Here is a 144179-nt window from a genome sequence, read left to right as displayed (position 1 = left end):
ACAGAACCATAAAGATATATTGTTTCATTCTGTAGTATGAAAAAGAACCTTTATATATCCTAGGAGCCAAAATTAGGCTATTTTTGAGCAATCATTTCCTTGCTTCTGATTTTCTTTTACCTGAAGCATAGAAAACCTCATAGTGCTGAGGAGGAAAGGCATTGTGGTTTTGATTGATTTATTTTTTTTGTCAGAAGGGCAAGGAAGAAGGAAAACAAATACTATGCTGAGAGTTTTGTATAATTCTTCACATTCAGTGTTAGAGATGATCACCTCCATTTTACAGATGAAAAACTGAGACTCAGAGAAATTAAGTACTTTATTTAAATCACACAGCTTATTAGAAGAGCCAGGATTTGAGCTGTGCCTGACACATAGTACATGCTCAAGGAATATATATATATATACAATAAACATATATTTCTATAGTAAATATATAAAGAAAGAAAGAAAGAATGAATGAATGAATGAATGAATGAATGTCTCTAAAGCCAGAATTTTCCCCTACTCTGGTGCACATTTATGCAATAGTCCAAGTAGCTATTTACGCTCATTTATCCATTCAGCAGGCTCTCCTTTAACAATTGCTATGTGCAAGTCTCTGTTGGAAATATAAAGGTAAATCAGATAAAATCCCTTCCCTTGAGAGTTTGATAGCTCAAATAAGGGAGTGGACATGCACAGAAATCATCATGACATGAGCTTGAAGGTGCTGAGCCAGTGGGACATCCAGAGGGAGATAGGGAAGAATCTTGTGCATCTTCAGCCCAGTCAGCGGGAATGTTTAGACCTGTCTGTTTAAGAATGAAAAGGAGATGTATGGGCAAGAACAAGGGCCTGAGGCAGCATCAAATGCTTGTCCAGGGGATGGGGTGGTTTAAAGGAACAGAGGGTGCTAGTTTGGTGAGGTAGATAGGATAAACCCTAAGTTTCTGCACTCATTTGATAGCCACAGCTTCTGAACTGCACCCCTAGGAGCCTTCACCTTAGAGATCCCCTCAGTATCTTGCTACAGGTGTCTCCTGCTGCTAGGTGTCATGGGGGAGGGCAAAGTGAGCCTGCAAAGTCTTCACTCTCTGACAGCATCCAGAGATGCCAGGATGCTACTTTGTGATCTCAACACATTCGGAGAAATGCCTGGTTTGCTCTACCATTTGAGCTCACAAGATGTCTATGTTGTATTTCTACATGCCAATATTCAGCAGGCGCTGAAACACTTCAAAAGTTTCAATATAAGGATAAAGGAATAAATTCTTAGCTTGCTGCCACAAATTTTCTCTGGCCTGTCACCCCCATTTTATTATAAGCGGTGTATAGGTAAGGTGAAAATGCAATAATGACAGTAATGCACTTGAGAAACCAAAATTAAATTTCACCCCTGGAAAAATATTCATTTCCTGCCTCCCATTTGTGCAAACATTAACGTCAAGACTATCACATTACGCATGAATGCGATTAGCATAACTCTGACTAATGAATTAATTCCTTCTGTGAAACTAAAGGTAGAAATGTTTTCCTTTCCCCTTAATCTGCTCTAATAGATGCAGATTTGCTAATAGAAGTTATTTTTTTCTACATTATGATGCACTGATTAGGTGGATTCTCAACTTGTGCATAGATGAGTGAATAGAGAATATATTTAATTGCAGTCTGTGAAAATATGGACCTTTCATTTAAGAACCAGAGAGAGTAAAAGTTGTATTTTTGGTTCACTTTCAGGAAATTTATGGTCACACTAGTGGCCTGGTGCACGAAATTCATGCACATCAAAAGGGAATTAATTAGAGGAAATATTTTAATATTGCTATTTGCCCTTTCTCTATAATAGAAGTGTCAGAAATGAAAGAAAATTAGTAAGATGTATATGAAAATCTTCCTCCTGTCAGAGTCTGGGGCACACCATGGGACCCAGAGTCAAGTCCCTGCCCACCCACATGTGCCTCAAAACCACATGAGACCCAGACCCAGCCGGCCCCACTTCCATTGGGCAAGATCCAGACCTGGCTGGCCCCACCCCTGTCAAACCCTGCCAGGTGGGGGGGCACAGCCTCAGGTTCCCTGGCCCAGGGCAAAGAGCGTGGCCTGAGGTCCCCCGTAAAGCCCTGCTGGGTGGGGGTCACAGCCTGAGGTCCCCTGGCCTGGCACCGGGGTGGGGGCATGGCCTCAGGTCCCCCAGTCCAATGACAGGGCAGGTGGCATGGCCTCAGGTCCCCTGTCCCAGCCCAGCACCATGCAGCCTCAGGTCTCTGCTTATCGCTTGTTATGGGAACCCAGCCTCCACTGTGGGTGCAGCCATCTTGTGATGGTGTGAGAGTTAATTTGCATATTACCTCTTTATTATATAGGAGGATTAGGATGATCAGTTACTCTGAGATGTTTGACCCAAAGAAATAACTTCTTTCTCTGTGCCCTCATGGGTCTAAGAAAATGGGCAAAATTTCACTTTGCTCTTACAAATGCAAAATAGTACAAGTATTTTGGAGAGCAACCTGTTGGTATACATCACATTACAATGTTTAATTCTTTGAATATAAAATTCTTAATCCTAAATATAGAATTCTTAAAGTGTAAACCCAGCACCACATTATTTAAATTAATAAAAAAAGACTTAAATGTTTAACAACATAAGGCTGGCTAACTAAACTATGTGCTATCTTTAATGGGAGAGTATACAGACAGTTTAAGATATTTATAAAACACTATAAAATATAAAATAAAATGGAAATTCTCATGGTATGGCAGCTAATATTAGTTGATCACTATGAGTCCAAGCTTTAATAGCAATATTGACCCCTTACAAGATCCAGGTGAGCAAACCACTGTTCCTGTTACCCCACCTAGTGGGTTATATCACTAAGCCTATAGATCTTACCTGTCTATCGTCACACAATTAATCAGTTTTGAAACCAAATTCAGTGCCATGCTGAGTCCCCAAGACTACTCTAAAGTCGACAGTTTGCTAGAAGGACTCACAGAGCTCTGAAGAACTGTTATACTTAGAGTTACCATTTATTACAGCAACAGAATAGAGATTAAGTAAGCAAAGGCAAATAGGCAGAGTTCAGGAGAGATAGTCTTCCTGTGTCCTCTCCCAGTGGAGTGGTACAGACAGCTTTTAATTCTCCCTGAACAATGTGCACCATCATGGATGGATTACCGTCACCCAGGGAAGCTCGCCTGAGCCTTGGTGCCCAAAGTTTCCATTAGTGGTCAGTCATGTAGGCATCAACACCCAGTGAGCTGACCTAAGTTTCTCAGTCTCCAGTCCCTTCAGATATCAAAGGATACAGCTTGGCCCAAGGCCTCCGGGTAAATAACGCTGTTAGCATATACCATCTAGAGTGGCCCCAGGCCCCAGGTATAGAAAAAAACTCCTCAGACAGGACTTTCCAAAGGTATAAGCCTACTGAAGCTCAGTTCTTTCTCTGGAGTGTGCAGATTTTGAACACGCCAGAAGGGTGTGTGAAGGTGAGGCTGTGTACACACTGAGAGGTGAAGGGAAAGGAATTCCTACTGAATATAATAGTTGAAACAAGGATTAAGTTGTCAGGGAGTCGGATAGAAAAGTCCTCTGGAGGGTTGTGGAAAAGGTGGAGGCAGGATGGATTTCAGAAGTTAAATGTGATGAGAGTATTATTTCTGACAACAACCTGTGAATGTACAATTATGTCAAAATAAAATGTTTCATTTTAAAAAGTTGTTGCTGTTGGCTGGAGGAAAGAATGGGAAAGAGAAGAGAGACAAAAGGTAAAACTAGATGGGCAGTAGGGGTTGATCAGTAAGGGGGCTTTGTGTTTCTGACAAATTTAATGCTTATCCAATAAGACACACAGAGGGAGTGAAAGTTTTAAAGCCTTGGCAAAAGATGGTCATATTTTTGCTTCATTAAAACAAGTATAACAGCAGAGTGGACCTTAGATAGATAAAGGTCTTGAGGGTAGGTAGGCAGACCAGGTAGGTGGTAACTAAAAAAACTCCTGCAAGGAAAAAATGGGTAGCTAAACTAAGACAGTGATTGCCATAGTAGAAAAACAAAGAAAAACTTGCTGTAAAGAGTTGTCCCTGGTATAGGACTTTGTGAAATATTGGATATGGAAGCCTTAGCTTACTAAGGAGTCTTTGTCTCTGCTGCCAAGTAAACTATGTTATCACTCGATTAGACACAAAATGTGGGAAGGAAACCATTGTGGAGGCTGTGATAGAGACAGCACTATACATTCAGCAGATCTGTTTACTATTCCTCCTAGCCCCACAGGAAAACTATATTGTAGACCCATGTGATGGAGATTAGCAATGAAATATGGCCCTAAATTACATATGCCACTGCCAGTCCCAGCCCCTGAAGTCTCCCATGATTCTTGCCTGGCTGCCCAGTGGGGATTTCAGGGTGATTTTGGAGCCACAGATAGGAAGTAGCTGGGGATTGTGAGTCACTGCTGAAAGGAAACCACTACACACACCTCAGACCATCAAGTGAGTGAAGAATAGTCTTAGGCGATACTAAGCCAGTGACTGACCAACAGTGATATCTGCTGTTACTGCTCACGGAAGTTAGTGTGTCTTGCCTAAATCAGAAATTGATACTTCGAAGTATGGAGTTGCTGTAAAATCAAAACCAAGCAAACAACAGAAACCAAATCAAATAAACTAAACTAAACTTGGGTTTCGTTGCTCTAGTTGATTGGCAAATGACCTACAGAGGGGTGGCTGCTGGATGGCTGGAGATCCATGCTATACAGTAGCAAGTCCCTTGGTAAAATTGTTGTAATTACTTGGAAGGCAGGTAATTCTCCTCTTGAGCTGAAAAAGAGGCTGTACACAGATTTTACTAGTGTGTAGTAGTTGTTATTGGATGCATTTGGCAAAGATTAAATAAAAGGAAAAAATAGCTCAGGACAGAATTGGCTCATTGGCAAGCAAAAAAGAAAGAGAATAGCAAAGTTCACAAGCTCAGAATTGGCCAGAGTTGGAAAAGCTATCTATTCCTAGGCTCCACATGTAAAAGATGCAATTTTAAAAAGCTGTATGTGAAAGCCCCAACTTCCGAATTGAGAAAAAGGACTCAGTTCTGTGGCAAAGATCAGAATAAGGGGAGCCCTCCCTGGAAATGGTTTCAAGCTAGGATCACCTCTTCACTCCAGAAAGGAGAAGACCTCACAGTGAGGAAGTGAAGAAATAGATTAGTGGACCATGACTTACAAAAAACAAACAAACTTTGGGTACCTTAATGATGGTATGAGACTGACTAATAAGAAATAAATCAGAAGCCTGTAAAGTTTGTAAGAAAATTCTTTTTCCAAAGAAAATATAACACTGAAACAAAAATAATAACAGAATAGAAAAAAAAAATTGTTCAAGACTCAGAATAACTCTGCAATCACCAATCTTCCATGAACAGGAATGAGGCTGAAATAGCCGAGTAGGAAACAGATGCCCCCATCTCACTTTAGATGTGGCCATGGGAGATTACAGACATGGAGGGACTCACTCGAAGGTGGAGCCAACAACTTTAGAAAACAATAAGAGCAGAATGGGGTTCAAGTCAGAACTTCTCCCTCACTCAGTAGAAAAATTTAAAAATTTCCATCCCTGAATGACTATGGCCTAGGAGCTGATGTGTCTTCTTTGCCCGTGTCCAAGTGGAAGTTCTAGTGCTGTTACCCTGCATCTTCTCTATTGGCTGGTGGGAAAACCTGTGAGTAAAAATAATTTGTATTTGCATTCCTGGGTCACTGAATCACAAAGGAGCAGTATCTGGTCTTTTGGAGAGGATGCACGTCACCTTCAGACCTGGGCTTTATGATGGATGCAATGTCTAAATGGGGTTTTGAGTTGGATCCCTTAGGAAGAAGGTAACATTGGTCTTAAGTGTGGGAGGAAAGGGTCCAGGCCCTGAAAACTCCCAGTTGATCTCCATGCTCCTTTCCTCTTTCTGCCAGCCAATGTGGATTAAAGGGGACATGAAGCCTTGGAGCCACCAGTGAAGGTAAGCAGAGCCTGGGTCCCTGAGTGCCTGCCTGGAGCACAGGTCTTCTGGTGATCACACTGAACAGAGTGAGCCATTAACTTTTTAGGATTTGTATGTTATAGCATCTGACAGGATGTTTTCTCATTAATACAAGGAGAAAGAACATAAATTCCACTTTGAATGAGGTGTGTCAGACAGAGATGCCTATGACACATTGAGGCAGAATATTCATGTGTATGTGTGTGTGTGTGTGTGTGTGTGTGTGTATGTGTGTGTGTGTGTGTGTGTGTGTGTGTGTGTGTGTGTGTCTACTATCTAGAAAACATGACTAAGATAGTCACTAACCATTTATTGCTTCTTTCATTGAGAGATGAAGTCTAATTCCTTTGGATCTGGGCATTGGGGCTAGACATAGGGACTTGACTGACAAATGAATGTGCATGTGAAGCGAAGTCATAAAAAGCCTTGCAGGTTCTGCCTGGATTCTTGCAACAAGGCTTTGAGTGGCCATATACAAAAAATCTTCAAACCACTACACTGAAGATGCTGCTATCAGCAGGTAGTCAGATAGGCAATCCCAGCCGAACCTTCCAGTCATCCCTGCTGAGGTGCCAGATGAGTGAGTGAACCAACCAAAAAGTGGTCAGAGGGAAAGCATCTTGACTGGGAATTGCACTGAAGTTGTGTTTGACCCTGGGCTTTCAACTAGCATTTGAAACGTGTGGGGAAGCAGGGAGAGGGTTGGGGAAGGGGTAGTCTTGTAGGACTGAGCCCTTAACCTGTGGGATCTGATGATGTCTCCAGGTAAACAGTGTCAGAATGGAGTTGAAGTGTAGGATACCCAGCTGGTGTTGTTGATATGGAAGCTAAACACACTGAAATTGATCTCAGAACACCAAAATAGTCAGGCATTATAAACATTTTTTTTAAGAACAGTAGTTTATGGTCAGATATTGTAAAGTCATCTCTTCCTAAATCATAACCTTTTGCTCATGTCCTCGTCCCTTTAGCATTAACCATCATCTCTTGTGGGGAATTGCTTGCCGATATTCCTGCTGGAGACATTTGACTCTGAATATATTTAAGGAGGCTTTATTCCCCTTGTTGTCTTTGTCTGTGTACCATCAATATTCATTTGAGGCCCAACAGGTCTCTGCGAATCGATGGAGGGCTCACAAATGCATTTTCCAGACCCCAGGGACCGGCAGACCTGTGCTCCGTCCCTTTACTGATGTTGTCCCTTTTCTTCCCAGTTGCAGCTCACCAGAGGACAGTGGTATTTCAATCGATCCTTATTGTTTGAGCTGACTTCCCACTTCCACAGGACATAGTGTAGTCACAAAACATGACACGTTCTCTTGGGCATATTCAACAAATTTATCTTCAGTGCCTCCTCTAGGCAGGCATTGAATGATTCAGCTAACATCTCCATCTTTACGGAGCCCAGGATCCTGTCGCGGTGCGATAAAGGCCATGAGAAATGCCTGCAAAGGCATTATGGGATCTCAGAGGAGGGGGGCCTTGTCCAAGGGCCCAGGGAAGGAGCTGGGAAAGCTGTGTCTGGATGGCATTGCAGAGGCACCGCAGAGTGTGAGTTTGGGTTTGCAGATGAAAGAGATGAGGAAGCAGGTTCAAGGGCACCTTAGTGAAGTATGTGGGCCCCTTTAACAAATGTTGTCTGGCTCCACGCTTGTTCTGTGCCATGCACTACACCAGGCACCCAGAATTCAGCTTTGCATAATAGAATCCAGTTCCTCCCCTCAAAGATCAATTGCCACGTGATCGGGGGTGAGGATGTGATGAACACAATCAGGTGCATAGCACAGAGCAGAGCAGAGCAGAATGTGGGCAGCACAGGTGTGGCGGTGGGGTTCTGGCTGTCCCACATAAGCTCCAGAAGGTTCAGAAGCCAGGAAAGGAGCAAGACAAAAAGCAAATGGAGCAGCGGGCAAAGTCAGAGCCCAGCAGAGGACCCCTGTCAGCCAGAGTGGTCTGTCCGGTCGTTGCTTTATAAAGTTCTCTCTGCCAAAGATGGGAAAACCTGGGCACAAAGAAACCAACCACTTTGTCTCCATTCACCTCAACACAGTTTTAAACAACCCACTGTGTGGAAGTCCAGGAAAAGGAGGCCATGCCCTATGTCTTTCAGGAACATGCTTGTCAGCAGAGAAGAAATTTACACACATAGCTCAATTCTAGAAGGTTCTCTAGAAATTAAATACTGCCCCCCCACCCCCCGCCCTGGTTTGGTTCAGTGGAAAGAGCGTTGGCCTGAAGACTAAAGGGTTTTGGGTTTGACTCCTGGTCAAGAGCATGTACCTTGGTTGCAGGTTCTATCCCCAGCAACTAATTGATGTGTCTCTCTCACATAGATCTTTCTCTCTCTTTCTGTCTCTCCCCGTCCCTTCCATTCTCTCTAAAAAACCCCAAAACAAAACAAAACAACAACAACAAAAAACACACACACAACAATGGAAAATATCCTCTGGCAATGATTTAAAAAAACCTACTGCCTGCTTCCCCCTTTCAGGAGAAAGAACTGGTTTGGACTGAGATTGCGTGAATGGTACTAGTATACGTGGAATCCAAAGTGGATTGATATTCATTAAACCTCCAAGTCTGGGTAACATCTCATCCAGAAGAGAAAAGGCAAATCTAGTGGAAAGAACAAGGATTTGGGGGTTAAATGATGATCAAAATGATTGCAAAATCAGCCTGACTCAAAATAAAGAACACATGACCCTCAGAAGCCACCAGCTGATGAATCATGCAGAGGTGGACAATGACGGTCTGGCATACACCTTCTGATTACAATGGCCTCTGACACACATTACAACTTTTATCTGATGCTGCGGCAGGGATCTGGGATTATCTCTCAGGGAAAAAGATTGTCCTTGTCTCCCAATGGCAAAATGGTATTTTTGGAAAGAGGGAAGATTTCCAAGGGGCTAATTAAAAAGAGTTATTGAGCACAGGGCAAGAATCCAAAAGCTGAGCAGTCAGAATTTCCCACAACGTCTTCATCACCAGAATCAAAAGTGTTGCCGCTCAGAAGGCTGCATGCCTGGGTCTTCAGGGAACACCCCACAAAGGTCTAAAGAGCTGGCCCTTTCTACATTAAAGGTCACCTGAATATCAAAAAAGATGACCACGTGATTTAATTATTCCTCCAAAAGTGAATTCCTTCAACACAGAATCTAGTTTTAGATCAGATCAGATCACAACATAATGCCCTAAACCTAAGAGATTGTTTAATGCTTTCTTTTAACAAATTCTTGTCTTTTGTGGGAAACAAATACACAGGGGTCTGAGTTCCTGTTCTTGTGAAGTTTTTCATTAAATAGAGAGAATGTGTTCATGTGTTTAGTTATGACTCACTGACCCTGGCTCTGGGTGAGGCTTGCTGGGCAGAGGTGAGTGAAGAAACACAGGTCCTCAGTGCAGGGGATGCTGACGCCTGGGAGGGCGATGGAGACATGGCAGGTGGTTGCAATATGGTGTCGTGAGGCCAGACAGAGATTCAGGCAGTGTAGGCATTAGGAGCAGTACAAGATGCATACACTGGGAATGGGGGAAGGACCTGGCAGGAGCAGAGTCTTACAGGAGGTGAGGCTGCACATCAGTGTCAAGAGGGAGACATAAGCAAGGACAGATGGGGAGTGAGGAGCCTTCCAACCTTCTGTGACGGCGCTCACAGGAATCACCCAGAGGACGGGAGCTCGGCCAGCAGGTCAGCGTGTGAGGTGGTGAAAGATGAGACAGGACAGGAGGCAGGAGCCGTACCAATGGGATCTTCTGTGCGTGCTAAGGTATATGGGCTTTACCCATAAGCAATAGGGCAACATTGAAGCATAGGACACAGGAATTCAAGTGTTTGGGACTGAAGGGAGTGCGGCCCAAAGCAGAGAGCCTGGGTAGGGCGGCAGAGCCCTGAGCCAAAGTGGGATGTCACCCAGAACAGACTCCTTATCTTGGCCCCTACTTACCAGCAGGGCTCATCACTTCCCCTCCCTACCTCTAGTTTCTCTCCTGGAAAACAGAGATAATCAGACCACAGACGTTACTGTAATGACTGGGTTAGAAACACATAGACTGTTCAGTCACACACTGTGGGAAGGGCCTTACAATAGGAGCAGTGTGTCCTAAGGACCAAGTCAGAGCTGGAGACAGCGGTGCAGTCCACAAGGGATGTGGGAAGTGGTGTGATTTTAGGTGAGACTTCATATTTTTCTAACGTTAATGTTTATGTGTTCATTCCATACTAAAAAATTATGACTGGTATATGAAATGTTTTCATTTACATTAGGGTTCAGCAAACATTCAGCTAAGTTTAGAAAGAAGGTCACAGTCTGTTCTTAATCACTGCAATCACAGTGCAGGTATTTATGCCTCGCCCAGGACGAAGCTCTGCAGTGAGCCCCCGCTGTGAGAGCCAGCGCTGGTGAAGCATGCTCTGGGCATAGAGTTCAGGATGAAACTGGGAGAACAGCTAAAGGGCATGAGATAAAATGTGCGAAGTGAAAGTAGCCACGGATTACAGATGGACCTGGATGTGACCACCTACAAGGCGTGGGCCTCTGAGGAGGATGAGAGGATGGAGGAGAAGTACAAGAAAAATCAAGAGCTGTGGGTGCCTTAGAAGCCAGGGTGGCTGAGAGCTTTAAGGAGGAGTGGGAGGCACACTGTGACATGCAGGTGAAGATGGCCAATACAATGAGGCCATTTTTGACTTTGAAGAGTTTTCCCAAAGTAACTTTGATTCAGAGGGGAATGAGTGGAGGTTAGGGTCACAACTCTATGCCCCATCCCCAGTCCCCACCCTGACCAGGGGTTGCAGGAGAGGGTATGGGAGGGGGCTTGTAGTCCTCACGTCCCTGGGACTTTGGATGCTTTGACTGCTCTCTGAGTCTCAGCTTTCTTATCTAGAAAACAAGCCTAACATAGTTTCCTTTTAAAAAAATTATTGTTGAAAGTATTATATAAGTCCCCTTTTTCCCCCATTGACCTCTTTTAGCCTACCCCCACTCCCTAACCTAGGCCCTCACCACCCCATTGTCTGTGTCCCTGGGTTATGCAAATATGCATACAAGTTCATTGGTTGATCTCTTCCCACCCATCCTCCCTTGCCCTCCCACTGAGGTGCTACAGTCTGTGCTATGCTTCTATATCTCTGGGTCTATTTTTGTTCATCAGTTTATTTTGTTCATTAGATTCCACATATAAGAGAGATCATGTAACATCATTTTCTTAATACCAGGAACAGTATGAGAGTACATAAAGAAAGGAAAACGATGAATGGAGAGAATTAAAAGGAAGTGAGATTGGATATGCTTGTTGCCTGGCATGTAGTTGGTACCAAATAAATGTTGACTTCCCCTCCTTTTTTCTCCATCATGTTTGTGTAGGTGGTACACAGAAATGTGAAGGTTGGGAACCTGAAATGAACAGACTGGCAGTAACAAATTTTCCTGTGATGCCCGAGGGCACAGCGAACACTTCCCACTCCTGAGGTCCCCAAGCAGTTAATAAACACCTCGATTACAATACTGATCACACTGGAGAGTGGTTGTTTTTAATGCACTTGATTTCCACCCAAGAAGGGCTGCTTTTTCCTGAAGATGCTGCCTTGAGTTTGCATTCTAACCCCAACCATTAGAAACACGTAATTTTCCATTGCAATAAAAACCTACTGTGTGTGATTGTTGATCAATGGTACCCATGGAAACAGCATTATTCCAGACAGTTTTACAGTGAAAACCTAATGTAGCTCAGAGAAATGATGTCATTTGCCCAAAGTCTTCTAGTTCATTCTTCGAAGAGCTGGGACGAAGCCTCTGTCCTTTGAGATTAAGTAGCATGCTCCTCTCTCAGCCACCATCCTGAGAGATGACAGCATGGTAGAGAGATGGGGTCAGACAACAGCAGCAGAGGGTTCTGGGCGCAGGGAGGGAGCAAGGCTAAGTGAGCACCGAATGGGTTGACCTGTGCCGGTCTCATTCCCTACATTTCCAAGGCCGAAAAAGTAGGCCCCCTGCACGGAATTACCTTCACAGCCATTCTACAAATAAGCAGCCAAAGAAATGAAATGTGCACGCTGAGCTATCTACCAATTTCCCGGGGAACAGTTCTCTCTGGGGAGAGAAAGGAGGAAATGGGATAGCGGGTGGCGACTTTAGCTGTCTGCAATGTTTCTTCCAAAGAGCTGAAATAAAGATGATAAATGATAACATTTGTGAGATGTAGGTGGTGAGAACACAGGTGTTGTATTGCATACTTTTCTAAATGCTTTAACTATTTCATTTTTTTTTTTTTGTTTTAAAGAAAAGAAACTCTCCTCCATTTCCTCCTCAGCCCACAGGTACCTGAAGACCTGTCTTCTCAGAGCCTGGAGAAGTAGCCAAACTAGGTGACTGTCAACCTGTCCAGAGGCAGGGCAGGGGGGTCCCACCAGGTAGTGGAACAGAATTTATGAGGTGGCGGGGTTCTTGTGGGGAGAGGACAGGGCTTTCCGGGAAAGTCTCTAAGAGACTGAGAGAAGGTATTCCAGAAGTTGAGAACAAAGGATGACCATGCCTTAGGGGCTACACCTGCTCATGCATGTTGTTCAGCTGCCTAGAAAGCGGAGTAAGTTCTTCTAGTCTCTCAGGGCCCAGCCCTCCTGGAAAGAGCCTGTGCTCTGTCAGGAAGGTGAAACTTTTCTTTTCTCTACCTGAAAGCCTGATAAACAGGTCTGGGCTAAGAAATTAAAAAGTCTCCATTTTCATCACTTCATAATAATGATGATGGTGATGTTAATAATAACTATGTTAATGGTGAATTTGTTTGGAAGTATTAGAAAGAGATACCCATGAAAAGATACAGCACGTAGCTCTTCATGTTATAACACGGAGACCTCATGGTATTTAGCAAATATCTACGTTGTGATCACACTGGATAAACATACATTTTTAGACTTTCAGAATTGAGATTTTCCATTTCCTTTCAGGAAAAATGGTTTATATTGACTCGATGGTGCCACCTTGTGGTCATAAGCCATGTGAACCACACTTTTTTTTTTTTTCCTTATCTCAGGTGAGGCTATGATTACTAGGAGGAATCTAATTTTTATAAAGAATAATTAGTGACTATTGAGAAATTTATTAACTGTGTGTCTAATTAAATCTCATGTATTTTCAGAGCTTTCATCTATTTCATTTTTACAACAACTCAGTGAAATAGCCCCCCATTTTCTGCTTCCAGGGGAGTGGGGAAGAGGCTAGGAGAGGATGGAAATCTCGCAGAAGGTCTTATAGCTGGTCCCATGGAGTTGAGATTTAGACTCAGAACTTCTGGTTCCACAGCCTCTTCTCTTCCACCGCATGTCATAGCCTCAACACTACTCGGCTATCTGTCTACAAAGAAACAAGTCAGTAAATTGCCATTTCTGAAAATTAGATAGATATTTAAAATGCATGTACTCATTCATTCACTCACTTCTAAAGCACTTATTTGGCATCACCTACATGCTGCCAGAACAGTTGTCGAGGATGTCATTTTGGATACAGATATTAATCGCTGAATGTCAACTTTTCAGCATCTACCATCCTCTTACCCATTACCTCATTCAGAACTAAAGCATCCTAGGAAGAGGCAAAGAGATGATTATAGACACTGTGGAAATTCACATTATACAAAAAATCTCTTGGAAATAATTAAGCAGTATATTTGGATAATCTAGGCAGCAGCTGTGTCTCTCTGATTTGATGTGCAAAATTCTGGCAAGACACGCAGAGATGTCCCTGGCCCAAACCACCTGGGCATCAGAACCTGCTTTGCTGCAAAGCTTTATTAACGGGGTTAATTAGTGCCAGCTCGTGCAACAGAGAAGCTCTGAAATCTCAGAGACACAATAAAAGTTCATTTTTTCACTCACATCATAGTTTGATGTGGGTCCCACAGCTATCTTTTATCTGGTATCTCTTTCCATCTTGAATCACCATCTGGAAAGCCTGATCTCTAGGTCACAGCAGCAGGGGTTGTTGGGGGGGGGTGATGGAGGGGGCGGGCCAGGCTTAATGGGCACGTCTATCCTCAGCTTATTGGCCAAAAGTGTCGCTTGGCCCAACCTAACTGCAAGGGGTCCTGGAAAGTAAAAGCAGCAAACAGAAATGTAAGAGCTTAATTATCTCTGCATCAATGGCCAAAAGCAACATGAGTGACAGTCGGTCAATGAATTTGTGTGGATGACAAAAAAATTAAAAGGGAACTCAACTTCCTTAAAGGCATTTGTGAGTCATTCCTTTTCTAAACACTGGCAAAATAATGTTGAAAGTCAACAAATGGAAAGAAATGGATTAATGTCTCACCAGGCAAAGCTATTTGTGAATGGCAAGTCTCATCTTTATTCATTCTCCCTTTCCCCTCCATGAAGAGGTCAGGCATGTGCTGTGTCCATGAGCAAGAGAAAGATGTAAGGCAAGGTATTATTAGATGGTAGCCACCTTGCTGTCACTTTTAAGACCAGATAGTGTTGCATGTTGCTTTCATCAATGGTTTCTTAACTCTGTTTTCTCACTTTATGCTCTTGTTATAACAATATTCACTGGTATGCCCCACTTAATTGTGTCTACTGCTTTGTGGTTACAGGAAAAGTGGCAAGGTAAGGTTTATTTCCAACCCTCTCATACTTGCTGAGATCAGAGACAGAGAGATATTCTACATATAATAATGTACCAGAATCCATCAACAGAGTAAAAATTCTGGTTCTTTAATTGTTTCTAAAGCCATGTACCTTGGCTTACTTCTACTATCTTCACAGTCCTCATGATTCTGAGGTTCTCTCTAGCTCAGAGCAGAAAACCAGGTGGAATTAAATGACCATCAGACCTAGAATGAAGAGGTACAGGACCTCAGCTGTGAGAGGATCAGGGAGTCTACAATGAGAAGAGAAAGATGTCCTTCATGGTGGACATCTGAGATCCCAAGGAAAGCTCACGGAGGCTCCCAGCCTTTTCAAGTTTAAGGGCATAGCAAGAGCCTCACAGAAAGTAGCATAAGATGACAACAACCCAATGGTGTTGTGGTATGCCACATGTGTGCTCTCATGACTCCCTGTATACAGTGCTCACTTTAAGGTAAGTCAAACAGGTGTCACCACACCTGATCTCAGAGACCCTGACGATTACCATGAAGAAGGTGTGAAAGGAGCAGGACTGGGTGAGCCAGTCATAGTAACCAAGTAACGGACACCCTCTTTCAGGCTTGCTCACCTGGGGCTTGAAAAGCTGGAAAAGAGGTTTTTAAACCTTGGTGTGGAATTGCAAGCACTGTTTCAGGTCATCTCAATCTCTACCATTATAAAGGTTTTTATTATTAAAGAAAAACACCATGGTGGATTTGTTTCTAAACTTCATATTTTCTGGGTGAAGATTACAAAACTATTACAATCAGCATATATATGCTTGTAATAGTTTGTGAAAAGATAAGTAAAAAAAAAAAAAAACTTGGAACACAAAACTACAGGGTCATGATGGATATGCCTATAAGATACGGTGTGCCTAATAAAATCTTAGGTAGGAGCCTTGGCTGGTGTGGCTCAGTTGGTTGGGCACCATCCCATGCACCAAGAGGTTGCTGGTTTGATTCCAGGTCAGGGCACATGCCTGGGCTGCAGGTTCAATCCCCAGTAGGGGGCATGCAAGAGGCAGCCTATCAATGATGAGAGTGGTGTTTCTCTCATCTATGTTCCTATCTCCATCTCCCTTCCTCTCGCTCTAAAAATCAATAAAAACATATTTTAAAAAAAGATTAGGTAGAAAATAAAATCTAACACTTACTATGATCATGTTAAAATGGTAGAGTAGGAAATCATTTTTTCTTCTTCTCCAAATTGCTATAATACCATGACTCTGTAATCTGCAGAATAACTTTGAGAAAAATATCATCATCATTATTAATATATTAATAGAAAATTCTATAATATTTTATACTAATATGTAGCATTATATTTGTTATTTTTATTGTTGTTATTATCATTAGAAACCCGATTTCCCATGTGGCTTGTTGGAAGCAAGGAGGGGCTGCCAGTTTGTTTGTCATTGTTGACTGTGGTTCAAAGCATTCAATTATAACATAGTTTTATTAAAGTCATTATTGTAATATATACACATATGTGTGTACATATATATGTACATGCATTCATATATATATATGTATATATATATATGTATATACACACACACACACACACACACATATATATATGTGTGTATATGTACCTATTATTCACTTTAAGATTTGAATTTAGAGAAAACATCCTCAGCATGGCATTCAGACATTTTTCTAGATTTTCTAACCTTATACTTAGAATCTAAATGGTACAAATTTGAAAATTCAGAAAGACAGATGCCGACACTCCTGACAGTGTCTTCATTCTCCTTCCTCCAGCACTTTCTGTTTCCCCAGAGAACGTGAACAGAACAGCGAAGGCCCTGGTGATGCTCAGCTGAGGTTTGGGATGATCTCATTAGCAAAATGCTAACCATGCAGGTTGGGAAGCGCTGTGTTGAAGGTAATAAAACACTCATCAGTTCGTGTATTCATGGATGGCCTCCGGTTTTGCTGATCTGGGTGATGAATTTGCAGACCCATCCAGGGCTGACAGAGCAGTAGGGAAATTGCCAGAGTCACTTCCGAAATTATTCTTCTGCATTCGGATTTGGGTGAGATGAGGTGGAGAAGAGGTCAGACATGTCTCTCGTTTGCTGCCACTTTCAGAAAAGTGACAAGTCCTTGAGAATGTCACAAATAGAGACAGTAAATGAGAGGAATTAGAAATACCAAAGACCCAGGTGTTTTACATTGATTTTTGTTGAAAGAAAGAAAGAAAAAGAAAGAAAGAAAGAAAGAAAGAAAGAAAGAAAGAAAGAAAGAAAGAAAGAGAGGTGAAGAGGAAGAGAGACAAGGGAAGAAATGAGATTGAAAATTCCTAAAGCCCAAAGTGCCCAAACTGTATATCAGTATTTCAAGATAAGCTTACTTAAAAGTGTTGTCTCCACAATGTCCCAGCCTGGGAAGCAGCACTTGCTCTCACCATGACCATGACTTTTATTAACAGGGAAGTAGAGACAAAGGATCTCCATGTGACCATCTAGCTGGCAAAATATGGAAAAGCAACTGTTTGTCAACTAACTTGATTTTAGGCACCAAAGAGGACCCAGTCAGACTGTGGGCTCATGACTCCATTGTAATTGCAGAAATGTCCACATTGGCTGCTGGAGTGGCTGAGCAATTCGTTCATTCTCTCACCATTCGGGAAACATGGAGCACCAGCCTGCTGCCAGATGCCAAGCTGAATGCCTAGAGGCAATGCCCACTCTGGCTACTAAAATGTTGGCCCACAGACCAGCAGAATTAGTGTTGCCTTAGAGCTTGCTACAACAGCACAGTCACGAGCCCCACTCCAAACCTAAGGACTCCAACCCTGCATTTTACCAAAACACCCAGGTGTCTGTCATGTGCACATTAACCTTGAGGTACACTGTGTGAGGCAGGGTCCTGGAATCCGACAAGCTCACCATCTAAATCAAGCATCCTCAAACTACGGCCTGTGGGCCACATGCTGGTGTTTTTGTGGTTTTATTTTTTTACTTCAAAATAAGATATGTGCAGTGTGCATAGGAATTTGTTCATAGTTTTTTTTTAAACTATAGTCCGGCCCTACAATGGTCTGAGGGACAGTGAACTGGCCCCCTGTTTAAAAATTTGAAGACCCCTGATCTAAATGCTATGGTTCCTGCCTTTTTCAGAGGCTTACTTTATTGGCTCCCAAGTGGGCACCTGGGGGCCACCACTTCTTAGTTCCTGAGACAAAGGTGACCAGCCAAGTTTCAACCTCTAAGCCCTTTCTGAGCCGTGGTTTCTTCATCAGAAAACATTGCAGGAAATATTTTAGTATTTCTGAGACTTAAATAAAACAATACTTACAAAGCACAATCAAGAGTGACAGGGTCCTATGATGCTCTTCATAGTGAAGATGACTTCTGGTGTCTCTCTTTCCTGCAGCTCCTCACCTCCATCTACCCTGGCCCATGTTAGTCTTGAACAAACACAAACTCTCACTTCCTTTTTGTACTTCCTGGACCACACGTGCTGAGAACCAATTCTAGCAAGTAATAATTACAAGAGTTTTACCGAAAGGTTGGTGAAGCTTGGGTGGCTCAACAAGGGTGAGCCACATATGTAATTTACCTGTTGGAAATGGCTAAGGCACTTCCCCCAAACCTGAATAGAATTATTGTTAGCTGCCAGACAGCTCAGGGCATTTTATTGCCTCCTTTTGGCCAAACACCTGAACAACTGTAGGCTATTCCCCAAACTGATAATGCTTCTGTGTTCTACCCTTTGATACCTTACCCTTTGAAGTGTACATTTCCACCTTGCCTTAGGACAAATTGTGTTTAATGAATAGCATGGTCCGAGATAAGGAGAGTCTTCAGTTCCCTTTAGATGAAGCTCCTCTGACCCCCAATGCCTTTAAAAAATACCTTTCATCTCCGGACTCTTTAATCATCTACATGCAGCCCCTTTCTCCAGAATGCTGAACTCTTTGTAAGGCTGGGAAAAGAACCCTGGCATTATGACACCTTAATGAGGGACACCAACATGCATGTGACTCATTGTAGGTTTCGGTGTCAGGGTCCTTACTTTGCTTTAGAAGCCAAGTTCAACTCAGGTATCTGGGTTGCAATACCTCGTGACCACTCATTTGGCTAAAGCCTTGATTGAGGTAGTTAATTTAATTGCCGTTGTTCCCTTAATGGTAAAATGGTGGTAATGATAGTAGTGTATATAAAAATATTTTTTTATTCATGACAGTAGTCTATGTAAGCTGTGCCATTCTTTTTTCTATCACCCCACTCTTTAACTTTTGTGTTTTGCAATATCTATTTATGGTCTGTTTGTGTGACAGGCATTGTGTTAGCTTTATAGCTTTGTAGGTGAGCACACACACACATATCCTTGCAAATAATCACATACTTATAAACTAATCACACATATTATGAAGCATTCTTATATGAAATAATAATAATCTAAACAGAAAGGTGTATTTTAAATCACCCATGTAGTACTATAAAAACATTAAAAGCAACCAGCAGAGGGCAGAGTGCCCTAACAAAAGGGGAACAGGTTGCTCTCAAAGCTAATCTTTCTCTCTGGATGATAGGGCTTGGTTCCTGCTCTTCAAGATTCGAGCACCCTCAGGAAGCTTCCTAGGGTCCTGGGGAACACACTTGGAGAAGTCCTGAACAGGTTTAGAGCCTCAGGATCTCCTAAAAGTTTGTCCATGCCTACAGAGCCAGTGCACCGGTTAGAAGCTCAACTCGGCACAGACTTGGATTTGAATCCTAATATTTCCACTTATTGAAATGCAGACTAGGGAGAGTAATTGAACATCTTAAACCCCAGTTTCCCCTACTTTGATGCATTAATTATTTAGAGGCTAGTAAGGGACTAAGACGACGGACCTGTAAGTACTCAATAAAACCCCATTATATTTAGACATTATTGAGTGAATCTTTGATCCTGATTGGCCCATTGGCTAGCACTGACCTGTTCTTCTCACTGCAATAGGGAAAATGCTATATATTATGTGTCTTTGAATTCCCTTCCATAGAGGGTTCCAAGCCAGGTGACCCATCAAAATGATGAGGGACTTTTTAACCACAAACTCCTCCATAGGTGTGCAAGCTATATAGTATTTTCCCAGGGTCCTGTGCTCAGAAGGGCCCTGATTGTCAGTTGCCAGAATCTTGAAATTCTTAATTCATGTCCATTTTTCACCGGGTCCCACAAATTATGGACCCCACGGAATCAAAGATTCCGATATGAAGTTCTATGGTCAGGCCAGGGTATCCGAATTTTATTCTATAATCACAGTCACGGGGTCTAACACAAAATGCATCTTCAGTACTTATTTAAATAAATAGAAATATTTAAAATAAACAGATTTTTTTTAAATTTGCTTGAGAGAAACATTATTTTGGGGAGTGGAGTTAGCCCTTGAAAAACCTCATATATTCAGATTCTGAGAAATAGAAGGATCTTTAGGAGGATCGTTCCAACTGGTTCTCCAGGTTGGCTGCATGATAGAGGCCCCTGGGGCAGGTCAGAAATCACCAATGCCCCTATTCATGCCCACCCCCAACTGTTTGAATTCAATTGATCTGATGTGGGACTTGAGGATCATCATTTTTTTAAGTTCCCCAGTGGATTCCAAGGTTGAAGACCTCTGATGTAGGCTAATATTCTCATCTTACATTTGAGGAAATGAGGACCAGGAAAAGGAAGTGGCTTACCCAAGGTCATACTAATACCACAGACAGCTTGATAGCAACAGTAACTGGTGGCTGAGGAGTGAATGTCGAATCAGAAAGTGGACTTCAGAATCTCCTGCTCCTTTTCTGTCCAGACACCTGGGATCAGAACTGGCAGCTAGTCCAATTCAATCAAGCCCACTGTCCTCACCAAGTGAGTTTGGTAAATATCAGTGACTGATTATATTCTGACTTATTGTAAGATAATTGTTAGACCAGAGACAATTCCTAGCCTTAGACAGTAAGACATATAATATTTTAATTGATGGGTTAAAGTCAAACAGTTGCATTAATGATTCCAAGTGTCCTAAAACAGAAGGTGCACAGAGAGAAGGTCACATTGCAGAAAGACACCCCTGGGACCCTCTCTTGATAAACACAGCTGAACCAGAGCTCTGTCCACACCAGTCTGTTTCCTCCTGGCTGGGATTTAGCCTCAAGTTAGGTCACAAAAGGTCAGGGCAGGTCAGTTCAGCTTCCCCAGTGGCCAAGGTTAGTCATCTAGAGCTCTGAGATCACAGGTGCAGTCCTGAAGAGGAATCAAAACAAGTAACTGACAGGTCAGCTTTGTTAGCTTCTAGCCTCTACCAGGTGAATTTACAGGAAGCCAGGAATGGAAAGATTAAAAGAGGAGAGAATGATCCCTCATAGTACGTATCAGGTTGTGTATTACCACATTAGTCAGCTATCATTTCTAAGATTTTCACAACTCTGAATGGTCCTAGTATGTGTAACTGTGGGTGAAATATAGAAAAGAATCAGCAAGTGCTTGTTGAATTAATAATGAGAACCCATAGATTCATATCTGTATACATGGGTGGGCAACAGTAGGTTTACAGTTGGTCATAATACAATAATTAATAAACAACAATATAAGAATAAACTCTGTTTCACATACAACTGTAAGCTCACTCCTGTATTAACCCTGGGTAATAATGTTAAATATTCCTTTTAAATACTATCTAAAGTTTTAAATAGATTTTATTTATTAATTTTAAGTTTACAAACAATTGGTAAAAAGTGCAGAGATTTTCCACGTGATTCCTTTCCCCCACATGTACAGGCCCCCCACTGTCAACATCCCCCACCAGAAAGGTGCATTTGTTAGAATTAATGAACCTACACTAACACTTCATGATCATTCCACGTCCATAGTTAACATTAAGCTTCACTCTTGGTGTTACACTTTCTGTGGATTTCGACAAATGACATGTATCCATCCTTATAGTGCCATGGAGAATAGTTTCACTGCTCTAAAAAATTCTCTCTTGCTCCCTCCTTCCTCACTGACCCCTGGCAACCACTGGTCTTTATACTGTCTCTATAGTTTTGTCTTCTCCAGAACATCTTATAATTGAAATCATACAATATGTAGCCTTTTCAAATTGGCTTCTTTCACTAAGTAATGTGCATTTACATTTCCTCCATTTCTTTTTTATGGTGATAGCTCATTTCTTTTCAGTGCTTAATAATATTCCATTGTCTGCATGTACTGCAGTTCATTTATCCGTCCACTTGCTGAAGGACATCTTTGTTGTGTCTAAGTTTTGGAAATTATGGATAAAGTTTCAATAAGCATCCATGTGCAGGTTTTGTGTGGACAAGTCCCACATAATATTGAATCATATAACAAAGCTCAGAGAGGATAGTAATGGCAAAACAGAAGAGAGGAGAGAAACTCAACTATATAGGAGATTTTAGGATATGACAAATATGACATTGGAGTAAACAGTGGAGTAAACAGATCCTTTCTCACAGATGGTACTGGAATAACCTGGTAGCAATCGGGAGCAAGCATGAAATTGGATCACAGTAAATTTCTTGCATCACAGTACATTCCATAGAATTTGATGGTTTTAAATCCCCCCAAATCATATTAACAATAATAGGAAAATAAATAATTTTATAAATTGGAGTGGGGAAGGCCTTTCTAATATTACTAAGAGCCCAGAGATTATAAAAGATCAATTTTAATAAATTTGTAACTGGAAAAATAAAATGCTGAGGATGATGTGGATGTGGGGAAAAAGAGAGAGAGAGAGAGAGATGGTTCCAAGGTGACTCCAGTGCTTTGGTCTCAGCAGCCGGGCGGATGATGGTGACATTGTCTAAGATTGAAAATCTGGGAAGAAGCAGGTTTGGGGTATGTAGAATGTAACATTCATTTTTGTAAATTGCAAATGCCATTAAATAACCACATGGAGATAACAAGTAGACAGTTCATCATCAGTTCATCATTGGCGTCTAGACTTTAGAAGACAAGGCAGGATAGGAGATTGATTTTTGAGTTACTGGTGTATATATTACAATGAGTACTAAATTAATCTCATTATATATTATTTAAGTCTTTGCTGGCATTTTTATTGCTATTGAATAATAAACAAACTGAGGCAAGTAAAAGACTTGTCTACCTCACTGTCACTGAATACATTCCACACTGTCACTGAATACATCCCAGTCAGTCAATGAGCGTGTTCCCAAAACTATACTCTGTGTGAGGGAAAGATAAGTGAAGCACACCAAACTCTCACCTTCCAGTTGCTCCAAGTCTAGAGAACGCATCAGAGTATGTAAACAAATAATTGCACTAAATATATTCTGGATTTTAACTTCAACTTCTAACTCAAATTCTACTTTCATGCAACTTATTTTAAAAAGTAGAAGATAAAGAAGAGCAGTAGCCTACATTTTTTTGGGAGAGGGGGACAGGAGGCTCTTCATGACATTAGAACTCATCTCCATCTGACTGTGCTTAAAGAGAGGCCTTCCCTTTGCCACATCATGGTCAGAGGACTCGTGTTCCTCTTTGCTGTCACTTCACAGGGAGTACACCCATTAGACACTAAGGTGTGTGTGTTTTTTCATTTATCTTTATTGTTGAAAGTATTTCAGATGTCCTCTTTTATCCCTCATTGACCCCCTCCACCCCATTTCTGACCCTCTCCAGGTCTTCATAGCACTATTGTCTGTTTCCATGGGTTATGCATATATGCATACAAATTCTTTGGTTAATATTTTCCTGCCCAGCCCTCTTCCCTCTGAGAATCCTCAGCCTGTTGCATGCTTTCATGTCTCTGGATCTGTTTTGCTCGTCAGTTTGTTTTGTTCATTAGCTTCCACATATGAGTGAGATCATGTGATACTTGTCTTTCTCTGATTGGCTTATTTCGCTCAGCACAATACTAAGGGTTTTAGTCAGCTGGAAGCCTCTGGACTTTCCTTCATGACACCATCAAAATGCAGATGTGAAGTCAATCCACCCCTAACATATTTTTTCTTTTCCTGCCCCCAAACATCATTAGTAATAACAAAGAGGAGTGTATGAACAGCAAATATGAACAACACCGTAAGGGCAAATAGACAGTTTGCGGCTCTAAGTCAGGCACTGTTAAGATCTACCCACTGATTTTCCACCCAAAAGCCTGGCTCCTCAGTGTTTCCTCACCGAGGAATGTGCAAGGTGGTGAGCCCAGGCATTCCCAGCACTTCCAGGTGACTTGGGTGCTATCTCAAAGGGGGACTGGACAAAAATAAAGAAGACAGAAAAAGTACAACAGCTCTTGGTTTAAATCCCAGCAGCTAAGCCTCAGCAAGAATCCTTTAGCAAATCGCTTCCCCTCGCTGTGCTAAATGAGCTAAATGAGAATAACTCAAATGTGATTATGTATGTAAAACTCCGGGTGTAACCTGTCCCCTACCCCCTACTTTCTCCAGGAGAAAAGGAATGAAAGTCATCTTTCTTGACAAGAATTCCAGCCTACCCGCTCACCAGGCCCTTCCGGACAGACCTCTTAGGTTTCAAATCTCAGAAGCAGACTGACCACTGAGCTGACCATGGGCAACCCCACTTCAGAGACAGACCTGGCTGACAGAGAAAATAAACCAGCCGAGGAGTCCTCTCAAAGGCAGTTTTATAAATCAGGCCCTTGCTAACAGCCAGAGGAAAATATCAAGTCTTTCTCCCCCCTCACCACACTCTGTGAAATACGGTATATTTTCCAAAGTCAAGTGCGCGGGGTGCTCTATTGCCTTAAGAAGCAGGAGGCCGGGAGGGAAGGGGCCTTGGGGATGCAGAGAGGGGAGATCTGTGACACATTGTTCTGCTGAGAAGGTGGAGGCCCACAGAGGTGTGTGGTCCTGGGACGCCCAGGCCTGGCCGATGCCTCCCTCCCCCAGAAACTCATTTATCACCTTGATGGTTTCAGCTCATTTGCAGCCAAGTTATTGTCACCCCTAAAATAATGTGGCTTGACAGGGGCGAAAAATGAAATCCTTGTGAAAAGTTACATAGTCATCACACTCCGGAGTCAAAATACAGGCTGCAGTATCCAAACACGGCCCTGGGCACGGCGGGGGTGGTATTTCCTCTCTCCCGCAGGCTTTGGTTTTAGGACAGGACATTAACATTTATGTCATGTTAACGTGCACCTAGGCATGGCGTGTGGCCTCCTGCCATGGACACGGAGAAACACATGCTCCGGCATGACCGCCAGGCCTCGTGGTGTAAATGCAGACGTGTGTTTCCTTGCTCTGAGAGTTAATAGAGGGCGGCGAGACCTGAGCGTGTAGTCACCCCCCAGAGCATGGACTCCATTTCAGATGTCAGGGAAGTCCTAAAGCTTGCTGAGCAACTGATTTTCATCCCCAGAACCAATGAAGCCAAAGCATTCTCAGCTTGGAACCCCCAAACATCGTGGCCACCCTGATGTTTAATGGCTATGTGTGATCTTGATACTTTGGTTAGCCTCAGGGTCCCCATCTGTAAAATGAATGGGGTTGCGTGAACCTGCCCTTTTGTTGCAAAGAAGACATGAGAAGCCCAGCCAGTGTTGCTCAGTGGTTGAGCATTGACCAATGAACCAGAAGGTCACCATTTGATTCCCGGTGAGGGCACATGCCCAGGTTGTAGGCTCCATCCCCAGTGTGGGGCGTGCGGGAGGCAGCCGATCAATGATTCTCTCTCATCCTTGATGTTTCTGTCTCTCACTCCCTCTCCTTTCCTCTCTGAAATCAATAAAAAAAATGTATTAAAAAAATGAGATAATGTACACAAAAGGGTTTGTCCCAGTTCTTGGAATGCAACAGATGAGCAGTGCAGGAGGGTTTCATTCTTGTATGTTGTGTATTTGTTAACTTGCACACCCTTAAAACTGGGATCCAACTGCATGACCTCAGAGCACGGAACTAGTTTCCCAGCACCATGTGCTGGTCAGAACCTGCGGGTCCTTCCAGGTGCCTTGCCCCACATTCTGCACAAGCTGTGAGCAGACCACACCGGCAAGGAGAGGACGCCTCACTGGAGAGGTGAAATTTGCCAAAAGGGAGCTGACTAGAGGCCCTGTCGGCACCGGGATGTGGCTGTCCCTGGCTTCCCTCCTCCTTACACTCTCTCTTCACTTCGCACCCCACACAGATCTTAAAGGATCGCAATGCCATGTCTTCTCTGCCTGGACTTCATCCACCGGAAATCCTTCCTTTCTTTGCCCTTTGCTGAATGATTCATCTTCCAGGACCAGTCAGAACACAGCGCCCCCTGCTGACTGGGAGGCCCCACTTCTGTCCTCTCCACATTTTCTGGGTTCCATCACTTCCCTTCACTTGGTCATCCTTTCTTGCTGTTACACAAAGGCCCGGCTTTGTCTTTATCTCTGCGATATCTTCAGTACCCCTCCCAGTCACTAGCACCTGTGGGTGACACAGGAAATGCTTGGGAACATGCATTCAAATGTGTCCAGGACAGGTGATTTTACTCAGGTTGTACCCATCGCACCCATGAGGCCATCATCAAGCACCCCCAGGACCTACAGACTCAGGGAGGAACCGACCTTGCTGTTCCTTTAACTGCTACTTTCACTTATTTTGTGGACCCTATAATTTCGCCCTTTCATATTAACTCAGCAGGAGATTTAAACCTTTTTTTAATTAAATTTATTGTGGTGACATTGGTCAATAAAATTATATTGGATTCAGGGGTATAATTCTATGATACATCATCTGTATATTGCATTGTGTGTTCACCAACCCAAAGTTAGATCTCCTTCCATCACCATATATTTAACCCCTTTTCCCTTTACTACCCTCCCCCGTTCCCTCTGGTAACCACCATACTGTTGTCTGTGTCTATGAGTTTTTGTTTGCCTATTTGTTCATTTGTTGCTTTCAGTTTTATATCCCACAGATGAGAGAAATCATATGATTCTTGACTTTTTCTGTCTCATTTATTTCACTTAGCATGATATTCCCAAGATTTATGTATGGTGTCACAAATGGCAGTATTTCATCTTTCCTGATGGCTGAGTAGCATTCCATAGCATTCCATTGTATATATGTACCACATCTTCTTTATCCAATCATTTATGGAAGGACACTTTAAAACATATTTTCAAAAGGAATACACATGTGGCTTTATTTTCAGTTGGGAGACACGTCCAAAGCATATAGTGTCCTTTACTGCCACAGGCAAAGACCCTTTGTGTTACTTTGCACACTCTCCTCCTTCGCTGTAGTGATGAGTGTGCCCATAAACTTTTTAAATTAGATTGAGAACCCAGTTTCTGTGGATTTTTCTCTCTACTCATGCCTTTTTGATGTGGTTTAGCAATGGCTTCAACCCTGTTTGCATGTGTTCAGCCCAGGGAAGAGCTATATGGGAAGAGTTCGGTGTTCTTGCCTCACAGGGGAAGCTAAATTGCAGACTCCATGAAAATTTGTTTTTTAGCTCTTATCCCCCATTATGGATTCTCTCTGAGTCCATAAAGATGTTCTTCTCAATTTGTCATGGCTATCTATATGTTTAATATTTTTTAAAATAGTTATCTATTATGAAAAGTAAGGTGATTCGTATGCTTATGTTATCATTGTTAACAGAAAAGTAATATTCTTTCTTTACCTTCAAACAGTACTGATCTTTTCTTATCTCTCTGAATTCAGGGCTTAACTTTATCCACTCTTACTACCCAAATGCATGAGTATTATTGTTGAATATCTTTTATTGACAAAATTGTTTTAAAATTCATTTTTTCTTGATTTGGTATAGATCATTAAACCCATGGCACTAATTTACCTCTTGTATTGTGAAACTATCTTTCAAGAATAAAATGTTCTCCAGCAAAGCTCTCTACTATTATATAAATGCCTTGAGGGTGTATTTCAAATGAATTATATAGAAATATGATATTTTTCCATGTTCATTTTTCCTCATAAATAGTTTATCAGAACAATAATAATTAATTATCACAATTATTTAATATTTGTGGTCTGTTTTTTTAAGGTTGTCTTTAAATTTCATTTGGAATAAACTTTTTGGAAGATAATCTAGAAATGTATATCAAGATCTCTTTCAAAGTTTATACCATAAACCCTAAAAATTTGTTTATATTAATTTATGTTAGATAACAACAAATAAGCATTGAATTTTTGTTTACAAAGATACCAAAACTGTTCATTATAATATTAAAAAAAATAAAACAATATTATTAACTGAAGTATAGAATTAATTAAATAAATTATGGTATCTATATGATAAAATATTCAGCCATTAAAGATAATGATTTCCAAAAATACACCATTTTCTTCTCTATATCTACCTATATTCCCATCTACTTACATATTAATTTATCTCTATATTGGAGACAAAACATTTAAGAAGAGGTAAACCAAGAAGCTAATTATAATTGTTCAACATGATAGAATTCTGGTATTTTTCTTTATATTCCCTTTATTTTTCAAATTTTATATAATGAATTTAACATTGAATCCCTAAGAAAAGATAATTTATTTATTGTTATCACACAGCTATGTTTAAAACTGCTTGAGAAAGGGTAGAATTAAGAGATGGAGAATTAAAGGGAAGGAGAAAAAGAAGGAAGGATGGGAGGAGGGAAAATGGGATGCTCTCTATCTTGACATTTTCTATATTATTTTTTGGTTTATACAGTAAATGCAAAACCGAAAGTCACAGACCAAGAAGGATCTGGTGTTGATCACTGCAGGCACTTAAAACTCATCAGCTCAGAGTCTGCTAACATTTAGGAAAGCAAACAGCCAACCAGGGGTTCCAAATAAAAGCACAGGGCAGAAGTCAGCAAAGATCATCATGGCAATCTTCAAAGGCCAGCTCAGACCACACATTCAGGTGGCAGCTCACATGGTCACCATTCAAGAATTCAGAGGAGGAACCAGAAGGGCTGGAATTGGGGTGGGGGAGGGGTAGAAGAGCTGTTTCCTTTGCCAAAACCCTGTAAGCCTATAAAAAAAGGCTCAAGTGATGTCACATTTGAAAGAGACTGAAGTAAACATTTCTGAGTTATAGTGAGCAGTGCCAGTATATTTCTGTTATTTGGAATGAGTCATTTCTTTCCCCCTTTTGCCATTGAAATGTATCTGTGTCACTACTACACAGCTCTAGACATGAGATTTTTATCGAAGGAAAGAGAATGTGCTCAGACCAGCAAGTGAAGCAGGTTTTATTGTGAGGACACTATTGGTCCTTCTCACAAGTCCAAGCCAACCTCAGTTTTCTGAAGGTTATGTCGGGACTTCTCATGGGTCTCTCCTTCTAGACCTCCATTCTCCTGCTTTGGTCTACAACTGTCTTTCTCTGTATCACTCATAGCTTCTCTTCTCCAAGCTCTCTGAGGCTTTCACTTGTCATATTGTCAACACTAGACCCAACTCTACATGACCTCTTAATTTAAGAGTCCACCATTCTCTTCAACTCATTCTCTCATCGTCATCTTTCCTCATTCTTCCAAGAAAATCCCATTGGCCAAGTTGGGCCGGTGTTACACATGGTACAACCAACAGCATGTGTGTATTTAGGGTGATGCCTCCTAAGGGTTGTGGGTGAAGTCGTTTCTCAACTGGTGTTAGCAGTGGACATGTCTGCAGCATGTACTTCTTATGGAAAAACAGCTATATGTGCTTGATAAGACTCTAATATTTGGCTATAAAGTATCAAATATTAAGAAAGTGTTAGAGAGGAGAATATTTATTAAGCATCCAAACCTATGCATATGGCATCCCACTTAATTATGGGAGATATTATTCTTCTAACAGAAGTTAATAATTACTGAGCATCTACTACTGAGAATGAAATGCTTCCCTATATGTTGTATCATTTCAACCTCATACAAATGCTGCAGAATTATTGCCTTAGGTTACAAATGATAAAAGTTAACAAGGTTCTGGTCATCAATTCTGATTTGTGTATAAAGGGTGGGAGGTTTTCCCCACATGATCAGGCAATACTTTGACACCAGTTGGGTGTTCTACAAATTCAACTCAATTCTGACACTGTCTACCAAGAGAGAGAGCATCAGATTTCACAGGTTAAGTGCTCAGTCCACAAGGTTATACCCCTTGCACACTTCAGATGTAGTCACAAACTCAGGTCATCACCTGTGCTTCTGAAAGACCTGTTATAGATTGAAGGTTCTGATAGACCTTTTATAAATTGGACTAGAGGCCTGGTGCATGAAAATTCATGCACTGGAGGGGGGGGGGTCCCTCAGCCTGGCCTGCCCCCTGTCATAGTCCAGGATCCCTCAGGGGTGGGAGGTGACCCGGCAATCAGGGGAAGATGATGCCCCCATCACACCTCTGCTGCTGCCACTGCTGACAGTGCAAGCCTTGGCCAGCCCTGGTTCCCTGAGCTTCGTGCAGCCCTGGGTGGCTGGGGAGCTGAGGGGACTGGGGGACTCTGGAGGCAGGTGCATGAAGTGGCTGGACCCGCCTGGGGGCAGGCCTGGCTGTGCCACGTGCCTGCTGCCCCAGCGGGGCTGAGGGGACTGGGTGCCGCCATCTTGTGGCTGTGGTCACCGCCATCTTTGAGGGTGTGGCAGTCAATTAGCATATTTCCTCATTATTGGCTGTGGGCACCACCATCTTTGTGAGGGTGTGATGGTCAATTAGCATATTCCCTCTTTATTAGATAGGATACCCTCCTTGGATGCAATTAATTTGTTCAAGCAGCACACATATTTCTCTAAGGTTGGGAGCTGGTTGCCAGTGATGAGCAGGTTGAAATGTTCAGCCCCACCTGCCAGACCTCCAATGGCCAATGATTTAATCAAGCATGCCTATGCAATGAGGCCCAACAGAGCTCAGAGAATCATTTTACTTACCAGGTTGTTAGTGTAAGTAGCTAGATATTAATAAAAGAAAAGGGAGCAAAACTGGGTAAGCTTAATTAGGTTGGAAGCTACAGCTTCACAGACTCCAAGGGAAAGCCACATTTCCTGCCAAGGGGATTAACATCCCTCCAGGACCAGCTTTCCAATCACCCCAGGGAACCACTACAGATTAGAAGTGAAGGAAGAAAGAATAAAGAGGAAATTCCTCTGCTAGGTGCATGCCCAGTAGAAGCTAAGATGGCACAGAGGGCAGTTCTTCTACTGCAGCATGCACAGGAGGAGGAATCTAGCCTGTGAAAAAGATCAGATTGGATAAGGGAAGGGTCCCAAAAGCCCAGGAAGAGCTAGGAAAGAGATTGATAATTTGAAGGAAAGTTGGATCTTTCTTAAGACCCACATAATATAATAAAGCTTAACAAAGGCCTCTCTCTGGGTAGCATGCGTTCGTTGGTTCATGCATCCACATGCTCACTGCTCTCTCTCCATAGCAGCTTTGCAGACCCTGGAACCATGTGGGCCATGCAGGGAGGCAGGCCCAAGCACAGGCCTGGATATGGCAGCACAGTGCCAGCCAGAGTGCAGCCAGGAGCAGAGACTAAGCTAGCTGGATGGGGACAGAGACTGAGCGGGACTAAGCTTGGGCAAGGACTAAATTACAGCAGCTTCAGATGCCCTGCTGAATGCCAGGTAAGGGCACAACATCTCTAGAAACTGGTCCTTCTTCTAGGCTTGGTGAAGACAAGACTGGACCTCTTCCACAGCAGGATGGACAAAGCTGAGCCATCCTGTCATGGATGAGGCACTGGGCACCTGGGGGCAGTCATTTATTTCTACCCCAATAAATCTTACCACTACACCTCATGCTCCATGCATGGGTCCCCAGAAATGTTTCTCCCATGACTCTGTGGAAGAACCTCATTCCCATCAGCAACAAGATCACCAATTTATTATTAAAGATAAAAGTGGAAACAGCCAGGTAAAGAGATGCAGAGGACAAGGTATGGGGAAAGAGTGCAGAGCTCCCATGTTCTCTGCGATCACGACACTCTCCCTCAATTTCCATGTGTTTGTCAACTGGAAACTCTCCAAACCAGGTCCTTTTAGGTTTTTATGGGGGCCTCATTGCATAGGCATGCTTGATTAAATCATTGGCCATTGGAGGTCTGGCAGGTGGGGCTGAACATTCCAACCTGCTCATCACTGGCAACCAGCTCCCAACCTTACTTGCCTTCCAAAAATCACCTCATTAACATAACAAGACATCTTTATTGCTCACATCACTTAGGAAATTCCAAGGGTTTTAGAAGCTCTGTGACAGAAAGGAGGATAAAAACCAAATACTAGTATATATTTATTATTATGAATCACAATATCACAGTTAATCTTTAGGATTTTGAGTAATTGCCCAGGGACACACAATTGGAATGAAATTTCAAGAAAACCCACACCTGTCTGACTGCATTAGGTAATGCTTCTTTTAAAACCTCAGTTTAGCCTAGAGTCAATCACTGATTTACTATGTGATCTGGCATAAGTCACTTATACTCCTCAAGCCTCATATTTCTCATATATGAAATAAGATTAGTCTATAAGAAATCTCTAGGGCCCCTCTTAGTTCTCATTTTTATAAAACTTTGATAGAATATTACTTATTGTTTTATTTTATAATCTGAGTTGCTGTAGTTTGATTTTTGTAGTAATTCTGAGCCCTAGAAATAAACATTGGTAACAAAAGGGAAGTTGATTTTCATTAAAATAATTAAAGCATAGTTATAAATTCAACATTAATAATTTAATGTGTGTAGATATAATAGCATCAAAATTATGAACATAATGCAAATTGCTTTCATAAAATTCAACAGTATACTAGTAAATTGAATGCCTGCTTTCATCATGGTTGACCACTGGAAGGAACACTAAGAAGAATTAGATGTAGGATACTCTATGTAGCAAGTGCTTCAAGGACAGACATGATAATGAAGATGAAATCAGAGGTCTCCAGTAAGTGCGAACAATGAGATCACTTAGGAGTTCCAGGGTTTGGGCAAGTTCCTGAAAGGAGTAGCATTTGAGATGAGTAGTGAGCCTATTAGCCAAGAATAGGTATTCATCAGAATCAATAACAATCACTATCCTCTTTCAAGAAATCCAACAAGGGTTTAACTTAATTTGAAATCATTTTGTTCTCTCTTTGCAGTTTTTTTCTATCAGTCCAAGTCCCTTAAAACAACAGAGTGCTTATAAACATTAGCACCAAGAATCAAACATGTAGAATTCTGACTCCAGGAGCCAAACCAAGGCGGCTCCTGGGGGGAGAGCGCATTCAGGACTTGAGCACAGCTGTAGGGCTTTTTCCCTTGACTTGTGTGGCATGGAGCTGAGTGTAAAGAATAGGAAGTGATGTGGAACGGGAATTCAGAATGATCCAGGTCCCACTGCAGTAAAAGTCTGCCTGAGAAGCAGCTGAGTACATAAAAGCTCATAAAGAAAACCAAAACAATGATATTCCCCATTGTGACTGTTTAGTCTTTCTGTAGAGATTCCTGGGGTCTTGGTTATTATCTATTTTTAATATTACTTGACCTGAAAATTTATGCTACCATCTGGAAAAAGAGGGAAGCTTTTCCCTAATGTGAATATGGGTGAAGAAAAAAATAAGATGAGGGAAGATTCGCCAAATGTTTAAGCCTTTTAAATAAGCAGATATAACTCATTTCTTGACATTGTACAGATAGCTGAACACATTAGACATTCCAACCAATGATCAATCATTTTGTTTGTATCCACTACATTGCTTATCTGGTGCCACTGAACTCTCAAAGGAGAAAGTGTGAAAGCTAAGATTTCATTGCCTATGTGTGATCTTTTTTCTTTCCATTAAAATAAGAAATGCAGCTGCTCATTAAAGAGGTGTTGCTAATTGTTTCATTTGTTTTCTTATAACATGATCATTCTCTCACATTTAATTTGAAAGAATCAGGCATTAATATGTTTTTTCTAGGACTGAACTAAAGATCTCATTGAATTCAATTCAATCTTCAGAATTCAACCATTTGGTCAAGAGTCCAGTGTAGGATCCTGCTGTATGCTGGGAACCCTGCTAGATGCCTGGCATATAGACACAAACAGGCTTGTATCTCTTACCAATACCATCAGTGATCTCAGAGACAGAAAGTCCAAGAAATGATTGATGAATGCAGAGTTGTGTGTGCCCATGCAGAGTCCAGAGCACACACCACCTGGTTCTGAGGTAATACAGAGCAGTGTGAGATGAGCTGCACTGGGCCAGGGAAAGATGGGGGGGACGGTGGGGAGCAATGCACAGTAATCAGAGTTCTCCTGGAGGAAATGATATTTGTACAGGAGTGGTAAGTATGGACAGTAATTTGCTAAGTGAAAAAAGAAGAAAGACTATTATAACTCTAATTACCCAAACTGGCATTTCCTTCAAAGTTTCAATTAAGTTAACCATTTAAACTCTACAACAGAAGTCAAGATAGGATGTGGAAATTATTCCAATTTGCCAGACAATGATTACAACACCGTGAAGCCAGGTTTCACTGAGGACTGTGATGCCCTGCTGTTTCCCTGGTGTTGGTTGGGGAGTTTACCCCTCTTCTGATGTTCCCTTCATGGGGCAGGAGCTAACTTCCCACAGCCCTCCTGTCTTCTCCTCCCCTCTAACAAGAGGGAGTGACTACCTAATAGGTCATTCCAGAGTAAGAAATGGCATGTGTGGTCACTCCCTCCTTTCTTCCCCTTGTCTTTGAGGGCTCTGTCCTCTCCAGAGAGTTCTACTCAGCCCTTGTACTAATTGGACAGTGACCTGGTCTGGCTGGAGTGTAGCTTTAGAGAGGAATTTGCCCATATCCAGAGGTCATTGTATCTCAGGTGAGCTTTATTATAGAAATGATTTTTTTATTCTTTATTGTTTAAAGTATTACATATAGTATTATATATGTCTCCTTTTTCCACCATTGACCTCTCCCTGGCTACCCCTACCTCCCAGCACATACCCTCACCCCCCTAGTGTCTGTGTCCATTGGTTATGCTTATATGCATGCATAAAAGTCCTTGGGTTGATCTCTTAGCTCTGCTGCCTTCCCTCTGAAGTTTGACGGTCTGTTCGATGCTTCTCTGTCTCTGGATCTATGGAAATGATTTTTGGCAAACATCTGCCTTAACTCCTTTGTATTACTCTTTAACTGATTCAGAATGTGAATTTATTATTCTTTAATTGTCATAATTCCGGGCATCTCATTGTAAAGGTGACATTATGTTGTAGTTATGTGCTTGGATCATGAATGAAATAATCCTGGTGTGAGCCCCTTTTCTACCACCTCTGGTGCATTTTGGAAAGTTGTCCAATGTCTTTGAACCTCAGCTTCTTCATCTATGATATGGAGATTTATAAAATGATAAAATGATTTATCTTTTTTAATCAAGAGGATTTATAACAAATTCTTCCATGTTCCATAACATTCATTCTTTTCTTCTTTCATTTTTGTTGTTGTTGTTGTTGTTAATCCTCATCAAAGGATACTTTTCCATTGATGTTTAGGGAGCGTGGAATAGAGAGGGAAAGACAGAGAGAAACATTGATGTGAGAGAAATACATTGACTGGTTGCCTCCTGCAATGAGCCCTGACCAGGGCAGAGGAGGAGCCTGCAACCAAGGTACATGCCCTTGACTGGAATCAAACCTGGGACCCTTTGGTCCACAAACAGATGCTCTATCCACTGAGTCAAATCAGCTAGGGCTCTTCCTTCCTTCCTTCCTTGTTGCTTTTTTTCCTTCCTTCCTTCCTTCTTTTCCTTCCTTTCTTCTTTGTTTCCTTCCTTCCTTCTTTTTTTCTTCTTTCCTTCCTTCCTTCCTTCCTTCCTTCCTTCCTTCCTTCCTTCCTTCCTTCCTTCCTTCCTTCCTTCCTTCCTTTCTTTCTTTCTTTCTTTCTTTCTTTCTTTCTTTCTTTCTTTCTTTCTTTCTTTCTTCTTTCACATGTATGAAGGAACAGAGGACCAGATAGTGGTCAAGAGCATGAACTTCACAGCCAGACACAGTGAGTTTGAATTCAGCTCTGCCGCTTACTTAGTTATGACTTTGATAAGTATTATACCTTCTATATATTTAAAATGCTGTCTGGCTTATTTCATTTAGACTAATACCCTATATATCCACACATATTGTCAGAAATGGCAAGATTTCATTCTTTTTTTTTATGGCTGAGCAGTATTCCATTGTATATATGTACATCTTCTTTATCCATTCATCCACCGATGGACACATAGGTTGTTTCCAAATCTTGGCTGTTGTAAATAATGCTGAAAAATATCTTAGAGACCATTTTATTCAACCTCCATGTATGAAGGAATAGAGGACCAGAGATGTGAAGTCAGTAATCATGCAGCCACATGATCAGAGAGGTTCTACATGATCCCTGAGCCTTCTTTTTCAAAGCTACTGCCTGTCACCCAAACAATACTGAACTACTTATGACTTTGCCACTGTGTCCTCTATCCCATGCCTTTCTCACAGGCTGGCACTTTCATCTGAGATGCACTTCCTTCTCCCGCCCCAACCCCCTTTTATTATCAATTGAAGCATCACCCTCACTAGTCCTCCCCCACACCCAAATCTAATTTATAATCTCTGTATCTCAGCCTCTGTGCTTCAATGTATGTAGTGTGACTCATGGGCTTACTTATTATCTGTACAAAATACTGCTCCCTGTGAAGGCAGGGACTCGAGAATGACATAATTGACCATTCACAATGCCTGGCATGATTCTTGGCATGCAGTACACCCAGTTGAATAAATAAATTTCTATAATATCTCCTGACTCTCAGCAAATGATTGAAATTTATCCCCATCCCATGCCATATTTATAAACTAGCCTAGGTTGCATTGATTTGTATAAATGCATGTGTATATTTGTCATTGTTACTTTATATTAACCATTAGATAGTTCCAACAAATGTGAACCAGATTTCCCAGTGTATTTAATGTTTGTTTCTTTACCTAACAAATAGCCAACACCAGTAAACAAAGTCAAGCTTGATCACCGAGTTCATACACCCGGTCATAAAGGTCACATTTGCTTTTTTCATATTTTGAATCTTTTCATCATATGAATTAAAACACAAAATAGACAAATTCAAGATCCAATTTTCTAAAGTTATATAGTACAGGTCAGCACAGGATATTTTGGGAATATAAGTGTGTTTTTTTTTGCATTGAAAATGGCTTCCAGAATAAAATAAAAGTGCTTCCAAGCCCTCTCAGTGCCCAGGCTCCCAGCCAAACCATTTATCAGCTCAGACTGCTAGCCCTAGGCAAGTTGCTTGTTAGTCAACCAGAATAATAACATGGAGAATCCTTGACAAATTCATTTAAAAAGCCATAAAACACTTAGTATTGTATCTGGTCAACCTGACTTTACATATTGGAATTATTAGTCCAGAAATAATTTGTAATCTGTTTGTCATGGAGGAGCTTCTTAATTTTGCTATGAAGTGACAAGGACATGAACTAATGATAGAAAGGAGTCAAATCCCAGCACATTACCTCCCTATGAGATGATAACCATGTCATTTAACTTATATGTTCCTTCTTGTTTCATAGGATGGGAAGGAGATAACTAATAATTTTGTAGGTAGAGTATCTAACTTAGATTCTGACTCATAGAAAACAATAAGCAAGTATTAGTTCTCTTCTCACTTCTTGGCTGAAACCAAAGCTGACAGTACATACAAGTATCCATTCTAACTCCACCCTATTCCTCTAGATTAAAAATCTCTCCCACTGGAGCTTATGAAGCCCTACAATTCTCAAAGCTTCCCTAGTCAGCCATGACCCATTGATCAGCATTGACATAAGGGGTCAAGTATATCTTACCCCTAGGGCTAAATTATGAAAGTGTTCAAGATCCCTGCATGAGAGTAACCGTGAGACCTTTGTAGAATGCAGTCTTTGAATCCCACTTCAATCCTAGTGCCTCTGAGTTTCTGGGGTTAAGGCTCAGGAGTATGGATTTTTGCTCATTTTCCAAAGTTGTTCCTACGTACACCACAGTTTAAGCACCACTCTTTTCAATTTACTTTGGCAAGTATATATCTACCAAGATAAATATGTCACAGACCCTGTCATATGAAAGGTCATGTGTAATGAGGGAACAGACAAGCACAAGCATCATGATACCATGATAATAACCCCTACAATAAAAGAATGAATTGAGATCTCTCAGAAATCTATAGGAGACCAACGTCGTATCTCCATATGTTTGGGGTTCTCAGTATACCAGAAATAAAAATATATATATGCTAAATAAAAATTACCAAAAAAAACGCTTTATTTACAATAGCTATGATCTGGAAACAGCCCAAGTGCCCATAAGTAGATGAGTGGATACAAAAAAGCTGTGATACATTTACACAATGGAATACTATGCAGCAATAAAAAAGAGTGATTTCTTAAGCATTGTGAGAGCATGGATGGACCTGGAGAGTATTATGCTGAGTAAAAGTGAAACAGGCCAGTAAGACAAAGAAAAGTATCACATGATCACACTTATAAGTGTAATCTAATGAGCACAATAAACTGATGAACAAAATAGGTTCAGAGACATGGAGGCACATGGAACAGACTGACATATCTAAGAGGGGTGTGTGTGGGGGAGACTAGAAGAGATTAACCAAAGAACTGTCACACATAAATGCATAACCAATGGACACAGAAAATAATGTGGTGAAGGTCCGGGTTGCTAATAAAGTCAACAATAAAATTTTAAAAATTAAAAAAATTATAAAAAATATACTGCTGCATAATTGCACCATTCACAAAATAAATCCAGGATTTGTTAAGAATATAAAATTGCAAGTTAGTGATAAGCAGCTTGAGCTTGAATACAGTAAAAATTTAATGTGTGATAAATGTCTTTCTTCAATCTTGCCAACGTAATTTGTGACAATATAAAGAAATTCATTATTTTGTGGCAATTTTAAAAATTCATTATGTCGAAGTCTAAATTTAAATTCATGGACAATGACCCTGTAGTCATTCCTTCACCCCATTGTGTGTTAGTTTCTAGGATGAATAGAAACTAACAAATGACTATTGGTTGGGGAAAAGTTGGCAATGTCTTCACAGAGAAAGGGCATTAGATCTGGGTGTTGAAGTTTGAATAGAAGTTTGTTGGGGTGTCCTCTTCATGCATGGCTTACTGCAGCATGCTCTGATTCATCGCTGCTGGAAACATGGCTTAGCTCTTTTCCTTGATAAGTCTCTGACAGTCTAGCTTGTAATTTCACATAGGATGATGACATGATTGAAGAATCTTTCAGATCTGTTAACCATTCCCTCTATCTCTCAGAACTATTAACCAACCATCATTAGACGAGGGACAGTGCTTCCCACTGTATATAGGGACTTCAGCAGGGATGAAAGTGTTTTAAAGAAAGAACAGCTACAAGAAAGAATGTTTCTGCATCCCTGATGCCCTCCCCACCCACCATCACCACCACCACTTCCATGTCTCTTGCCACTTCAGAGTAAGAAAAAAAAAAGGGAACTGGATTTCAATTCAAATATGGTGAAGTTTTGCTATCAATCTCTATGTCAGGGTCCTTGAAGCATCACGTTTCCTCCTCTTGACTATTCTGCCCCAGGAGGCTTGTAAGGAGAGAATTGTGTCCTTCAATACAACTTTCTGCTACCTATAATTTTCTTCTTTTGAACGTCTATCCTGTATTCCATGAGTGGCTCACAGTAATTGTAGTATAGTCTTGTCTATAGACAAATGAAATTTTATCAACAAATAATAAATGCTGATATAAATCTGCACTCATAGCAAAAGTGTCTATCCAGGATAAGCTCAACATATTTTTCTAAATTTTTCAAATAAAATCAGGTTTAATGGGTTAGTTTTACTTATTTGCTTTTCCATCTCTATTTAATATAATAATAAATCTAATGACAGTTAGAAACACTGTTATTCAATAAGAATATTTTAATGTAATGAATATATAGCTCATTTCAAAAATGATATTAGGTGGGTTATAAAAAACATGCAGTATTTGGTAGGAGGGAAAGTAGTTTGAAGTAAATGAGAGTGAGAAGAAAGAAGAGTTGAATGGAAAATGAAGCAATAGAAAGCTATGAACAGAAATGCATGTCCAACAATTTTTAACGTTCTTCATAAAAATAAACTATTGACTAAAATTGTGCCTCAGAGCTTCCTTACATTCAAAGAAAAAGGGCAATGCCTATTTGCTGTAATATACATAATCTCTGTAACATAAAGATAGACCAGTTGCTAAATACTACAGCTTCTCTAGTTAGCAAGACTGAGAATCTATAATTTGGTAATTATGGGTAATAGGGTGAGTAAATCTCATGCATGACATGTTCACAATAAACATGGACTCCTGTAGCTGTTTCACATTGTAGTCTCCAGGCAAGCAGGAACACAGTCCTGGTTTTCCAGCACTCTCCCTGGATATTCCTCTGCAACTTCTTAGCATTTCTTCTTTCCTCCTTGATCCTTAAAACTTGAGGGTCCTCTGTATTGGTCTCATTTCCTTTGCTCTTCACTCCCTTTCCTGGAAGCTCACAGGCATTCAAAGGCTTCATCAACACCTTCATCCATCTCCAGCCCAGACCTCCTGCTTGAGCTACCAAACCCATGTAGTGTTCCATAGCTCAGATAATAATCATCCTACCTAAAAACCATTCCACCCATCCAGTCTCCCAACATCGATGCGGGGGAGGCATCCATGTCTCCTTTTCTCTTTCTTGCTCCTATAGTTAATCAGTGATTGTATCCCACCAGTTTTACCTCTTGTTATCAATCCATGCACATTGCTCCTGCTTCTCCACCACTGTTTGCACACCAGCCAGGAACACCCCTTGCCCAGATAATGAGAGCCTGGTTGTCCCACTTACATGCTGAACTGACCACAATCTATTTCATCTAGTGAGTGCCAAGGCTTATCTTAAGATGCAAATCTGTTCACATATCTCTCTGGCTTAAAGTCTTCCAGTGGCTTTTTAGTGATGCTGGATACAAGAGGTATGTTTTCTGCTGTCATTGCTTATGTGGCTTTGGAGGACCTGGGACCCTACCTCCTTCCCCAGCATCATCACAAACTCCTACCCTTTTGGTCTCCAGTCTCATCTTTTAATACTCAGTCTACAGGGTCAAGTGCTCTCTTCAGAGATGTATTGTGTGCTCAAGGTTTTTCTCCCCAACCAGCCCTCTCCACCTTTGCTCATCATGCCAATTTAAAAAATATATATTTTATTTATTTTTTACAGAGAGGAAGGGAGAGGGATAGAGAGTTAGAAACATTGATGAGAGAGAAACATCGATCAGCTGCCTCCTGCACAACCCCTACTGGGGATGTGCCCACAACCAAAGGTACATGCCCTTGTCTGGAACTGAACCTGGGACCCTTCAGTCCACAGGCCGATGCTCTATCCACTGAGTGAAACCGGTTAGGGCTCATCATGCTAATTTTGACTCTAATCTAACATCATGAGGGAGAAGGTCAGGTTGTGCCCCTATAGCACCATGTCTTCTCCTGTGGATTAACTTTCTCACTAGACTCTAAACTCCATAAATGTAGAGACCATGAGGAGTTTTCTTTACCCTTATAATCCTGGGCCTGCCATAATGGCAGGCTTTTTGTAGGAGCTCAAATCCTTGCTCATTAAATGTATGAATAAATAAATGACTGAAGAAATGAATGCCTGCATATCTTATTCAAAAATCAGAAACTTGCCTTACCAGTATGGCTCAGCGGTTCAGTGTCCACCTATGAACCTGGAGGTCATGGTTCAATTCCCGGTCAGGAAACATGCCCTAGTTGTGGGCTCAGTCCCCAGTGGGGGTGTGCGGGAGGCAGCCAATCAGTGATTCTCTCATCATTGATGTTTCTTACCTCTCTCTCCCTCTCCCTTCCTCTCTGAAATCAATAAAAATATATTTTTTAAAAATCAGAAACTATAAAGTAATTAGAGTGTAAACCTTTTGCTAAAGAAACACTTTGAGGAACTAAGACACTCAAGCTCTGAAAAGAGATCAAGGCCTCCTCTAGCTGACATTCCCTTTAGTTTTCTTCCTTGGTGGTCCACTTGGCCTGCATCTATTGGAGTCCCCGGTGCCAATTTGTCTCATGTTATAGACCGATGTGCTCCATAAACTTCCCATAATGTGCTCAAATATGGCTCCCAGGCTTTCGTATTCCCCATGAGGACTGCCTGCTTGGTTTACAGAGCATCTTTATTATTGACTCGGCCTCATGGAGCCACATCAGGAATAGTTAGAGGCTTAATTCTCAGTGTCAGATATTCATCTCCATTGCTGCTCAAACATGCCTTTTTAGCTTGAAGTATTAGAGAGCTTTGCCACTGTATTTCTTATCTGATACCACCAGGAGAGAATTTCCCATAAATCAATTCAGCAAATATTTACTGAGTGCCTCATATAGACTCAGACCTGAATGGGCTTACAGACTGTCTCATCAACCTTCCTTATTTTACTGAGAAAAATAACAGAAGCTGGTGGACTCATGATCTAAAAGCCATGAAATAATTATCTATGAATGAAATAAAAATATGTAAAATGGCCTTCTTGCCCTCAACAGGCTAACATCTTAAGGGGGAAAGAAGATCAAACAAATAAATGGGCAGTAATAATATAATATGATTGCCTAACATAGTGCTCAATATATAGGGACTACACAATAATGCCCTCTTAAATAAACAAATGATCAATCAATCAAAGTGCAATATTATGTGGTACTTACAAGAGTTTTAACTTACATTTATGTGATTATTTATTATGTACTGCTTGCCTTATCTGGATATTAAGTTCATGAGAGAAAGGGACAGTTTATGTTATTTGCTTACTATTGGATCCCCAATAGCTCACATGGTACTTGGAACACACAACAGTGGATTCTCATTATTTATTTGTGAACTTTCCTGGTCACTAAAATTTATTTGTGACCCCAAAATCAGTTTTCATGGCACTTTCATGGTCAGTCATAGACATGCACAAAGGGGCAAAACATTTGAGGAAGAAATGAAAAAAGGAAGGGAGGATAGAAGTCTACTAGCAGCAAGGACAAATGCTTTGTGCAAACAGAGAAAAGTCAAAGTGTCAGTAGCATCCTAACAGCCCTGGCCAGCCCCCACCTTATAATTGCTGCACAGGCCCCACCCAAGGCACTGCATCCAGGAAGGTCTATTATGATGTGAAGGGGCTCCCACTCTCCATGGTCTGTGCACACAGTGAAGACCACATGCATTGTTAATCAAGCTACCTACCACTGAAAGCTCAAAACAGGCTTTCTTGATTCCTAGCTGTGTGACTGGGGAAACTAGACAAACTTCTCTTTGTCCCCTAATCTGTAAAGTGGGGGTTATTGTAGTGCTTATTCCATTGGGCTGGAATGAAGCTTAAATGAAATAATAAACATTACATACTCCAGGACCTGGCATAAAGTCAACACATAATAAATATTAGCTATGTTTGAATGTATTTTATTTCAACTGGTCGAAAAAATCAATGATTTTATACTGTAGTAAAAAATGAACTGAGATGCATTTCACAACTTGAAAAACTAACTCTATGTACTAATCCAACTTGTTTGCAGTATTTTGTGAAGCTTTTTCTAATTGTCAGCACCCTCGTGTGGACACACATATGCCAGTTTGCTATTTGCCATTTTGAAAACTATGTCACCCAAGGTTTCATAACCATAAGTAATTAGATCCTCAGCCCTCCGAAATAATGGCAGTATTCGATCCCTCAGTTCTTGGGAGACAAAGGCAAGTTTAGTGACTATTAGCCCTTTTGTGATGGCAAATAGTTTTGCAAAGCCAGCAGCTATTACAGAATTTTCTTCCACTTCCATCCAGCTATGGAATAACATCTCCACCCCTTCGTTATTGGCTTGTCATTAAAGGAACTACATTCAGAAGTCATATTGAGCTTCTCGATTACTTACAGTCCTACAGAAGCTGAACCAAAGAAACCAGAATTTTCTCCAGGGTCAGGGACCTTCAGTCACTGTCACTTTCCCTCCTGAGAGCTAGTTCTGATGTCCTATCCGAGATTCTTCACAGCCACACACCAGACTCAGATCGCTGAAGTCTACACAGAAAAGATGCCTGGTTTCTTTCTGGTTTTAACAAACTCCCAAAGAAGGTAAGCCAACTACCATTGTTTGAAGGGACAAGAATGGATTGAATACTAACAGCAGAGCTATTTCACCAAAGATTCAGTTTTTCTGCCTATAACTGTGCCATAAATAAGATAAGAGCTCCATTTTTTTCTTGGGTAAAATAAGTCCAGGAACAGTTAGACCAGGCTGGTATGATAGCACATCAAAGGTATCATCAGAAACCCAAGGAATTTTTATATTTCTACTCCACCATCCTTAGCAAGTGATTCCCATCATCAATGTTGCTTCATGGTCACAAAATGACCACTGCAGATCCACCTATTGTATCTGCATTCCAGGCAGTAGGAAGGAGAAAGTGCTTAGTGAACAGGGCTCACCTCCCATCTAAATCAGTATCTCAAGAGGCTCTCACTTGATTGAATACATTTTGCAGTCTCTAAGCTAATGCCTGGGCTTTAGAGTTCATGAGTAAATATAGTCTGGGGCATTACTCAGGGTCAAGATGTGCTATGGCTTCTTCCCACTAGTATGGAGTGACCCACTATTTTATATGCATATAGAACACTGCTTTGAAGTCCTCCAGATTCCATCATTAATATGTGAAACGGGAGTACCTTATATACCTCACATCTTCTTTCACCGACCTTTTTACACTACACACTGTCTCAGCAATTGGCTAGGGACCAGGTGTGCCCTGACTATACCTTGCTTCTGCTGTATATGTAAGTCTTAACCCAGGACTTCTAAGCCTCTGTAGCTTATTATTGAGACAGAATAAGTGGCCATTCTGTATAACACATCCCAGAACAGAATGGTTCATATTTATGTAAAAAGAACTATTATTATATTCATATTAATAGCAGCTGAGATTGCTGAGCATTTTATATTTGGCTGGCACTGGCTAAGCACTCACATGCATATTTAATTATCATAATAACCCTATGAGAGAACTTATCCCCATCTCACAGTTGAGAAGACTGTGACATGGACAAGTTATAAATGGTACAAAGTGAATAAGCTGGTAAGTAGCAGAGTTGAGATTTGAACTCAGGATCACCTGCCTTTTCAAGCTAAGCTTTTTTTTTTTTTAATCTTCACCCAAAGATATTTCTCCATTGATTTTTAGAGAGAGTGGGAGAGCAAAAGACAGAGAAAAATATTGATGTGGGAGAAACACATGGACTGGTTGCCTCCTGCACAAGCCCCAACCAAGGCCCAGGCTAGGGAGGAGCCTGCAACCAAGGTATGTGCCCTTGACAAGAATCTAACCTGGGGCCTTTCAGTCCACAGGCTGATTCTCTATCCCCTGAGTCAAACTGGCTAGGGCAAGCTAAGCTTTTAACTTCTTTGCTACAGCAACCCAAGGGCAAAACAGACCACCTCTAAGAGCAAAGGAATTATTGTTCAAATTGTAAGGTGTATTATCTCAGAAACTCATGGCAACACTGACAGGCTCCTGTTATGATTACTTCCATTGTGTGGATGACACAACTGATGATCTGAGGAAAAGCCACTTCTCCCAAAGACAATGCAGCCACCAGAGTGGTCCTGCCCACATTCCCTCCCTCAAGAACATGTCTCTAACTATTACATGGAGAAATTGGTGTCAGTGAATAATCATTGTTGGTGTCTTACAGGATATTCTGAGAATGAAAGCAGTGTGGGGTAGAGAGGTACAAAAAGGGGGAATGTGGGACATATGTAATACTTTGAACAATAAAGATAAAATTTTTAAAAAGAAAGACATATACCTGAGACCTTGGACTTATTAACACCTTGTATGCCAATCAGGGATCTATGAAAATAAAATGAAGTAGGTGAGTATATTTTATCTTTGGGCCATGTCAAAGGTTAGAATTATTTCTTAATATTAAAGATTTTTGCATAACTGCTAAAAATCTACACTAATAAAAGAGAAACATGCAAATGGACTGTCCTCCACTACACCCACAAGCCACACCCACCAGCCAATCAGGAGCAAGTATGCAAATCAACCCAACCAAGATGGCGGTGGCCACGGAGCTGGAGCAAGCAGGAGGCTTGGGTTGCCCCCAGCGATGGAGGAAGCCAAGCTTCCCACCTGCCCTGGCCAGCCCTGGCCTCCACTCAAGTCTACAAACTTTCAATTATAGAAGATAAATAAATCCCAGATACTTCCAGCCGGCCCTGGCCTCTGCTTGGGTTGCCAGGGGGCATGGTTGGCCTGCAAACCACCACAGGCCCCTCGCCCAGGCTGCCCCACACCTCAAGGGAACCCCCACCTTTCAGGGCAAACCAGCCAGCCCCCACCCGTGCACCAGGCCTCTATCCTATCTAATAAAAGAATAATATGCAAATTGACTGTCACTCCAACACACAAGATGGCTGCCCCCATGTGGACACAAGATGGCCACCACAAGATGGCCAGCAGGGGAGGGCAGTTGGGAGGGACCAGGCCTGCAAGTGAGGGCAGTTGGGGATGATCAAGCCTGCAGGGGAGGGCAGTTAGGGGTGACCAGGCTGGCAGAGGAGGGAAGTTGGGGGAGACCAGGCCTGCAGTGGAGGGCAGTTGGGGGGGACCAGACCAGCAGGGGAGAGCAGTTAGGGGCAATGAGTCTGGCAGGGAGGGCAGTTAGGGGCAATCAGGCTGGCAAGGGAGGGCATTTAGGGGCAATCAGGCTGGCAGGGGAGGGCATGTTAGGGGCAATCAGGCTGGCAGGGTAGTGGTTAGGGGATGATCAGGCTGGCAGCAGAAGCAATTACCAGCAATCAGGAAGGTAGGCAGCCAGAAGTCCTGGATTGTGAGAGGGATGTCGGACTGCCCATTTAGGCCCGATCCTACCAGGATCAGGTCTAAACAGGCAGTCGGACATCCCTTGAAGGGTCCCAGATTGGAGTGGGTGCAGGCTGGGCTGAGGGACACACACCCCCATGCACAAATTTCATGCACTGGGCCTCTAGTCTATACTAATAAAAGGGTAATATGCAAATTGGTCACGATGCCCTCACAGTAGCAACTGAACAGCAGGCTGCGTGGAGCAACCGGCCGGCAGGGGGTTTAGTGAGGGATGACCAAAAAACTGACTAGCAGGCTACGTGGGGCGACCAGGCTGGCAGGGGGAACAGTTTGGGGTGACCAGGCTGGCAGGGGGAGTAGTTGGGGGCAACCAGACCGGCGGGAGGTGGGGCAGTTGGGGGTGACCAGGCCAGCATGGGGGGGGCAGTTAGGGGTGATCAGGCTGGCAGGGGGCCAGTTAGGGGCGATCAGGTAGGCAGGTAGGTGAGCAGTTAGGAGCCAGTGGTTCCAGATTGTAAGAGGGATGTCTGACTGCCAGTTTTGGCCCAAAACAGGCAGTTGGACACCCCCAAGGGGTCCCGGATTAGAGAGGGTCCAGGCTGGACTGAGGGGACCCCCCCCCCATGCATGAATTTTATGCACCGGGCCTCTAGTAATAAATAAATAAATACATAAATACATAAATAAATAAGAATGCATGAGGCACTTAGTTGCATGATTGGCACATACTAGTACATTATTGGGATAATTATCTCAATGTGATATAGCTAGTGCTTAAAGTCAACAGATAATTGCTCATCTTCCTGTTTTCTTAATGTTTAGTAGAGGCAAGATACTATTGATTTCTAATTGCAACCAAGTATAGCTTATTTCATAATTTGTTTCCATATTAAGTAGCCACATTGTAACTTAAAGCCATTTCTTCTGATACCAACTCTTGGCTATTTCCATTAAAACATGCTGTATTTTAAGTCTGAATAGCCAATAGCAATGGTGTTTGATTAAACCATAGTTAGTTCATGATGATATGCACACCTCTTTCTTTCTGGGGAAAAAAAATGTTGTGAAGCTGGTGGTAAACAGCCTATTGGAGGGAGAAAAAATATGGTTAACTGTATTATCTCAATAGATCTTGATTGACACCGTAGGTCATCTCCTTCAGTTTGTTCATTCACAATAGAGGAAAAGAGCTCCTATCTTTCACGTCACTGTGGGAGTTAAGTGGGAGAACATGGTAATAGATGCCTAACTGTTCAGTGAACTCTAGTTTCCACCCCCTAGTCCTCTGTTTCTTTTGTTCTGCTTCTGTTCCAGAAAGGAGGACCATCCTAATGGTCAGTCCAAAGGTTCCACTTGTGGGGAAGATGTCTCAAGTCCACATTAATATGCTAATAAAAAAAGAAGAAAGGAAGGGAGGAAGGAAGGAAGGAAAGAAAGAAGGAAGGAGGGGAGGGAGGGAGGAAGGATGAAGACAGGGGAAGAAGGAAGGAGGGAGGGAGGGAGGGAAGGAAGGAAGGAAAGAAGGAAGGAAGGAAGGAAGGAAGGAAGGAAGGAAGGAAGGAAGGAAGGAAGGAAGGAAGGAAGGAAGGAAGGAAAGGAGGAAGGGAGGGAGGGAGGGAGGAAGGGAGAAAGAAAGAAAGGAGGGAAGGAAGGAGGAAGGAAGAGAGGGGAAGAAGGAATGAAGGGAGGAAGGAAGGAAGGGAGGGAGGGAGAGAAGGAGAGAGGGAAGGAAGGTCATGATAGTGGGAGAAAATCCATTCATTCATTCATTCATTTGTTTGTTTGTTCATTCATTCATTCTTGCTACATTTGGGGGAAGCAGACTCTACTTGATTTAGACAATGGAGAACCCATCTTGCTGTTTTTAAACAAAGCTTCTAAGGAGTCTTAATATCAACCACCAAACAAGATGTTTACCTGAGAGCTTAGGTGGGGCCTGAGAAAATAAATGTTTTGAATGTATTTGGTGGTGGAGGGTGCTGGGTCCCTCTCTTTTGACTGGTGCAGTCCTTGCCACCACCTCGCAGCCCCTGCTATCTTGGATGGCCTGAACTTAGACCCTGAGTGGAAGGCGAAAGTGTGTGTGTTTGCACAGCTGAAAACAAGATGAAAAACCCCAGGCCCCTCTCACACCCCATTAGCCCCTGAAGTCCACGGAGTGTTGCACTCAACACACAAATACTCTGCTTGGGGAAGCCATGGTGGTGTGTGAGAGGGAGGGACTTGGTCTCACCGAGGAACAATGGGCTGCCTGTGAGGAGGCTGCATCCCCATTCTGCAGCCCAGGATGCATTAATCATTGCTCCCACCCTGTGCATTTCAGTAAACCCCAAGGCTTTGGGGGATTGATAATGGGACAACAGGTAAGAGGACACCCAGTCAGAAAATAAACACTCTTGGCCAAGGAGTCAACAACCTTCTCTCCTTGTCCAGGGAGGCAGAGCAGGAGAAAGAAAGAATGCAGAATACACAATACCTGGCTCCAACGCAGGGTTCTATCATAGGTGGTTGTGACACTGTGGATAGTTGAGATTCTCTGGCCTTTCTGACACCCGGCACCTTTGTCCTTGTTGCTCTATCTGCCTGGAATGCTCTCTGGTATCAATTTCTATTTCAGACTGCTCAGGCTGCCAAACAGAATACCATAGCCTAAGTGGCCTATAAAAAACAGAAATGTATTTCTCACAGTTCTGTAGGCTGTGAAGTCCAAGATCAAGGCACTGGAAGAGTAGATGCCTGGTGAGTGCTAGCTTTCTTATTCAGAGAGGGCAGACTTCTCACATGGCCAAAGGGGCAAGTAACCTTTCTAGGTTCTATTTTATAAGGGTTCTAATCTCAGTTATATAGCCTATGTCCTCATGACCTAACCATATCCCAGAGACCCCACCTCTTAATACAATAACATTGAGGGTTAGAATTTTAGCATGGGAATTGGGGGAAGTAGGGACACTCAGTAAATAGTAATATTCATTCCAAAAAACCTGAGCTCTGTTTGGAGCACTATTAACTTACTGGAATACAAATACGTTAACTGCCCTGTGGCATTATACAATTACTTGGGGGAACCCAACTCATAAAGAAATATCAGTGCAATGAGATAAAGATTATATAAAGTAGAAGCACAGATTAAGAGCCACAAGGTGCAAAATATAAATATATGCAAAGATTTGTGTGATGCTCACAGATAGAACATTCAACTCTTACATTTGTCTACGTCTAGCTAAATAGAGTCTCAGAAGGTCATAATACAGCATGGCCTTCTTGCTGGCCATGATTTAGTCATCATCCATTATAGCTTTCTCTTCTAGAAGAGAATAATTACTTGGTCTGGAATAGGCTTTAAAAGATATGGAAGAACTGGAATTGAGCAATAACTTGACTTGATCTCAGGTCTGAAATACACTCAAAAGTGGAAAAGGTCATTTGTAGAAGAATTCCATGCATTAGGAGTTTAGATTCAATAAATAAATTCTACAGTCACTTTAAATATGATCATATGATTTTTGTAAGGAAAATTTTTACATTACAAATTTTACATTACAAAAATAAAATCTGGCAATTTCAACCAGCATTTTCAGCACTTAGCACATGCCCTGCCTGCCATTCTCAGAAATCACCTAACTTTCTACCGTTTTGTTTTTAACTGTCTTAACATTATGTTAAAATGTATTTAGTAATCTAAAATTATTTCTACAAAATTAAAAATTATTAAACAAAATGGTGAATGATAAGTGTTATTAGATTTTCAAAAATATCACCCTTTGGTGATAAAATTTTGCATCAGGAATACATGGAAACATTGATGGTCATATATATTATGCACTGGTAACTAACTTGGATTTCAGTGTTAGCAAAACTGGCACATATAGGATTTCTTCATAAAGAATTACAGTGATTTAAGATTGTCAAAAACAACCACCTCCTGAGTTCAAGGACAGTCCCTTATCTTTGATCACCCCAATAAGGAGATGTCATTCCTTATCATTTATAAATCATGACTTCTAATGCATAGCATTCTCAACAAGAAACCTTGGATCATACAAATGTCCTAGTTAACTGTATTATCTTTAGTTTATAGACTGAACACAGTCCATAAGCTGGGGTAAGACTAACAAGCCAAGCCTCTCTCAGAATTAAGGAGAAAAGCCAAAACCTTCTAAACCCAAACAGACCAGCCCTTGGGGCCATAATACTAGGATAGAACCTTTGGATGGTAAGTTCCTTGGATTCACCAAGTATTTAAATCATACTTACTCTGATATTGATTTTATATGTTGTCCTATTATTTTCAATTTTCTTCTATAGTCGGTCTTTAGTTACCCCCATGATCCAACTCTCTTTTATAAGACAATTTTTTTTTCTGAATGTTTACTGTTTGGGTCTTAAACATATTAGTCATTAAGTCAAAGTGACTTATAAAATGTCTACATTTTCAATATACTGAGATTTTGTTGTAGTCAATGTTTGTAAATAATTCCATCTGTGCATATTTGAAAATTGCATGTAATTTTTAATGAGCTACAGAGATTCTTAGAAAACTATTAGTTCAATTTTATCAATAGCATGATTTTTTCTCCCACTGTTTATATTTAGTATATATATCATAGTTTATTGAGAAGACATATGCATTAACTTACATATGGCTTAGGAGAAAAAGACTGGCACTAAGAAAAGATACAGTATTATCAGCTATTTTTATCCAACCATATTAAGATAAAAATGTTCTTAAGATTGTATCCCTGTCACTTTCTTCTCAGGTTTTAAAATTGTTTGCTTGTGTAGTCAAATTTTGTGCTATTTAATTGAATGAATATCTTTCACCGTAATTCAACAACTATTTATTAACAATGCTAACTTAATTCTAACTTGTTTGACTTAATATTGTCACCTTTCCTTTTGTTTAAGCTTTAATGAAAATAAATCTTTGTTCATTATTTTTTTAGATTTTTCAGTCACTTTTGATATGATTTTTAAAATCTATTCTAAAAATGAATATTGATTGACAGGATAATTTTGAGCAATAATGTGTATTGTTGTCCTGTTTATTTGTGATCTATAATGTCATTCCATGCTATGCTATTTTTGCTTTTTTATAACCCTTTATACAATGCATTTTATGAATGATAGTTAGAATTTTCTGTGACTTGGAATTGTATTTTTATCCTATTGTGAAAGTTAAAACAAATTTAGAAAATGAAGATAAACAAAAAAAAGCTTATTTTATTTTTTAAAATTTATAATCTCCTAAAAGTTTACTGGCTGTGGAAGCAGCTATTGGGGACATGCATCAAATATATTTATTGCAAACTGCTAGCCAGTTGGGAATGAAGAGCAAATAATCAGAAGTTCCCATGAAAATGCTGACAGATACTCTTAAGAGAGTCCTTTTTATAAACACTTTATAGCATGACCATCTCATAATAATTTGTTGGCAGTTTCACTGTTTTATAACAGTTTTCACAGAGATCTGGGGTGGTCAACGCACTGATTCCCACTGATACTTCAGTCCTTGGTTCCCAGCAAGGATGATCTATGAGTTTGGACTTTTAAACTCAGTTTTCCCATAAACAAAAAAGAAAATGGCATAAATAAGTTAGATGACTCAGCTAGACTTTAAAACAATGGTTGTCTCCTTCAAAATACACACAAAAAATGAATGTTTTTCCAAACAGATCATCTAAAAACAATTTGGACTCATTAACAATATGTATAACCTTCATAAAAAAGTATTTTTGAAGTGAAGACAATAAAAAGAAATTGTGTGGGCAGGAACTGTTAGTTGTCACCAATAGCCCTTCCTATTTCTTCCATGGACATGGAGCAGTGATAGCTTGGGTACAGGGACCCCAAATGATAGCTTGGGTCCAGGCTACCCTGCAGCTAGGTGTGGCCATGTGAAAGAAAATGTCACAACTTGTCTCAATGGAAATAGAAGTCATGGGGTTTTTTTTAGTATAATTACATGTCTTCATACATGTCCTCTTCTTCACCTCTCACTCTGTATGTCAGTCTGGAATGTGGAGACCAAGTTGAATCATGAAAATAAGGGCTTCTCTATAACTCTGTGAAGTCCATCTTTACACAGGATGGTTTACCTGCAAGCATTGGGCAAGATCACTGTCAAAAGGGTGGGTTCTGGAGCAGAATAGCCTGTGTTCAAGTCCTAACTCCACCACTCACCAGCTGGGAAGCCTTGAGGAAGTTAATTTCTTTGTCAAATGGAGAAAAAATCTTGTAGAGTTCTGTGACAACTAAAAGATGTAAAAATCATCATCCGTTCTCATCCATTTAATAAAATAAACTTGCATCTTGTTAAAAACAGACTAAACTTTTAGTTGTTTCTATTAGTCACAACCAAATTTACTTTTAACTAAAACAACATGCATGCAGACATCAATTGTAAGCATCAATGTATTTCTAAACCAAGTCCATAGTCTTGCCAGTTTCTCCAAGGATACCACAAGGAAAATATTGGAAGAAAAAGGAAATAAAAATTTAGCATGTTTATTTATACATTTGTATTGCTATGCAGAGTAAAGTAAAACACATTTTACCTCTCCATTCATTCATCCTAAGAGCCAAAGCTGCCATTGGTCTTGCTCTGTCACCCTTCCAAAACATTTATATTATGTACACATACACGTGTGTGTGGTCACACATATGTACACACATGGAAATATATATGTATATACACAATATATGTGATTGGGTTATAGATATTGTTAAGGCATTGTTCTGTCTTGGACATTTAGATTTTCAAAAACAGAACTAATATAGATTGTGATATAAACGTGATCAAAGGTGCTTTCTTTTAGTGAAAACGTTTTTGTTCTATTCTCTTAAGATACAAAAACTGTATTTAAAAGGAAATTCTTTAATTAAAACTTTAATAGCAAATTATTGGTCTTAAATTTATGGTAAATGTACTGTTTCTGTTTAACAAAAAGAACAATGAGTGGCAATCATATATTTCTGGAACTATTTGCTTATTGGCTCCATCCTGTTTCCCAAACTGAGAACTCTTGTTTCTCTTTCTGTTTCCCCTGAGTGGTGGTGTACCTGACCCACAGCTACTGCACGATTATTAAGTATTGAAAGAATGGATAAGTAAATGGGATTCATAGGCTCCCAGAACTGGTAGAGTGACTCCATTACACTGGAGAGAAAATTGTGGCACTGATATATAAAAACACTTGCCTGACAACCTGTAGATACTTCAGGGTAGGAATAAGTAAAGAGTTCAAGTCCTCTGCTTCTCAACCCCATAGAACCAGTTTCACACCCACCATGTGTCTGAAATTTTAGAAGTCAGAGCTTTAATTTTTTTTCTCTCTCTTACATTTGTAAACAGTGCTGAATGATGAAACAAAAGGGGGGTGGGGAAGGATACAATTCAAACAGCCTGGTGATAAAAATGAATTAGTAGGGATGCATCCGAAAGGTCCAGGAGCTAATACTCATGCATGTGGCAGGCATCTGTTTCTCCTTCCACACTTTGCCTCTACATGCAAACATGCACAGAGATTGGTGTTTCATTCTTTTAAGCATTTGTAGTGCAGCGTCTGCTATGTAAGTGGTGTGTAGAGAGAAGGATTAAAAAGAAATTCCTTATTATTACATACTAGAGGCCCGGTGCATGAAGCAAGCATTCTGCCAGGCCACTCACACTGCCCGCTCTCAGCGGCCGCCCCCTCCAGGACTGGGGGACTCTGGCAGGGCTGAGAGGACTGGGCGCTGCCATCTTGTGGCGATGGGCACCACCATCTTTCTGGTGGAGTGATGGTCAATTTGCATATTCCCTCTTTATTAGATAGGATTGTGAAATGCTCGATATTTCTACAGCATGGTTTGAGTTCCCTTTCTCAGCATGCAATTCTGACAATTTTGAAATAGAAAGATCACTATGAGACACAGATTCTTATGTACACAGAATGTCCAACACGAGCTGCCTATATTTGAATACTGGCTTAATTCCATAGCTGTCTGACTTTGAAAAGTGAGATAACATTTGAGGTCTATTTTTTTTAAATCTGAAAATGTATTCTTGAAAATTTAAAAAACAACTATAGTACTTACTTCATTAGGTTGTTTTGAGCATTAAACAATATAATATAGGTAAAGCATCTAGCATAGTGCCTGATGCTTCTAAATATTCTCTCAGTTAGCTTTCACATATATATTTGATATATTTGTGTGGAACTAACTACCTCAAAACTCAGTGGTTTAAACAATAGGAATTTATCATTAAAGTTTATGGGTCTATGGGATAGCAGAGTGTCTCAAGTAGATCCGGAAAAGGATCTGGGGTGTTTATCTAAGGTGTCCCTTGAGATAAACTTTAACCATGCAGGTGTTGGGACATTCAAGTAGTTGCTAGCAAAGAGGCTACTCTATGTAAGCAGGACCAAGGGCAGGCCTAGGATCAAAAATTCCAGAAGTTTTAATTTCAGTTTTAAGCATACGCAAAATAACTCAATTAACTGCTGAAGGAATTACACCACATGAAACATATGTAATTGCAAATCACACAGCACTTTATTACTCACAAAAGTTCCTGATGCTCCGGGTACAGGCTTAAATGGGATATCGGTAGTTCTGATCTCTGGGGTCAGGCAGCTGGGCTGGGCTGGCCTGGATGCAGGGGGCCAGTGTTCCTCAACCGAAGCTCAGTCGCGTCTCGATCGGGAGGTACTAATTAATGTTGTTCTGTCACCTGGCAGGGAGAGGAGCGTGGAGCGGCGTCGCTTGCCAGACTGACAAAAGGATGTGCCTTTGTGGTGGTCTCAACAGGTAGGTGAGCACTGTTGGCTGGCCAGGACCCGTTTTTGAAGCCTGTTTTGTACCCGCAGCAGTTCAGGTGGCTATCCATGAATTATGTCAATGCACACATGTTCATCTCAAACAGGGCAAGGGGCTACGTGTGGTTATCTAGGGAGAGTACATCACTCACACAAATGGTTATCTTAGCGAGTCACTTCTAAGTCAGTAATTGAAGTTCAAATCCTTATCTATGGGGTACACATGCTTCAGGGCAGTGGGGAGTATGTCCTTAATATCACACTTTAAGTTTCAAGAAAATTAACTCAAACCTTTTTAACATTTTTAGAGATTTTTTAAACATTTCTATATATTACTATAACACAGCATGTTGGCTGACTTGGGCTCTGCTGATCTTGGCTGGGCCAATATATGTATCTGAAGGTTGGATAGGGCATTGTGCTCTAGCTTAGACTTGGCTGGGGCAACTTAACTGAAAATATTGGAAGATATTTGTCCTTCTCCCTCCAAGGATGAGCCGGCTACATAAATGTGAATGTTGGATTGGGCCTTCTTCTCCAAATTTTAATTAGTTGTACAACTTAAATGAAGCAATTCTGCTCCTGTGCCTTTATTCTTCTTCCAGTATTAACCCAGACTACTTAACTCAGGCATGTCCAACATTGAGTAATGTTAGCTCTATCAAATCTTTGCACATAAAATTTCTTATTTCTTCCTAAGGCCTTAAATACCACAGAGTACTAATATGAGTAGCCTGAAGTTTTGTGAATAGTATGGACAGTATCCAACAGCTTAGAGAAGCTATGCCCTTCCCCACCCATCAGAAATGGGGAACTCAACACTCAAAGTGTTTCTCCTCCCACACTTTGCCTCTAGATGCAAACATGCACAGAGATTGGTGTTTCATTCTTTTAAGCATTTGTAGTGCAGTGTCTGCTATGTAAGTGGTGTGTATCGAGAAATAAGAAATTTTATGTGCAAAGCGTTGATAGAGCTAATATTACTCAATGTTGGATGTGCCTGAGTTAAGTAGTCTGGGTTAATACTGGAAGAAGAATAAAGGCACAGGAGCAGAATTGCTTCATTTAAGTTGTACAACTAATTAAAATTTGGAGAAGAAGGCCCAATCCAACATTCACATTTATGTAATGTATTTCCCATTACTTAACTTTCAGGTGCCCTCCTTTTAGCTCATTCTCCTTTCAAATGTGAGATTTGTCATTGTTTTCATGACAATAGCCTTGAGCATTCACCTTATTTTAAAAAACAACAAACAACTTTATCTTTATTGTTGAAAGTATTATAGATGTCCCCTTTGTTTTTTCCCCCATTGACCCCATGCACCCCCTACCGACCTCTCCCAGGCCTTCACCACACTATTGTCTGGATCCATGGGTTATGCATATCTATCTATATAAAAGCCTAAGAGACCATCGCAACCGAACAGACGACCAAACGGGCTGCATGGGATGACCAGGCCGGCAGGGGGGGTTAGTGAGGGGCGACAAAACGACCAAGCAGTGGGCTGCGTGGGGCGACCAGGCTGGCAGTGGGGTTAGTGAGGGACGACCAAACGACCGAGCAGTGGGCTGCGTGGGGCGACCAGGCTGGCAGGGGGGTTATTGAGGGGCGACCAAATGACTGAGCAGCAGGCTGCGTGGGATGACCAGGCCAGCAAGGGGGGGGGGGCAGTTGGGAGTAACCAGGCCAGTGGGAGGGGGCAGTTGGGGGCAACCAGGCCGGCGGGGGGGGGGGGCAGTGAGGGGTGATCAGGCTGGCAGGCAGAGGTGGTTAGAGGTGATTAGGCTGGCAGGCAGGTGAGTGGTTAGGAGCCAGCGGTCCAGGATTGTGAGAGGGATGTCCAACTGCCGGCTTAGGCCCAAACCGGTATTTGGACATATCCAAGAGGGTCCTAGATTGGAGAGGGTGCAGGCTGGGCTGAGGGGACCCTCTCCCACTCCCCGTGCACAAATTTTCTGCACCAGGCCTCTAGTATGTATATAAATTTCCCAGTTAATCTCTCACATCCCAGCCTCCCAACCCCACGTTCCCTCTGAAATTGTCAGTCTGTTCCATGCTTCTGTGTCTCTAGATCTATTTTGTTAATCAATTTATATTGTTCATTAGTTTCCACATATGAGTGAGATCATATGGTAACTTATCTTTCTCTGACTGGTTTATTTCTCTTAGCATAGTGCTCTCCAGGTCCATCCATGCTGTTGCAAATAATAAGAGTTCCTTCTTTTTTACAGTAGCATAGTATTCCATTGTGTAAATACCACAGCATTTTTATCCACTGAACTTCTTAAACCTTTTTTTTTCCTTCTCTGTTTCTTGGATTGAGTAATTTATATTACTCTATCTTTACATTCACTGAATTTTCTTCTCTGTAGCCTATCTAGAATTTTTTTCATTCTCTTTCTGTACTTTTCAGCTATAGACTTTCTATTTATTTATTTATATAAGTTCAACTTCTCTGTTCAAATTCATTTTATTCATCAAGGCCATTCTTTACTTCTTTGAGAATATTTTTTAACGTATAATTATATGTAATTTGAAATCTTAAAATAACATATGAACATGCTTCCTATCCTTTCTATTAATTGCCTTTTTCCCTGAGTATGAACCACATTTTACTGTCACTATGTAAGCTTTATAATTTTTTTATTTAAAACTATATTGTTCAGATACTACTGTATATGCTACTTTGCATCCTACTGCATTTTGGAGAAGAAGGCCCAATCCAACATTCACATTTATGTAGCCTGCTCATCCTTGGAGAGAGAAGGATAAATATCTCCCAATATTTTCAGTTAAGTTGCCCCAGCCAAGTCTAAGCTAGAGCACAATGTCCTATCCAACCTTCAGATACATATATTGGCCCAGCCAAGATCAGCAGATCCAAGTCAGCCAACACTCTGCATTCTGATCATTGTTATTTTTACTTTTTGTCCTAGTAATTAACTTTTTTGAACCCAAACTTGCAGTGCTTGTCTCTTTCATGACATAAAACAGTGGAAATATCTACATAGTTTTATAGCTTCAAACCTGATATTTTAGCCCAATCTCATTGGATTATCCTCTTTATTTAAAATTTTGCCATCCCCAGATATTTTGACAGTACTTCTACTTAGGCTTTTGGTTTTATCCTCTATCAGTCTCCTTAGTCTTGTAAATTCCTCTTCTAATTGCTCTGCTTGACTCAGTCTCTGTTCTCTGATCTATTAAACCAGTAAGGTTTCAGCTTTTTGCCATATAAACTATATATTTGAAAAAATTTATCCATTAAAAACTAGCACAGTCATGAATCTCATACCTAGTGCATCTCTGTTCACCAAAGATAGGTTCTCTCAGGTCTCTGCTTGCATTTTCATGATTCCCCTCAGTCCAACTACTAGCATACATGATATGCTAAGAACTTACACATAGAATATAGTCATATATTGGGCCCAATTCTCCTCCAGAATTAAATTCTGTTTTTTTGACATCTCAAGCTAAGAAGTTTGTGAATTTCTGCTGCCCACTTGTATCCTACAGCGCCAAAGACGCAATCATTACCATTTCCTTTTTTAATTTTTTTAGGATAAACTCTAATTTGACTTCTGTCCAATTTTGGATACTTTCTAGTGCCTTTAAATAGTTCTGTGCTTTTTTAAAATACTGTATATGACTTTATACAAGTGATCTATAGGATTGCTGTAAGCACTTCACGTCACTGCCATACCACAAGTTTTCTGCCTTATAGGGCAATGACAGCATTGCTGGATCACTCTCCCAGGGTGTTTGTAGAGGTTATAAAAGCAGGATTTGGAGAGAAGAACATGGGGTCATATGCCAAAGCTATTAGTCAATCAAGGTAAGTGCTCACAAGGTTGATAGATGAAAACTATCCCACTGTTGATCACAAAACCTCTAAGAAGCTGACATTTTAAAAAAGAAGGAGGCCAATGGATGATGCTGAGAAACAACTCTGGGAATTGGGAAGAACATGCAGTCAACCTTCAAATTGTGATGGAGAATGAGCATCCTTAGGGGTTGCAGGGGAAATGGTATCCTCACAATTGAATTCAGGGAAATGCAGAAAGTATGTGAAATGCCCCAGGAAGAGAATGGACTAGGTGGACTTGCTAACCATCAGAACTGTTAGACATAGTATCAGAACGTACTTAGCAATGAGATCTGGCATTGAAACCCCCATATCTAGACTGTCACTTCTTTCACCAATACTCATTTATGAGCACACAGTAGAAACTCAATGAACAGTAGCTGTTGTTACTGTGAAGCAAGAATTCAGAAGGCAGCAGGCAAAATTTTGAGTAGAGAGGAGAACTACAGGGATGTGTGAAGAAAGGAAGCACTGACAATCTCAAGGATTCAGGAATTGGGAGGAGTGGTATCTGCAGGTGTACAATTTGAAAACACAAAGAGATGAGAGGTGAGCTAGGTTTAATTGACACATATTTATGGAGAAACTATATACTTGGTGTGGCCACATAGAAATTTAGTGAGTAAGAAATAACCACAGTCTCTCACCCCCACTCCCTCTTCCTAACTTCTCAGAGAGGCTAAGCTAGTTGAAGTCACCCCATCTACAAAGGACACAGGGAAAAACACAGTAATTAAAGTTGGGGCCTCTCCCCCATTCCTCCAGCTCAGGTAAGGGCCAGTGCTTCTTTGTATGGAGCTATGAGGGTAAGGGAACTCAGCAGATACAGTGTTGCCTGGGGAAACAAAGAACAGGATGTGCACATTAGTGAGGCCTAACTAAAGTGTTGAACTCTGGGAGAGGGAGCAATGATGTCCCTAGAATTTCTACACTGTCTATCCCAGGCCTTCAAAGGAGGAGGAATCTTAGAAAAAACCAAATAGGGTTTTCTTTTAGACCGAGATTGCTATATAAAATAAGAATACTACAGAATACTAAGATTTCCTTGTAAATTTATCATTCTAGAACACGAAGAGAGAAAAAGTGTAGAGAACAAAAACAATAGTCATTATATAGGGCAGGAAATCTTTAGGCCTAAAACTGGCATCTAGTGATTAATAAGCCTACATGGTGTAATAGCTAAAAGCATGGACTTTGGAGCCTCACATTCTGGGTTTGAATTTCAACTTTGTCTTTTAATAATTATTTTTTAACTTACTTAATTTATTCAAATGTTGTATGCCTCAGTGTCTTCATCCATGAAATTTAAATTATGGTGACTATCACACATAGTTCTTGTAAGAATTAAATATATTAATATATAAGTATATATATAATATTAAGTGGTATGTTAAATATATAATGATTTATAAAGGCATAGAATATTAAAAATATGAAGTAATTATTAGTGGCATTTAATTTGAAAAGAAAAACTAAATGAATTTCAATAATCTATATAAAAGAATGACTAGAATGAGTATCATCTGGCCCTGGATTGGGGTGTTAGCCCTTCCACATGTCAGCTGTGCAGGGTAGGTGTTCACATCCTCTCTGGAGACCCATTTCTCTATCTGCAAGATGGATCATCTCCTGATCCAACTAGCTCACGAAATTGTTGTGAAGATCAAACCAGATAATGGGTTTAAAAAGAGTTTTGTACACTGCAAAGTGCTTAGGGAAAAAACATAGGTGTATCCATAGAAAAATATCTTTAGCTTAAAAAAGGATTCTCCACTTTTCCACAATAATTTATGGTGTGGGGTCACATTTTCCTCTCCACTGAAGGGTTTCTGTTAGGTTCACTCTATTAATCAAAACACGTGCTCTGTTTTTTTATGTTGATTCCAAGATACCACGCAGTAGTTGCCTGCCTTTAGTGGAAGGATTATGTGAATACTTAAAATAAATAACATTGGTTCTGATCTTTTCATTGGGAATTTGAGAACATGGAACAGTTTAAGGTTACACAAAATTTACCCAAAATGAGGGGAGTGAAAATGAATTCACAAAAACTCAGTAAAAACATTTTTGTCTTAACAGATGACCACATCCTGGTAGAGAAGTGCATTCCTAATATTGGGGCAGCAGGGGTCCTTTTTAAAAAATGTTGGAGTGTTTCTTGAAAATCCTTGTGCAGAAGAGAGGCAGTGCAGGCATAAAACTGAATGTGGCCTGGGGTAAGTGTTCTTAGTGGATTCTTAAGATTTTGTTTTATGAAGTCCTCAAATGTCCACAATATTTTAAAGCAAAGAAATGTAAGTAGACAAAATGGCCCTCTGTTTCCTTAAAAATTCTAACAGATCCTTGTGGTTATGAAACTGCTATATAAATAAGCAAACTGACCCTTTTCCACAGGAAATCCAACACAATGTTTACTTGATAGGACCTTTGATTATGCCTTTCAATAGTGATGGTTCACAGCTTTCCACCAACTTTTTGTGGAAGTCATTTGTATTGTTGCTGTTGTCTGTAATTGTTAGGAATGCCTTCAGCTGCAAGTAATGATCTCTAACTAGAAATAGCCTAAAATTACTTATTTATTGTTCTCTAATATCAAAATGTCTGGAAATAGATCATTGCTGTTGGTGTTGGTTCAGTAGCTAATGATATTAGAATCCAGAGTTAGCACTTCTAACATTAACTTGACTTCATGACTATTCAATGGCTGCAACTGCTCCAAGTATCACTCACTTATTCATGTAGAGAGATGGCATTGTGAATGGGTGACCAGGGAGTAAGCAGATAGTGGGCAGGGAATTTATCTTCACAGGGTGTTTGACTGCATCTCTACTCAGCCCCTGGTTGACTTTTTCTCATCACTTGACATATAAGATGTTGCTACTGTCTACTATAATCATTTTTTTAGAACTTCTTTGCACAAATCTATGGAAATAAATTGATTGATTCATTAAGCTGGAACACAGTCATGAGCCCATGTGAATAGTGAAGGGTATCTAGATTAATGGAGTAGAAAAACACTCACAAATCTATATACAGGCAGTCCTCGGGTTACATCAGAGATCTGTTCCTATGGTGTGAAGTAACTCAATTTTCACCGTAAGTTGGAACCCACCTACATAAGCACCTACATCATTCACATGGAGCACATACACAGTAGTAATGAAGTGAAACAGTAAAAAAAAAAAATTAAAAGAAGGATAACAATTTCTGACCTTTACTTGTGGTAAATAAATAATAAAAAACATAAAGCACATATGTACATATGTCAAAATGACGAAATTTTTTATTTTATTTTAAATACTGTAAATAGGAGATGGCAACGTAACCACGAAATGACATAAGTCGAGTCCAACGTAACCCGAGGACTGCTTGTATATAAAAGCCTAAGCAACCGGAACACCAGAACAACTGGTCACTATGACACACACTGACCACCAGGGGCAGACACTCAATGCAGGAGCTGCACCCTGGTGTTCAGTGCACTCCCACAGCCAACCTCCCGCAGCAGGCCAACCTCCCCTGGTCCCTCCCCACGGGTGGTCCCTTCCCCATCTGGCAGGAAGGTCCCAGCCAGCAGCTGGAAGGAAGGCCCTGGCAGCAGCTGAAGGCTCCAATAAGCTCTGATTGCTGGCCAGGCCTAGGGACCCCCACCCATGCACGGATTTTGTGCACCAGGCATCTAGTATTGAAATATTTGATCAGATTCACTATTTCTTTCACCAATGAAACATTGCACCATAGACATTTTCCCAAATCTTTCATATTTAAACCTGCATCATTTTCTCCACTACTATAATAAGTTGTGTCTACTTGTGTTTAGGCACTTGGAACCTTCTACTTGAACATCTGTTTGCCAATCTCTCCCACTAACTTTGAAGCATTTTGAAGACAAGAACTGTAATTAATTCCCATATCCCTAAAGCTTAGCCCAGGGCCTAACACACTGGTGTTTGATCAACACTTGCAGAATCATTGAGTTATTTAATGACTAAATAATGTTATTGTCAATCAAAATGAACAAGTGCAACCACTGTAACCCCTGGCCTGAGATTTCATCTTTCTAACTTTATTCTCTTACTCACTAGATTTCAGTTTTAAACACCACTGACATAGCAAAGAATCTAAAATCTTCCTTCAAGCATGGAATTCTTTCCCAAATTCATATATACAACTATGTACTACTTGGTATCTTTACCTGGTTGCCTAATACACACTTCAAACTTAATTCTCTCTTGATTCTTCCTTGGCTTCTCCCTTTCAGGGTACCTGCCAATCTTCTCACTCTTTGTACATGGCACCACCATCTGCTTAACATCTGGGATATGTTCTCTCTCTCTCTTTATCCAATCCATCAGTGTATCTGATTGACTCTACCTATAAAGTATATCCCCAAACTAACTTCTCTCCTTCTTCCCTGGCTGTGCCCTGGGCCATGCTTCCATCTTCTATCACCTGAACTGCTGTAATAGTCTCCCAACTAGTTTTCCTGCCTTCACTCTTATCCCACTGCCATCCATTTTCCTAATTGTGGGCAGAACCATCCCTTATCTCATAAATCAGATCATGTCATACCCCTACTTTAAAGTTTTTACCTTAAAACTTTCCCATTGCCTCCAGATAAATTTAAACTCCTAACTCTGGTTATTCCCTGTTTAGTTTTTCAACACCTACATCTGTTTTCCAGCTTCTAAACTATGCTCCAGATAAGTCCTCCTTTTTAAAGTTCCTTGAACACACCAAGGATGTTCATTCTGACTGCCCCCCGCCCCGCCCCATTTATATTGCTCTTTTTTGATTTTTTTTGTGGCTAGGTCTTTGTCATTTACATCTCAGCTTAAATATCATCTTACCAGAAAAATCATCCAGTCACTTTTTAAAACAGCAGCCTATTTTAATTTTCTACATATCCCTAATAATTAATATTTCTTTAAATATTAACTCTCCAAGGTATAAGACTGGACCTTGTCTTCTTATTCACCAGTATATTTCCAGTGCCTAGAACAGGGCACATACTAGACACTGAAATATTTACTGGTTAAATGAATACTTAATCACATCATCTCATTCACTAGCACAGGACAAAGAAACTTCAAAATCAACGCTATTATCATGTTTCATAATAAACTTGATTTGTGTTTTCAAGTCGGTCTACTTTAGTGGCTAGTCATTTCCTTGGGCCCACCTACCTATTTTTACTCCAGAACAATTTTGTCCCAAGTAGCTTTCTGTGATGCCCAGGACAGTAGCTATTAGCCACGTGTGGCTGATGAGTGCTTGAATGATGACCAGTATAACTGAGGAACTGAATAGCTAGTGTTATTTCATTGAAGTTTAAGTAGCCACATGTGGCTAGTGTCTATCATACTGAATAAGGCAGCTGTGATGTGAAAGCTCCTCCAGGCAGTTGCTGTGTCTTAGTTCATCTCAGCATCCTCTGTACTGAGCCAGTTCCTGGTGCAACACAGGTGATTACTAAGACTGACATTCTTGAGTCAAGAGTAGCACTAGAGGGCAAAAGAGTGAGAACTTTTGGCCTTAATATAGAAGGGGCATGGAATCCAGATTATGTCTCTGCAGAGAAGGCCCCCAAATGGTGTCTCTCCTTCAGTGGAGTTATGGAAATTCTACAGGTCTTAGGATTTCAAGATAGAAATCCAAGATGCTCACCAGCTAGTCACAAGCTGCGTGACCTCGGGAAGCCACATAACCACCTTAGAAAAAAAGCCACCAGTTCTTTATCTTCACCTGCAAAATAGTAATAAAAAAGAATACTGCCTCTGATCCGCTGGATTTTTATAGGAATCAATAGAGGCCAAGAATAGAAAAACCAAGGCGTAAATTGTGAAGTGGTCTCTAAGTATATGGTTTTGTTATTAGTCCCACAGATCGGTCCTGTTGGCAGATAAATATTAAGAATTAGTTATCAAACATCACTTCATCTAGACAGCCCTGGCCCTGGAAATGCTGGCATCTGCTCGTTTTACTCCATGATGGAAAAAAGAATAAATAAATCATAAATGATTAATTTAGACTTTCCTCCACGCCTCCCGTTAACAGCTCGAAGCCCCCACCACACAGCAGGCTCAGTGATGAACTGGTGTGGTAGAACCTTCAAGACGGCGGCTAACCCTTCTCCAAGTACAACCAGCTGTAAAAACAAATTTAGCTCCACCAACTCTGCAAAGGAGCAGAGCCTTTTCATAGGTTAGAGATATAATGTTCACCCCATTCAGAGGAATCCAAACCAAATACCAATGGCTTGGGGTGGGGGTAAGAGGATATTAGGCATAATAGACAGATTATCTGCTAGTTTGCTGAAGGCAAAGGAAGAGATATTTGTCATAGTTTTGCTAGAAAATGAGACTTTATCAAAGGGAGAGAGGGTGAAAGGTCAGCAGTTCTATTGGTGCGATTATTATCTTTACATAGCTGGAGTGGCAAAAGAAATGATCCCAAACAGAGCAAAACAAAACAGACCTCACCAAAGCACTTCAAGATGAGCCCTGAGAAGCCTTCACGCCAGATCCACTGGCTTCATCTTCATTTATCATCTAGGGCTTGTTGACAAGGGCTGATGGGCTTCTTCATCCGTCCATGCTGTAGCAGCTTTCGTCTTGGCAAACCACTCAGCAGACAGAGGGGATGGTTATGTTTCAAGAAACAGTCACCATAATAAGAAGAAGACCCCCATTTTTGAGCACCCATCAGAGCCCCAAAACCAGGCTTTTTATTCATTATCTCAATCTACAAGTCACAAAATTAGTGTTACTGTTACCGCTTTGTAAATGAAGCAACTGGGCTATAAGCAAATCGGCACATCATAGCTGGTGGCAGGGATATATTTGTGCCTTGAGAATTAATAAGTAGAGTAATGAATATCATATCTAAAGCAATCTACACTAATAAAAGAGAAAGATGCAAATTGACCATCACTCTGCTATGCTACCAGCCAATAGGAGTGAGTATGCATATTACCCAACAAAGATGGCGACGCCCATAGCGGCCAGGTGGCTGGCACCCAGCAGTTCCAAGCCCCAGATCAGGGATACAAACCCGCAGGGAGGCTGGCACCCAGTAGCCCCAAGGCCCACAGCCGAGGATCCGGGGCTTCTGGGAAGAAGTGGGGGGGCAGCAGAGACACAAACCCACAAGAAACCTGTGGAAAGGGAGATAAACTATCATAACTTTATCTCCCTTTCCACAAGATGAGAAAACTTCCCCTGGTTTATTTAGTGATGTGGCCCACACCTTTCTACAAGTACAGGGTATGTTATGACCACTCCCAGGAAGATCTGGTCAGAATACCATCTCCAGGGAATAACGCTACTGTGGCAAATCATCTAAGAGAGGAAACAAGCTTTTGTTGGGTTTATTCTGAAGGTCAGAGAACATACCACCCCAACATATGCTGTGTTATTATATTGATGATCTTGAGCTGCAGATGCTTGAAAAACAACAAATGCATGCAGAGACTTTCACTGAAGTCTCCTGATCTGCCTAAAATCGGACCCCCCTAAAGGAGCTTAAATGTCATAGGTCCCCTTGACAGGAGAAGTGTCATCAGGCAGAGAAGACTGACTCCTGTCACAGGACAGGAGTTGATATCACACCCAAACTTTGTCACAAACTATTTCCCCCCACCCCCATTCATCCTTCCTAAAAATCATTTACTCTCCTCTAAGAGGCCTACATCTCCCGTCCCCTTTCCCTAGGAAGAAAGTATTTAAATCTGCATTCTAAGCCACCTTGAGGAGTTACTCATTTTTCTCTGGGATCTCCCACATATACATGAGGTACACATGTTCATGAACTTTTGTTTTTCTCTTGGTGATATGTCTTTCATTACAAGGGACTCCACTAAGAACTCAGAAAGGTAGAGGAAAACTAGTTTTCCTCCTCCATAATTCTATCTCAGGAAATCAAGTCCCCAGTTGAACAATAAGGTTGGCTCAAGTACCAAGCAGTCCCGGCTGATGGGAGGGAAGCTTCTAGAGAGAAATCAATGATATTGGCATCAAAGTGGGACAGAGGGCACATGCATGGTTGCTGGTGGGAGTTTAAAGTGGTTCAACATTTTTGGAGGATGATTTGGCAAATTCGATAGAAATGTTCAAGGTATATCCAAGAGTCTTCTACTAGGAATCACATCTGCTGAGATAAAGCACAGGTGCATAAGCCCTGGTCAGAACCCAGGATGCTACTGCAGGCTCTCCTTCCATGATAGGAAAACCTGGGAACAACCTGCATTTTTAGGACAAGGCGGCATCTATACTAATAAAAGGGTAATATGTTAATTAGACTGAACATCTTTTGGACGACCTTCCAGATGTCCTTCTGGATGTCCTTCCCAACAGAACCATGTTGGCAGGGCCAAGACAGAGGAGGTTAGAGGCAATCAGGCAGGCAGGGGAGAGTAGTTAAGGGGATCAGGCCAGCAAGGGAGAACAGTTAGGGTGAACAGGCTGTCAGGGGAGAGCAGTTAGGGGGATCAGGCCAGCAGGGGTGAGCAGTTAGGGGGATCAGGCTGGCAGGCAGGTGAGTGGTTAGGAGCCAGAGGTCCTGAGGGGTCCCAGATTGGAGAGGGTGCAGGCTGAGCTGAGGGGACCCCCTTCCTGTGTACAAATTCCATGCACTGGGCCTCTAGTCTTTTATAAGGTCCTTACTTAGTGCCTAAAAATGTACACATAAGGGATTTGATCATCATTGCCTAGTTGGCATTTCTGTCAATAGTTTTGCTCACATTTCTATCTCCTTGGAAAACTTAAAAACTTCAAGAAACATTTATTTCCTCTCAGATGGTTTTCTTTGGTGTTGCCCTTGTTGCCCCAGATAAGGAAGCTGGGCTACCTGCCTGGACCAGGGCAATTTCTCCAGGCTCAGCAGATGACATGTCCTCAGCCTCTGCCCTAGCATCTAATGCATCCTCTGGATAGCTATTTCACAAGTTCATGGGAAGATCTTTCTAGCTCTTATTTTACCTTCCTCCACAAACATGACTTTTTAGAGTTTCTCATTTCTTTAGAACAGCAATCTTCAACCCCTGTGCAATGAGAATTTTTAAAACATGCAATACCTGACTATTCAGTCAGGAGCATTAACCTCTTTTCCCTTAGATTGACAAATCAAAAAATGACAACAGCCAACACAACAATAACTGTCTGGTGTGAATGAATCAAAATTATATCTATATTTTTGTTAGATTGGCAAAAAAGTATATTTTTGGTCTGCTGCAGAATTTTAGTAATTAGTTTATGTGTGCCATGAAATTTAAAAGGTTGAAAATCTCTGCTCTAAATACAAAATAAGGCTTTTTCACATGCCCTTTTCAGATCCAAGAAAAAATCCAGGACTGTTAGTTCTCATGACACTTTACAATACACTGGCATGCCTCTTCTTTTTAATATAATATTTATTCAATTTATTTAAACTTTAAAAAAAGTTCACCTATTTCTTCCACACCCAACTCCCCATAGCTGGCAACCACAATTCCATTCTCTATATCTATGATATTGTTCTTTTGAAACAGTATTTGTCATTTCACTTAGCATAAATCCCCCGAGGTTCATCCATGTTGGCACAAATGATAAGATTTCATTCTTTTCTTAGTTGTTTTCATGTGTTGGCTATATTGTAAATAATGCTGCAATGCACATGGGAGTACATAATTTTTCAAGTTAGTGTTTTCCTTTTCTTTAAATACCCAGAAGTAGGATTGATGGATCATGTCATAGTTCTAGTTTTAATTTTTTGAGGAACCTCCATACTATTTTCCTTAGTGGCTGCATCAATTTACATTTCAACCAACAGCACACAGGATTTCCTTATCTCCAGATCCTGGCCACATCCCATTACCTCTTATAATGTTCAGAATAGCCATTCTTACCTATGTGAGCTGATCTCTCATTTTGTATTTGATTTTGATTTCCATGATGATAAATGATGTGGAGCATCTTTTCAGGTACCTGTTGGCCATCTGTATGTCTTCTTTGGAAAAATGTCTTCAAATCTTCTGTCTATTTTAAACTCAGATTGCTTGTTTTTGCTATTGAGTTGTATGAGTTCTTTATATATTTGGATATTAGCTTATTACAGATATATTATTTTCCAATATTTTATCCCATTCAAAATCATCTAACTTAGAACCATCCACAGCATGCCCTCATGTCCTTTTGTTTTGGTAGATGCTTTGGCGAAGAAGACACTGAACGTCACCAGCATTTTTCCAAGAAAGGTTGAGTGGAGACATGGTTCCAGAGCCCAGAAGCTGCATCTGCTTTGGTTTTTCCATCTCTGGGTCATTTACTGATGTAGTTAATCCACATCCTCTTCACACAGGAAAAAAATGTGGACAACCTGGCAGAAGTGGGGAGACAAGAGGAAGAGTAGAACCAGCAGAGACATGGGTCAGATGGTCCTAACTTTAAGCCCTCAGCATGCTGATTTCAGGCAGGTCACTCACACCCTCTGAGCCTGGTCTACTATCTTCAAAATGAGGACAATGGTACCAGTCTCATGGGCCATCATGCCATCTTAAATGTAGCATATATAAAGCACTCAAGCGAATTGATTTCCAGCCAGCTTCACTCCACCAAACCTTCAGGATCGTGGTCAAATCTATTATTTCCAAGTATTAAAGAGCCACAGGGCTATACTTTTCCATTTGGAAAAAAGAAGTACTCATTCTGTGAATAACTTAAGGATATTAGAATTGTAGTATTGATTCAGTTTAAATAGAGTTCTGTGCTTAGGTTAAGTACTGCTTTCATGTTGGTAGAATATAAATTTAAGCATTTAGTATAAGTGAAGTTTAAGGGCAGTAGTACTGATTCAGTTTAAGGAAAGTAGAGTATTGCTTCAGTTTAAGTAAATTGATTCAGGTTAGTAGGAGCTAAAATGTATAGGTGAGCCCTGCTATAGAACAAGAGCTAAAGGATGGGGGTTTTGGGGAAGAAAAAAGTTTTTATCTAGCTCTTGGTTCTTTCACCATTCTCTCCTATCTTCACCTTTGAGACCATCACTTGACACCAATAGGATCCCAAGCTCTCCAAAAACTGGACACAAAGTTATGTAATAAAATACTCCTAAGTGTCACTTATTTTATCAACATTTCATAAGCACCTGCTATATTCCAGGCCTTGTGTTAGCTGCTCAAGACATAGGCACTATCCCCCAAAGCACTCACAGAGATGAGTTAAACAGGCAATTATCCTTGGGCTTAAAAATTAAGAAAAGATTCATCAGCCATAGATCCTTCCCTCAATGAATTTATTCCAGCTTAATGGGGAGGAGAAAAGCTTGGGCACAAATGGAGCCAATAATAAACACCCAAGATGTTGGGGGAGAATGTCAGAGTTCAGAAGGCAATGGCTAGGACAATGGAAACTACCACAGCCCAGGTAGAGGTAAGAGAATGAGCAAAGGTTCCAGAAAGCAGAACGAGTCAGGTATACAAAAGGCTTGGGGAGTAGAGCTTCTGAATCAGCCTCCCTGGTTCAGCAAACAGAACCCACACCACTTGGCTTCTACTTTCACTCCCGTTTTGCATTTGATCTTTCCAGGTTCAAGTCCGTTTTGTACACCACTTTGAAAAGGGCCCAAGAAGGTCCTTCTGACTCCTTTGCAGGCTCCTTATGTCTCCTGCCCAATGCACCAGTTGTATCATCCTACACATAGCACCCTGAAAGTAACAGCTCTCCAGTCAAGGGACACCAAATGCAGCAACTCCAAACACAAGATACCCAAGTACATTTGAATGGGAGATAAACAACAAATTATTGTTTTAGTATAAGTATGTCCCATGCAATATTTAAGTGATACTTAGAAAAATCAAATTATTTGTTAATCTGAAATTCAAATTTAACTGGATGTCCTGTGTTTTATCTGATAATACTACTTTAATCCTTCATTGATATAACATGCTACTATTTTTTGATTCTCATTTCTCACCTCCATGCACTTAACATAGATACATTCTCATCACCTCTTCTTATAGACTAAATGTTTATACCACCCACCACAATTAATATGTTGAAGCCCTAACATTCAGTATGGCTGGGAAATGGGGCCTTTAAGGAAGTCATTAAGATTAAATGAGGTCAAAGAGGGGAGGCTTGATCATATAAGATTAGTGTTCTTACAAGAAGAGACATCAGAGAGCTCATTCTTTTTTTCCAATATATTTTAATTGATTTCAGAGAGGAAGGGAGAGAGAGAGATAGAAACATCAATGATGAGAGAGAATCATTTATTAGCTGCCTCCTGCACACTCCCTACTGGGATCTAGACTGCAACCCAGGCATGTGCTATCACTGGGAATTAAACCATGACCTCCTGGTTCATAAGTTGACACTCAACCACTGAGCCACAGTGGTCGGACGAGAGCTCATTCTTTAAAGAGGGGATCATGTAAGCTCAAAGCAAGATTCCCTACATGCAGCAAGCCAGGAAAAGAGGACTCAAAAGGAAACCTACCTTGCCAGCACCTTGATCTTGGACTTTGCAGTCCCTAGAACTTTGCAGTCTCTACACTGTGTAAAGGGGCAGGTTAGTCAGCGTGGGCTACCAGAACAAAATATCACAAGTTAAGTGGCTTCATAACTGAAATTTCTTTTCTCACACACAGAGTATCACACATAGGTGCTTATTATTGTTGCTGAATGAATGACAGGTCAAGTCATTTTGGATTCTGTTGAATAAAACAGGTGCCCACCTTCTCTTCTAGAAAAAATCTGTCATAACTCAGGTCTGCTAGATCCTATTAACACATCACCCAATATCGCCCATGCCTGTTCATTTGTTTGCCTACTGCGAGGGATCCTGGGAGAAAGGGACTGAATATCAGTCATTCATATCTCTAACATGAGCCAAAGTTCCTCCCACCCTGAATGTCACAATTTCCAATGGCACACACTCATGAATAAAAATGGGCACACACTCATGAATAAAAATGAAATGTAATATTAACCAAAGAACTTGGGACTTGGGGTTTTAATAGTTCTGAGGGAACTGAAATCATTTTCCAAACACCTCCTTCAAGTCCTCCAGCTTAAATGTTTCCCCAGTGTAGAGACCATCCACATGTCTGAGTGCACATGTCCGGGCACTGCTGGGATGGGATCAAATGTTTCCTGTCGGCACTGGGTCTCCACAGCGCTTGGAGGGCTCCCAGTGACCCTTAGAGCCGGTGTGAAAGTGGACCAGCAGCCAGATGGCTTCACGTTTCCACATTCCTTCAGCTTGTTTTCTCACTGTGGCAGACACCCAAGAGCATCCCAAATCCTCAAGAGAGATGGGATTTCAGGAGAATTTGTTGTTACTTTTGCAAAGAGGGAGATGTGAACTCCTGAGCCCTATGAATCAAGAGAAGGTTTAAAACATATATCAAAGATTTGCAATGATATTTTTTAAAAATCTAAAAGGATCATGATTTTTTTTTTAACAATCTCTTCCACCTGGGACAAAGGTGCCACACATACCCACCCCTGAAGATTAAGATAGGTCAGGGATCACAGAGTTGTGGCCACACAAACAGATTATCCTGTTTCCTGAGACATCGTTTATGTTGCAGCTGCCTCCATGGAGGAAGATCATGAATCACATTGTTCTTCTCTCTTCTATTTGATCCGACACCATGTAAACAAGCAATGTTGAATGGGAAAGAAAACATTTCAGGCAAATGATTTCAATACAGTTGGAACTGCCTACCTTGTGTAAGCAATCTGCTTGCTCAGGAACAAGGTCTGATACTAGAGAGAAAAAGTTTGGGGTGTGAATATATTTGGATAAATGAATGAAAAACAACTATTTAACACCAATTATGTGACAGGCACTGTGGTTTATTTTTCCCTACATGTGATCTTATTTCACCCAACCACCCTCGGGAAACCTCTGTGCCTTCTATTTACCCTAATATAAGTGACCTAAGACTTACTTTGCCTAGACCATCATTATGATACTATTTTCCATAAATTGTAGGTGAGAATATATGCCCCAAATCGTTTAATAAAGGGGCAAAGTCACCACTTAAATCTATGCCTCCTGATTCTAAATAGTGAAATTAACTCAGTGAACATTTCATTGTAATTAGTTATGCAAATGATAAATAACTATTGAATAAAAGAATTCATGAGTTATCTTACTTGATCTGTTATCTATTTTTGAATTAATATAACAGACATACAAAGAGGTTATAATTTACCTATTTTCACAATTCTCAAAAGACAGTGTTTTGATCTTTTCTCTCTTATGAAACAATTGAAGGATGAGAGAAGTCAAGTTTAACATGATGAGGATGAGATGGGAATAAAATATTATAATGCCCCACCATTTGGGATAATTTGGTTTTGAATTCCTTTCAAAAAAAAATCTTTCTTAAAGTATTTGTAAATGACTCTCCTAACCAGTAAAATTGCAGTAAAATGGTACACCTAATATAAGTGTGAGATCTTTCTCCCGAGTGCTTCATGTAAAATTTCTCAACTTGGGGGAAATTTGGGGAGTGTAGGTCAGTAATGAACACCCTGAGCTCCAGGGTAGGACTAACCAAATTTATGACCCAACTCTGCCAAATTCCATGTGTAGGCCCAGAGAAACACATCCACCTCTCTGACCTCTAGGGAATGAGGATAACCATTATAACTAGTTCATTTAGCATGACAATGATTTAATAAGATAATCCTTCCAAAGCACATAGACAATGCTGATGTATAATCTAGGTGGAAAAGTAGATAATGAAATTACTAAATAAAAACCAACTTTTAAAATGGTCTTATTTTATTTTATTAATATCATCACAATTGTGATTAGACAACTGAGGTTGAAATTAGGATTATATCACTGTGCCTTCTATTTTCCCTAATATAAGTGACCTAAGACTTACCTTGCCTAGACCATCATTATCACTCAAAGTAATGAGCAAATCAATAAATAGTCAATCATATAGATATCATCCATGGGTTCTAAATGAGCACAATAACATTTTTAGAGGAAAATGGGCTAATGCTACCAGCAATGGAGAAAGCATTGAATCAAGAATTAGCATAATTTAAGTCAAATCTTCACTCAAGTTGCATCGTCTCTCTGGGTCTTAGATTCTTAATCTTCCCACAAGTGACTTGGACAAAATTATCGGTATAGTTGCTTCCATTTTTCAAATGGAAGTTATTACCATTTTAATGTTGCTTAGTAATATAAAAGTATTAGTACCATTATTATTATAAATAATTTGAGGTCTTCTCTTCCCCAAATTACTGCTTTAGTCATTAAATCCAATTACCTCATTATCTAAATTCATATGGATTATCATATAACCCTGAGAGGCCTGTGCAAGAATGGCTTTGAAGAAACCAGCGTGTCACCTGATGCATTCATAAAATAATCAAAGTGTTGAGACCATATGGCAAAAGGTCCAGGGTTCGCTGACTCCCTTCCCCAAATCTCTCCTTTGACTTCCATTTCTATTCCACATTTTACAGTATTTATTTACCTTCAGCTTAGAGGAGACCCTGAAGTCCCTGAAGGGGATGTAAAGAGATTCAGTTCTGAAGAGGGACTTGGGAAAAACCCATATTTCATGCCCAATGGCATTTGGAAGACCGTCGAGCTATCTGTTGGGAAGTTTCTTGCAAAGAGTATAAACAGAGAGTTAGAGGGTGGCCGGCAGGCATTTGCCTTCCCATCTGACTTGAAGCTCTCAGCACCTCCAGCTCACCATCTGCAAGATAGATCATCAGAATGTAACAGACCATTTATTCTGATGACCTTGTTTTACTGATGCAGAAATGGAAGCCCTGAAAGGAAAGCAATGTGCCAAGGTCACAGAGTGAGTTCCCGTTGTTCCCAATCAGAGACCACACTCTCAGCAATCCCTCTCCTTCCTTTAGGTCAAGCAGCATGAGCTTGTGACAAGGAAGAATTTGGATAACTATAAAAAACAGGGCTCTGTTTGGTCTTCAGCCCCGCAAAGAATTTGGTTTGCAGGAGTGGAGCAATCATTATTCTTTATTCAAATGCCATGCATTTCTTTTAGACTGTGGGATACCTGCTGTTTTCTTCTTTGTGAAACAAGGATAATACCATATCTACTTTATGGAATCATTGCTGCATTAAAATGAAACATGATAACATGCTAAGGAGTAGAGCATAGAGCCTGACTCATCGTACAGACCCTAAAAAATCCTATTCTTCACCTGTGACTCCACAGAGGTGATGACAATCCCACGTCAGCCCCTAGCAGTCAGGCCTTTCTCAAAGAACACAGGGATATTTCATGCCACGGCTGCCTTTCAAATACTTCTTTTGTCACTCACATTGTAGAGAGGTTCTTACTACACATGCTTTGCTGGGGAATGGAATTCTAAAAAGCAATCATTATGAGATGTCCAGCTAAAGGGTATAGATAGAACTCACCCACACGCACACAAACACATGCCATACATTTACATCCCTCCCACTGTCTACCCTCTCCGCCCTCAAAACATAAAGAAAACACTAAAATGACAGGTAAATTATTAGGAAAGGCAGAAAACTGTAAGGACAAAGAAGAGAGAAGAGCACAACAATTTTAGAAGCTGGAAAGCAGATGCCTGAATTGTAGTAACTACCTTAGCAGACCCCAAAGCAGACTCAGGCTGGCAGCGAAGGAAGCCAAGAAGCCACTTGTTTTATAACAGGGAGCCCCTGAGAGGCTGGGACACTGGCAGCATTGCACTCTCTGAGGATGGAGAGAAGGTGGGCAGAAAAGCAAGAGGAATGGCAGCAACACTGTTGAAAAGCAGTTGGATCACTAGATCCCTTTCCCTCTATCAGCAGTGGTCCCCTCACCTGGATAGAAAAGAGGGCTTATCCCTAAAGAAGGTAAAGCACAGGGTCTCTGGGCAGATGGACACCAAGCACAATTGGGTGTGGCAATGGGGGTGACACAGTGAAAAGAGGAAAAACAGGTGAACATTCACGTGCTCAGGGCTGAGACATGGAGTCCCCCCTTCGCCCTGTGCTGAGCTTCCACAGTCAATGTATGTTCTGAAGATTGGAAGAGGCTCTTCTGGAGAATTAGATTAGTGCAAAGAAAAGACATAAGAAATACTGGATTCAGGAGTTCCCCAGTGAAAACAGCCAGTTAAGTCTCCCTAAGGTGAAAAAGCCAACCAACAAGCTCCTCTGACACTCAGGAAACTTCTACTCTAATCAGATACCAGTGTCCATCTCTATAGATTGGCAGCCAGCCAAATCCACCTGACAGCACCTGTTGTGAAAGTCGTAGATGAGAGAGGGGAAGAGAGAGACATGGAGAGAGCAAGAGAAAGAGAGAGAGTGAGAGATCCAGAAGACATACAGAGGGAGAGAGAGGCAGGCAGAGAAAGACAGAGGGAGAAATTAGAAGAAAATCACAGAGAACATTTTTTTTAAAACTACAACAATTGGTATTTTTCATGAGATAAGAGACTATATGTAATCTACAAAATAAGAATAGGGAGCTATGAAATAGACTCTCAAAGAGCAACAAAAAGAGCTCTTAGAATTATGTAAAATATGAAAGAATATATGAGAGATCTGAAAAACAACAACAGAAGCTTTTGAAGATAAAATTCAGTAAATTTCTTAAAAGTACATTAAAATAATAGGGATAGAAAATGGATGAGAGAAAAAATGTGACATCTAGAAGAGTCAATATTCAAATATTAGGAATTTTAGTCAAAGAGAGTAGAAAATTTGGAGATAAATAATTCACCAAAAAAAAAAAAGGACAATTTCCCAAATTTGAGGCAGATGAGTTTGTTTCAAAGGGCTTTAGCTGGAGATTATATATATATATATATACATATATATATATATATATATATATATATACACAAGCTTCCAGACAAGGGGCCAGGTATTGCAGGGAAGCGGATATGTTTTCCATACAAAATCAAGCAGCAGCACAGAAAGCTCGGAGGCAATGGCAGAAAGCATTAAAAGTTTGGTTGGAAAGAGATTTGCCCCCAAGACTCCTATGCACAAGCAATCAGTTGATTTCATATGAAGATATTTTCAGACAAGCAAGTACTTAAAGTTCCCGGTATGTGTTCTTTCTCAGAAATCACCTAGCAGGTTTGATGTGTTTGCTCTAAAGAAAGGGGTAAATTAGGAAAGAGGAAAGAGTGGACCCCAGGATCCACATATGAGAGTTACAAAAATGGTGGAAAATTCAGAGTTGAATTCATTGTAAGTACATAGAAAATAAGCGAATGAAACAAACAAAAATTAATTGACTTCATGGGTCAATAATTTGCAGTAAATATAATCACATGATCTAGATCAACTAAGAAGAGCATAATACACATAATAATAATGTAATACTGAACTTTAAAATTGCTAGATAAATATATGGGGAAGATAGAGCAATAGGAAATATTGGAAAGGGTAAGAGAGATGAAGAAGGGATAGTGGACAGGTGGACATCTAGGGTGGATAAAAAAAAAGCAAAATCCCATCTTCTTCTCTATTGGGAAGTCAATGTATGATGTAGAAAATAGAAAAATTTAGAAATATAATCATGTCACTTCAAAATATTGATGCAATTATCCAAGAATTAGCTCAGAAAAAATTACAGTTGCCTCTAGGAAGAAGGTAAGAGTCTGGGCTGGGGCAGGACTACAGGTTTCCTGAAGTCTCATGTATCTATTGGATCCTTTTCAAACATATGCACATGTACTTTTGATAAAAGTAAAAATTAAATTAATAAAAGAACTTTCTGAGCTTCCTCTCCAAGACTGTCCCATCTCTATTAATTAATAGTTAACTGTTTAATTGCCTATTTTATTTTCTCCTCTAACCATGAACAAACAAGGTCCAGATAATAAGTTTGATGCACGGTGTTGTGTGTTCCTCCCAATACACACTGCATTTAAATCCTCAATGTTGAAATTAAGAAGTGTCTCTGTGAACCACCTAGAATCGCTCTACTCTAGATGTCCACCTGTCCACCTCACATAGAGAAAGAACACGTTCTGAACAGATTCACCCATGAAAAGTCAGTCACTGCTCTCCACTCACCACTAGGGGGAAATGTTGGTCTTCGGGTCCAATGGGGAACAAAGTCCTTGGGTCTAATGGGGAACAGCTCCTTCAGGCCACGGGTAGGAATTATGAAGCCTTGGCTGCATCATTCTTCTCTTCTTGGAGCGTAAAATACCAGAGCTTGAGGGGACCTCAGAGCCCATCTAGGGCAAGAGTCCGACCTCTCCCTCTCTACATGGAAAGAAATCTGCATCCAGAGATGAGCAGTGCTTTCTTAGGTCATGGGATACGGAAGCAAGAAAAATCAATGCTAAAGCCAAAGTTTCCTTATGTAGTTAAACTGTGCAAATCAGGAATTAAACAAGAGAGTAACAGAGAGGAGTTGCTTTGTGGTACAAGAGCAACGAGCTGGGGGATGAGAGTAAAAACTAACACTCACTGAATGTCCGCTCTGTGCCAGGTGTGCACTGAAAGTTTTCCAGGTGACAGAACTTTACATTCTCCACTCTCCATTCTTTATTCCTATCCTGAATTTGGGTCCTGTAAGATAGGAACAGTCATTATCCCCCTGTACAGATGAGGGGATTAAAGCACAGAGAGGTTAAGTTACTCACCTAACGTCACACAGGCAGTGGTTAGCAGAGCAGGGATTCAAACCCAGACTATGCAGCTCTGAAGTTCATGGCCATGACCTCATGCTCACTGATTGCCCACAGAAGACACGGAGTTTACCTGTGCACATGGAGCAAGTTACCTGTCCCCTCTGGGGAAGTGGTTTTACTTCACTTTTTGCTTAGATGAGATGCTTTGTCCCATGAACCCCAGAGATCTTCCAAGATGCCAGGCTGGTAGGCAGGGCCACTTCAGGGTCCGGATGTTTTCTGTCCCCAGTGTCTATCATGGTGCCTGGCTCCGAGGGCTGACTTACTCAATATTAACTGAGTGAATAAATATGATCCTAACTACTCCACAAACCAGCCAGCTGCGGAGAAAACACTCATGTCACGTCTCATAATCCCTATGGTTTCAGAAAACTCTACAAAAGCTATCATTGTCCACGTGGTCTCTCTGAAGGCTGTGGAGTGGATCCAACCCAACGTCTAATCCTTCCTGATTCTCCCACTGCCCTCTCCACTCCTCCCACCCCCACTGTGTAAGGCTATGTTTCAGTCCATAAAACAATCATGTCACCATGGACACCGACAGGCTCCTCGGCCCACTGGATTGTACCACATCATGAGCTGACGTGTCACTGACATACAAAACACCTGGAGACTGTATTGTTTACTGCTCTGGGCCCGGCCAAGTAAGCATCCTCCCTTTTACAAAGCTTTGAGCTGGTTTAGTTCAATTCCTCAGAACACTGGGGCTGTAGGAGGGGAGGGCTCCTGTGCAAAGAAGAGGGTTTCCTGAGAGGGTTACAGAGAGGGAAGTGTCCTCCCAAAGATTGGACATCTCTGCACAGAATAGCATGTTCCATGAAGAATCCCCACGGAGTGTCACACTCACTCCCTGCTGGAAGGTTTGAAGTCATTCAATGCAATTCTAGAAGTGGCGGGGATTTAAATGTCCCTGTGTTACCCCCTTGTATCCACCTCACACATATTTCTTTTTCACATTGACTTTATTTTGGTATACAGTTCTAAAAATTTTAACACATGTATAGATTCTTGTAACCGCCACCACAATCAATAGATAGAATGTTTCTGGGACTCCCCCGCCAAACTGTAGTCACACCCCTTCCCCGCCCTTCACCCCTAGCAAACATAGATGTGTTCCCTATCATTCTAATTTTGTCCTTTTGACACCATCATGTAAATATAATCACAGAGCTCAAAAGCTTTGAGACGGGCTTCTTTCACGCAACATAAAGCTTTTAAGATTCATTCAAGTTGTTTTGTGTATTTAGAGCTCTCTCTCTCTCTTTTTGATTGCTGAAAACAATTCAACTGTATGGACATACCACAGTTTGCTACCCTGAGAGATATCTGAGTTATTTTCAGCTCAGGGCAGTTTATGGAGCTGCTACAAAAATTCATATGCAGGTTTTCTTGTGTGAACAAAAGGTTTCACGACTCTAGGATAAATGCTAGAAGTAGGATTGCTGTGGCTGGATGTTTAACTTGATGACAAACTGCCTAAATGTTCTCTGCAGTAGCTGTGCCATGCTGTGTTTGCACTAGAATGGATGAGACTTGCAGTACCCTCTCCACAGCTTGGTGCTGTCAGGAACTTTTTTAGGCATTCTAATAGTTATTCACGGTTATCTCATGGTGGTGTTAACTCATATTTCCCTTAGGGCTTATGATAATGAGCATAATTTAATCTGCTTATTTGTCTTCTGTATATTCCCTTTGGTTAAGTGTATATGAAAATATTTTGCCCATTTAAAAATGTTTTTTATTTTCTCAGTTAAATTTTGAGAATTTTTATATATTCTGCACACGATTTGTCACATATTTGTCAGATATGTGTTTTTAATTACTCTTCCCAGTCTCTGTCTTGTCTTTTTATTCTCTTAACAGTGTCTTTCATAGTATTTTTTAAAATAAATTTATATGAAGTTCAATTTATCATTGTTTAAAGTTTTATGGGTTGTGCTATAGAGGTAATATCTATTAACTTCTTGCTTAACCCTAGGTCACAAAATTTTTCAAAAAGTTATATTGTTTAATGTTTTACATTTAGATCTGTGAACCATTTGAGTTAGCATTTGTATAAAGTTTGAAATTTAGGTTGAAGTTTATTATTTTGCATGTGGATTCTCATTGCTTTCAAAACAATTAAAAAGACTGCCTATCATTGAAATGCCTTTGTATCTTTGGAAATAATTAATTGGCTATGTATGTGTGAGTCTATTTATAGATTCTCGCTGGTCCATTGATTTATGTGTCAATTCCTTCAAGAACACAATGTCACCATCACTGCACCTTTCTATGTCTTAAAGTCAGGTGCTGTGAGTATTCCAACTTTCGTCTACCATTTAGACAAGTTTATATTTACCTTTCTATAATAGTTTTAGAAATAGGAAACATGATGTTAGCTCTAGATTTTTGGTAGATGTTCTTTATAGGCTTAAAGAAATTTCCTTCTATTCTTAGTTGGCTGAGAATTTTTATTATGAATGATGATGCTGTATTTTGTCCAATGTTTTTCTTCTGCATCCATTGATATGATCATGTTTTTTTCTTCTTCTTTAGGACAATGATTTTCAACTTTGTTTTATCTCATGGCACACATAAACTAATTACTAAAATTCTGAGGCATACCTAGTAATAATTTTTGCCACTCTGACCAAAAAAACACACACACAAATAGATATCATTTTGATTCACTCACACCAGACAGCTATTGTTGTGTTAGCCAATGTCTTTTATTTATTTATTTCACAATCTAAGAGAGAAGAGGTCAGTGTCCCTGACTAAATAGTCATGTATTGCATGCTTTAAAAATTCTTATGGCACAATGGCTGAAAATCGCTGCTTTAGGCTGTTAATATAGTAGATTACATTGACTGATTTCCAAATATTGAATCGAACTTGCATTCTCTGAACAAATCTTATTTGGTCATTATGTCTTATTTTTATTTTTTGGGAGGATTTTATTTGCAAATATTTTGTTGATTATTGTGTCTATGAGGGAATAGGTTTATATTTTTCTTTTTGTAGCACCTTTTTTTGGTTTTGGTATCAGAGTAATACTACCCTCATAAAGTGAGAAATGTCATCTCTCCCACTATTTTCTAGAAGAGCTTGTCCAGAATTGGCATTATTTCTTTCTTATATGTTTGGTAGAATTCTCCAGTGTGTCTATCTGGGCCTAAGGATTTCTTTTTTGGAAACTTTTGAACTATAAATTTAATCTGTTAATAAGAACAACACTGTTGGAAGTTGTCTGGGTCATCTTGGGTGAATTTTGGTAGTTGTGGTTTCTGAAGAATTGGTCAATTTCAACTAAGAAATAGAATTTATGGTCATAGAATTCTTTATGAAATCCCTTATTATATTTTAAATATTGGGAGCTCTATAGTTTTATCTCAGTTTTTATTTCTGATTGGTAAATTTTGTCTTATCTCTGTTTTTCCTGTTAAATCATGATAACGATACATATATTTTATTATCTTAAAAACAGATTTTTGTTTAAAATTTTATTGATTTCTGTTTTTATTTTTTTTCCTTCCTTGTACTGATGTGGGTACATTTTGCATTTCTTTTCCTAATTTCTTAGGTAGGAGCATAGATCATTTATCTGAGATCTTTCTTCTTTTTTAATGATATGAATTTCTTCTCTATGAACTGCCCTAACTGAATCACACAAATTTTTATAAATTATATTTTTATTTTTGTTCAGTTCAAAATATTGTTTTAATTCTCTTGAAAATTCTTTTTATCATGTATTATTTAGAAGCACATTGTTTCATTTCAAGTGTTTGAAGATTCTCTTGTAATCATTGCTATTGATGTTTAGTTTAATCTACTATGATAAAATAACAAATGTTGTATGATTCCAAGCATTTTGAATTTTTACTTTACTATGTAACCCAGGGTGGGCTCTTTCTTGATGAATATTTTGTGTCCACTTGAAAAGTATGTATTCTTCTGTTCTTGGTTAGACTGCTATATAAATACAAAAAAAAAAAAAGTCCAGTTCATTGATTCTGTTACTTGGTTCTGCTACATCCTTGTAGACTTTCTATTTCCACTAATTCTATTGATTAATGAGAGCAGAGCTTGAATCACTGAGCGCTGAGGTCATATACCCAAATGTAATTGTGAATTTGTATACTTCTCTTTTCAACTCAGACAAATTTTGTTTTCTATGCTTTGAAGCTCTATTATTAGAATGCACTATACACATTCCAGATTTTTATGTCTTCTTGTTGAACTGATTTTATTATCATCATGTAATGTCTCACTTTATCCCTCTCCATGGGCTCTGCTGTGAATTCTATTTTGTCTGATATTAATGTAGCTCGATATGAACTCTGGTGTTCTTTTTATTAATAGTTGTGTGGCATAATTTTTCCCATCCTTTCACTGTTATCTTACCTTATCATTATAGTTGAAATGAGTTTCACAGAGACATGATATAGTTGTTGTTTTATATCTAAAAAAAAGTCCTCTAGTAATGAGAGTCGGTATCCTGGCAGCATTCTCTTAGGTCTCCTTCATCTGAGGATGACTTTATTTTACCATTATTTCTGCAGAAATTTTTCACTTGATAGAGAATTCTGAGTTGATTATACTTGTGTTTCCACCCTTTAAAAATGTTGTTTCACTCTCTCGTGGCATCCATGCTTCCTATGAGAAGTTTATAGCCATAAAAACAGTTGTTTTCTGACATGAATACTTTTTCTCTGTTTTCAAGCTAGTTCTTCATTTTTCGTTTCCAGTGGTTTGATTATGATGGATCTGGGTGTGGATTTCCTTGTTTGTTTCTTGTTTGGGGTTTGCTCAACTTCTGAGTCAAGTTTATGGGTCTTGTCAAATTCAGAAGGTTTTCCTAATACTATTTCTTCAAGTATTCCTTCTGCCTACTACTTCTTATCTACTTCTGAGAAATACACACCATAAGTGTTAGATATTTTGGTACTGTACCACAGTCCCTGAGACTGTTCATTTGTTTCTCAATCTTTCATCCAGATTTGGTGTCCTTTCTCCCTAACCCATAACTCCTTAGACTTTACAATTCAGGTCAAGTATTGGCTTGAGATTGAGTTAGGTGTTCATCTTCTATTTACACTCTTGAGGTTCTGAACTGACTGAATAAGAATGCTTAGCTTACTGACTGTGACTTCTTGTAAGAATTGTGTCTTTTTAGTCTGTGTATCTCCAATGTCTAGAAGAAAGTGGATCTTTCATCCATGACTGTTGAATGAATGAAGGAGGAAAGAAAGAGTGAAAATGTATTGAGGACTCACTTTGTATTTTTCTTATGTAATCCGCACAAGCTTAAAAGAACATAATTGGATTCGACATGTTTTGCAAGGGACTGTCCTTCACATTTCCTGTCCATAAACCTTGTTTAAGGTGAGTTGCCCTAACCCACAGGCTCTGCTGTCACAGATAATTGGATCTGGGCACTAAAACTCAGCTTCCCCAGAGAATGACTAACAATCTATGACTAAAAAGTCAAATATGAGCTGAGCTAATCATCATGAGCTTTCAGGAATTTTGGAATTAGGAAACTGAGAATATGTATCCAGCTGGAGCTACAAACAATTGGGAGTATGGTGACAACAAGGGTTCTGTCCAACCTGATACAAATAAAAGAAATTAAAAGAGTGTATGGGGAGGAGGTGGTGAATGCATATAGAAAAACAAGATGTTTGGGGACTTTGGGAGAGAGGCCAAGAGAGCCAGCCCCTATTTCCTACCTGCTTTCCACTTACAACTCCCAACCGCTGACTGTACACACATAAATTCCTAAACTGAATTCTCTTGGGACCCATAGTATAGTTTTTAAAAAGAGTTTTCTTGACATTTCTTGGGTAGATCTCTGTTGCTTGCAATATCCTGGTCCAAACAGACATTAATGGTTCCTAACAACCATTAGCTTCCTCCTTTCTAACAAAACATAGATTTTATTCAGATTCTTTAGCCTCCTCCATGTAGCCATGCTTGTCAGGAAGGCCAGTGGCATCCCCAGCCCTTGGGGGTGACTTCAATTTGGTTCAGGCAAAACATTGTAAACCTCTCCCTTTGACAGTGAGTGAATTATGCAGGGGAAGGGAGTACAATTCTGCCCAATAAGTTGTGACAGGTAGTCAACTGGATGACTTCTGGGAAAAGGTTTTCTTTAAAACTAAAAATAAGACAACCAAGATACAACAAGTTCCCTTTGTCCACTGGACATTGCTGTTTCTGCCTGTGGTGCTTAGAAATGTGACAGCTGTCTTAAAATCATGGCAGGACCTTTAAAACCACACCGAGTGTTAAAATAGAAAAGGAAATTATGTTATTGATGATCTTGACAATTCTGTTTGCTAGCTTAATTTTACCAACTTAGAGCTGCCCTCTATCTTACTGCCTCCATATTATCTAAACCATCTGAGGAGCAGTTTTCTGTTACTTGCAGACAAGGCATCCTAATTAAAACAGGGCATTACACAGATAAAAATGGTTGACCAACAGTGTGGTGACTTTTCTAATGTGCCCAACCCTAACCAAGACTCAAACCCAAGTCAGTCTAGCTTCAGTGGCATGACCTCTCTGCTCTCTAAGTAACACACTATCCAGGGAATGTGTCCACTTGTCAATACCTAGAAATTTTCAAAATATTTGCCTGTGTGTATGTCTCCCTCCCAAAAATTTCCCCATACCTCTGACATATTCCCACACCTGACTTAGATATCCATATTTCATGCTCTTGCTCTCACTTTCTTCCTGTCTCTCTCCTACACACAGAGAGATACACACACAAACCCACCTCTCTGCTAGTCTTCCCTTATTTAGCCAAAGTCACCACCATCTACAGAGGTGTTTGAGCAAAAATATCTAGGCATAATTTCTGATCCCTTTTTTCCACTTACTGCCGATATCTAATTCATCAGTAATCCTGTTAGCTGTATCTACAAAACTCATCCCATATAAATCCTGTTCCCCCTCCACTAACACATTATATTCTAATGAGGTCCAGCAAGGACTGCTGCTAGGCAGGGTTACTTGAAAAGGCTCCAAACGTATCTCGCTGTGACCACTCTTTCTCCTCTGCCACCTGTTCTCCATCAAGCAGACAGAATATAATCTACTTAGAACATTCCAAAGGCTTCCCATTTTCCATAGGATAAAATACAAATTCTGATATCTGAGTGGTATTGGGAAGGATGGGGGAACTGAGGTCTGTTCCCTCTGCTTCAACATTCACCCCACCAAAGGCTCCTAGACTAGTCACACCTTCCCCAAACCCCAACACTCCACAGGACATACTGTGAAGATTCCTGATTTTCAAACTGTAATTAAAATGTAATAAATTATTAAAATGTTTTTTAAATATGATTAAAATAATATTATAAGATCATATTTGCAACATACAAACTGTAAAACGCATTTGGCTAAATCTAACAAAATGTATTTAAGAATTTTATAGAGTATATTGTTAAATTTAGGCAAATTTCAAAAAAATAAAAGTGAAATGGAAAGAAATAGCACAATCACAGGTTAAAAGAAGGTGTCAGCACTCCTGAAATGAAGCTATATTTTTTAAATATGTTTATATTGATCTTTAGCGAGAGAGAGGAAGTGGGAGGGATAAAGAGATAAAAACATCAATGAGATAGGAGCATCACTGATATGCCACCTCCTGCATGCCCTCTACCTCGGATCAAGTGCACAACCTGGGCATGTGCCCTGACCGGGAATCAAACTAGTGACCTCTTGGTTCATGGGCCGTTGCTCAACCACTGAGCAACACTGGCTGGGCAACTAAGCTACATATTAAAGGTAATTACAGTGAAGATATCAATAGACACTTTAGCACAATTTAAAAATTAATCCTATATCAATAGGAAAACTTATAGCCAGGATAACCAAGATGATTTTGAAGAGGAAGAAGGAGGACTTACCATCCAAATATCAATATTTTCTTAAAGGTATAGCTACTAAAATATGAGGTAAGAGTGAATGACTGAAGAGCCAGTATCTCACGCATGTACGTGCATATGTGTAACTAGGCAGATTACAGGTAGCTGACCTCTGATATTTGAACAGATTTAGTTTACTTATCAGCTATTTGATTAGCTTAACAAATAAACAACTAGGAGATTACAATTCTGTTCATTTTGGCCCAACTAGATTGCTCCATATAATTGGGGCTCAGGGATGACTATTCCACTTTGAATTTTCTTCTTTAGAAGGATGAGAACAAAATATCTAGATGAGAGTAGAGCAGGCAGAAATTATAAAGAGAAGAGACTAACTAAAAAAAATGCTTATTTTTAGAATGGAGATCTCTGCGAGTGACTCACAAGTCTGCAGGGTGACTGTGGGATGACTGAAGCCTGCCTGGTTCCATGACCACAATCCAATGAAGGTTGATTTTTGTCCCAGTCGGTGCAGACAGCTCTTTGTCATGACTGGAGGCCACCTGGAGTTACAGCAATAATAAAGCTTTGTAGTCACACAGTCACACAGAGGCAGGTCAACTCACTGAAACTTGACTTTCTTGTCATTGACTTTAGAATGATAAGAAGTATCACACACACACACACACACACACACACACACACACACACACACACAGAATTAATTGAAAAAGCAGCACAGCATAGCAACAAGAAGTGTGGATTCCAGGTCCCACTGCCTGTATTCAAAACCACTTTGTAGTTGTGTGACCTTGAGCAAGTTGATTAACCAACCTCTTTGAGCCTCAGTTTCATCATCCACAAAATGGAGAAGTAAGAGTACCTACATCATAGTGTGTTTGGAAAGATTACATGACTTAACATATCTAAAGCATAAAGGAGAGTCCCTGGTCCACAGGAAGCCTTGAGAGTGGTAATAAGAACAGCAGTAGAACCTACTTCGAGGTAAATTAAATGGCAATATAGCAAGCTTTGGGCACAGTGCCTGAAACACTCAAAGTGCCCTGGAAAGATTACTTTCCTTCTTTCTCTTCAGCTGTCTACAGAAGGAACAAATGCCCCTCCAGAGGTGGTGAGGTCCCCATCAGCAGAAGTGTTCAAGCAGTAGTCGGTTAACCACATCTTCTGAATGTTACAGTGAGGCGTTTGAAACTAGGGAGAGACCAGTATCAGGCGATCCCTGAGCTCCCCTTTAGATGAGAGATTCCATGAAGAAGTCAGATACTTTGGGCAAGCCTATCAAAGGGGAACTGTGGGTAACCAAAACGTTCCTGAAATTCCCAGCTTATTTTCCAGGCTGAATGCAGCCCCCATCTCCTTCCACAGCACACCAAATATTAACGTGTGCGCACACACTCACACACACGCACAAACACACACATGTACACAGAGGCATCATTCATATGTTGTAACATGAATCTCTTCACCACAATGACCGCGGTTGTCAGTGAAAGAAATACTCTTGTTCAGTCCAATGCACTTGGGTAGCCCAAATAAACAATAGTATAATACCCGGCATTTATTCAGCACCCTTTGGGGCAAGGGCTCACACTTTATACATATTTCTCGTTTATCATGGCCACATTCCTGGGAGACAGGCTGCCTCTCAGAGAGGCAATGGCCTTGGGCGTGTGCTTTCAAGCCTGGCTGGTGGAGAGTTCCTGCTTTCGGCATGTGAGGGCGTGCAGTATTCACACGTCCTTCAGCCTCCTTGGGCCTGGCTAAGTGGCCTTTCAGGACAGAGTTCTGATGCCGTCTGCCTTGGGAGTCACAGTGCCTCTGGTTTCAGCTGTTTCTCATCACCACTGGGGCTTCTACCAGGTGAGTTAAGATCAGTCAGGCTCTGAGTAAAAGCCTTGTAATGTGTTTGAGCAAGAGCGCCCCCTGGAATGTGCTACAGTATCTGGATCCAGCAACCTGCAAGGGCTTGGAGGGCTTCAGGAACACCATCCTGTGCTGGGAAATGATTTACCTGTTCTTAGTTATCTGATCTAGAAAACAGGTCCCATAAGACATAATTTTCTAAGCTGTGTGACACTAACATGGAATAAAGCATGGAAAGCCCCAGGCATGTGGCAAAACCTGAATTAAAAGCATCTATTATTTTGTGGGCATCATCTTGCTTCTGGGTTACCAAGCTCAGTGTTTCTGCACACCGAGGGTTATGGACTGGATTGTGTTCTCCCCAAATTCTTATGTTGAGGTCCTAACACCCAGCACCCCAGAATGTGACTGCATTTGGAGATGGTTTCTTAAAAGAGGTGATTAAGTTAAAATGAAGTCATTAGGGTGGGTCATACTCCAATATGGTTGGTAGCCTTATAAGGAGAGGAGATTAGGACACAGACACACATAGAGGGATGACCACGTGAGGACACAGGGAAAAGAGGGCCATCTACAAGCCCAGGAGAGAGGCCTCAGGAGAAACCAACCCTGCTGACACCTTGATCTCAGACTGCCAGCCTTCAGACCTGTGAGGGAATACATTGCTGTTGTTTAATTCACTCTCTTTGGGGTACTCTGTTATGGCAGCTGAACAGACTAATATATCCAGTTTGAGTCTACAACCATACGCCCCAAACCTCGGGTCATGAGATCCTTTCGAAAGACGGCATAAATAATGTCCCAAGGTTCAGGAGGACATTTAAGCAAACAGAAGCTGTGATTGTACACAGGAAGCTAGTTGGATGAGCCCTTTAGCCAGAAAGAAAAATCATTTGAGCCTGAGGTCAGAGTGTGAAGCCCACCTCTACCAGGGTTTAGCTGTGGAAATGCTGATGGTCATTTATCTCTACATGTTTTGATTTTACTCCAGTAAACCCTCCTATCTTCCACACCAGAACATTCTTAACAACCCAGTTACTGGTTTATTCTAGACCAGTGTGCCTCCGATGTGCAGAACTTGAAGTTTCTATTTAGAGTTTTTCTCCAGCTTTCCACTGAGTTAGCTGACAAGAAAAATGTGCCTTTCCATGAATATTACAGAAAAAAGAAAGATGTCATGGAATCACGATGGAGGAAACATAGTCTACACATTTTCTACTCAGATGCCTTACACAGAAGTAGACAATGGAATGTTCTATGGAATTGCTAAATCTCACCCTACATGTTTTGTATAGTTAGTGCAAAATAAATGTTGAATTGAATGATATATGCAATTCTTGAGATATATATTCAGGACAAATAATTATTTATAGAGACACAACAATGTGGAGAATTAACAGTGGACCTCACTAATCACAGCACAGAAACCATTGTTATCCTAAGTCACCTGTCTATGGCTAGAGATCCTAAAACTGCTCAAACTGTCTTCCTGTCCCACTTTTCTCTAGTAAGTGTCCCCTCCTCTAACTTAGGGAGTCCATGAGTCCTTAAGCTTTTCCTTAAGACCTGTTTCTGACATTTCATGTGTTGCTATTCTCTAATTATAGTTAAGTTCCTATTGCATAATTTGCTAACTAACTTGTGAGTTTTGAGAATTAATTTGTAGGTTTTAAGTGTTATGGGTTTCTGAGATGAAAGTCCCATAAAAATGTTTATGTTGTTATTATGTCCTGATTCCATTTTAAAAATTGTCAGGGAAAAAAAGGACCTTTAGAGGGCACTTTTATACCTTTGGGACTTCATCACAAATGTACAGTAACTCCTCTCCCACTCCCAACCCCCCACCCCATTGAAGAATCCTACAGACCAGCCTCTTACAGGGGAAAGGTCTTGGGTTTGATGTGCAAGGAGCTCTGGGTCCACATCCAAGCATGGCTACTAGCTAATTTGGGCAACTAAAGTGACTTGGGGCTGTTACATCTTTCCACCTTAGTTTTCATTTTCTTCATTGGTCAGACAGAAAGGTAATAGAACAAACCTCATGGAACCACCATGGAAATAAAACAATTGTTGGCAGGCACTGAAGGTGGGTTTACAGGGCAAATTAGAGTGTGTAAACTCCTCTTAGAAGCACATCCATTCAGCCAAAACCTAAGGATGTGACTTCACAATCAGTATCCGACCCTCTAGATACAAGAGTGGTGACTACTTGATTAAATCTCTACATACACATTAAGCACTCACTATACACCAGAGTGGCTGCTCTCCAAAGCTTCTAAATTAGCCAAGAAGACCCCTAGAAGCTGCAGCAATCCTGAGAAAGAAAAACAAAGTAGGTGGGATCTCAATACAAGATATCAAGCTGTATTACAAAGCCACTGTTCTCAAAACAGCCTGGTACTGGCACAAGAACAGGCATATAGATCAATGGAATAGAATAGAGAACCCAGAAATAGACCCAAACCACTATGCTCAATTAATATTTGACAAAGGAGGCAAGAACATACAATGGAGTCAAGATAGTCTCTTCAATAAATGGCGCTTGGAAAATTGGACAGATACATGCAAAAAAAATGAAACGAGACCACCAACTTACACCATACACAAAAATAAACTCAAAATGGATAAAGGACTTAAACATAAGATGGGAAACCATAAAAATATTAGAGGAATCCACAGGCAGCAAAATCTCAGACACATGCTGAAGCAATTTCTTCACCGATACAGTTCCTAGGGCAATGGAAACTAAAGAGAAAAGAAACAAATGGGACTATATAAAAATAAAAAAGCTTTTGCACAGCAAAAGAAACCATTAACAAAACAACAAGAAAGCCCACTGCATGGGAGAACATATTTGCCAATGTTATCACCGATAAGGGTTTAATCTTCAACATTTACAGGGAACTCATACAACTTAACAAAAGGAAGATAAACAACCCAATCAAAAAATGGGCAACAGACCTAAATAGATACTTTTCAAAAGAAGACATAAGGAAGGCCAAGAGACATATGAAAACATGCTCAAAGTCACTAATCATCTGAGAGATGCAAATAAAAATGACAATGTGATACCATCTCACACCTGTCAGAATGGCTATCATCAACAAAGAACAAGTGCTGGTGAGGATGCGGAAAAAAAGGAACCCTTGTGCACTGCTGGTGGGAATGCAGACTGGTGCAGCCACTGTGGAGAACAGTATGGAGTTTCCTCAAAAAAATAAAAATGGAACTCCCATTTGACCCAGTGATCCCACTTCTAGGAATATATCCCAAGAAACTGAAATACCAATCAGAAATGATATATGCACCCCTATGTTCATAGTGGCACAATTTACCATAGCTAAGATTTGGAAACAGCCTAAGTTCCCATCAGCAGATGAATGAATTAAAAAACAGTGGTACATCTACACAATGGAATACTATTCTGTGGTAAAAAAAAAAAAAAAAAAAAAAAAGAAGGAATTCTTACCATTTGCAAGAGCATGGATGGAGCTGGAGAGCATTATGCTAAGTGAAATAAGTCATTCAGAGAAAGATAAATATCACATGATCTCATTCATTTATGGAATATAATAAACAACATAAACTGATGAACAAAAACAGATACAGAGACAGAGAAGCATCAATCAGACTGTCAAACCTCAGAGGGAAGGTAGGGGAGGGTGGGGGTAAGGGGCAGAGATCAACCAAAGAACTTATATGCATGCATATAAGCCTAACCAATGGACACAGACACCAGGGGGGTGAGGGCATAAGTGGGGGAGGTGGGGCGGCAATGGGGGATAAGGACACATATGTAATACCTTAATCAATAAAGAAAAAAATTTTTTAATTAATACAGACTTTGATACCTGGAAGTGGGGTGCTTCTATGTAAATACCTAAAAAAGTAGAAGTAGATTTGGAATTGGGCAATGGGCAGAGGATGAAAGAATTTTAAGGAGCATGATAGAAAAAGTCTAGATTGTCTTGAACAGTGTGTTAATATAAATGTGGGCATTAATGACTTCTAGTGAGGATTCAGAATAAAGTGAAAAGCATGCTAGAGAAAAAAAAATGAAAGCTCAGCTACTGGGCAGTGCCTTCAAAGGTGTGTCAACTGTTTTAGGCAATGGCCAAGCAGTAAATAAGCTAGAAACACACACATGCAACCTACCCTTGCAAAGATTACAGTTCAGCGGAAGACAGACACACACAGTAACTAAGAGAATACATAGCGTGTGAAGCAGTGATCAGTGCTTGTGTGATGGAGACAAGAAAATGAGCAGAGTGCCAGGTGTGGCTCATGGGTTGCCATTCAGCCAGAGGTGCCCCACCAGGAAGATGGCATTCATGTAAACGTGTACAGGAAGTGAGGTCTTGAATAGTGTGTTGCAATCTCCATCACGAATTATGAGAAGGGGAGAGCGCTGGAAGACTCTGCCAATGGTGTAGAGCCACAACAGAGAGCCTGGCGTGGGCATGCCTGTTCCCTTCAGGGTGCCCAGGTTACATTTACTCATCTCCATGTGGGAAACGGCCAATCTTTTCAGAACCTGTACTCTGTGCTCAGCCAGTGGCTAGTATCACTGCGTGTTAATAATGATGAAGATCTTCAAAGACTGTGCTCGTTTCATAGCCAAAGGACCCGCACTTGAAACATTTAAAAGTACACAATGAGGGTGATAATGTAGAAAACATCAGGACAATCCTTCACATCAGAGTACTTTTAGGTTTTGCAAACACATCTGCATTTAACCTGCTGACTTGGGGGCCTGGGGGTTTTTGGCAACATAGTCCATCTGTCCCGAGGAAGTGAGTAGAGGCCCTACTGTGCAAGAACCTCAGAAGATCAGCTCTCAGAAGCCAAGCATTACCTCTCCCGGTTTCTCTCTGGAAAAAGGGGTGTGTGGCTCACGCTGTACACAATCCTGGCCTGACAGATGTCAGCATCCCCGTTCCTTCAGCAGAGCCCAAGTCCTCACCTTGGTCAGCTGTCTTCCCTGGGCCAGGAGGAGCTGTGAGAAAGAACCGGTTATAAGACATTTCCCTTAGGGTTGGTGGCCTGGGCAAGCCAGGCTTTCTGTGCAGCACGACTGTGGTTTCTGCTCGCTCTGAAGATTGCCAGAATGCTAGCAGGGATTAAAAACAGGAAATTCAGTGATCCACATAAATGATATTTTCCTAATGGTAATATTCCGCGCATTGAAGGGACACAAGTCCCAGAACTGTGCGGGGAAACAGGACCCCTCCTGGTCTTCCTTTCATGTCAATAACTCCTCTCTGTGAGTCCTAGGTCTTTTTTTTTTTTTTTTTACACCACTCAACCTGTGACATGCTGACTTAGGCAATTTGGGTGCTGAGAGCATTGCTTTTCCTGCTTGTCCCAAACCTGTGGGGTCATTCTGTGTGTGACTACACACCAGAGTAGTTTCAGAGATGTGGAGATAAGTTTCTAATTTGTTACGATATATGTCCCGGCCTGAGAATTCTGTGCTCAGCTCTACATCTGGACACTTCGCTGAAGGCTAGACAGCAGACATTGTGCCGGGTGCGCTGGCAGATGGATGCGTCAAGTGGGATAGCTCTGCAGCCTGCCTGCTGGTAGCTTAGCATCCAGCATGCAATTCAGTGCAAAATATCTCGTTCTCTGATAGGAATAAAAGCCAGCAGAACATTTTTGAAGGCCGATTTGTACAAGTGATCAAGAGCCTTTAAAAATACCCTTATTCTTTAAGCTAGCAAATCTACTATTCGAAATTTGTCCTATAGAAATTATTAGAGCTAGATGTATAAGCATATTCCTTGCACTATTATCACATTATAGGAAAAAAATGGGGGGAATTAAAATATCCAATTACAAGGAATAATGAATAAAGTGTGATACACCAGTAAAATAGGCACATTCTTAGCCATTAAAAATTATGTTTTTCAAAAATGTCCAACACCAAAAAGTTACTTATGTCTTAAATACTATGATATGGAAAACATCAGGATACAAAATTATACATAGATAGTAACATTTCAAACTTTTGTCCTAACAGCAGGTATCTCTGGGTGGTGCCTTCAGTGACATTCATTTGATTCTTGAATGGAAATGTTCTTTTTCACTCAATGCTAGCACCATATTATATCACATTATGCCATGTTATTCACAGTGATATAAATCAGGGTCGACACAACACGGCCCATGGTCCAAATCCACCCATCTCTGTTTGTCTTTTTTTTATGTAAATATATTATTATTGATTTCAGAGAGGAAGAGAGAGGGAGATAGAAAAATATATCATGAGAGAGAGTAATGGATCAGCTGCCTCCAGCATGCCTCCCACTACTGGGGATTGAGCCCACAACCTGGGCATGTACCCTGACCGGGAATTGACCAGGAATGACTTCCTGGTTCATAGTTCTATGCTCAACCACTGAGCCACAGCAGCTAGGCTCACCAACCTGTGCTTGATGACTAGTTTTACTGAAGCACAGACATGATCATTTGTTTATACAGTGTCTACAGCTGCTGTTGCACAACAATGAGAGCTGAATAACAGTGACAGAGACCATGTGGCTCTCAAAATCTAAAACATTTATTATATGGACTTACAAAAGAAAGTTTGCTGACCCCTGATATAAATGTAAACCACTCATTCTCAGTAACAGAGAGTCCGTCCCATAGGAGCCATTTGTCAATGTCTGAAAATAGTTCTGGTTGTTACAACTGGGAATGTTGGTGGTGCTACTGGCATCTAGTGGATGGGGGTCCGTGATTCTCCTAAACATTCGGCAATGCACAGGAAAGCTCCCCACAATTGTCCATCTCAGAATGTCCATAGTGCTGAAACAATTGCTTATTGTCACTATTTAAAGAGAGTTCTTTCTGACCTGAGAAAAATCAAGTAATTTTAGGAACAAGCGATCACTGGAAGTAAAATACATATACTTTTGTCTATACACTTTGAAAAGGTATAGCCAACAGCTATTTAAATGTTTACAGACTCCGTTGAATATGTTTTAGGCCCCATCTTATTCTGAAAGAAACTTAAATATATTTTTTAAAAGAACAAAGAGAGACTGAAGCAACCGCTGATGTATCATTTCAGTTACCTTTGAAAAAGGCAATACTCTGTCTAGTAGAGTCAATGATCTTAATTTAAGATAGAAAGATTGGTTAATGTGATTCTAGACCTATGAATGCTAAACCTGGAATAAAGTGATTATAAAGTCTGTTGGAGCCCAGCTATTTTTTCCATACTTTGGATAATACTCCTGCAACCATTTCTGTCCCAATCTTAAAGAGTTGGCCGATCTCCTGGGAGACTGAATGAATGGGTATATGAAACAATTAAACTGAAGTAAGCAATAGCTTATTCACTGATACTCACTACCCTATGGTTTAATTAGATCTTGAGATAAAAAGGTGTGAGGGAAGGCCCACAGCCACCAAGCTCCAAGCTCCAAGCTCTGTGCCGAAGTTAAGCCCAACACAATACAAACAATATCCTCCTCTATACAATGAAGATCATGAAAACCATGCCCATATATTTGTGTGATGAATAATGAGTTTATATACATGGTGTTTCATTCATGCATTTATGGGACACATGGTAAGTTGTAAGTGCTATATTAGTATTAGCTGTCTTTTAGTGTTTTTCCTCTTAATGCTCGAAATGATTCTTTGAGGGTAGTTATTATAAAACTAACTAGAGGCCCGCCACGTGTACAAAATTCGTGCACTGTGGGGGGGGGGTCCCTCAGCCCGGCCTGTTCCCTCTCTCAGTCTGGGAGTCCTTGGGGGATGTCCTACTGAGGCTTAGGCCATCAGTCGGACATCCTTAGCGCTGCCATGGAGGTGGGAGAGGCTCCAGCCACCTCCGTTGCGCTTGCCAGCCATGAGCCCAGCTCAGGGCTTCTGGCTGAGTGGCGCTCCCCCTGTGGGAGTGCACTGACCACCAGGGGGAAGCTCATGCGTTAAGTGTCTGCCCCCTGGTGGTCAGTGCACATCATAGCGACTGGTCGTTCCGCTGTTCGGTTGATTTGCATATTAGCCTTTTATTATATAAGATATATAATATGTGGACATTGAGACTCTAAGAGTTTAAGCCTCTTGCCCAAGCTCACATAGCTAACAAGCCATGAGGTCAACATACCACCCTTTTACTCCCCAAGACAGGAAAGGCAAACATGCTGAGAGTTTCTGGCCATGCTTTCATGCCAGTCCTTGACAGAGTGCTAAGGAATCTTCAGGTACCGCCTTACCTCTAGGTTTGACAGCTCAATGCTGCCCGCACACACCTCTCCCTCATTGCCCCTGTCAGAGTCACAGTGGCAGCTGGGCCTGGTGATCCCAATCTAGCATGGCAGTTCTTATGTTCTTAAAGTCTGCCCCGAGTTGAAATTATTTCACTCTACGTGCCTTGCCCTCATTTCAAAGGCTTCGGAGGCCCCCATTTTTGGGTTATAAAAACAGTCCTAAAAACCAACTTCTGCCAAATCGCAAGTAATTGAGCAAATTATGCTTCCTAATCACCCATCTCTCTTTGCACCTCAGCCGTCAAGCCCCTTCTCCTGACGTGCTCTGGGGGCCCCTAGTTTTCCAGCCTCTCCTCTGGTGTCATTCTAATTGGCACTAATAACTTCACTAAAAGTCAGTCATTCAAAAGGTCCCACCAATCAGTTTATCCTTTGACCCCGAGCTCGGGCTTCTCCGTCAAGTTCAGGCATTACTAATCCACCTAGTGGCTGGTTGGGACAGCTTATTGTGTCTGCACCTTCTCGTTTTCCACTGAGAACTAAAATGATGACCAGCTGCATTTGTTAAAGTATCCCTGCCCTTCAGTGACCCATAAACCTGCCATGTGGGGCAGTGTCTGAGACTCCCCGTGACCCTTTGCAGTTTGTCCTCCCTTAGTGTCATGGGCTATAGAGCGGAGGGGCCCTCCCCCACACCAGCCCTTTCTTCCTCACACCTGGGAGGTGAAAAGCCAGACTCCTTTGCTGAGCCCTCCATTTCGCCAGCTTTGTTTCAGTCTCCGGGTGAAAGAGCAGACAGGTGACAAGAATGAGGTCATAGCCGTGCTGTCAGAAAGTAGAAAACATGGGCCTCAGAGGGGATGAGACGTAAGAGGATTTTTTTGTGTTCTGCCTGTCCAACTAATCCTCCCAAAGCCACACCATAAACACAATGTCCTGTTTCTGGGAGAAAGAAAGGCACCGGCCACCTGAAAGGTATTTATGACCCCACCATTCTCTCCCTTAGAGCGGTCAGCCTTCTCACATGTCTGAGTGCCCTGGTCTTCTCCCTCCAGACTCAGAGCAGATGCAGGTCTCTTCCAGGAGCGTGGAAGTCTTTTCAGTCCCCTGCACTCTCACTGTAATCTCTGACATCCTCTCTGAGGAACGTTGTGTGGCAGAATGCATGAAAAGAGTGTTTTGTCTTTGCAATATTAATCCTTTGCAATAACTCTTTGGGATCAATGGTGATTCTACTTCTGACTGACAAAAGGAGTCACTGGCATCCCATGGCCTGGAAAGGGTTACTGACATCTTAGGAACTGAAAAGACAATAATAGGTAGTATCAGGGTCTGCACTGGAGCCCAGATGGTAGCCCCGCTAATTTAGTCAACACGAGTGTGGAAGTAATATTTCTGCTGGTTCTTCAAAAAGGAAAAAACTTTTACTCAGATCAAATAGAAAAAGGCATGGAGAAAGGTGTTCATGGAAAAGGAAGATCATGAGAAAGAATAGGCAAGTCCCTAGAGATCTTCCCTGCCCACCCCACCCTATCTTTAGGAAGAAGAAATATCAGGAAGTTAGACAGTTCTTGACTTTAGACTCAGAAAGGACTGGATCCTCAACCTAATTTCACCACAAACATGGGCAAATTGCCAAACTATTCTGCATGGATTCTTTTCTCTGTTGAATGGATTTTGACATCCTCCAAATAGAGGCATCAAGAGTGATATGGGCTTGTATGATGTTTTATTTAATTCATTCCTCATAATAGGCTTAAAGACAAGTACTCTTATACTCATCCTTGCATTATCCATAATATAATTGAATTATAAAGCAGCTGAAAAAGGTGCTCACATGTGGTAGAGTAAGAGATGTGGACCTCTGAAGATAGACACTAACACTCAGATTGCTGCTGTCCTCTCTCTCTAGCTCCAAGCCTCAGAAGATGAATCAGAAAAAGGGGATAAAAGAGTCCCACTGATCCTTGTAGACTGCTGTTTGTCATGAATTCAATTTTTTGTCTTTTCTACCCAATATAGTTCTACTTTAGTAGATGGGAGTAGAGATGTACAGATATTTCTCTAGTGATCTTGTTTAAAAATTAACCTACCTAATCAGAATTAATTTACTAATCTGATTAGATCCCCCACATATTTCTTGAGAATGAAGAAAATCCTAGGCATGACTCCTAAAGGCAAGGAACTTACAGTCCAATAGGGCCATGAGGCAGACACAAAAATACACACAGGTACAGACAGATGAAAGAGCTCACCTTGGAGAACAGAGAAATGATAGAGGAGAGGCTGAGGTAGGAAGACATACATAGAGGTTTTTACTATAAAGCAGGAAAGAGATGAAGCAATAGTAATAATGGTGGAGTGTGGTAAAAAGATTTGATAAATAATGAGAACTTGGAGGTCTAGGGAAAGGGAGTGAGTAAGGAAGAGTGAGAGAGGGATACTGGATGCCACAAGGTTCTGGTTTACTAAACTGGATCCACTGAGATATGGCATAGTTGGAGCCATATTTGGGGCAAGGTGGAGACAAAGATGATATGGACAGAAGATGACATGCCGAGTGTGACATGCGGGATGTCTAGCAGTGGCCAGGCATCTGAGTCTGGGATCAGGAGGGCTGGGAGATAGGAGTATGGGACCCATCAGCAAAGACTATTTGGCCCTTAAAACCCCTGTTCTTTGGCACTTCCTAGGAATTAGCTGTCCGTTTCTGTGTACAGACTGGCTCCAAGGAATGGTTAATGAGAGGGCTTGTCAAACAAAGTGATTTGCAAGATGAACATGCCATAGGAAAGCCAGCAGGTCATCCCACTGAGGACAAGGACAGTTACATAAGCCTCTGTGCTAGAAGACACTTTGCCAAGTCAGCTTTCTCTACTAAGTGAATCCTCTGAGGCCTTCCTAGACAAAGCACATCATCCCACTTCACATTCCACCAAAGGTTTTTAGCAAACATCGAAGCTGCTGCCAAACTGAGCTGTGACAGCTTCATTGAATTTGATAGATTTTCGCTTGCCTTTTCTGCCAACTGTTCTTCTCCATAAATGACTTACCTTTATACACTAGGAATGCTGGGACAGTAATAATAGTGATACCTAATATCTTTTCTTACCATGTTCTAGGGCCTGTGCTACACACTCGACATGAGTCATCTGATTTACTCCTCACAAAAACTAAAGGAGCTTGAAATATCCGTTAGCTATTACCACCATTATGCTGTATAACAAGTCACCCCAAAACTCAGTGGCTTAAAACCACAATTCACAATTTTTTTTATCATCCTGGATCACCAGGTCAGCTGGGTGGCCTCTGTTGCTCTAGGCTGAGCTTTTCTGGGTAGTTACCCTTCTCACTGCAGGGTAACCAAAGAACATCTGCTGCCATGTCTCCACAGTGCAGTCCAGGCTGTAGGGACAGCAGGAATAGGTTCCCAGAAGTAATGGTAGACTTGGAGCAGGTACCTCTTTTTTTTCCACCCACATGGCTAAAGCACAAAACATGCCCATACTTCTGCCCACCATGGCATAATAAGGATGGGTAAAGAATTGGGCCCAATTGTTTAATCTACCACAATTAACTACCTCCTATATTATAGGTATAGAATTCTGTATATAGAAATGTTACACTTAATGCTTCATCCTTTATTCATTTATTTAGTCATGCTTTTCTTTTATTAAAAACTACAATGTCCCAGGTAACATTGCCCAACCTGCTAAACCAGGAATTCATGACACAGTCCCTATCTTAAAGGATCCTGCAGTGTGTGTTGTGGAGAGACAAATGTGAAGATGCATCATTGCAGCACAGGTTAGCAGCTTCTGCAATAGAGTTCTTTACAAAATACTAGAGAACCAAGGGATAAGTCACTCTGTCTGGAAGAGTTGGATGGAGGTGGTGATGGAAATGATGGAGATGATGTCAGCATGGATCTTTGAGGAAGAAGAGTTGTTTTTTTTTATAAAAGAAGGGGGCCCTAGCCAGTTTGGCTCAGTGGATAGAGCATTGGCCTGCAGATCAAAGGGTCCCGGGTTTGATTCTGGTCAAGGGCACGTACCTTGGCTGCAGGCTCCTCCCCGGTCCAGGCCCTGGTCAGGGCTCATGCAGGAGGCAACCAATGGATGTGTTTTTTCTCATATTGATGTTTCTCTCTGTCTTTCCCTCTCTCTTCCACTCTCCCTAAAAACCAATGGAAAAAACATCTTGGGTGAGGATTAACAACAAAAATAAATTAATTAATTTTAAAAAATAAATAAAAGAAGTGGAATGAAAATGTTGTGAAGAAAATGTGTGTCCCTAATAAGGTGTCTAACAAATGAGAATCTATGAAGGCACGCACAGAGGGATGGCATTCTTGGGGGCTGTGTAGTCTGAATTGGAGAAACAGAAAGGTAAGAAAGAGGGAGACATCCAACAAAACCATAATGAAGTGAGGTCTGAACGAGGATGCCAGCTTCAACACAAGAGCATGCACACGTGTGGGCATGTAACACACACACAACACTGCACATACACACATATACATACACAGAGACACATACACACAAATATACACAGATGCCCACAAAAAACATGCATATATACACACAGACAGATACACAAGCACGGTCATGCACCTATACACATACATATACTCACAGGTCAACACTCTCAGCACAGATCTTTTTAGAAAGAGAAGGGAATAAAAAACCAACATGGAAGCAATTTCAGCCACTTTCTCTAATTGCTCACCTGATGGCCCTGTGGGATAGGGTTTCAGCCAGGGTGTCATACACAGTGAAATGCACCCTGTGACCTTAGCCACTGCTCGCCCTTTCTCAGTGTGTTTAACTCTCCCACAGAAGCCTCCTTTTCCCTCATCTCTGAATTCAGATTGGCATTGCTATAGATCACTGCCCCAAAGCAGTTGTGTCATATGGTCTGGCAGATTCAGGAGGCTGAAGTGTCATATTGACGTGCCCCATCAGGACACGGGGCCCAGCACTAGTGAGTCACAGATCTCAGCTTCATGATCTGCAGCACTGGGCAAGAGTGAAATTAACAGTACCTAACTTTTCTGAATGTGTTCGATATATATTGTGGGGTCTTATGCACTTTATATACATCATTCCAAACATTATTTACCAATTTAGAAAATAGAAAAAAATCCCCAAAACAAAGTTTCAAGTGCCTTTTTTCCCCCACAAGAAATAGCTACTGGTTATTAAGTATCCAATTGTGTCTGATTCCAAAGCCCCAAAACTTTCATTAGACCAGACCCGTTCCCCAGGGCACACTTGCCTGGAGCCTGAGTGTTTTGGCAAGCAGATCGGAGAGTTTAATAGAAAGCGGGGAGTTGCAAAGAGCCCAGCCTTGACTCTCAGCTCCATCACACATTTCCTGAGCAGCACTGGACACATCCCAAACTTCTAGGAGCTTCAGGGTCCTGATATCTGAAGTAGAGACCATCATTAAAATTAATTCGTTTTATCAGACCCATACACCTAGAGGTTGATTTTTGTTTGTTTTGTGTTATTTTAAATATATTTTTATTGATTTCAGAGAGGAAGAGAGACATAGAAACATCAATGATGAGAGAGTCATTGACTGGCTGCCTCCTGAATGCCCCCTACTGGGGATCAAGCCCACACCGGGCATGTGCCATGCTAGGGAATTGAGCCATGACCTCCTGGTTCATAGGTCAATGCTCAATCACTGAGCCACACCAGCCAGGCCCTAGAGGTTGTTGAATATTATTTATTGCTGATTGTGTAAATCTATTGTACAATCAGAGTAAAAGCATCAGTTTGGGAGCCCAGGCACAATTCCCACCAGAAGAATGGCTTGCACAGACTTGTACTTGGCAGTAGTACTTCTAATCTTAGTAAGTCTCACAGTAGATCAAGCATAATGCTATCCTCTGAGCAGCTGCTCACTAAATGAGGAGTCATGCAAATGAAATTTTAAAAGTCCTCTGTCTAAATTCAACTGTTTGAATACACATGCAAGGTTCTTGAGGGTCTGGGATGTATCTATGGATATTACCTAACATAGAATACGTTTAAGTATCTTGCCTTCCACTTTCCAAGAATGAAAGTCTGTATTTACTGCATGGGCAACACCAAGCAAAAATGCATTGCTAATAAGCCAACATTTCCATATCCTACTCATTACAAGACAGATTCTTATAGAGATGAGAAGCTGAAGAAGGGGAGATTTTTGGGAAAAGGTCAAGGGAAATAAAGGTTTCTCCAGGACACAATTCCTGCCCCCCCCCCCCTTTTAAGCCACCAAACAGCAATGCCCTTACCCTCTTTCTGAAACACTAGAGATTATTTAGGTAAACTCGGTTATTGGCAGTTATGAAGGTCTCAATTCAAAACCCTCTTTGGGGTAAAGTGATTCCAAGTGAGAAGTGCTATGTTTGATTGCTTCTCGCTGTGAAATCCAGATTTTGCATGGCTATAATGTTCCCTTTTCAGGAAGGCTGGCTGGGCCAACATTGGAGTCCACTTCAGCCATGCCTAATGCTGTATCCTGTCATTTTAATGCCCTCCTCCCATTTCTGCCTTAAACCCACCTTTCTTCCCTTACATGTTGCCTTTTAAGATGAATTGAAGGATTCTTCTTACCCTAGGAGTTAGAGTCTCTTAATTCTGTTTTTGGATGTGTCCAGAGGCACTAGAGCATTTTTATTTTATTTTAATTTGTGTTTACCAAACCTGTATCATGCACTCCATTGGGCAGTGGGCTCCTCTGGGATCTTTCCAGAAAATTAAAAACATAAATTAAGTCTAAATGGCCAAAGCCGCAGAACAAGCAAGACCTTAGTGTCCACAGAGAGGAGTTCTATTACCACCACTCGCGTTAGAGGAGAAGGAAGTTACCTGTAATTCTTGTTCTCTCGAAGGTGTGTATTTTATAATAGGTCCCCATTCACTACCCTGCCTTCCCTGAGGAGTTCTTAGTTGCTTGATTTTTTTGGCTACAGAAGAACTGGCAGTGAGGGGTTAGCACAGTCTTATGACCCCTGGGGTAGATGCATTGCAGCTCTAGCAAGTGTTTATACTCTCTTTAACTGTGTATCTGGATTTTAATTTTGCCTCGAGCTGTGTGTTACAAGGAGTCCTCTCTGATGAGAGTCATTCTGCCTTTAGGGAAAAATGCTTCCCTAAAGATGCATGTCTTTATTAACAGAAATCCCCTCTCCCTTTAAAAATAATCACAATAAGACATGTGAAGGAAACATGGACATTTTTAAGAGCCTAGGTTTCCTCATGTTTCTTCTCTATTACCTTGAACTTGAACCATGCAGTCTAATATACATAAAGGAAACATCTCAGCCTCTCTCTCTTCCCAAGACTAAAAATCTCTTGAAGCAGGAGTGCCAACTCATTTCAACCCACTTGGCACCTCCTATTGATGGATAGTGGCTGCCTGTTCAGGAGGAGTCCAGGCCAGGTGCAGACTCAGCAGGGAGGAGTGTGGTGATTAATTAACCATGTCTGCCTAGGTGGACGGGGAAGAAGTGGCCACCCATGTGCCATGGACTTGCCATTTCTGGTAAGGACTGTGTCTTATTCATCTTTGTATCCCTGTGCCTAGCATGGTGCCTGACTCAGAGGGGTGCTTCTTAAATATTTGTTGTACTGAATTGAACTAAATTTTCCATCCAACTCCATCTTTCTCTGCGTTAGAAGGAATGGTGGTGGCAAAGTCATCATCTGTTGGCAGGAAGCAGTGGTGGTGGGACGTCCCCCTAAGGGCAGAATTCTTATGGAGCTAATAGTTCCAGGTACCCTATAATCTGTTCGATGACTCTGCCACGGACCCACTATCCCTCTACTCTATGAGACTTTCATTTCTATCAGCTCTTTGCTGTTGCCCTATTACTTCCCCAAGGAATGAAATCATGGTCTTCATGTGCCCAGCTGCCAGGTGGTGACCTGCTGGAGCACATCTCTCAGTACCCCAATAGGGCTCTACCTTGTTTTATGAACCACTGACAAATAGGCATCTTTTGCTTATATGATCTATCCATTGGGATACACTCACTACCTACACTCACTACCCCATTTCTGAGCTTGGGATAGCCTTTATACCATACTTAAAACTAACTGCAGCCTTAGCTGGTTTGGCTCAGTGGGTAGATTGCTGGCCTACAGACTGAAGGGTCCTGGATTTGATTCCAGTCAGGGGCGCATGTCCAGGTTGCGGGCTCAATCCCCAGAGGGGAGTGTGCAGGAGGCAACCAATCGATGATTCTCTCTCATCATTGATGTTTTCTCTCTCTCTCTCCCTCTCCCTCTCTGAAATCAATAAAAATATATATTTTTTTAAACTAACTGCAGAAGCACCTGATTTCTGAGTCCATTCAACATCACTTTTTTCTCCTAACTACTCCCACCCTCATTCCCTTCGCCATCATGTTTCCCTGACATTATTTCATGCAAACAACACCTTCACCATGACATAATCTCCGTCACACTTAGTGCAGCAATGGAGTGAATTATATTTTTTAAGTTGAGAAATCCTGGCTTAAGTTGATTTTCTTCCAGTTTTGCTGAGACATAATAGGCATACATTACTATATAAGTTTAAGGCAAACAGATAATAGTTTGATTTACGTATTATGTGGAATGATTTCTATAATAGGTATAGCTAACATCCATCATCTCATACAGATACAATAAAAAGGAAATTTAAAAAAATTATCCTTGTAATGAGAATTCTTAGGATCTACTCTCTTAAGAACTTTTCTATATATCACACAGTGATTTTGACTAGTGAGCATGTTATACATTACATTCCTAGTACTTAGAAGGCTAGACTTTTATTCTTTCCATTATCTTAATGAATCCTCACTACATACATGAAGCTACTGAAGCTGAAAAGGGTTCATCAATTTACCAATGATCAGATACCCCATACGTTATGGACTATAGTCTTGTCCCCAGGTCTTCTATCCTGCCCCTTTGCACTGTACCACACTGTCTCCTTACAGAAATGTCTAAAGGGAAGGTCTAAAACAGGGTCCTCCTCAACCTGAGTGGGAAGAGCCTAGAAAGACAGAGCTTACTGTTCTCACTGACGACCTTCTCTGCAGCTGCACTAGATGTGACCATGCTGAGTCTAGGACTCCACAGGTTTCCTGCCATGAGCACGCCCCTTTCCACACCGAGCTCCTGGCTAGAGGGAGCTCAGAGGCCCTGACAATTGGGGAGCAAGGTGTCATCACATCATCAGGCCACAGCCAGGCTCAGAGTGCCTGCCTCGGCAAAAGCACACCTGAACAAGCACCAGGAGGAGAACCTCTGCCCACCCTGACGTGGAGTGTTTGAGGGAAGAGAAATAAGTGTGTCCACCAGGAGGAGGCAAGCTAGGCCTTTTTCAAAGCCCAACACTTGGGTTTTTCAGCAGCTCCTTTGAAATATGTTTGAAGGGAGATGGCTTCTGAGAGCCCATTGTCTAAATATAGGTTGCCAACCTTCCCAAGGAGAGACTACTTACCAGCTATTTTCCACAAGATAATCACGCTGTTCCCCATCTACAAGTTTCCACGCAGAGACTACGATCTTTGCCTTGCCTCTTGTGGTTCCAAATCAGAGCTCCAAGGACAGAGATCTGTTGGTTGCCATGCAACAAAACCCCACTCAAGCTAGCTTCACTTCATAAGAGCTGGGAGGTTGCTAGAATTATTGTAAAAAGAACAGGAATATCTTATGGGAAAGTAAGAGCATGGATTTCATAAGCCACTGTACCCCAATATGAGAAATATTTTTTAGGATTGAGAGCCCAACTCTCTCTCCTTCATTCTGCCTTGGCAAAAGCACAACAAGCACAAAAGTTTGTCATTGTTGTTTTTTGAATCTCTGCCTCTTGATTCTTGATCTATTCATCTCTCTTTGTATATAGCTTACACATAGCCATGAAGAAGGCACCTTAGCTTACACATCCCACCAGTTAAGATGTTCCTTAGGGGTCAGCCACCACCATTTATGGGTGAAAGAAACTGATGGACCCAGTGTTACTTTCCCATGTATTATGGGAAAGTAACACTGGGTCCATCAGTTTCCCTGTATCAGGTGTCCTCATCTTTAGAGAAAGGGAATCGAAGAACTCAAACATGGAATCACCCCTGTGAATGAGAGGTGGACAGTTGTCAGAGCATGGTCACAGGCTGCTGGACATCTCAATGATCTCAAAGATGTTTATATAGAGCATCCTATAACTCCAGAAAACCACAAGGCTTTAAGAGCATATCAGCCACTAATAATGTCTCAAAATCTGACAAAGACCTTGCAAAGTGAGTGCCTTTTTGCCATAGAATGAGAAAAAATATTCTCAGTTGGTTAGAGTACCATCCTGATATACCAAGGTTGTGGGTTCGATCCCCAGTCAGGGCACATACAAGAAGCAACCAATGAATGTATAAATAAGTGGGATAACAAATTGTTTGTTCTCTATTTAAAATCAATCAATAAATAAAAATATTAACCCTCAGAGAGGTTAACTTGCTCAGGGTCACACTTTCTGGAGGAAAAGCCATGAAAACAAAACCCACTTCCCTCCAGGAGCCCTCACAGAGAATCTCTACTACCTGGATGAATTTCCCACTTCCCAAGGTTTAGCCCTCAACCCATAGGCCTAGAAAATCCTCATCGGCCAACACACAGAGATTCAGTCCATATCTTTGGGTAGAGACACACTGATGAGCTCACAAGGATTGATGAAACACAAGATACCTATCTACTCTTCTTCAAGGTGTTCCATCATAATTCATACCAGAATTCTCAGATAGCCTGAATACATACTGCCTCCTTACAAGACCTACATAGGAAAACTGATCATCAAGTACAAGGCATCAAATCAGAGCATTTCATATATAATTCTAATTTTTAGCTTATATGGCAGTGGTATTCTGAAGTGATGATCTATCTAATTAGAATGGACCTGCCCCTAAGTCCTGGTAGGTTGTATCTTGGAACCTGGGTATCCTCTATTCAGTGCATGTCTTGGAAAGGCATCATTAAAGCTTGTCTCTAAGACTCTCCTTTTCCTAAGCTTCTGCTTACTTACCCCTTTCTGATTGGTATATTCTTTTTTCTTTCATAGGTTAACGTCTTTAATCTACTTGCACCCACCTAGAATCTAATCTATCTTTTCAAAACAATTTCTCCTCAGAGCCATTTGTCTCTCCGCTTTACAACTCCTCCCTGAGGGAAGCCCAGATCTTGGGGTGTGCTTCATTCCTGCTGCATATCCCTACCCCCATCCCCAGATATACATATTTTAAATGCAACTGAAAATTAAAGCCATTGCAGAAGCTTTCCAAATGGGCAAATATTTGCCTCAATTATTCTATTTACAATTCCAAAAATATTTCTTCTGTTGAAGTCTGTGTACAAGAAGTGGCTCCAAAACCATTTTTAAGGGAGTTTTGACATCAATGAAACGTTATGCTGGCAGGGCGAGTGAAGTGCTTGATTAATAAAGAGTCTCAGTGTTTTCAAACACATATTCCAAGCAGCCTCATTTGAAGAAAACCACAAACGGAGAATGCTTTGCTGCTCACAGTCACAAGGGGGTTGTGTATTTCATTCCCGCTTACACAGTCCGCTTACTTTGGAGCTGGAGTAGGAAAGAAACATGGCCAGCAGAAATAAGGCTACATTCAGTGACCCTGCCCTTCCACCCACTGGCCTGATGGGAGGACTTTTTTACCCCTCTTTGCTACTGTTTTCTTAGTTTTTAACCTTTTAATACTTAATAATGCTCTGAAAGACCATCTTGAGAAAAGAGAGGGGGATCACTTAGGAACTCATTGTTGCTAGCAATTGAGGAGGATGAGATTCCTCGGTTCAGAATTTCCAGGCAGCGGCGTTGGCATGCTGCACAGAAACGTAATTGAGCATGTTCATGTTAATTACTTTGAAGTGCTTTCCTCTTTTCCAGTGCTTTACAAAAATACAGCAACTTAAATTGGGTCATTATTTCATATGTCTAAGATTCTACTCAGCTACTTAAGGTAGCCATGGAAATGCAGTCGGAGAATTCATTAAAAATGGGTTTCTCTCCTTCCTAATGAAGGAAAAAAGCTAATTAAAAAATAAAAAGGTTAAATGAAAGAATATATTGACAGTGTAATGACTAAAACAGGAATTTATAATAGTAATAATTTTAAAATTACCAGATACCTTTTTTTAAAGGTCTCATTACTGTTTAATCCCATTTCTGCAGACTGTTTTTCATGTCCTTAATTAACAGGTTAAAAACAACTAAAATAAAATGAAACAAAAATTTAAATTTTTTTCATTGATTATCTAACATGCACTTTTAATGGGAGAGGAATAAACTAAATAATCAGTGATTCCTTCCTACTTTAATATTCTACAGTTCTGATATTTTTTTATTAAATGTATTGGGTGACATTGATTAATAAGATCATATAGGTTTCAAGTGTACAATTCTATGATACATGATCTGTATATTGCCCTGTGTGGCCACCAGTCAAAGTCAAATCATCTTCCATCACCACATATTTCACCCCCTTTACCCTTTACTATCCCCTACCACCTTTCTTCTGGTAACCACATACTGTTGTCTATCTATGACTTGTGGAGATTTTTAAATTAAAATAATCATAACTAATACACTATTTCTCTGTGTATATCTTTCTATCTTAGAAAACCAAAGGCTGCTAAAATATTCCTCCAGAACCCTCCCAGCACGCAGGGATCTTGGTTCTTGATCTCCTGTCATTCTCCTTATCACATCCAGACTCATTTCTACCTACTTTGATTCTGATCTTCTTGATTGTATTTAATGCTGTTACTTGATATCCTATTTTTGGCTCTGTTCTTAGTGTTTCTCCTTGACTCTCATTTTTATTCTATTGCAAGCTTTTCTGACTCCCAGCAGCCTATGAGGTCTAATGCCTCAGCCCCAAATTCTGAAACCTACTAATTTGACTCAATTACTCTCCTCAACCTGCCTTTTCATCCCTGATCTTCCCAATCTCATCCAAACTCTACAAAGTTGACACATTTGCCCAGATTTGGTACATTTTCAAATCTCTTCTTAAATGCCCCTCCCATTTTCTATTTTAACAACTTTATTCTAGTAGCTTTGATAAAAAGCATGCTTTTGGAGAAAAATGTAAATTGTCAAAACTTACACAAGATTTAGAAAGCCTAAAGTAACCAATACCATGGGATAAGAGGGAAAAGTATAAAACAAATTAGTTCAAAAAAGGCTCCAGTTCCATGTAGTTTTATGTCCCTGTGCTTTCAAGGTGAAGTTACAGGTTATTTATACACCATTTAAACTGAATATAAAGAGGAACATTACTAAATTTACTAAGCTACACCAGAATAACCATATGAAAACATAACAAAATGAGGGGGAAATCAAAGTATAAATACTGTAACTTATGAATGTTATGTCAAATCCTTTATAAAGTTCCAGCAAATTTAGCCCACAGCATCATGAAAGAATAATGTAATACTAGAGGCCTGATGCATGAAATTTGTGCACTTGGGTGGGGGTCCCTCGGCCCGGCCTGCACCCTCTCACAGTCCAGGAGCCCTCAGAAGATGTCCAACTGCTGACTTAGGTGCACTCCAGCAGGGAGTGCACCTAAGCCAGCAGTCAGACATCCTTAGCTCTGCCATGGAGGTGGGAGAGGCCTGCCATCATGGCTATGCTCGCCAGCTGTGAGCCTGGCTTCTGGCTGAGCGGCACTCCCGCTGTGGGAGTGCACTGACCACCAGGGGGCAGCTCCTGTTTTGAGCATCTGTCCCTTGGTGGTCAGTGTGCATCATAGCAACTGACTGGTCATTCCACTGGTCAGTCAATTTTCATATTAGCCTTTTATTATATAGGATTGTCAAGTATAGATTTCATGACATTCCAGGAAAGAACTTTTAGTAAACTGAGAATAAACGATGCTTCCTCGATGTAATTTACACCAACCAATGGAAGCATGTCCCTTAAAATTGAACAAGAAACAAACCACAGTACCACCATTATTATAAGCATACTAGAGGCCGGTGCACAGATTCGTATACCAATGGGCTCCTTCGGCCTGGCCTGCACCCTCTTGCAATTCAGGACCCCTCGGGGGATGTTGGAGAGCTGGTTTCGGTTCGATCCCCACAGGCCAGGCCTAATCTGTGCACCAGGCCTCTAGTATTCATATAAGATCTTTGGTTAATCTCTTCCCACCCTCCACCCTCCCCCCTTCCCTCTGAGATTCATCAGTGTTTCCATGCCTGTGGTTTCCACTCCTGCATTGAGCATCTGCCCCCTGGTGGTCAGTGTGCATCACAGCTACCAGACGGTCAGCTGGTGGGCTGGTTGGCCGGTTGCTTAGGCTTTTATATATAGAGATGTTCTTAATGACCCACAAATGGGAACTTAAATGGTTTTCATACATTCTGACACCAAAGTCTGAGCTTCTATATGAGTTTTAGACCTCAGAGGTGTCCATCTTGGTTTTCAACTAGACAGCATCCTTTCCCACTTCTAATAGCAACACTTCAAGTTTCTTTTGAAAAACTACCTCTATCTATTACATGCAGTCTTGATAGGCATATCAACCAAGCTATTCTGCCCTCTTCCTGGCCAGGAAGTAGACATGCAACCAACCAATAAGACTTTCCTTCCCTTTTTTTCTCTCTCTCTATCACCCCCAATTCTGTAGAATTGGATCTTAAATAGAATGTGTACTAAATATTCACCCTGAAGGTGTGGTAGGGTGTGGCCTCAGAAGGCTGTGCTTTAATTCCTAGAGCTTTCTCATTCCTGTACTTTCTAAGGTCTCATTTTAATGTGTCCTTTCAATATATGAGTCATCTTCAAATCCATCAAATCCTTTAAATAAATATCTTTTAAAAAGACATTTTGCTAAAGTGAGCCAGTGTGTTTTGTCACTTGCAAAAAACCTTAGCTGGTGTATCTGTACTTCCAAATAACTAAGCTAGAACTCTGGACTCATCTTCCTCTCTTTAACCCAGACAATTAATCAGTCACCATATTCTGTGGGGTTCACTTATAAAGTATGCTTAGTCTTCTTGTTCTGACCTGACCTCTTTCTGTTACTGCCTTAGCTTAAGTCATCATTATGTCCTTCATGAACTATTACAACCTATTACAATGGCTTCTAACATGTGTCTTTACCTGCAGTCTCTTCCTGCCTAATCTATTCCAAACACATCAGAGTATTATTACGCTAAGAATTTCCTTGGTGATGTGACTACTCTGTCCCAAATACTTGAATGAGTCAACATTTCAAACAGAATGTTCAAAATCCAGAAAGCAAGCTGAGAATCCTGAACCTACACATCTAACCTTAACCCTTCCTTCTTTTCTTGCTGACATTTTACTCAAATCAAATGCAATAATTTGTTCTTCTCTTCAAGATACTACACATTCTTGCCCTTCAACCTAGAGAAGGTGTCTTTTTCCTTTCTTCCATTTCTTGCTATCCTCATGCAGCCAAATCTTACTTAGATTTAGAAGACAAATATAATCATCACTTTCTTTGGAAACCTACCCAAAGAACTGAAAATCTCATCTGCTTCTTCTGCAACTCCTAGCACTTCAACTCTACCTAACTTGGCATTCTTAGGGCTTCCTACCTGTTTTATTTAAACCTAAAAATGTTTTACCTTTCCGTCTAGACATAAGCCATGCCATGCATCCTGTTTTTCAGGACAACTAGGATAGAAAAAGTGGATGATTAAGCAGGAATGGAAGGCTAGAGCTAGACCAAGATATTTCCTAAACCCAGCTCATTAAACCTGGGAAGATAGATAGGGTGTGGTCAGTGAGAATATTTCTGAGAAGGCCCTGTATGTATGAAGCCTTCTTTGAGCTTCTACCTCCTTTTTCAAATTGTGTGGTCACAGCCCAATGACCAATGTGGTCAGCTGAAAGCACGCCCATGGCCACACATGTGTAACAAACTGCCAAGGATGAATGACAGCGGCATCATTGTTGAAAGAAGCTAAATAGAAAATGGTCATCATTCTTGAGACTTACACTTCTAAGCCTTCTTTGTTGTTTTTTTAAGAAGATGACATATTTCAAACCTCCAAAATGCCCTAATATCAAAGCTCATAGAGAACAGTAAATTAGACACAAGGAGAACCCAGGCTTTAGAATTAGACAAACCTCAGTTTAACTATGTGTCCACCATATATGAGCAACATAACTTATCAGTCTTTTCCTCTGACCATGGAAAGGGTATAAAAATAGTAACCAGGAAGTATCATTCTGAGCAACTAATGAGATCATGCATGTCAGATGTCTACCACAGTGCTTAGCAGTTTTATGTGCTCATGTCAATAGGTGCCTTGCTATGATACATATATTTATCACAACTCCTTTTTAAAAATAATTATGAGAGAGTCGGACCTGCATTACCACCATTTGTCCACCATCCAGAACTGTAATGTCAGTGCTGACATGTACACATAAGGAACTCTTGGACATTGAAATTGGGTCTCAAAAGAACTGTTGGCCGAGAAAGAAACTCACTACAGACTGAGTCATTTGCCTGTCACCGTAACCATTATTGCTTGTCTCATTTTCGGTTCTTATAAGTGTATTTCTAATAGCACATGATCTCACTCATCTAGGGGAAATAATGAACAACATAGACTGATGAATAAGAACAGACCCAGAAACAAGAAGGCATGGATCAGACTGTCGGGCCTCAGAGGGAGGGTAGGGGAGGGTGGGGATAAAGGGGAGAGATCAACCAAAGGACTTGTGTGCAAGCATATGAGCCTAACCAGCGGTTAAGGACAACAGGGAGGTGGGGGCATGTGTGGGGAGGGGTGTGGGATGGGAATGGGGGAATGAGGACAAATATGTGATACCTTAATCAATAAAGAAATTAAAAAAAAAAGATAATTTTGGGTAAAAATGTATACATTATATACTAAATGTATATAGACAGAGATTATATATATATATATATATATATATATATATATATATATCCTATCTAATAAAAGAGTAATATGCAAATTGACCATACCTCCACTACACCCACAAGCCATGCCCACCAGCCAATCAGGAGCAAGTATGCAAATTAACCCAACCAAGATGGCTGCAGCCACAGAGAGAGCAGGAGGCTTCAGTTGCCCCTGGCGATGGAGGAAGCCAAGCTTTCCGCCTGCTCTGGTCTGCCTTGTCCTTCGCTCAAGGCTACAAAGTTTCAATTATAGAAGATAAATAAATCCCAGATCCCAGGGCCTCCGCTTGGGTCGCTGGGAGGCATGGCCAGCCTGCAAACCACCACAGGCCCCTCGCCCAGGTCACCCCATGCCCCAAGGAAACCCCCACCCTGATCCATGACACCCCTCAGGGCAAACCAGCCGGCTCCCACCCGAGCACCAGGCCTCTATCCTATCTAATCCTATCTAATAAAAGAATAATATGCAAATTGACCATCACTCTAACACACAATATGGCTGCCCCCATGTGGTCAAAGATGACTGCCCCATGTGGATACAAGATGGCTGCCACAAGATGGCCAGAAGGGGAGGGCAGTTGGGGGGACCAGGCCTGCAGGGGAGGGCAGTTAGGGGTGACCAGGCCTGCAGGAGAGGGCAGTTAGGGGCAATCAGGCTGGCAGGGGAGCAGTTAGGCAACAATCAGGCTGGCAGGGGAGTGGTTAGGGGGTGATCAGGCTGGCAGGCAGAAGCGGTTAGGGGCAATCAGGAAGGCAGGCAGATGAGCAGTTGGGAGCCAGCAGTCCTGGATTGTGAGAGGGATGTCCGACTGCCCGTTTAGGCCCGATCCATGTCTGATCCTATGTGGATTGGGCCTAAACGGGCAGTCGGACATCCCTCGAGGGGTCCCAGATTTGAGAGGGTGCAGGCTGGGCTGAGGGACACACCACCCCATGCACGAATTTCATGCACTGGGCCTCTAGTATATATATAATTAATATATCCTAAATATAATGTTTATGTTTTTATTATTTTACAGATGAGCCAACAGGCTCAGAGAGGTTAGGTAAATACCTAGTAGATGTCAAACCATGGATTGAAATCATGGTCTAGCTATTCTGAAGTCTGTTTTCTTAACCATTATATTATCACCATCTGAAAATATTTTCTCAAAAAGCCTTCTCAGAAGCCTATAAGACATCCCAGTAGGAGTCCTCATCTTCTCAAATCAAAATCATTTGTTAATTTCCCCATTTTTCCATGACAGTGCCCCTCAGACCTTCATGTGATTCTATACTTCCAAGCCCACCAGTCACTTGTTGATCCTCACCTTCCTCAAGATTCAACACTGGGCCGCACCTTTCCCTCTATCTACCTCTTTGCTCCATTACCTGCAGTGACACCACACTCTGCATCTTACTTCTTTTGGTATAGTCAGGCATATCTTTTCAGAAGCCCAGTCCTAAGGTTGCACTGAAAGAAATATTGACCTGGAAGACTACATAGCTGGTCCTTATTCTTACTTGATTTCTGAGCCACTGAGTGGTTTTGGGCAATCTCCTCATTTCCTCTATGCCTCAATTTGCTCATTTCCAAATAAGGGAGATGATCCAGAGACTCTAAATTAGCTCCCACAGTCTATAATTCCAAGTTCATAAAAAGGACATTGAGAGAGAGAAATCTTGGCTGTCTGCCTCAGGGAAAAAATAATTAAGATATCACTTTGCAAAAGGAGTAAGTGAATTTCAACAGCATCGTGCCTGTCTCTGCCTAGAGTTGGCTGCCTCTCCAGGCTTGGGCTCCCTTTTGGACACTATAAATTATCCAAGGACATAGGCTAATTGACACAGTTGAGAGGAGTGGGACGCAAACAGTCCCAGGCTTGGAGAGTGAGACCTCTGTGGGGAGGTTAATAGAGTTGGAACAGCTTGGGCTTGAGGAAGGGCTGCTGAAGGGAGCCATCATTCTGCCGACACATTCATAAAAAAGATATTGTGAGAAGGGCAAGGATCAGTCTTCTTATTAATCAACAAGGGCAGAATGAGAATTAACAAGCTGTAAGCTGCAATGAGGAATATCGGGGAAAATGTTAGACCACTGGGAGCAGTTAGGCAATGGAACAGGCTGCTAGGAGAAGCCATGAAATCACTAATTGGGGACATTCAAGGGAGAAAGCAGACACACATCTGTCACAGGGGAGGGAACTCCAGAGGGAAAGTGAGGAGCTCGACTCCAACAGACTTCAATAACCTCATTGCAACCGGCTCTCAGCTTTAATAGCAGAGCACAATCTAAGGTTCAGTGTGAAGGCAGATTGAGTGAAATGTGTAATGGTGGGTAGGCTGGAGATAAACATGGAGTGGGGATGGTATAGTGACTGAGACCATGATTTTGGAGTTTTCATGAACTGAGTTCAAACCTTAGCTCTGCCACCTATTAATTTGCAGAGTTTCCATCTGAGATTCACTTTTCTTGGCTAGAAAATTGGAACCATGATGACAATCTTGTAAAGGCTGTTGTGAGGATTGAATAAGTCCACTTAGCATGGCATCTGGCATGTGGGAAGTTCTAGGAAAATGATGTTTATGATGAAAGCAGGAGCTTGCTGGGGCAGGAAGTGAGGAGAAGGAAGGCTCAGTCCTCAACTTGCTTTAGTGACCAGTCCTTGCAACTTTGAGCTGGACAGGGACTGGTGATCTTCAATCATTGACTGCATCTCCCTTTCTGAGGGTGTCAGTTTTGAGGTTTGATGAGGCCATATATGGGAATGGTAGAATGCTTTTTCTGAACTGCCCATGTGTTATAGAACCTAGAAAAAGAGCTTGGTAGCATCCAAAGAATAGTGATTGTTTCCTGAAGATGATGTTCTTGGTGCTTTGCAGCATGCCTCTTCAGTCCACCACTGAGGTTATCCACAGTGGTGGACAGCCCTATGTGAGTTTACAGTCACATGACATCAAAGCCCCACTTCTAATGCCAATTTTGTCACTTTCTACCTTAGAAGAGGGCCTTTGCTGAAGCTGTGGAATCAGTAAACCTGTGCAAAAGTACAGCCCAGAAGTGAATATTTGTTAATGCCCATGGGTAACCCTCAAACAGAGGATAGGAGCCAATGGGTAAGTACCTATTCTTTTGGCAGAAATTCTGAGATGCACTGACTCTTCAGAGGTCCTCGTAGATCAAGCTCTCAGAGCCTACAGCAGAAACACTATCCCTTTCAGCTTTTGTTCCTGCTCTGGCTCAGTCTCTCCACATCCTCATTCCTGTTTCCTGGGATTACTTCCCAAATAAACTTACCTGTACTCAAATCCTTGGATCAGGCTGTGTTGTAGGGGGGGTGGGGCAGGGGACTAAATTAAGGCAGTGTCCAGAAGAGACAATAATTTAAAAGGTCAAAAACTAGAGGCAGCCTTCCATAGATTTTTGTATATTAGGACTTGCCATAATGATTACTCTAGAAGAAGTGTGTCCTCACATACGTTGCCATCTATTTTTTATTAAGCATTGTCCCCTCAGGTATGCCTTCATCCCCTCACAAGGGTAAAAGCAACAATTTAAGAAATTTAAATGTCTTCTATCTTCTTTCTTCCATCTCTCCTGGACCTATAGTCAGTATTTTTCAGATTCAATCTACTAGGGCATCTTACATCAAAGATGTAGAGAGTATTTTGAACTCAGAATTCAACAAAGTTCTTGTTGAATTTCTCTCTGCTTTCGGTGCATATATGCATTATCTTTCCCAGGAACAGGAACAGAGATCATAGACACACACAGCAGACTATGTTTTTCACTTTATTACCTAGACTTATGTATTGTGGCTGCTCCTAGCTGCAAGGGAGGCAGGAAATTTGTTTTTTCCTCCTTCCAAAGTGGAGACAATCAAGCTAAGAGGAGTAAAGATTGAGTACTTAGCCAGTGAAAAAGATTTCCTATAATTTTTCTATTCAAATGAAAACTTTAATCCCAGGTTTTTGCATAAACCAAAGGAGCAATTGAATTTTAGTCTAAAAAAATTATCATCTGTTAAAGATAATTTAAAACTCCCATGCAAATGTTGGTAAAGAAATAAGAATCGTCATTTGTTTCATAATGTATGTTCATACTAGGGATATAAAAAAATAGTGTTATCTGCCCTCAGGGATCTCTCAGTGTATTAGAAACACAGGGAAACTTCAGCCTATAATATACACAGATCAGTGCCATACAGTGCGGACACACAATGAGTGTGGTGTGCATACAACATCATGGGAGCAGGGAATTGGAGAGAGGGAACACAAACTCTCCCCTGAGAGATCTGTGCAAGAGCTTTACAGGTAAGTTTGGAATCTAGATTGTTTATTTTGCTTAGTGTAGAAAGAAACCATTGGAGTTACAAGCAAGAGAGCAGGGCAATATGACCACCCTTTAAAAAAGGGCATTCTGTTGGTTATGTGAAGGAAGAATGGTGAAAGTGCCACTAGGAAACCTGGCTACCAGGGTCCTGCATTTGGTTGGGAGAGAGAGAAAGGTGGCCTGCTTTGGGGTTGGAGCTTTGGAGATTGTAAGAAAGGATCAAATTCAGAATGTATTTTAGAGCCACTATAAATTGCTGAATTAAACAGAAATGAGAAGGGAAATAGGGGGAAAAAAGACACCTACATTCATCCCACCAGAGTAATGGGAAACATGTAAGATTAATTTACTGAGACAGAGAAGATTAAAGACTGTATTGGCTGGAAAGGGGAGTCTCTTTTGTTCCTGTCAAGTTTGAGTTGCCCATTAGTAATGAAGTGGATTGTCAAGTAGTCTAGTATCAGGGGAAGGTCTAAAGCCCACAAAGAAGCACTGTCACTTCCTTCATATGAACTCCCACAATGCCTCCATCTCTAAAGCTGATTGGTAAGTGCTCCTCACCGGACTCCTCTAAAACCTCTAGCACGGCTCTTATTCAACTCTGCCAATGAGTTGGGTGACTACATTTTATTCATATTGGCATTCCCATCACAAGATCAAGTATATAATAAGAGTGGCACCATATTTTTGGTAGTAAAAATTATTTTAAGAGCCTGGCCGGTGTTGTGGTTGAGCATCAACCCAGGAATCAAGAGGTCACAGGTTTGATTCACAGTCAGGTGTCAGGGCACATGCCTAGTAGGGGCCGGGCAGGAGTCAGCCGATGATGATGTTCCTCTCTCATGGATGTTTCTCTCTATCCCTCGCTCTTTCTCTCCCTCTAAAAATCAATAAAACCTTAAAGTGTGAGTGACAGTAGTTTAAAAAAATATTTTAAGAATAAATGAGCATCCCTGTCAAGTAGGAAAAGCACAAATGACTGTAATCACCATCCTTATTATGTATATTTCACAGATGTTGAATGTGAAATGTGAGAGACTCACAACCATCTTTTAATTTTAAACGTCATAATCTTGCCACTGCATAATGTTTAATCAGGTCTATAATAAGTACATAATTGACTAAATTGACTTGTTTCCAGTGAGTCTAAAAAAGAAATGTCTCTCATTTACTGAATAAATTTTTCAGAGGTGTTAGATATAGCCATAGAAGACCTGTACCTTGTTGTCAAAGCCAGTGGCTCAATGATGTTAGTTATTATATTTTATTAATATTTGATTAAGTTGGACTATTGAAATATATGTCAGTTCTAGGGAATATTATCAATTATAGTCCATATGTATTTCCATTGCAATTATAATTTTTATTCTCTTAATGTTTCAGAATAAAAGGGCCAATCTCTTGGATTAAGTCTTTGTGCATAACTTAAAAATGCAGCTGGAATTTGGGCCATGGCCACAAAATTTGATAGACATTCCCCCATGACTTTTCTGCAAAAGAAAATAAAAACTTCCATGTTGAAAATATTATAAAAGATATCATTTAATTCTGCAAACTTTATTCAACATGGAATAATATGTTCAGATAACAACAATTTTCTACATATAAATTAGGTGTTTATTATATTTTCCTTTTTATTCATATGTACTCTTAAAGCTTTATTATTTATGACCATGCTATGATTGTGACCAATAAATTATGTTATTTGCTGGGAGTTTCAAAGTTGTAACTTCACAGTCAGCATCAATCCATGGCCTGTTCCAGTTACACTCATTTGCAGTGATTAATTAACCTTGTAGAAAAGCTGACACCACCACTGGGAATAATTCTTTGTTATTTTTTACCGTGCTTTTTTGTGTGTGTGTATTAAACTACTTATGTTTATATCTCCTGAGGCCATATAATTTAATACTTGGTGATTTCAGAAAGATTTAATTGGTGGAAAACCTTATACATTATTGCTAATGTAAGAGGAAGGCTTAGAGAAAGCCAAATTAAGTTTGGAAATTATCATGCCATGGTGTTTAGCAATACCTACTTTAATAGTCTGCTTTTTTTTCCAGATTATTTTTCCCAAAAATAAAATGTAAGTGAACTCCATGAAGGAAAAGAGCTCTTGTGCCCCGTACCTAGAACGCCTGCCACAGCACTGTGCAATCAGTTCTCTTTAAAGGTGGTTTGTATGGTTGGGATGACCTTGCTTCTCTCAAAAGTACCATCTCTTGACCGTTGCAGTGAAAGAATGACAGCCAGTTAAATTTGTATAGCACTTTTAAAATTAGCAATGTAATTTTCAATTCTCAAAGTTCTTTTTACTTATGAGACATGCAAAAACCACATGTAGCAGAAAGCGTATTCATACCTTACCTGAAAACATGTAGGGTTTATGTGGAACAAACCAAGACTGATAAAAAAAACAAACAAAAAAAAAACAATGCTGTGGAGTCAGCAAACTAATTCAAAGTCATGTTCTGATTGTACCACCTAGTGGGCTGGAGGACCTCCTAACATCCAGCTCTGGAAGGAGCCCATGATCTGATCTCCTCTGAAGGATTAATAAACCCTGCTGTGATGAGTGCTGTCTTGTGAAGCTGTAACAGAATGCTGAAGCACTAACAAACTGGGGGGGGGGGGGGGGCAGGCAGAAGCGGGTTAGAGCAAGGAAGCTCCAGGCCCAGAGCTGGAACCTGTGCTCCTCTCCCACCATCTCCATCCCCTTGCTCTTGTTCTTTTTCCTTAGTAGCTCTTACCACTTATCTGACATTACAGTGTATACATATATGTTTAGGGACCACCCCCCTGCTAGAATGCAAAAAGGCAAGGACTCTGGGTACCTTAGTCACTGCTGCCTCTCAACTCTTACAAGTGCCTCCAGCACATGCCAGGGACTTAGCACATATCTGCTGGGTGAATGAACGCTGAAGGAAATGCACATGCAGAAGGAGGGGTCCACCACACATGTATTCTGGGAAAGCTGCAAGCCATTCTATCTCCCCAACAGGGATAAACCAAAGCCATCCTGGTATATGACTACTTGTGATCAATTTCCGTGGAGATTTTGTATAGTTCATCTTGATAGGGCAACGAAAGGAAATGGAAGGGAAGAGCTCTAACGGCTGGCAATGAAGGATTGGCCAAGTTTGGGATAGACTTGCTTAGCAGTTAAGTTATCTGGATAGATACCTTCATTGGAAACATGCAGGTTCTGTGTGGAGCCAAATTGGTTGTCATGCATGAGTCTTAAGTAGGGGACTGACATGAGCAGATAGATCCCTCTAATGACTCATAGCAAATGGATTCAGAGGAAGAAGATAGAAGCTAAATGATAGTCCGGAAGTCACTGGATCACTAGACTAGAGAGGTCATGTGCCAGAGCCCCTGTTGGGGAGGGGGCCTGGCTCAGCCCCTAGCTCAGCTTTCTCCTCAGTCTCTCTGAGCTCCTTCTGCACAACCAGACCTAGGGGCTCCCTGGGAAGCTCTCCTCTTCTGCCTTTTTCAAGCGTGAAAGGACCCCAAACATTCCTTTCCTCGCAGCTGAGACAGGCTGGGTTTACCTGAAAGTGGAAAAGACACGACATGGAAGGGAAAAGAAACCCCCGAGTGCAGATTTCTGATCTGACCAAGCCAGGTCACTCATCACAGCTCCGCGAGATCCCACCTCCTCACTCTTTTGAATTCTCTGGCCCCTCACCCATCCTCTCCTTTTATTAACCTGCTTTGTCTTAAAAGTTTTTTGGTTTTTGTTTTTAAACCAGGCTCTATTTTTATTTATTTATGTTTTATTGTTGACAGTGTTATAGATATCCCCCATTCTCCCACCCCCACCCCGCCCCGCTTTGGTATAAACATGTTTTTTTTAAGTTTGCTTTGAACTTGATATTACCTCAATAGAAAAACAATTGTTGGCATCTAGTTATTACCAATAACAATGGCCCTCCAAAGTCCATTCTATCACCAATACCATCACTTTTTGCAACATCTATCATCTGATTAGATGACTGTATAATTTTTCTGTACAAATTAAGACACTTTGAAAAGGAAAAGACTATTCATAATTAGCTGGGACAACAGGCATCGCCCAGGACTTCCCCAGGCAAACCAGAAATAGGTCACCCTGTGTATAGCTGAAAACTCAAAATACAAGCACTCTTTGTATCTCTCTACCTCAGGATGTATTCTGCAACAGCTTGATTGCAGATACTTCACAAGGACATAGCAGTGTGTCAAGTCTACATTTTTTTAGTAAGATTATATCTGCTTTAAAGTTTTCCATGCTAAAAGTATTAGTGTTTTGTTCTTTCCAGCTTTCAAATTTCCACATAGTGTCTTCTGAATGCCATAATAATCCTGTGAGGTATATGAAGTTGAGGTTAATATGTGCATTTTATAGTTAAGGAAGTGGGACTCAGATATTTTAGATCAAAACAGCAATGATGTAAAGTAGAAGGACTCTAAACTTAGAGTCACAAAGTGCATCTTTGAGCACAGGCGTTGCTGCTGAAGTGCGGGCCAGATACCTTACCCGCATGCACTGAGAGGGACATAGCAACTGCTCTCACAATTGAGCAGACATGGCTTCTGTCTAGTGAAACAAATACAAATAAGTAAAGCTTGTATTGTATAAGCTTATCTTATTTTTTAATTTTTTTTTTACTAATTCATGTTTATTTAATTTTACAAAAGCATCAGTCCCTAACAAATTAAATTTTTAAATGAATGATTTCCTATAGCTCTTTGACAAATCCTGGGCCTTGAGGGCTCAGGCAATTCCTTCAGCATTCTAGGTTCTAACTTCCTCACATTTAAACAATGAAAACAAAATGCTATTCTACTTCACAGTGCAAATGAAATAATAAAACAAAATAATAGTAATGTAATAACTAACATTTGAATAGGTCCTAAGAGTAGCAATTTTAAAATATGCTCAGTAACAGCCCCTAAGAATCTGTGGAACCTCAGTGAGCAGAGGATGGGGCTCCATGACTGAGTTCAGCCCCACCCCTCTCTCCCTTTTCAAAGCAGGTTTGCTTTCACCTCTTTTACATATAAGGTTTCTGCCTTAAGGATGCCATTCAGAAAAGGTGTCCATTAAAAAAAATTCAATCTTTTGCTGGAGCAGACGAAGTGCTTTTGTGCTCATCATCTCACTTAATCCTCACAATGGCCATGTGATGTCGGAATTATGATTTTACAGGTGAAAGAAACGATGAGGAGCTTGAGTGGGTCAGGATCTCAGCTGATAAGTGATGGAGTTGATACAGACTCGTGCCTCAGGGCTCCCTGCCTACGTCTCTTCCTGGCAGCCTGGCAAGTATTAAAAAAGCCTAAAATTTCTGCAATTTTCCTTTCTTCTACTTTTCTTTGTAAAGTCTTGGTTCATGCAAAAAGCCCTCCAAAAAGAGTTCAAAGATCTCTAAAACTACATATGTGCTCCACACAAATCAAACGTCTGCTTCATAAACAGTAAGATCAGAAACATCTCCCAACATAGGCTTAACTCTGTGTATGTGATGAGGGAAACTGTCCTCAAAAAATTCAGATGTTTAAGTCCTGACCCCCAAGACCCCAGAATGTAATCATACCTGGGGACTGGGTCTTTAAGGAGATAATTAAATAAAAATGTGTGGCCATTAAGGTGGGCCCTAATCCAATATAACTGGTGGACTTGAAGAGGAAATTAGGACAGACACTAAAGGAGGCAGAATGATGTAAAAACACAGAGAAGACAGCCACAAACAAGCCAAGGAGAGGCCCGGAATAGAGCTTTCCATCTCAGCCCTTGGGAGGACCTGGCCTTGCCAGCATCTTCATCTTGGATGGCTAATGTCCACAACTGTGAGAAAATAATTTTTTGTAGTGTGAGCCACCTAGTCTGAGGTGCCTTGTTATGGCAGCCCTAGCAAACTAGCATAGTGAGTGCATAACATTTGTACTGCAGTGTATGGAACCATTTAAGTTCCTTTTTATGTGTCAGGTACCAGAACACATCTCATTACTGTCTGTACCATATACTCAGAAAATATTCAGTCCACATTCCAAGGCAAGTGAGTCACAATCTTGTGCTTTTTCTTCTTTTTTTCTTTTAAAATTCTGCATTTTCAGAAGAGTACTCAACCCCATAAACAAGTGTTTTGTTAATAGGAACAGAACTGTTCTTTGAGGAAAGTTAACCATCTGTGGAGGCAGTGTGTCTGCCGTCTGTAAGACCATTAGGAAGGCATCTGTCCTTTTTGGACCTTAATTTATTTATTTTATTTTTTTTTACCAAGGGAGGATAATCTCCAAGGCAATGTGTTATGATTATAAAAGGACTAAATTTGGGGCAAAGAAATAAATCTGAATCCAAGTCCCAACTCTGTCACTGTCTACCTATGTGATATCAGGCAGTCCCCTTAGCTCTTCTGAGCTGTTATCTACTCTTTTGTAAAATGTACTTAATATACTGAAATCACATGTGGCTATGATGACATGGTGAGATAATGAAATGTGAAAATGCCTGGAACATTGCAGAGTCAAAATTTGAGAGCTATAGAGTTTTTGCTAATTTGATTGATTATATTAATGATTAGTTGTATTTTCATTTCAACTCTGAAATGCTAGGCCTATAAGCACTTTTATTAGATCGGATAGTATCTCAAAAGATCATTTGAACTAATTTTTAAAGAGCAAGCAAGATTGCATATATGTAGAAAAATCACATCAGTCATTCTGCATTTTTATTTCTTACTGAGATATTTTAAAAAGCAAGAGTGATGTCTCCGGACATCACCATGACATGCCAGAACATGATGTCAGTTGGTGTTGAAATCAGTCTTCATCTCCTCTAATAACCTCCTGCTGGCTGGGGTGTCTTGGACATGTCAGAAGTGATTTTGCTTAATCCAACTTGCTAATATTGAGCATCTCCTAATCCTTGGCCAATAACAATCCACTCTTAAGAAAAAGTTTTAAAATGCTGTTTTCATCGATTATAATGTACTAGTAAAACCCCAAACTGTTCCTTAATTTTCTGCCACTAGATGTGAGGCCAGATGCCTTTAATTTCAGATGAACCAGATTGAAGGTACTACAGATTCTCAATAAAATAAGATTCAAGTGGATTCTTAATACTCACATCCGAGCCTTTGGGACTGTCTGGTAGAATTTTAAGAGTCTGCAGACACCACAGTTTTCTGGGACAGACTGCTCCCTGGAGCAACATGGAGGTAGAGTTGAGTTGGAAACTCAGAAAGATTGAGAAGTTACTGAATAATACATCAATTCACTCAACCAACACTTAGTAAGTACCTATTAGATGCCCATGACTGTCTTCCTAAGAGGGGGAAAAGTAACTTACTTCTTCTCCCCCTAGTCAAATACAATGAACATGTTGATGGCCTAGTGTACAATCTGTTAGAAATAAAAGTGACTATCATAGGAGTGTATCCTTTAAAGAATGCATAGAGAGGACATACAAGTCATGTATTACACACAAGGGTCAATAGCAACATAGATGTTAAGCTAATACTTTATGAATAGCAAAGTCAGCAGCTGACAACTCATTAAAGAACCCCTGTTGAAGGCCTTTAGGAGCCTGCATTCGAAGCACAAGGCTGAAGCCAGGCTTCCAATCACCCAGCCCCTTTGAGGTATAAACCTTGGGCCCATACAAGGGGAGAAGAATTTGTAGAAGGTCCAGAATCCATTTACTTGGTTTTAGAGAAGAAGAGAGAATATAAGTGAGACAGACAGAATAAGAGAGAATGACAGATAAATTTGAATGGGGTAGAGGAAGCTTGAGAGAATTTTTGTTTATCTGACCAATTATATTAATGGTTTCTCCTCCATTGCCTAAGAATTAAAGGAGAGGACCAGTGATAGAAAAATAAGTTAAGGCTTTTCCTTATGTTAGGGGTTAGAGGGAAGAAGGTAGGAAGCAGGGAATGAGTTAGAAAACTATTATAATTTGCTAAGTGTAAAGTCCTTCAAATGATGCTGATCTTATAAATTATGGGGGTACATCTGAATGAGATCATGTAAGAAAAATAAAACATAAACATGAAGCCTCTGAACAAAAATGAGCTGAGCCTCATTTTTGAAGCCTAGATGACTGAGGCCTAGATGACTATTAATTTACTCAACAAACATTTGTAAGCACCTATTACATATGTTCATTACCTTAGACTTGTTGATTTATAGATATGAACACAATTCCTAAATTCAAAAAATTGTACATTCTCAGGCCAGGCTATATCCATAAACACACAACTGGAATGGAACAAGGTAATAAAGAATGGACATGCCAAGGACCAGGCAAATGTAGAAGAAAACCTTGCTGTACCCCTCGATGTTAAAAAACATATGCTCTACAAAGACAGAAGATATGAACTGAGCCTTTGAAACAGGATGAAGATGTTGACTGAGCAAGTTGACTAAGTGGAGAGAGAGAAAGTGACTTGGCCAAAGGAAAGGAAGAATAGCAGGACAAGCCATGTACTGAAAACCACTTACTTACATGTCTGTTGAGCTCCTACCATACTTGGGAACATTAGAGTGCATAACAGAGAAAAGTATCTACTCGAGTAAAGATCCCATTGTGGTTATGGACGAGGGGAAGTGCAAACAATAAACAAGTGAACAAATAAATGATTAGGATATTTTTTTGAAACCAACTTGTGCAAGCTAGAAAATAATAGGCTAATGGGATCGTTGCAGGAGACCTGTTTTATGTGGGGAGGGGATGAGGGAAAATGACTTTGGTCATGAAAGTTGAATCCAAATGTTAAGAAAGATCCAGCCTTGTAAAGATGAGAGGGGAGAACACTCCAGAAAAAGGGAGCAACAAAAGCAAACACTCACAGAGACCAGAACCAACTTGGAATATTCAAGAAATAGGTCAAAGGCCCCCGTGGCTAGAGCTTGAGTAGAGAGAAGCATAGAAGGAGAGGTGATCAGAGACACAGGATGGCCAGATCATGTAGGACCCACAAATGTCTGACATGGCTGGGTACAGAGTGGAGAAGCTGGAGTGATCAGCAAGGACAATCAGAAAGGGCCGAAGGTGGCCCACTATGAAATTAGGACTTGCACTAATTGTCTCAGTCCAACTGGGCTGGAAGATCAAAGTACAATAGACTGGAGGGCTTAGAAACAACAAGTTTTTTTTCACAGTGCAGGAGGCTATGCAAGTCCAAGAACAAGGCGCCAGCCTAGCCAGTGTTCATGAGGGTCCCTCCCGCATAGATAGCAGTCTTCTCACTGCAACTTCCCATGATGGAAGGGGTGAGGGACCTCTCGAGGGTCTCTTTATTATTTTTTAAATATATTTTTTTTAATTCCAGAGAGGAAAGGAGAGTGAAAGAGAGAGAAAAACATCAATGAAGAAAGAGAATCATTGATTGGCTGCCTCCAACATGTCCCACACTGGGGATTGAGCCCGCAACCTGGGCATGTGCCCTGTCTGGCAATCAAACCATGACCTTCTGGTTCATAGGTTGACGCCCAACCACTGAGCCATGCCAAGCAAGGAGCACTTTAACAAGAACACTAATCTCATTCTTGTGGGCTGTGCTCTCAAGACCTAATCAACTCCCCAAAGCCCCACCTCTTAATGCCACCATTTTAGGGGTTGGGATTTCAACATAGGAGTTCAACGGGAATATAAACTTTCAGTCCATTGCACTCACTAGAACTGGGAACTAGTGAAAAGGAGTCAGATTGGGGAAAAGTTTTCATTTCAGTTGCGTTAACCGGTTGACTTTCACCCAGACATTAATGGGGCTCTCAATATCTTAACAGCAGTCTGTAGCAATGGGAACAGCAGACAAGATTTGGGATTAAGCATCGATAAATTGTCTCTGTGGACCTGGAACCCAGGCCCAGCTGCTCTGCAGAAAGAGAGGTGAGTTCACAAGCTGTTTTGTTTTTCCTCCTTCACAAGCCCCTTGGACACAGAACGTCCTCTGTGAAGCGGCCAGGAGAACGCGATCCAGCTTTACAGTGCATGTAATCTGGAGAGCGAGGAAAGAAACATTTAAGCTGTTATTCAAACAAGTTTCATTCCAATTACTACTTTCCTCTCTGTCAGAGTCAATTATTCTCACATCTGACACGGCTGTTGCCTGCCGAGGTGATGGGGGGACCTGCCTCCCTATTTTTCTCAGGCTGTTTTCTTTGCTGGTTGCTTTGGGTTGTGGGTCGTTCTGTATAGTGTTGTTGATGTTCCCACTGCCGCCAGCGCCGCAGAGTAGCTTTTACATGGCCATAAAATAAAATGAATGTACACAGGAAGGGGGGCCTTGCTCCCAGTTCAGTGCTGGACAGCTTCGCTTAATATGCACTCAGCTTCGCAAGCAGAGACCTGTGGACACACATCACTTAAAGATATAGTTACCATTGGCTTTGTGGCACCCCCCTTTGCCAGCACTGGGCCCCAGCCAGACAAGGACTGACAGGTCACTTTTGCCTTGTAACTCTAGAAGAAATGCTAGTCCCAGACTTTGATAGGCTAATTGCATGAGGATGCTGAGTTAAAGACACCATAGTCTGGAGTCTCTCGGCACCTCCATGATGCTATCAGCTGGCTGGGGCTGTTGAGTTTTCATGACGTAGAAGTGAAAAGAGAGAGCTTACATATTTTCTAATATGTGGCTGATAGATTGAATCTGACCCGTGTTCATGCAGGCACGTTGGATCCCTTTTTGTTCTGTCACCTTGGGTTGCCTTGTGTTATTCTTTGCCCCACCTTCTGAATTTCAAAATGATGGCCAGCAGGCACGCTTTCCGTGATCAAATTTTTGAAAAATTTATTCAGCTGCAGTTTAAAAACATTTCTTAAATCATATATTCTTTCCTGTTTATACCCTGATGAACTCGAAGAAATTTAATTGAAAACTCTGTGGGGTGGTCTCCGGAAAGATGTGAAAAGAGTGGAAGTATGGGGTAAGGGCAGCCATCCTTTGTTATCATACCACAGCCAAACTGAATTGGTTCCTGTTCTCTTCTTATTTCCCACTATTGATCACATTCAAGCTTTTGCTCACAGTTTTCTTACACTTATCTGAAGCATTTCTAGATGCTATAGCATATTATCATACACTGAGAGGCTTAAATAACAAAAATTATCTCTCACAGTTCTGGAGGCTGGGAAATCCAAGATTGAGGTGCCAGCAGATGCAGTGTCTAGGGAAAGACCACTTCCTGGTTTGCAGACAGGAAGCCCCCTCCTTGTGTCCTTACGAAGTAGACTCTGGTCTCTTGAGATCATGTAAGAAAATGAGATCATGTAAGAAAAATGAGATCTGGTCTCTTCATCCCCTTCTAAAGGCACTCATGCCATCTTTGAAGGCTCAGCCTCATGACCTAATTACTTCCAAAGGGCCCCAACTCCAAATACCATACATTGGGAATTAGGGCTTTAACATATAAATTCAGGGGAGCATAAATATTCAGTTAATAGGATTCTGCTCAGTCACCCTGCTCAGTATGTTCTTTTCATATGCAGAGTACATTCATGTCATCTCAACAATCACTGCTGGAGAGGAATTTTGTCCAGCTGTGAATCTGTGAAACAATTCAGGACAGATATAGGAGAGAGGTTCCATTCTAAAAGGGAGAAGGTGGAAGTGAAAAGAGAGTGATGGGTCTCAAGCAATTCACATACCTGGCAAAGCAAACTTCATGAAATCTTAGGGCTTGAGAATACTCCTCATTGGCTCAATGCTCTGTCTTCTAGACACACTGGGTTGGAGGGCCTGCAGCCACAGCTCTGTCAGGTGAAGGTCCCACTCCAATGCCCCAGGCAGCCCTCTGGCCAGTTGAAATCAAGGTGATGCCTTCCCCTTTTGAAACAGTGGAGGCAGCCCTGACAATCTCTGAATTGCCTTTTGGGTCATTCATCTCTTGTCTTGAAGAATAGGGTAGGTTCATAGTCAAATAACTCGGTGGTGATGTCCTGTGAAATCCAAGAAGGGCACCAGCCTTTCATCCCCTTCCATGGAAACTGGCAGTGTCCCTGCTGGGATGGCTGATTAGGTCCCCAGTTCACACCAGCACTAATGTAATAGATCCATCACATCCTTACTGTTCTCTTCCAAACATGCTTTCTCATTTTTTGTAATATGGGAGGGTTTTCCAAATCTTTGAAGTCTGGTTGTTTTTTGGATATCAGTTCTATCTTCAATTCATGTTTCCCTTTTTGAATTTTACCATAGCATCCAGGAGGAACCGAGCTACTTCTTCAAAGCTTTGGTCAGAAATCGCCTCAGTTAGATTCTAATTTTATCACTCTCCAAGTTCTACCTTCCATAAAACAGTAGGACAGAAACACAATTCAACCAAAATATTTGCCACTTTACAACAAGGGTCATCTTTTCACCATTACCCAATATCAGGTTCCTCATTCACATCTCAAACCTCATCAGAATGGCTTTTTTCCCATCCACATTTCTACCATCATTTTGTACATGATAATTCTATTTTTTAAAGAATAAATCAATAGTAAATACAGAAATGTTTTAGGAAGACAAACTCTTTCTCTATAGCAGTGGTGGGGAACATTTTCTCTGCCAAGGGCCATTTGGATATTTATAACATCAATCGCTTAATATCATTCAGTTAATATAAATTTATGTTGCTATGAAAAAAAGCTCTACTAAGAGACGTTTTCAAGGCCCAGAAAACCTCTGTGTAAGCATGACTATTAGCTCCTTCTGAGATACCCACTGAGACACCCAGAAGCTAGAGGTAGTCTGATCCCAGGAAGCAAACCTCCCCCCTCACATGTGTTTATTTTTCCTTTAATCAATTAGTGAGGCAACACAGGCATACAGACATGATGAGGGTCCTCTCTCAATGCACCAAAAAAGCAAGGTTATACAAGTTGGGAGGGTCCCCTGGTGAGTCTTTGCAAAGTTTGAGACAGTCCTGGGCTTTCTCAACTCTGAGCTCAACATTCAGCAGCTTACAATAAGGCCTTTCCAGTGAACTCTGTCTCGTTGATATTGGACATTACAGGAAAACATAATAACCAGTCTAACTGGCCCCTGTGGCCTGGGAAGGATGAATAAGGGTGTGAGCTTCTGTCTACCCAAGTTATAAGGACAATGAGCCCTGCACTAGATGGCCTCAGAATAGATTCACAGAATCAGAGATAGAATGGAATGAACCATCTCCATGTTCCCTTTCACTGGTGGTTGTGGACTCACTGGTGAATGAGTCCTGTAATGGGACCTTGCCACTTTCCAAGGCTGCCACTCACTTCTTCAGTAATTTTAACTGCTAGACACATGACCTCGCATTGTTCATTGTTTTGCACTGTGGAGGCAAAATGGATGGATTTATCTCTAGTTGCCCTAAGATATCTTCAAATATTTGAAGACATGGGATCCTAAAGCCATAATTCTTCTTTTCTGTGTGCTAACTAACTCCATTCCTCACCCTACTCCAGCCTGGTTTCCACCTCACTGAACCTGCTCAACGTGGCCACTGGTGAACTTCCAGTCGATCAGCTTTTAGTTCCTATACCCCTGAACTCCTCAGAGACATCTGAGAGGCATCACTGCTCCCTTCTTGGAATATCTCTCTTGACACAAGTCTTTCCCAGGGCTCTACCCACCATGCTGTATAGAGTCACCTTCCTGTACTGTTCTTTCCGGCTTTAATCACCTGTTAAGTGTTGACATTCCTCTGGGTTCTAGCCTCAACCTTCTTTTCTTCTCATGTTATGAACTGGCCCTCAGTGAATGCATTCATGCCTGTGCGTCCACTCTCACCTACATATGGATGATACCCAAACTCATTTCTGGTTTGAGTATCACATGATCACATAAAAATATCACAAAAAATAACATCCCATGGTGATCTCAAACTCAGTAAAATGCAAAAGTGAAATAATTGCCTTCCTCACAAAAAATTAGTTTTTCCATCTGTGTCCCCCAACTTGATAAATGTCCCTACCGTCTGCTCAATGACATAGTGAACACACTTAGAAGTTATCCTTGACCTAAGTCATTTACTAGTAGCCACATTTTCCCAGCAAATCAGAAGGCAAAGGTGGATTTTAAATCCAAGCCTCCTGATTCCCAACCAAGTGGCTGTATATTTATTTATGTATATTAATGTTTGTGTGCTCAGGTAAATATATGCAAAAAGAACTTTTCAAGGACTTTGAGAGAATATTTACTAATATGTAATGAGATTAATTTCAGTGACAGATACAATATGTCTTTTCATTCCATTCCATCTACTATCATCTTTACATAAGAGTAGAGCTTTGAAGCAGACTACAATTGGTTGTGAAGTCTATTTCTGTCAAGGAGAGGTGAGGCAACAAGGCAAAGTTCACAGCCGGGGCCAGGCACACATTGCCAACAGTTAGCTTAAACAAGGAGAACTCTGACACTTGCCATAAGGGGAAACCTTTCCATGAATCACTGCTTTATTGAAACCTTGCCCAGCAGATGCAGTTTAAGTGGAAAGGGAATTTCTGCTGCTGTTTATAGGACTGTGGGGGTCAGATGTCAACCAGGGCCACCTTAAAAGGGACTGGAAGAGCTTGCCTCTTCGATGGCAGCCTCCACATTTTCACTTATGACAAGGACTGAGGGATTAAATAATTCTGTGGAGGAAGGCATGGTGTCTTTTCCAGCCATGAGGAGTTGCCATGGATGTGAACATCAGAGTTTCCACCGCATTTCTAAATATTTGCAGAGAACCATTTCCTGCTGCAAGAATGACAAAAGTCTAACTCGGAGATTGGACATTTTAGTGCTGGTCAATTATTTCAGAAGAGTTGTACTTTGTTGAAAACCACAGGCAAATATGCTACAACAACATTCTGGGCTTGGCAAGCTTGCCCAATCGAGGAAGTTCAAAATAAAGGTTAAATACTTCATCCTTCGAGCTCTTGGCGAGGGTCGGACAGCACAGTGGGCTGGTCACATAAGAGGCTATTCTCTGGAAGCAAGTGGTGGAAATCGGGCATGAAATCCTCTATTCAGGAGAATACAACCCGGTATTATCCTACAGTGAGCATGATTAGGTGAACGCTTTCAGATAGAATAACATTTCCTCCCCCACTCAGCCTCTTAACCTTCAGCCGCCTCTCAAATGATTTCATTATTCAGATTTATAAAATTTAATTTATTTGCCTCCTCTTGCTGCCAAAAGTTTGCAAACCGTTGCTAGGATCTGCTAGATGTTCTGAGAATGAATCCTCCAGTGTCTCACTTTTACATGGAATATCAAATGCACTCACTCTGCAGAAAGGTAATAGTAGCCACCATTTATTAAATGTCTTCCATGTGTCATACTCAATATGACGCATTTTGCAGACCTTATCTCTTTTGGCTTTAATAAGAACTCCATGAGGCAGAATTTGTTTTAAATATTAGGCTACTCTGCTATAGACCAAAAAAAAAAGATTCAAAACACAGATGAAGATGCAATTCAACTTGTTCTCTGAATGAGTAACTTAAAATTCAGAGTAGTTAAATCACTTTCTCTAGGGCATTCAACTAAAGAGCAGCAGGCCTGAGGGTTTTACTCCAGTAGACCCAACTCCAAATGCCGTTCCATTTCCACCAAACCCTAATCCTCAGCAAAGTGACCAGTCATCCACAGAAGTGAGGGCGGTGGTGGGCAGAGGCAGAGACACAGGGAAGCAGCTACCAGATGGGAAATGCTGACTCAGGAATGAGAAAAACCTCCTTTGCCTATATATCACATGTTTTGACTCATAATGGGAATACTATTGGCACTTTGGTATGGGATACTTCTTCATTGGGCAGGACTGTCCCCACACTGCAGAATGTTGCTTAACATTATCTATGGACACTTAATGCAAGTAGCATCCCCTGCCATTGATACAAACCAAAACACCTTATACATTTACAAATGTTTCATAATGGGATGGTACCAGCTGCAGGTGAGAATCACTGCTTAGAGGAAAAGGCAATATAATCCTAATAATTCATTCTTCTCCTTATGGATAATCAAATAATTTGCCTAACTTGATTTTCTATGTAATTAATTAAAGACAAGATCCTAATAAAAACAAACCAACCATTTGCCCATTTCTATTTGGGAGTCTGAACAGGAAAGGCTTCATGAAATAGGTGAGCTCGTGAATATAAATTTTATATTGAATATTAATTTTAATATTTGAGATCTAATTTAAGAGGGGGAGGTGACAGATTGGAAATGGCATTGTGATGGAGAACAAAGCAAAGCCTTTTACATTGAAGAGCCTCATAAATTGATCACACTTAGCTCATGTTTATCTGGACCAAAGGGTTTGGGTCATTTCTAAGGAGGAGAGTTTCTGATAGTCTCTGTAGAGCCTATGGGTCCCACTGAGCAATTGCAGACATCTTTCTCCAGCCAGTGTGGTCCCACCTTTATTCATTTTTGCCCTTGCACACAAGTGACAAAAAATGACCATGTCACATCTCCAAAGCTTCCACTGTAGCACATTTCTGGTGAGCAGCCAAGAAACCATGCACTCCCAGTGAACATATCACAAAGAAAATCAAAATGTAGATTTCAAAATACGACCTAGATTTATTTAAGACAAGAAGGAGAATGCTCACACCCTCTCTAGGAGATTTAATACAAACTACAAAGCAACTTAAGTATCATCCAACTTTAACTCAGTCCTTCATTATCACCTAGACTGTAACTCCCAGACCTCTCTGACAAAGTCCAACTCCTTTTTCTTCTCAATGGCTGGCCTATATTTGCCCACCACCACTACCCTAAACATGATTTTCCCTTCTCTGGCCCACTTTTTCCCTAGAATGAAGCTTCTATGTATGGCAACCTCCAGGCTCCCCTGCCCATTGACTTCCTGTTGGGTCAGCAATTGGGAGGGCCAAGCAGAAAATCAAGACAAGTGAAGAGTAAAGAGAGCACTTAATTCTTTCTTGCAGTGGCTTGATTCCTTCTAGCCTACAATTCCCATAGATATTATTTCCTTCATGATCAGGCTTGCACCGGGCTCATTAGTACTGCTTCCTCCTCTTGTTCCTTCAACCGAGGAGTGCTAATGACTGCCCTCTATTCCTAGTCTCTGGATGCCTTAACTTCCCTTATTGGCTCCTTCAACATTACCTATACCTTAATAAGTGGTTCCCTTTCATTTAAGCCTCCAGAATTGAACCATCTGAGTGGAATTTGTTTTTCTCTAAGGACTCTGACCAGCATATTCTCCCTCCATGACTATCCACTGTGCCTTGGCACTCCCTATCTGGATTCAGAACTATCCTCTTGATCCCCGGCATCTTCACAGGTGTCCACTCTATCACCTTGTCTAGTAACCTAGCTGACTCTTCCCTAGTTCACTTTCCTTGTAGCCTTTTCAAGTGGAGGATCTTTTATCTCACACCTCATGTGGCTTAATAGCAGGGCTGACTGTCATTACAGCCTACACACCCCACACACACACACAACACAACACAACACAACACAACACAACACAATACAACACACACACACACAAAGAACTCCTATAGCTTATAAAGGTCATGCCATCCTGTTTAATCTCCATCTTTACCTATTTGTTGCTATCGTCTACTGACCTCCTATTTGTCATTTATTTAAGCCTTTAGCTGTTAATTCAATCTTCCTCCACAGCTATACTCTTGTCCTCATTTTCAATGATATCAGCATTCATCATTCATCCAACAAACAATCATTGAGAGCTTTTCACCACCCATGTTCTAGTTGCTAGGAATAGTGTGTTAAGACAGGAGAAAGCTCCTACTATTTTATACTAATTTGAGTGTGGGAGAGGGAATCTATGTGGATTAACCACTCAAACCTTAGCTTAACCAGTGTCACAGATGACTATGTAAATGGAGTCCCTAAAAATGTAATAGAGTGGCCCTGTTAGCCTCTCTATTCTTCACTTTCCTAACCTCCAATGACTTTTCTTTCCACTTAACTGTACCTACTACATTGTCATCACCATAAACAGTACTGCCTTCAATATCTCAAATTTAAATAAAAATTATCTGATTCCCATCTTCAATTCTGGGACTCACTTGCTCGAGTGACCCCCCTATTAGTTGTTCAGCCCCATAGACCTCCAATCTATTGATCTCACTATTTTCTCACTATCCCTTAGTTTTTTCCTGTCTTCAGGACAAACAGGAGAGCTGTACCTGAGATTCCACATTAAGCCAGAGATTGTCCAGGGGACTAAAGTGGTCCCAGGTCATTGAGATTACAGGACTTCATCTCTTTGTCTCCCAGCCCAGGGGATAGTGCTTTGTGATGTCGGCCTAGTCTCCAGGTAACCCCTGTTCAACTCTTGGCAACTCAGTCACCTATATAAACAAAGCCCTGCAATAAGCTTCTTCTGTTTAAATCTTGAAGTTGTTGTTTTTGTATCTTCTTTAGACCCTGACTAACATACAAAAGGCCAATAAGATTTAAAAAGGTATTCGGCATCAATAGTATGAGCAAGAAGTGAAATTAACACAATGTACCAACCAAACTGACAATAAATGAAAAGCAGTTAACATGGCTATAGAATTTTAAAAGAAAGCCCTTAAACACTCCCATTGGGAATGCAAATTGAAGTTGAAAACAATGTAGCATTATCTTACATTTGTGAGCATTTGGGTACCCAGCACCTCTAACCCCTAATAATTAGAAAAACCCTTACACTTCAGCAATAAATTCTTGTCCAAGAATTGTCTTATTAATAAAAAAGAATGTTAGCTATAACAAGGAGAAAGTAAGAAAGGAAAAAAGAAAGAAAGAAGAAAGGAAGGGAAAGGGGGGAAGGAGGAAGGGGAAAGAAAAAGAAATGAAAGAGATGGAAAAGAAAGGAAAAGGAATATTCCCAAGTGACCATTAACAGTAGTATGGATGATAAATTATTATTTATTTTTCCCTAAGTGGAATATTATATGGCAGAGAAAATGACTGAAAGTCTCTACCAAAACACATGGATTAATATTGAAAATATAATCCTTTAAATTAAATAGTCACAGAGGAATATGTAGACTATATATCATTTATATAGAGCTCACAGACAAAATTAAACAACATATTGTGTATAGTACATAAATAAAATTAATTATTTATTTTATTTTTTAAAATACATATTTTTATTGATTTCAGAGAGGAAGGGAGAGGGAGAGAGAAATAGAAACATCAATATAAGAGAGAATCATTGATTGGCTTCCTCCTGCATGTCCCCTACTGAGGATCCAGCCTGCAACCCGGGCATGTGCCCTTGACCAGAATGGAACCCGGGACCCTTCAGTCTGCAGGCCGATACTCAATCCACTGAGCCAAACCAGACAGGGCTAATTATTTTTTAAAGAGAAAAGGAAGAATAAACATAGTAATTGCCTGGAAGAGAATTGCTAATGCATGAGGTCTTGAATTAGATGATACATTAATGGGTATTTATTTATGTATATTAATATATATGTATATTATATATATATTATGTATATTACATATATGTATACATATTCTTTGTTTTATATATAGGTGTCCCCAAAAAATGTATATAAAGCTTACTGCTGATAGCTCAATTGATGTTTCTTCAATTGATGTTTCTTTCTTTTCAGATTTAATCCTTTGGAATCAACAATTATTCAAAGTTTGGACACATTTGTTCTTCATTTTGGGAAATATTGGCTCTATCAATAGGTCTTTTCCATCCCAGATATCTTATCATTCTTACTGATCATCCTTATTAGTTCATTTCTCAAGTCCCACACCACTGAATGTGAGAGACTGTTATCTCTTAATGGTTAGTATTTAACTGCTCCATGTCTCAGTTTCTTCATCTAGAAAATGAGGAGCTGATACTGCATAACTCATGGGGCTTTTGTGAGGGTAAAATGAGGTAATTTAAAAAGCACTTAGCAGTGTTCAGCATAAAGAAACATGTAAAACATGGTAGCTCTTCCTATATTATCAATATAAATAGTGATATTCTCATACACAGTGTGGAGCTTGTCATGTACAGTGTGGACATGACAGAGTTCTCCCAAGAAGGCCTGATTACATGAGAAGGATCATCCTGAGTGGTCATGGAGTTGACATCTCAGGTAAGTTACCTAAAAGGCATTAGCTAGACTTTTTGTTCCATAATCATGATCTTTGACAAAGAATGTCCAAAAGGCAAGCAATGGAGCCAGAAGGAAATAGTTCTTGGTCAGAACTGAAGTTTAACCAGAAATAAATTATATGCCATTAACGATGTTCCATCTCTACCTCCAACAAGCTGGACATTAGCTTAGCCTCACTGTATCTTAACTGCCAAGTCTACATACTAGTAGTAGCTTAAAAGACGGAGCTCTGCAATCAAACTGTCAGAGATTGTCTCCTGGATCCACTGCCAAACAACCTCAGGACTTGACTTAGTAAACTTTCTAAGCCTCAGCTTTTCTATATAGTTAGGATAGCAACACATACAGTGGTTAAGAAGATTGCATGAGGTCATATTTATGAAAGGCTTCACCCCATAGCAGACACATTCAAAGTGCTCAACAAATATTTTGGCTGCCTCCATTATCCATCCCTACCATGACAAACTCTTTGAAACCTGAAGGCCACTTCTCATTTATCTTTATAACTCTAGACCCCAAAATATCCAATGCATAATGAAGGTCCAGTACATCCTTGCTGATCACAGAGAACCCGATAAAGTCTTTAGTGTCCATGTGAAGTTCAGAAAAACCTTTGGAGTTAATGGGGGCTGTACTCTTGGTAAAACATGGCTTCCTTGGTAGCAAGAGGGGAAAAGTCCATATTTTAAAAGGTTTCATGGACTGCCAAGAACTGTTATAAAACAATATTTTGATGAGTTATACAGCAAATGAATCAGAAACATATGAGCTTAATTTCCCTGAAAATACATGCGGGTTTAAAAATGAAAGGAAAGGAACCTTGGCACTCTTTGCTATGCCAAACCCCAAATGTTAGAAAAACATTTTAAGATGGTAGGATGCACAAATCCTAAATGTACCTCAATTTGATCATCATTCGGTGGCCTGCTCCCAATGTACCTGTTAAGTCTGGTCTGCCATAGTCCTAATGAGGAAAACCTAAAAAAAGAAAAAAAGAAAAAGCATGTTGGCATAGGTCAGGGAGCCAGAAGTTCCAAGTCTAGGCCTGGCTCTGCCACTGATTAGCTGTGGGACTCTATATTAATCACTTAACTTTCCTGAACTTCAACTCGGGAAGACAGTCCATGACTGGCAGACCTCATGAGGTTGTTGGGAGCTGTTAAAATGGGAGGTTAGGAAACTGATAAGTCTAGGAGAATAGGGATCAGACCAAAAAGTGAGATGATAACGTCAGGGTGGGACAAGTGTCCAGTTGAGCCAACATGCACTATCACAGTGAAACAGGCATGCACAAGATAAGCACATGGCCAGCTGCAGAGAAATCTGTAGCAAGGTATCCATGGTGAATTATCTGAACTATCCTTGCTCACAGGTATCATCAATTCTTTAATACCTCTTGTCTTCCACCATGCTGGCAGAGTGAAATCCCACCATCCAGGTGGCTGGACACATCAGATAGATGGTCTTCAACCTCAAACAGACCCTCAAGGTTTGTTTGTTTGTGTGTATGGGTTTTTTGTTGTTGTTTATTGTTGTTGTTTCACTGCTCTTTTCCATTGCACTAACTCAAAAGTCATCAATGAACTGAAACACTTCTACTAAAACCTCTTGTTTGCAGCAAATTTGGGGCCAGTCAGTATTAGCTAATCAATATAATTTCCATCTCTATATTTATTTTTGTCTGTACCCACCTGTATTAGTTAACTATTATCATGCAACAATATACCCCACAACTTAGCAGCTTAAAAGCTTTGGTCTGATCCCTATTCTCCTAGACTTTTATTAGCCACAGTTTTAGAGGACTGGGCACTCACGAATTTTTGCACTGGGTGATACTGACCCAGGATCAGGCACAATATTGCAGTCACGTTGTCAACTCAGACTGTAGTCAGGTGAAATCTGGAGGCAATCTATTTCCAAGCTCTTTCACACAGTCACTGGGAAGTCTCAGTTCTTTGTCAGGCCGGAGGCCTCTGTTTTCATACTATAGGCCTCTCTATAGCCATCCTTGGAGTGGCTCCCACACCATCTGCACCTTCATCCAGATGTGTGCTCCCGCCACCCTACTCATCTGAAGACCTTGGCCTCATCACTTTCTGCCTCCTCCTCCTCTTGCTCATCGCCCAACTTTCTAAAATATTCTCTCCCTCTCTGTTGACTCTCCACTTTTAGCCTTAGAGTATACCTATACTTGACCAGTCACAGGACAATCCTATGGGGCTCAGGAGATTACCACACCCTTGGCTCCCATTTTTTAAGAGACTAGGCTTAACTAATTCACACATTTTAAGGCTTATGTCATTTGTTGAGGAAAACAGCGGGGCCAACATATCCATAAGTGACAGAAGCATGGATTTTTATCAATGATCATGTGTCTATAGTGGTTCATTCATTTTAACAAATATACCATATTAATGTCATATACTCATAACAGGGAAAATGTTCTATGAGAACTCTCTACTATCCTCACAATTTTTCTGTAAATCTAAAACTGTTCAAAATTAAAAACAAAACAAGTCTTATGAAGATTTTTCAATCTCATAATAAGTGGATCATTTTTTACATATTTTACTGGCAAATGTTTTTTAAAAGTAGAGAAATTCAGTGTTGCTTAGAAAATTGATGTTCACATTCTGGAAGTGTAAACTCAGACAACTTTCCTATAGAGCAGTGTACATTATTTAATAGTTAAAAGAGGAACACTCTTGACTTGGCAATCTCATTTCTAGATTTTATTCCTATAATGCTTATCACATAAGTGAGACGACCACCCAACATTGTTCTGCAAACAGACAGAAATCGTGCAGTTCGGTACTCTGCTGTGTGCTACCTGTGTGGGTATCCAGTGATTCAAGTATCCTTTCAGATCTTCACTTTTATCATCTGTAAAACTGAGGTGACTACACCCAGTTTGCAAAATTGTGTGACATAAAGATGCAACTGCCAAAGAGCATGGCCCAGAGTAGATGTTTAGCAAACATTTCTTCAATATGAATGCAGGGACAATATATGTTAGCTAAACAGAGTATGATGACCAGTTCTGTCAACACATCAGTGGCATAAGAGATTCCTAATTATGAAACATCCTTTACAGGACTTTTTCATCATAAGACACAGGACAGAACTGTGTATATTTTACTCACTACTAAGTGGTCTTTCCTTTATCAGTTTGATCGCCCTCAAAAATATTCATTCTTTCTCAAATGCATATTGTAAACTATTTTTAAAGCTGTTTATTTTTTTCTTGGGAAAAAGTATTACTTCCTCTACTTGCCAACACAATGAATATAATATATGGGTAGTTAAAACTAATTTTTTAAAATTGTATTTAAAGTATTTTACTGACCTTATAAGTGAAATATAATACATTAACAATAAGAAAGTTTTATTATTAGGAGTCTGTCAATATAAGATCTAGAAAAATGTCTAAACCTAAGCTAAAATATCTGGGAAATATATAAAAAATCTAGAAAATTCTGAAAGCAAAACAACAGCCCAGACACTGATGCCTCTCATCAGATGATTGAAATTGATACAATTTAAGAAAATATCTAAAATAAAAATTATTCTGTCATTTTATGCCCTTAATTGTTGATTACATAGATGCAGCATAGAATAAAGATTAATCCTCATGAATTTTAAAAAGCATGAGAAAATGTAGTTTTTAATTTAATAATTGCCTCTAGAGATTAACTTCTCACAAGTGAATAAAATCCTCTTTTGAGAAGAAACACAGAGCTGAGATACAAAAAATGTGAATTAAAATTCCTCAGCATGTAAACTTTCCTGTGTGAAAACTTTCCACAGGCTGGGTAGGATGAGCTGGAGTTCTGTGGTGGGAACCAGTGCTGTGGGTTTATCTGCAACGGTGATGGTTAAAATCCAGGACCTTTATGACCTGTTCGGTGGTAGGTTTACATTGAAACTGTTATAAATTATTACAGAGGTGAAGCCAAGCCAAACAGTCCAACATAAATATATCTGCAGACACACTGGCTACTATATATTCTAAACACTGTCGGTAAATGAATAAACAGAGCTTACTAAATCATTTAAGAAAAATATATTTATTCATAAAATCAATTTTTATTTTTTTCAGTGTGAGCCCCTCTATTCTAAAAGGCCTACTTATTATATCTAATTTTCTGGACTCTGTAAGTTTCATGGACTCTCCTCCTGAGATAATGGGCAGAAGGTCATCCTTCTCTGAGTGAGGTGTGAATGTCTTTTAGTTTGGATACTGGACTGACCTCTATCTGTTGAACTTGTTCCACTGCATTACACAAATTAAATATTGGCGCCCCAAAATTTCAGCAGAGTGACTCTGCATCTGTATAAAGGGACAAAGAAGTATAATTTAACAGTCTAATTTTCCTAGGTTTTGGGGGAAAGCAGCGAGACTGCTGGCTTGCCCATATGGGTGAATCATAGCCAACCAGAGTAGACCAAATTTTGTGGTCTGGTTTTATTTGCCTAGTCATATAACTCAGGGCTTTAAGTCTGCACATTGTTGACCAAAACATTAATTGTGGCAAAACAGTTTGTGTCTGTACTGAAAGAGTAAAACCAGAGTAACCCACATGCAATGACCATGAATTAGTTCAACAAGGGAGGGAGCTCCCATCCTCTGAAGGTGAAATCATTGGAGGTCTGGTGTTGAAGGCGGAGCTGCTTTGGCAGAAATGAGAGGGGACACTAGGGGGGCTGCCTGTTATAGCAGCAGGGATTGGAAGTCAAAGCTATTCTGGCTCCTATTTCTTTCTCTTTGTGCTCCCGTATTAATCAACATAATTGTCTGTCTTTGTCATCTGAATTTTCTTATCTACTAAACAGAGCCAACTCGTGTTCATCGGCAGCCTACCTTGTCAAAGACTAATCTGCCTTCACCTTTCCCTTGAGTGATAGGTGTCTCTATGAAAGTTTGATATAATCAACAAATGTTGGACACGGGAGAAAACCAAAATCAAAAATGTAGAACTGGATGTCATGGGGAAGTTTCTAAGGAGAATATGAACTGAAACCTCCTAAGTACCTAAGACAAACACATCTGAATCAGGATGGTCTCAGTGCAAGGATGAAGTTTAATGTTTTTTTTTTTTTTTCTTTTCTACACTATGCATGATTCATGAAGTCCTCTTTCAAATAAAACATGCCCTGGTCCCAGTGCTGTATTATCCAGATAAGCATCAGAACATCAATGCACTCTTTAAGCAAGAGAAGGTTTTTGTCTTTTTAAAAACAGCCCCAGTATTCTCAAGGGTGAACCAATCGAACAGGGCCCTGGGTATTGTAACATCTGATAGCAGAATATGAAGAAGAGCTCCTGATTGGTGGGAATAATCATCTAGACCTCAACATGTAACCAGCCAGGAGAGATTGGGTTTTAGTTTTTGTTTTAGCCGAAAGTTTTCTTTCATTGTAGGAGAACCACCATTCCTGGATTTAAAATAGAAATGAACATCTCTCTCACTTATGGCTCTTTAGAACAAGCTATTTAGCTGTCAGTCTGCCCCATGTATCCTCTGTTTCTATTTTGTTCATCAATTAAATTTGTTCATTACATTCCACATATAAGTGAGATCGTGTGGTATTTATCTTTCTCTGACTGGCTTATTTTGCTTAGCATAATACTTTCCAGGTCCCTCCATCCATAATACTTTCCAGGTCCCTCCATCCTTTCCAGGTCCCTCCAGTCCAGTATCCAATTCCTTTTTTATGGCTGCATAGTATTCCATTGTGCAAATGTCCCACAGCTTTTTTATCCACTCATCTACTGATAGGCACTTGGGCTGCTTCCAGATCTTGGCTATTGTAAATTGTGCTGCTATCAACATAGGGGTGCATATATTCTTTTGAATTGGTGGTCTGGGATTCTTAGGATATAGTCCCAGAAGTAGGATTGTGGATCAAAAGGCAGTTTGATTTTTAATTTTTTGAGGAAACTGCACACTGTTTTCCACAGTGGCTGCACCAGTCTGCATTCCCACCAGCAATGCACTAAGGTTCCCTTTTCTCCACTAATCTATTCACATAATCTGTTTCTTCCAGTCTATAAAAACTTTTCAGCCTTAAATGCTCCTAACCAGCAATTCTGAAAGTATGATTCCACAATCTGCAAGACCCTTT

At 40.7% G+C, this 144179-nt stretch overlaps 4 long non-coding RNA genes across 7 annotated transcripts; 2 read left to right on the top strand and 2 right to left on the bottom strand.

Annotated features, from left to right (window-relative positions):
- Positions 1 to 13096: 13096 nt before the first annotated feature.
- LOC114234907 (uncharacterized) lies at positions 13097 to 16731 on the bottom strand. Its single transcript, XR_008557728.1, has 3 exons — positions 16489 to 16731; positions 15784 to 15873; positions 13097 to 13359 (listed from the first exon to the last, which is right to left on the bottom strand). It is a non-coding gene; the product is annotated as an uncharacterized LOC114234907 (long non-coding RNA).
- A 1933-nt stretch (positions 16732 to 18664) lies between these two features.
- Positions 18665 to 24256, top strand: LOC129150916 (uncharacterized). Its single transcript, XR_008557726.1, has 3 exons — positions 18665 to 18734; positions 20418 to 20485; positions 24037 to 24256. It is a non-coding gene; the product is annotated as an uncharacterized LOC129150916 (long non-coding RNA).
- Positions 24257 to 55130: 30874 nt separating this feature from the next.
- Positions 55131 to 69334, top strand: LOC129150915 (uncharacterized). Its single transcript, XR_008557722.1, has 3 exons — positions 55131 to 55206; positions 61160 to 61296; positions 69262 to 69334. It is a non-coding gene; the product is annotated as an uncharacterized LOC129150915 (long non-coding RNA).
- A 9190-nt stretch (positions 69335 to 78524) lies between these two features.
- LOC129150912 (uncharacterized) lies at positions 78525 to 136166 on the bottom strand. 4 transcript variants are annotated; one of them, XR_008557716.1, is made up of 5 exons: positions 136122 to 136166; positions 129623 to 130256; positions 129092 to 129215; positions 87045 to 87163; positions 78525 to 78619 (listed from the first exon to the last, which is right to left on the bottom strand). It is a non-coding gene; the product is annotated as an uncharacterized LOC129150912 (long non-coding RNA). The 4 variants fall into 4 exon arrangements; XR_008557721.1 differs by having other exon boundaries at positions 129623 to 130204; positions 136122 to 136145; XR_008557718.1 differs by lacking the exons at positions 78525 to 78619; positions 87045 to 87163 and adding exons at positions 119382 to 119471; positions 125096 to 125170.
- Positions 136167 to 144179: the final 8013 nt, after the last annotated feature.

This window comes from Eptesicus fuscus, chromosome 2 (genome assembly GCF_027574615.1).
Source record: "Eptesicus fuscus isolate TK198812 chromosome 2, DD_ASM_mEF_20220401, whole genome shotgun sequence".
NCBI lineage: Eukaryota > Metazoa > Chordata > Mammalia > Chiroptera > Vespertilionidae > Eptesicus > Eptesicus fuscus.
The sequence above is the reverse complement of the archived record's forward strand: the minus strand, read 5'-3'. Positions and strand labels throughout refer to the sequence as shown.